Genomic DNA, 140,597 nt, shown 5'->3' with positions numbered 1-140,597 from the left:
CTGGGTGGTTAATGTGAACCAGGCATTTTTAAATAGATCAGCTGGCCCACCCATGATTATAAGCGTGAGCATAAGGCAGCATGTTTTACAAGGTCAGTTCCAATTAAAGCTCCTCTCCCAACCCAAATATCTTTAATCTCCAAAGACTACTTGTATGCATCATTTCACTTATGCAAGTCTGTTTTGTGATTACTCCCAATTACTTCCCTGCCCACGTAGCTTTCTCACCCTCATCCGTCACGGTTACGAGTACACACGTAGGGATGTAAGTGGCCCTTGTGTACTACAGCTGCTTTCCTCAGGTGCTCCTTTGTAAGGCAGCCTTCACAATGTGATTTAATACTTGAGAACAAGCTGGCATGTGGGGGAAGGGGAAGGAACTGCTCAGACGATGATGCCTGGTAGATCATGTTCCTGCTATTTTAGTTTCTAGTTTCGCTTTTTCTCTCTACAGTGTATTCACAAGGATAAAGGTGCAGAGTTACTAAAAAGAGCACAGGAGAGGGGGTTTTGATAGTAAAAATAAAATGAGATTTTAATTTTAAACGTGGATTAGTGTCAGAACTCCTGTTCTATACTGGAGGAGGGCTCAGTTGTCAAGGATAGGTCTTGATCGTAATTGTCTGCATGGAAATCTGAAGTAGCTCCACACCTTGTCAAATGTTTTGGTGGAAACCTCAGTGAGAGCACAGTGTGAATCAAAGTGCTCAATTCAGGACCAAGAATGGAAATTTATTCCAGCCCATTTTGATTAAAAAATATGTTTTAAAAATGTTAATACTTTAGCATTTTTTAAATTGTATTCTAACTTTACCAGCAAAGGTCAGTCAGGACACAGACCACTCTAGTATTTGAACAGAGAAGAAAGGCATCTGTCTCCAAACTCTACCACAATACACTGATTTCTTTCTTACTTTTCAACAGGCATAAGAAACGATGGGCTTCTGCAATTGTTCTGTGCCAGGAAAGGGGAGTGATTCCATCTGATTCAATATTTGAATGCTTTGCATCAGCCCCACAGGACAAAGGAAGGTGGGAAACAGCCAGTCTCCTGACCCGACTGCCCTCTCTCTGGGGAGCTCTTGCCCAGCACCAAGCTGCCACGTACCCCTTGGTGCATCAGAAGAGGAAAGGCGGGGAGGGAGATGGCCGAGCCTGTGGTGCTCCCATCCCATCTGTCATCCAGTCCAGTGGGACACTCACTCCTCAGGAGAGGAGAGCAGCCTTCGGGCTATAGCTGGCTTTTCTGAGACATCTCTGCTCAGCTCGGGTGTGCCCGAAAATCAGACCCAGTGGAGTTACACCAGTATGCGTGAGAGCAAATTATGGCCCTGGCTTTTTATTCTCATTGTTTTGTGTTGGTGATGCAATATGACTAATTTGTTAGGAATAATAGTGCTGCCCTCAAATCTGCCCCTCTCAGAAATAGATTCCTTGCAGGCTCATTAAGGGTAACCGTTTTAGAAAAACAAATGCAATTTGCCTTAGTTCCTGGGAGCAAAATGACTTTAAAGTAACAGATACTCCTTTCAAATTATACCATCTTGCTGGTGTATTAGGTGTAGTATTAGATGGCATCGTGCCTCATTTAAATAGTGCTCCTCAAAAAAAAAAAAATCTAAAAACATATTTTATAAGAAAATGGTCTCCCTTAAACAGACATTGCCTACTGAAGCCTGGAGTTTGCTGGTGTGGGCCTGTCAATGCAGTACTGTAAAAATACTTGGGGTGTGTGAGCTCCCAGTTGGGATTGGGGGTGAGCTGTGAAATTCCTCTTCTATTTCTCTCTGACTATTGTGGTGAGTATGTGGATTTCTGGCAAACTTTTCTTTCATTGGCATAGAAAGATGAGAATATCTGTATTAGTTCACCTCACCCAAAACACAAGAGGCCAGAAAGGTTTTACCTCTGTGTGTGCTCCTACAGGTTCAGTCTCCATGATTTCTGCAGGTATACAAATCTAGCCTTGAGTGTTAAGCATGGGTTTCCTAGAAAAGCTGGTGACTGGAAGAACATGAATAAGAGTGCCATAAAATGGCAAATGTTCTGGAAAAATATTCACTTTAAGATAGAAGGAATTCCTTTGAATATGGAAATATATTTGAGAATGCCTGAGAAATTTTCCATTGCCTGTATAACAGTCGATCTGAAAATTCTGCCTCACTGCTTCCCATAATTTTTCAATTTGAAAATTTTGTAAGGTCATATTAAAAAACAGGAGGTACTAGTAAAGGTACTTTGTTAATTTAGTATACTTATTACATATGCCTGCATAATTAATTTAGATTTTGAGGAAAAAAGAGCAAGTGTATACATTTGAATGAAACAATACAGCATATATTTATCATCAAAATTTGCTGCATTGAGTATATTTTTTTCTACTTCTTACATCTCCAAATCATGTCTGATCTCTGCTGGAATTCATACAATGAGTAAATTAGCAGACAAACAATACCTGAAGTGTTATCCCCAAAAAACACACTTGTTTGGAGACCATGTCTGTGCTTACTTTCTGCAGGAGCTGCCCATGTCCTGAGGAGTCAGTAGTTATACTTGTTATGACTAAGGTAGTAGGCCTTTGGAGCAGATGTTTGTATTGATCTGATTTCGAGGACACACATCACTGTAGTGTCCAAGTCACCTTAGGCAGCATATTTCAGGACTGTGTATAAAGAATATTGATTTTTGTATGCCTGTTTCTAAATGGAGAAAATGCAACATCTGCATCTTTCTTCCCCCTGAACTTGCATCTGGTATTTCTAATTCCTCCCATGCAAACTGGCTATAAAGCACTTTCTTATATTATTCCCTCTGTGTGTTTCTAGTACTTGATCCCACAGAAGCCAGCAGCACAATCTTCATGTGCACAAGATCAAACCTTGAAGATGTAGATGAAGACCAAGGTGAAGGAGATAATCATGCACTACTCCTGCTTCACACTTTCATACTGAAAGCCCCTTTCTGCTAGTAAACTGTGTATAGTGCTTTGCCCAGATAAAATTACTTTGGAAGAAGCCATGCTGTTGCAAAGGATCAGACAGAAAATATCTGTCCCTCACGCATTACCCCTACAAGTTCATTCCTGATTCCCTGGGCATCATCACAGAAACAGAAAACAGAGTGGAAAAAATGAATGGTCCTGTGAGAAGGAAAATTTATCAAGTCTAATCACTTAGATCTCAAGGCAGAAACAGAGATTTATGCTGTTATTGGCATCCTTTGCACCTTGGACACTGGTATTCAAGATGGTCTGCCTGAAAATTATTTCCTTCACACATTTTTGCAAGTGCAGCTTGCAAGCATGAGCACAGTATAAGCTCAGGTTTAAATGAGCAGTAAGTTGTGGTGTGGAGGCTGTTGTGTGATGTGCCCAGTGACACTTGTGAATTGAGATGGCCACTGCAAGGAGTGAACATTGCACGTGGCCTTGTGTGGCACACTTTGCTCTGCTTCTTTGAGCAGCATAGGAATGGCCAGACTAAATAAAGTTCAGAGTGGGTCCAGCTCACCATGCAGAGGCATATAGCATATTTAAATTTACACCTCAAATTTTGATTCAAACTACTCATCTAAACTGCACTTTTGGATACAGGGTACTTGCACTAAAATCTTCACCTTGTTGACAAATAATAGGCTATTTAAAAAGTCTTGCAATTGTAGCACTTAAGTTAAATGATGTATGACTAAGTTAGATGATTATGGACAGGGAGTCTATATACTAGTTGATTGGTTATGTTCTCTGTTAATGCAGGAAACCCATCCACTATGCTTTAGCAAGACATATGGAAGGTTTTAAAAGTGCCTTTGGCATTGGGACCTAATATGAAATATATTGCAGCATAAAGTTGTTTCATAAAATGTATCCTGGTTTATCACAGTGACATTAGGAAATCAGCAGAGATTATTTTTGTGAGCAAAAGGTGCAGAATTTGGCCCAGCTTTTGATTGCCTGAATGGATCTATGCAATTGCTGCTGCACTTAATTCTGTTTGAGACTAAATGCAAGTTGCTTTCTATGGGAACATGAATTGTGCCCTGTGTATTATTTACATGTGTTGAAAGAAGCACTGATGTACAATAGGAGCCAGTATAAAACTACCAGGGGAAGGCTATTTAAGACACACTGAACTCATTAGGCAAATTTATCTTGTATTATTTTTAGTAGAAGTCCAGATGACTCTGTATCCCCATTACATCTCCCTGAGCTTCCAAAAAAATGTAAAAGGCCTAAATTATCAAATTATTTGTCTTTCAAAAACCAAGTAAGTTTCATTGACAGTCTAACACAACTCTGAGGGGCCATGAAGGCTGCCTCTGTAGCTCAGTGGCTGCAGCAGTAGGAAGACCCAGACCAAATCAGACCTTCAGGCTGCATATCCTGCCATCTCAGCTGAATGCTCTCAATTAAGGCAGAGTTACTCTGTGTATTAGGAAACCTCTGCAGCAGAAGAGGTAGTACAGTAAAGTAAGTTGAAAGCTGGTCTCCAGCAGAGGATGTGTGGAGTCAAGCATGCTCAGGCAGCAGAAGACATGCAGCCTGGGTTCACCACATCTTAGGAATGTTTCTCTTCAGGAGAAAGAAAGGAAGCAGAGATGTGGCAGCAAGAATTCTTGAGCAGAGACATCCCTTAGGAGGACAGGCTCCCTAATTGCAGTAGCTTTTATAGCTCCCCTGGCCAGGTACCTTATTGTCCCTCATCTCCATGAACTGCTGTGGCTCAGAGCTGTGACTCCAGCTGTGACAGCAGATAATTTATGAAGCATTTCATCTTGGCCTGTAGCAGGGATTTTTCTATACTGCAGTGAAAGTCAAAACTCAATTCTAATGAGAACACCATTAATATCTACACAGAGCTCCCAGCTGAACATCTCCCATTCCTCTGCACCAGCACGTGCTCCACTCTGGCATCACACTTCCACAGTCATCTTCCCCACCACTCGAGTGTGAAGCACCCTCAGGGTGCCAGCTAACCATCATCTTCTTCCAGCACCCTTTCCTCTTCTCCAATGCTGTTTGCTACATGACATTCAAAAGCAAAACAGGCAAGAGCACCCTGACTGATTATGCTCTATCCCACTGGCTCCTGACATCTTTTCACTTGGAAAACAATGAGATACTGACTGTGGCTGGGGAAACTGGGACCTGCTGGGTGAGTTACACAGCAATTATATCTCTTTCAGGATAATTCAGGTACACCTCATTACTCCTGGTGTATTGATCTTACTGCAATTAAATCCTGGAGGTTCCAAGCTTGGCTGAAATGTCAAATATCAATTAAAACAAACAAACAAAAAAAATCTCAGACATTCACACAATAGAGGGTTCCTGGAGATGCTTTAGCAACTCTTCTACCCTCCCGTGCTTTTTGATCACCAGCTCCAATGAACATCAAAGTGAAATCTGCCTCTCATAGTATAAAAATGTCATCCAAAATGGCTGCAAATCACTAATACTTCAACCTTACCAGCTAAATTTGTGCACCTTAGCTATACACAGGGAGAGATAGCTATGCTGTGCCAGCGCAGGTCAAGGACAATATGCTAGGTAGAATTATAGTAGTAAAATTATAGTACATGATAGGAGATGCTTCTCAGGAGTCAGACAAGTTTTGACACAGAGAAAAAAATAAGGTAGTGCAGCTGGTGCCTTTCTGTCCCTCCTTACTAGTGTTGGTGTCTGAGCTCTGTGAACCAGTTGTGTTGACTGGGGCTTGTCTATGGACTTAATGCAAAAGGCCATGGTGGCTGATGCTAAAAGCCAGGCTCTGGGCTGGAACATCTCATAATCCTTTTCCTACCTCAATGACTTTCCTGTGTTGGGTGAATGTCACCCAGCCCCTTTGCTGGGAATTAGATCCATTTGTTGTGCTAACTTACCCAAGAAGAGCTCATTACACCAATACCACTACCATTCTCACAAAGGAGAATCTGTGCTTGTTTCCAGTGCACAGGTGCAATCTATTGTCCACATCCTAGGAACAGCTGCTCTCTCTTCTTCTGCTCCTGCACGGAAGAAAGAAACAGTATTTTCACAAAGGACATGTTAAACATCACTGATTAGGCTTGAGAGATCTAGAGGGTGAACATTTAAAATACTCATCTTGTGCTCATCTTGTTAGACACTGTTTGAAAACCAATAGTTTACTTGCTGTGTTTGTTGTTTTCTCATTTAATTAGAGACTTAGCTCAACGTTCCAGTATCAACAGAGCCAGCAAATATTTAAATGAGATTGGCATGCTTATTTCTTCATTGCTTTGCTAGAGGGGGAGAAGACACTTTAGTGTCTTTCCATTTAATATTTTATAACAAAGCAAAAAGTCAAGTTATTTAAATTGTCCATGTTGGTGTTGAAAAGAAGGATGGTAGAAAGCAAGGCAACAGGAGGCTAAAACACCTTGTCTCTGCATTATATGGGAACACAGCAGGATTATAGCAAATTGATGTCCTAGGCAAACTACAACACAAAGTCCCCTGAGGCTTTCTTTGCTCCCCCAAGGACATGCAGCATCTCCACTGCTACACAGCTGCACTGACAGGGGAGTTTTCTTCTCTGGCAGGCAGAGGCTTACCTACCACCCACTTCTGGCACCATGCTAGCACCCATGGGGACATCCAACAGCATTTTCCTGGGCCAGGATAGCATGGCCTGAGATGTCATACTCCTCCAGCAACACCTCCCAGCAGCAGTACAGTTACTCTTGGCTTTTAGAGTTTGCTCTCTAATTTGCCTTGGGCTAGTCTTCGGTGTGCCCGTGGGCTCAGGCATCATTGCATCCACTATGCTCTCATCCTTCACAGATTTTCCTCCTGACCATGAGATCTAGAGATATGTATGAGCTTCTGTTCAGATGCAGTCATGCAGCTGCCAGACAGGGAGACTGAGATTTAGACCCAGTAGAGGCACCATATCTAGCATGGGGGCAATTGGGAGCATTTGCTGTGGATCCATTTCACAGAGGGTGAGATGTACCCCAGCTATGAACAGAAAGTACAGGCAGCAGCCCTGGTCGGCCCTTGCAAGGCTGGGCTTCCTTTCTTCATTCCAGCATCCCCCTGGCACACTGAAAGATTGGGAATGGACGACTGCTTCAGATGTAAAGCATCCATTTGTATTTAATAGCTAGCATTGATTTCCAATTTCATATCTGCTGAACAGTAGCCACTGACCACATTAAAATTCATCATCGTCTTCACTGAACCTTCCAATTCAGACTCTACCATCACCCTTAATGAATCAATCCATGTCAGCACACAATATATATTTTTTTAACTATTCTCAGTGACTTTATGAAGTTAAATCAGCTGGACTTTGAATGGCCTGATTTTAGTTTGTGGGGCTAGGAAGATTTTAATATAAAACAAACTGTTCCATTACATATTCAACCTGTATTGAAAAACTTGGTATTGGACTACTCTCTGTCCTTAAACCACACATGTTTAATGCATGATAATAGTATTTATCCATCATCATGAAGCTTTGCTGCTCCTTAAAGCAACATGGAAAACACCGATCATCTGTGTTATTCTTTGCTGGTATTTAGGTGCAGCTCTCTGCATTGGTCACCCTTTACCCACACCATGAGCATGCCCCAGCCCAGTCTGCCCAGGAGCTGGGTATTTTGGAAGGATGAAGGGATCCCAGGTTTATTTGTTCCAGAAAGGGAAGCAAATATTTTATTTCATGGCTCTGTGGCTTTGTAGCTAGCATTAGGTTTGTTTCTGTGTCAGAGGGTTGCAGACCTTGCTATCCAGTGGCCTTACTGGTAACACCAGCAGAAGCACTGGGAATGCCAGTGATGCAGAAGAAGGGAACCTGGGGCTTTTCCAGCCTGTAAAAAGAAACATGGCATCTTCAGCCCAGGGATCAATAAGAGGCTGCTGCTCGCTTTGTTTCGCATGACCTGGAAGCACCCTGCTTTTTTCACCTTGTTATAGGGCAGCGCTGAGGCACGTGTCAGTGTGTGGTCTCCTCAAAGGCTTGTGCAACCCTGTGTAAGGAATAGGCTCAAATCTTCATTGCAAAGGATTGTGAAAGACTCTGACAACTGACAGCAGCAAACTCACTTGGTTGCTTGGTGCTACGTGTAAATGAGTTTTTTTGTTTGCAGAAGGGCAGCTCTGCTTTTATCATGTTCTCCTTCGAGAGATTAATTCTCCCTAGATTTAATGTTAGCACAGTGAGTCCAGAGATACTACTCATCAATTAAAAATTCAATAAAAATAAGCTGTCATTACCATAATCCTTCAGACTGGGAAATGTGGAGTTGAGAGCTATACTATCCTGGCCTGTGACAAAAGCCCCAAAGACTGCCGGCTGTGGTGTTAATTGATTGGTGTCATTTATAAGTAATCTAACAATCCTGAATAATTTATTTTGCAGTGTCATGTGCTGAAAATATACAGCTGCACAGATATTTGCACAGCTTCAGAAGAAATAGTGCTAAACAGGGTGTAAGGCAAAGATTAAGATTCAGCCATCTCCTTAGGAGTACTTCATCACATGCTCTGCTCTCCGGTGCTTTTATGACAGCAGTAGTAAATAGATCTGACAATAGGAATGTATAGACCTGGGTGGTCAACACATACAGGCTCGATATTCTCTTTCACAGCAGATTGCCAAGAATGAACTTTCAAAGCCAGGAAGGTGGATGCCAAGCAGGAAATACGCAGTGCTGAGGGCAGCCCTGCCGGACCACAATAAAAATTGACTGCTGTGTTTCCCCAACAAGGATGCTGATGATGGGAAAGAGTCAAACGATTTAATCTCTCTCCAGCCAAAATGGAATAAAAATTCTTGCTGTTGACTGAGCAGGTTTTCCAGGGGTCACCTCGTGGGGAGTGACTCTCATCAACACACATTGTTTTTACAACAGCATGAAAAGCCCCAGCTGACACACTTTGAAATCAAGAGGAACCACCCCAGAGAGCCCAAAGGACTGAAGAGGCTGGCAGCCAAAGCCAAATCTCTTCTCTTATGGATGCACAAATGAAAAGTTCATGTGAGCACTTTTTTGCTCAGGCAAAGCTGCCATTACAGCCAAAGGCTGATTACCTGGGCCGTTTTCAAGTCCACATCACCCCTCACCCAGGATGAATCCTACCCTCACAGGCTAAGCCCTGCTGCTTTCCATTTCTCTTAAGAGCAGAAGGCTTGTCCCTAAATTCTATTTTGCTGGAATGATTAACTGCATTTCTGGGAGTTGCTTTGAAAAATCGTGTTTGTGCATTGTAACTGAACCCTAATCCCATGCATGTTTGCAAAAGAACGTGCAACTCAACCTCAAAACACTCAAGATGAAAGGATGCACAACATCATTTCTGTGCTGTTGTATCAAGTTTTAAAAGTAGAGAATTTTATTCTTGCAACCAGATTCATGTGGCTAGCTTGAAATTGCATTTGTACAAAACATTTGTATTTTAACAAGTGTGGCAGGGTGGGGGACTTCTTTCTGAACATAAGCTTTTGAAGTGAAGTGATCATGCGGAAATCCTAACTTTCATTTCACAAAGTTTTTGGTTCTTCAATCTGCTCTTGGAACAGAGCCTAAAAATACAACCAAATATAGCTAAATGCCTCAGAAACTACAATGGCAGGGAAAAAAACATGCAAACTTTTACTTTAAAACTCTTTTTTTTCCCCTTCCTCCTGACTTCGACCCTGTTTTGGGACCCAGAGGGTGAACCTACTAACCCTGAGTACAATGAGCTCTGCCATCTCCATGGGACTTTTCCATCTGCACTGCATTTTGAGAGCTGTGCTTGTTTGAGGCGAATGGTGACTGCAGGCAGCAAATCCCATCTTGCTCCTGAGAAGTCAACAGAGAGCTCTCCCTGACTTCAGTCAATGCTGGATAGCATCCAAAGAGAGTGAGGGCAGCAGGGAATATACTTGTTATCATTATTCATGTTGGTTGTGTAAACAGTGCTCACTTGGGACTGAGAATATGTGACTTTTTTCCTATAGTTTTAAGGGGAAAAGACATTTACCAAGAAAATAATCATTACTGCACACTGCTCATTTTTTCCATTGCTCTGCATGTAAGAGCATGCATTGGTACAAATACAACTGATCTGGTTAAGTGTTTTAATACACCAGGGAGTAAATTGTTTGGGATGAAAGAAATTCATTATCCACAGTTTGCAGGGCTGAAAGTCTGGCTGTTTTAATGTTACTGCCGAGTAAAAAATTTTAAAGGGCATGCTGTGGCAAGCTGAATATGTCTTTAGATTCTAGTCTAGTACACTAAGCATATTAATTAGATTACTGTTTATTCTTTCAGTAGTGCTGAGCCCCCAACATGGCTAGTAGGATAACTAAAGGTAATCAGCCAAAGAACAGCCAATTTCCCCTAGATTATTTTTCCATTAATTTAATTCACAATGGGAAAAACTCATGGTTTCCTCTTAGGATAGGGATGGGCAAAGCACAGGTGGTAAAGACAGACTGTCTCAAGAGGTCACAGATGAGCCCAAGAGCTGATGTATTTGCACAGGAGGCAGGGAGTGTCTCAGGCTGTGGACTGCAGCAGTGTGTGTGCTCCCACTCCAGGCCATGCAGGTTAGACCCTCTCCTCCCCCTGCAAACAGAGGGCTCCTGCACACAGCAAACACAGCCAGGCCTTACACAGACCTTTAGTGTTTGGACAAGAGATCCTGTGATAAAACTAAAGGACCTTCTCAACTCAGCTTTCACATCAGCTTTTTTCTATAGGACCTTTGTTTTTGTCCATACTACCCTCCAACTTGTACATGATAAAGGAGAGACATATTTATCTACTTACTTATTTGTTTGATTTCACCCCTACTTTGGCAAAGCTTCACGATTCAAAAAACTCAACTTGCAATATCTGAAGCAATTCCTCTTCATTAATACCATGGGAGTAGCATCTCAGGAAATTAAATATTTCCCACCTAGGCTTTTGTATGCGGCTGCTGCCAGATCCCCTTTGAGCCCTGGGGTCAAGACATTGAAGAGAAATCATTTCCAGTTCATTTAAAAGCTTTGTGGGGTGGGATGGCCCATTCTTAAGCATACAGCTCTTTTTATAAAGTTAGGTTTGCAAGTGCTCAGTTAGTTGGCTTCAAAAGAAATTAACTTCTAAGATTTTTTTTAATAGCCCCAGTCTGTCTTTTTAGAAAAGACTGCTGGATTATATGGTTGTAAAGCTGTGGCATTGCTGTGCACAGCTTGCTCTAGAGATGAGATAGAGCTGTAGAATTCCTGTATAAGGTTTGTGACTGCCTTGGGAATATTGTATCCCTGTCAATAAAGCCCCAACATAAGAGCTCCCTCCAGCTCTCTGCCTTGCCCTCTGACAAAATTTGTCACCCCTGCAGCAGAGGTGGTTGGGAACCCATGCCTGCAGTGCAGTGCAGGGGCTGAGGCAGCAGGGAGGGAGCTCGCCCGGTGCTGATTGCAGCTGACAGCAGCAGCCTAGAGGGGCCCACGGCGGCTGGCAGGAGTGGGAGAAGCCTCAAGGGAGCTGAGCCAGGAGCAGGACCCCATTGCAAGGCAGGGCCGGCTGCTCAACCAGCACAGTCACCTCTCCCAGCTGCCAGATGCACTGGAGGGAGCTGCTCTCATAGCTGAGAGGGTCTGCCCACACCTCAGCTGCCCCAGTTTGCTGGCTGCTGTGTAACACACACTGCAGATGAAGATAAATGAGCGGCATCACATCCACAGAAGTAGCCACAGCACCAGCCCACCTTTGTCTCCTTCCCAGGATGCTGTCCTGCCTGGTTCCCCAGGCTCACCCAGGAGCAAAACTAAAATTAAGCACCCTACAGACATTCCCAGGCATCCCCTGCAATTCTGTGCTCAGGAAAACCCTGCATTTCATCAGGAACTCAGTGATGCTGCCCGAGCTCAGCGTGTCCCTGAGTGAAGCCCTTTGCTGCACCACAGCAGAGCTCAGGTGGGTTTGCTATCCCTGCAGCTAAAGGCACCTTGGCAGGGATGCTGCAGGGACCTGAGGTCACTGCGGGTTGGTGGCACTCCTTGTGCAGCTCTAGAGTTACTGCCTGGCCCTGTGCTGGGCTGCACATTCACATGGGGGGGGGGGGGGGGTTGCACCTTGTGGCTGGGCTCAAGGGGTGCACAGAGAGTGTCTCTCATCAGTACTTGAGCCTCACATCTCTTTCACTCCCTTTCTAACTGAAAGGGCTGTTTTACACTTGCACAGAAAATGATAAAACCGATGAAGTGAGAAGCCATTACTTTGGATGTATCTTGTCTCAGTTTTTGGGTACCTACACAGAGGTGCTGGGCTGTGACTGATATTCATGGACAGGAGCTGGCACCATTCCAACAAGTGTCAGTGGAAAAGTGGTGCTTCACAAACCCTATCTGGGAAAACAGGCAAGCAACCCCAAATTTAGAAACAAAAAGTGGGGGCGCATTAGCCAGTGGTGATGGTGAAATTTAAGGAGGCTGTGTCTGCTAGGGCTGCACTGGTGCCAGGCCTAGGGCTTACAGGGATGAAAATTTTTGTCATTGTCTGTTTCACTAATCGTACTTTGGAGGTTCTTGGTTAAAATCAAATGGAAAGCCTAAAAATAAGAAGTGCAGAAGTGCTTCATGTATGTGCCTCAGACAGATTTTTTTTTTCAGAGCCATCCTGAGAAACTGGGTTTGGTCAAGCATGGGTAGAGGAAGAAGGGAATACATACTGCTCATGCAGTATGTTCTCTAAGCTCTGCTCTTCTGTCTGCTTCCCTGAGCGCACTCAGAAGTGCAGAAACCTCAACCATTTTGGTGTCCTGACCTGATATCACTGCCAGTTTTACCTCCAGCCCCTTGCTCCAAAGGCTTTGGCATTTGCTATTGCCAAAGGATGACTGTCCTGTCCTCTTCCCCTGGTCTGTCCAGCTGGACAGAAGGCTGCAGGATTTGTTCCTTCATGAAGAAAACAATAATGCAGTGCCTGTTTGCTCTGTTAGTGCCAGCAGTGCCCCAGGGTGATGCCATTTCACACAGGAGAGCTGCATGGCCCTGCTTCAGCCTGGAGCTGCTGCCCTGGCCCTTATCAGGTATTAACTACCTACGAGAACAATAGCACAAGGAATTTTGTTTGCCGAGGTAATGACAGACTTTATTATAGAGCAACTGTACCATACCAAACATGTTTAATTATTAAGCTATGAGATATGACAAGAGGCAAATTCCAGCACAATTTTTACGTGCCTTGGATTGTACGATAAGGCTGAAGGCCAAGGAATTTTAAACAGATGCTCAAACTATTTTGCATTTGAATCACCTATTCTGTCTACTTTTCCACACTCTTTAGCACAATGGTGCTCTTCCATCATAAATATTGTAAGCATTAAATTTCTTATGGTCTGAGACCTGGGAATCTATTCTCCAAGTGATATATGTGTATCACTGGCATGCAGAACATGGAATGCACCCCTTTGTCCATGATTATGTCTGGAATTGATTTTCAGACCACAGTTAACAGGTCTGAAAAATAGGTTTGCTGATGGAATTGCTGACAGATTAACTACATCGATGCAAGGGAGCATCAGCTCAGTGTCATGGTTGCTAACTCTCAAATATTTTTCCTTATGCCTTAAAAAAGAAAAGAACCTGAGATTTTGAGACAACTCTTGTCCTTATGTGGTGCAAATTTGATAAGAGTTCTGTTTACTTCACACTTGTCTCTCTCCTTTAGAACTTGAACACATAATTATGAAATGCAATCATTTCTGCAGAAACACCACACTAATGCAGCATCAGTTCTGGCACTTTAATCCTGTAAAATCAGGCAAAGACAGACTGAAGAGTCTCACAATAGATTTAAAACAAGATCTTTGTGGTGTGTTTTGCAAGGACTTTCTTTATGCAGAGGACATAATACTGGGTAATGTGACGTACTGTACAGCAAATATTTGTTTTTGAGATAAGCATGGAGGCCTGAAATGCCTAATGAGTTAATTTAAATAAATAAGGCTGAGCTGGAATTCAGGGCCAGATGTGTGTGGCAGCAATGGGGAAGCTGCCTAGCTGCTTTGCCACTTCTTCTCTAAAGACCAAACCTCTGGTTGGCAAGATACCGTAGCTTCGGACTGCTGACCCCTCCCCACCTCTGCATTGGGTAATCCATACCTGCTGGAATAATATAAGCCATTCCTGGTATTTATATGTTTACTAATATTTAAGAGACTGTGTACTTCAACAGGACAATTAAAAGTAGAATCCAGCTCTTTGGAATGGCCGGAATGTGTTGCTCAGAGGAAAAAGTGCAAGCTTCAAATCTAAATGTGTAACATTCTGTAATGTAGTCACTCACACATGTCTGAAATGTTCATTAGAGACACCAAAATGTGATTGTGACTCCTGCCCTCAAAAGCTTCCACTTCAGCAGAAGCCTGGAGTGCACTGGAAATTCGTAGGAGGCAACCTCATCTCAAGGCAGAGAGCCATCATGCAAAGACCAGCTGTGGCCCTGTGGGAGGGTGGGTGGACACAGACCAAGCTGGACAGTCACCGAGTGCCACCTCAGCACTGCTTTTGAACTCAGCCTAGGTGAGATTGATTACCATACAGTGGGGCAAGGATGAGGGAAGAAGGCATCAATTAAGATGTGATCATGTGACTGTGTGGTTAGGTATTTGCACATCTTCCCGTGTGCTCAGCCAGCTGTGTGTGTGCAACATCTGGAGTTGGGAGGTGGAGTACAGCTGGGACATGGTCCTTCCCTGATTCCTGCAGATAATCAGCTTTTGCCCTGAGGCACTACACTTTGCTAAAATCTTCCTCAAATCCAATTTTAAACAGACTGTAAGATCATACTGTAACACTGGCTGGCCAGGACAGCACATAACTCAATGTGTGCCTTGCAATGCATTTCACTGGGATAGTGAAGAAAGAATTCAGCTATATTAAAAACAACTACAGCCATGCCTTTCTGTGTGGCTATTCTTTATATTATATTTAGATATCTAGACTTTTATCATTTTCTTGAAGAAGTAAGGGCTGTTTCACAGAAGCTTCAGGAAAATGACTGCATTTTAATACAGTCTAATTGACTTTTATGGTTATCTCTGAGGATTCCTGGTCGTAAAAGCTAATTAAATTATACTGATCTACATATTCAAGAACCATTCTATTTCTTACCCTTGAAAGAACAAAAAAAGAAAGCCAACCAAACTGGAGGCTTATACTCATTATTAGAACACGTCAGTTTGATTTGCTCACTATTGCAGGATATATTTAACTTTCTTGAACAAGTAACTGTCCTTATGAGTTTGAAGAATGTTGGTTAAGTGGTTTCAGATCTCTCATTCTGCAAATGTAGAAAGATCTGTACACTCAATTTACAATTCTACATTGTAGAATAATTATTCCTCTAATAATTCCCAAGAGAAAAGGTAAAAAAAAAAGGCTAAAGAAAATAATCTGAATCTGCAGAATAGGGTCTTTTTATAAAGTATTATCTTCATTATCTTTTTTTTAGATGTCCATTTTTTATTTTTACCTTTTAGTTCCATGCACTTCATAAGAGATCCTGACTTATTTGTATTAACAGTTCAACAGTGTACCAATCCTAATACTGTAAAAAAAATTGCTATGTTTTTATCTGAACTGAAAATAATGGTATTTTTCTGAATTTATTACCGGCACATTGCCAGATTTCCAAGATATTTAAGCACCAAACAAACCAGATGAGTGCTGGGTAAGATTTTATGAAGCAGGCAATATTTCTCAAAGTCTTAGTAGAAGTTTAAAACTATCTTTCAGCACCTAAATACCTTTCAAAACACAGCCTGAGGCAATAAGAAAAAATTCTCTCTTAGAATCATGGCCATTTGCCCTGACAGAAATTGCAGAAACCAGTTCCTCTAGAGTTAGTATCCACATATTTCAACCCTTTTATTTAGAGGCCTTCTGACAAAATGCACCATACTGATCTCTGTCTAAATGCCTTAATCCAGCTAAAAGCAGCACAGTGCACACTGAAGAATTTTCAGGAATTGCCCAGCAGCACCTGAGACTCCAGCAGCTTCTACCCACCGTGTCAGGGGACATGAAAAGCTCTAGACACCAGTAGTGAAGTGGCAATGTCCTCATTTTGCTTTTCTGTTATGATTTGACTGGACAGCTCTGACCATCTCCTTCACCTTCTGCCTGTCTGTCCCCCCTTCTCTCTCAACTTCTTTGACTCCAAGTATTCAGGGGACTGCTGTTACCATCCTGTTTGTGTCTGAGAATTGCCTGGCAATGCAAGGCACAAGCATTGTCATTTCTACCACTTCCCCTTACTGCTGACCCACTCTTTTTTCCCAGCTCCAAGCAGCTTTTAAAAACACTCCTAATATGATTTTTAAAATGTTCATTTACTAAACTTAGAGCAGTAATGAGAAGACAGCAACAAACCAATGCAGTTTGCACCAATAAGTATCAGCACCATCAAATCCCTCTGCGAAGACCCTCAGATCTGTGGGAGTACTGAACATGAAAATCTAAAGATCTCTTCCAACTAGAAAAAAACAAAAAGAGGAGCTAATTTGTCAAAAAAAGGAAGAAAACCCTACGTTTTTCTAGAATGTATTGCAAAAACTTACCAGTCGTTTGCAAAGCAACATGAACTTCAAAAGAAAAGAACGTGAACAAAAGGAGGTAAGGCTTCTGCTGACTTGCTAATTTAACCAAACTGTGAAAGGAAATGGTGAGAGGCCAGCCTAAAGATTAGTCTCTGCCTGTGTTTCATACTGTTTAAGACCTTACTGAGAAACAGGTGCCACTTCTTTAACAGGAGTTGCTAACCAGCTATTAGCCGGGTTAGGCTGAAGAACTGAGGGTCTACGTTTTTTCAGCAAGGACAGACCAAAGCATCATGAGACAGAGAATAAGGACTCCCATTGAAACATGCACCTCTCACATCCTTGTCAGCATGCACATACAGCACCACAGGGGCACCACAGCCACCTGCTCTGCACTGCTTTTTCTACTCTGAATTGCGTAAAATGCAGGATTCTGAGCACTGTCTGAGATATTACTGACAAGAGCAGACATTTCCAGATGCAAGAGGTCCCTGTTTGCAGAGATCCTACCCAGCAATGCCTCCCTGAGCGCAGCTGCAATCCAGCTGGGGAGTTGCAGTGCCATGCTCCTGCCAGGGCTTCTCCAGGATGCTGCTGGGCCAGCACCTCATTGCAGGACCTGCAGGGTCTCACCAGGGGGACTGGCAGGGCAGGACTTCACCCCAGGCAGGCAGCAGGGCAGCCAGGGGCAGCTGGGCTCCACCAAGAACCCAGATCACTGGCACCTCTCTGGTGGAGAGGCGGGTCCCTGACTGGGCAAAGCTGTAGGCCAGCGTCACAGCTCAGGGGGAAGTGTAAGAGCACGGGCTAAAACGGGGCCCATGGGGAGAGGGGTGGTCCCTGGAGAGGCAGGGCAGGGACAGTGAGGCTGGTAGTGCACCCACAGTGCTTATCAGCCAGGAAACCTTGCTTACTCTGCTCTCCTTAAGGATCTGGGGCTTTTCCTGTGGTCTTCATGCCTTTCCCGTCTTCCCAGGATTTCTGTCATCTTTCTTGCTGAAGTCCTTGTAGGCACACAGATGCACAAGAGAGGTTATGTCCTGCACTGTCCTCTTGCATCAGCACACCCTTGGGCATCCCCACTCCAGCCCCACTGTGACTTCAGTAGGGGTGAAGGAGGTCCCTTCCTTTCCACACGAGCTGGTGGCTTTTTTTAGGTTTATCGTGGAGGAAAAGCAGCTGATTATGCTCACAAAGTTTAACCCAATCCAGAAAAAATATTAGCAGGGGTTAAACAGTCTCAGGTACATATGTCTTTGTTGTATTTACCTAACAGCAAGCCCTTCAGGTTCTAACAAACAGTAACACTTCAAGGGTCGGGTTTCAGTAGTGAATTTGTGCACATAAAAAGAAAGCGTATCAGCTCTGCAAGAGGTCTGGTAATCCAGAATGTCTTTGTTTTCACCTGGGAAATCTGAGCCCCAGGTTTGTCCTCAGCAGGGATGAGCTGCAGGTGCTGCTGACAGTTGTAGCAGCGTGCCCTGTGCTTCTCCAGAGAATCTGAGTTCTCATCAGGCAGGTCAATAAATGTGGCTGATAGATTTTAATTGACTCGTTTCACAGACCCATTATGTCCGTGTTCACAGATGGATCACTAGGGAAGAGATTCACAACTTATTAAAAATGTTTGAAGCTGTTCACCACCACTTTGCCATAATTCAGAAGGAAACTGCTCCAGACAGAGCTATTTCTTTCTAGTAAAGCTGCTCACCTGTGTCTGTTTGACCTAAGGACAGTTATCTTGCATTAGCATGCAGGATCTGATAACAAGGGTGCACAATAAGATCAGAGACCATGGTGTGGACACTAACATGGTCCATCCACAAAAACCTGCAGAGTGCTTAGTAAGGACCCAGAGGCCATGCCCCACTGATCATATTCTGCTTCTGATCTCCCACCCACCCTCACCCACAATACTGCTTCACTGCTATGTCCTTCCCACAAGGCACCACAGTTTCTGTAACAATCGATTTTTGTGACTGAAATGCATTTCTGAATGCAAAACTGGATTGCAAAAGAACTGCTGAGGCAGAATACACTGCTTTGGATTCTGCACAGATATCTTCTAATGCACCCCTGACAGGAAGGGGAAGTTTGCTCTTCTAGCACAAGGGCTGTAATGTAGCTAGAAAATTTTGTGATCTTCTAGGAAAATGAAAGTTTTACAAGTCATCAATTTACTGTCTGATTGTACAATGTCTGAGTGACAAGAGAGTACCAGTTTTTAAAAAACAACTCAAATTTGGAAACCTCCCTTCCTATTGGAATTGGGGTATATTGATCACTTAAATGGGCTTTAGGAACCTAAATGCCCTTTAGGGTCTAGTCCTCAGCTGCTTCTTGTCAGATAACAGCCTGCCCACAGGGATGAATGACATGGGCTTGACACGAAATTCATTAATCCTGAAACTAGGTATGAAAGTGATAGGGAGGATTCTGTGCAGGACAGACAAGCTTCCTGCATCATCCAGGTGATACAAGTACATCAAACCATGGTTCATCTCTCAGGACCTCAGTAGCCCTCATTAAGACTCTGGTACTGATCATAAGGATGTTTCTATGGAGAGATCTAAATTTAAAAAAATTATATATACTGACCACTACCAAGTTTAAGGAAATGAAAAGCCAAATATTTCTCAGTCTAGTAGGTCTCATGAAAACTTATGGAGATAATATGGAAAAAAGAGAGTTTTAAAGGAGAACTGAAGAGACATTGTGAGGCAGCTATGCAGATGTTTCAGGGAGAGCTTCTCTTCAGTGCTTGGGACAGCGTGAGAGAGAGCATGCAGGCATGAGTTAGAAGAGCCAGCAGGGGGCCATGGGTGTTGGTACAGCCAAAGACACAAATGGGCTCCTCAGCCCTGAAGGGGGTGGTAGGTAGGGTGAGGATAAGCCGTGCTCCTCCCTGATCCCCAGCCAGGCACGGAGGGAAGGTACCGAGAGACACTCCCTTAGAGCATTACAAACACTGTCTATTAACAACCAAAAAGCCCCCCTTAGTTTTGACCTGCTGTGAGTCAAAAATAGCTGTCAAACTGAAATGGAAACAGATGGACAAATAACTGCTGAGGAAGAGCACTCCATAAAAGCAGTATAAATACAGTGTCTTCCAATGTTTCTACACCAGCTTTTTCTCTGCCTACAATTCAATAGGAAGGTACTGGATGTACACTCTGATGTTTGAAAAGATTTAACTACAACTTGAGAAATTTATTCCTCCATTTATCCTTTTTTGTTTATTGGTACTTATTTTCACAGATCTTCCTTACCACACTGGATTTTCTAACATTCAACAACCAATTCTCGCTTCAGCTGCACTTTTTTATATCAGTGTAACCACCTTTGCATGGTCCCCTGTGTTTGTTTTCTGCTTTGTTTGGATTAAAAAAGAAGGACTTGCTCTTGCAATCCTACCAATTGCTACTTGAATATTTACCAGTACCTACTTGTAAATTCCTGAAAGTTTTAGTGAGTTTTGCATAATTGTTCTGATTATTATCTCTATTGTCCTTTATAAGGGAAATCTTGTGTCAGAGTCATCACTATTCAACATTCTTCTAGCTCCAGAAACAACCCTGAACTCAGGCCAGATAGATGCCTGGATTTGACCCTGTTAGTCTGATTATCCATGTGTTTGCCAGATGTCCAGGTTAAAGCACAGCTCAGATCATTGAAAGTGCAAGTAGGAGGGAGCTAGAATTGCAAGGAAGAGACAACCTCACCGTGTCACACTAGGGACACCACATTCAGCACGTGCTTTCAACCCTCTTGCAGAAACAGAGGTAATCTTCTCCCTGACACCAAAAAGGTCTGTGTTTGCTCTGAGGAGCTGCTGTGCAGGGCTGATGTGTTGGCAGGATGCTGTCCTGAAAAAAGTTCTCTTAAAGTTCAGGCACAGACAGATCAAAAGAATTGACAGATGTCCTGACTACGCCAGTATCATCCACAAAAAAATTGTCAGCATTTTTTCTCTTAATTCTCTTTGTTACAGTCACCTTACAAGACTATTGGAACTTACAAGAAAAAAAAAATAATGCCATATTATCGTTAAAACTTGTTTCTTCATGACTCTTTTGGACTAAATGATCTCTACCATCTGTGCAGTGCAGGGATATTTTTAGCAATTGTAAACTGCAGTGATGGGCCAGAAACATGCAGTGTAGTACACTTCAGTCAGAATCTGAATTTGTGCTATTTGGGTCAACCACATGCAATGTCAGAGTTTGTAATGTCACCTATATCATCAATGTGTTTGTCCTCTGATAAAAATCATATTATGTAGATTAAAGTACCACAGTTCCTGTTTTAAAAAATTTCCTGATCCATAATTGTGGCGACATGGCCATCAGGAGGCAGGGGCAGTGTGGTAGGTCAGCAGGCTGGCTGCCACAAGCTCTGTCCCATTAGTTCACCAGTAGTGGGTTGTATGAACTCTCTGGGAAGTGTACCTACAAAGGCTCAAAGAGGAAACCCACTATCACCATTCTGTGTCTAAGTACTGATATTTAACTATACAGGAGTTGCCAAATACTGATATTTAACAACTACAGGAAAAATTTCAAAGGGTACTATTCAAAAATGTCTTAGTCACTTCATGGTTTTTTGACCTCTTGACTATGCTTTAATGTATAACCTACAAATATGCAGGAGGAGAAAACGCATGAGTCAAAAGTAGGTGATGGAAAGTTCCTTCACCATGTTTCAGTCCCAATATGAAGTGCTGACAACAGAGCAAAAAAAAAAAATCTACAGAGCTGGCAGCAGCAAATACTCCTTTGGGCAAAGCACTGCTTAAATGAACGACTTGCAAACACTCTAGAAAGGAGATGTCACCAAAAGAAATGCAATTGAAAAAAATCCAAAAAAACGGAAAACTGGGAGATATAGTGACTCCAAGGAAGTGGTCTGGGCGGAAATGAGGTGCAGTGCAAAGGACCAAAAGAGGAGAAAACTAACCTCACAGCTGTTGAGAAACCAGGGGAAAAATCAAGGAAGCAGACACAACTGTGAGGGGAAGATATGAGGGACAAGGCATGGTTACTTTAAAAAAAAAAAAAAAAAAAAAGAAAATTTCAGCGAAAGTCATACTCATCAAAAGGCAAGGCATGCCATCCAGTGCAGGGACATGCACAACATACACCAAGGCTTGACAAAATTGTACCCCACTGAAGGCCAAAACAGAAAAGAAGGACATAGCAACACTCTGGAATAGAGACACCATCAAAGGAAAAGACATTGAAGGAAAAAAAAAAAAAAAAGGCGAAATTTAGTGACTACGAGAAAGTGGTCTGGGTGGAAATGAGGTGCAGTGCAAAAGACCAAAAGAGGCCAGAACTAACCTCACAGCTGTTGCAAAAGCAGGGGAAAAATCAAGGAAGTCGAAACAACTTGGAGGGGAAGATATGAGGGACATGGCATGGATACATTAAAAATAAAAAGAGTAAAAATCTTCAGCAAAGCAAAGCCATCAAAAGGCATGGCAAGCCATCAAGGGCAGGGACTTGCACCAAAGCTTGCCCAATTGGTCGCCATTGAAATCGCAAGATTCCGTTTCCCGTCCCGAAAGGAAATGAAATTTCCTTTCGGGACGGGAAAAGGAATCTTGCGACCCCTTAAAAGAAAGACTTACAAACACTCTGGAAAAGAGATATCATCAAAAGAAATAAAATTGAAAAAAATCCAAAAAAACGGAAAATCACGAAATTTAGTGACTATGAGAAAGTGGTCTGGTCAGAAATGAGGTGCATTGCAAAGGAACAAAAGAGGCCAAACCTAAACTCACAGCTGTTGCAAAAGCAGGGGAAAAATCAAAGAGGCAGACACAACTTGGAGGGGAAAATATGAGGGACATGGCGTGGATACTTAAAAAAATGAAAAAAAAAAAAACAAAAGAAATCTGGGCCAATGTCAAAGCCATCCAAAGGCAAGGCTTGCCATCCAGTGCAGGGACACGCACAACAGTCCCCTAGACTTGCAAAAATTGATCCTTGCTGAAGCCCAAAACAAATAAGAAGGACTAAGGAGCACTCTGAAATGGAGATCCCATCAAAAGAAATGAAATTGAAGGAATAAAAAAAAAAATTTGGGGAATTTAGTGACTACGAGAAATTGGTCTGGGTGGAAATGAGGTGCAGTGCAAAGGAGCAAAAGAGGCCAGAACTAACCTCACACCTGTTGCAAAAGCAGGGGAAAAATCAAGGAGGCAGACACAACTTAGAGGGGAAGATATGAGGGAGGTGGCGTGGATACCTAAAAAAAAAAAAAAAAAAAAAAAAAGAAATCTGGGCCAATCTCAAAGCCATCAAAAGGCATGGCATGCCATCCAGTGCAGGGACACGCACAACATACCCCTAGGCTTGCAAAAATTGATCCCCACTGAAGGCCAAAACAGAAAAGAAGGACTTAGGATCTCTCTGGAATAGAGATACCATCAAAGGAAAAGAAATTTAACGGGGAAAAAAAAAAAAGGCAAAATTTAGTATTTAGTGACTCCAAGACAGTGGTCTGGGCGGAAATGAGATGCAGTGCAAAAAAACAAAGGATGCCAGAACTAACCTCATAGCTGTTGCAAAAACAGGGGAAAAATTCAACAAAGCAGACACATCTTGGAGGGGAAGATATGAGGTACATGGCATGGATACTTTAAAAAAAAAAAGGAATAAAAGCAAAAATCTTTACCAGAGCAAAAGCCATCAAAAGGCATGGCATGCCATCAAGTGCAGGGACTTGCACCAAAGCTTGACCAATTGGTTGCCATTGAAATCGCAAGATTCCGTTTCCAAAATGAAATTTCCTTTCGGGAAGGGAAACGGAATCTTGCGACTCCTTAAAAGAAAGACTTACGAACACAGTAGTGAAACCTGGACACTTGTGCCAATACTGTCCTAGAAGAACGCTAGGAAGGGTTCTGGTGAGGAGAGGGAAGAGGAAGCATGGCTCTTGGTTGTGTTTAAGCTGCAGTTCCTTGGAAAATCCAGTACATGCTACTGAAGGTTTACAACAAGGTGAGTGCCCCCAAGCTTTTGGATTTTATATCATATTTCCTGGAGATCCAGCACAGTATCTTGTCCACAAATTTTGGAGGCAACTGCCATACAATATTGACAAACAGCTGAATTATTTATTTCAAGGAATAAAGAAGACAATTATCCAGATGATATTGAAAGAAGACTGAGAGTCAGGAAGGCTGAGCTATGTCCTGGTTTTTTCTTTAAATGGCTGTGTAATTGTATAATTCTCTTAGCATACATGTACATTGCTATGTCCATCTTTTAAATCATAGTGGTCTGCTGATGAAGCTTATATCATTTCTAAGAAAGTAACTTTGATACCTGGATGACAGGAGCTCTGAGCATGCATTGCATTATTGCTGGCTCATGTGGTCTGAGGAGATCTTCACTGAAATATTAAGCAATAATCTGATTGATTCTGCTTATGACTTCTTGAACTGAAACATTACCCAAAGTCAGATGTCTACTGATTTGATAAGAAGCCTTGGACAAGGTCCTAGGCCTTTCTTTACTTCCAAACATCTTTAAAAGACAGATGTTCATACTTAGGGATTTACCAAACAAGTCACCATTCTGCTGAGAACAGATCTTTTTCTAGGCTCTTCTCAGAGCTTGTTCAAGCTCAGTTGTGTTCTCACCATCTCTGTCCCTCTGCTGGCAGGGCAGGAGAGAGTCATCATTACTTCCACCTCTAAAGCATATTTCGCATCCAGAAGCATTATCCAGCAGGCTGTCAGAGACTTTATCTGGGCCTTTCTTACAGATGATGATCTCCTGAATTTTTTATAGAAGCTCTTATTTTCAAAGTTCTCGTTCATACCCTCCAGTGGGGTGCAGCCTTACACACAACATTTGTTTAATAGAGTGAAAGGCCCTTTTTACCACCTGTAATATTCCTTCTGACTTCAGCAGTAATTTTGCTGCAAAGTAAAATCAAACTTTGCCCTGCATTTAGCAGGGCCTTGACTTAGCTGCTAGTAGAGGCACCATTTTTCAAACAAATATTTACGTTTGTGTTTTATTTGTGGTTGATCCTATGGGAAAAAATTAAATGTGTTCTTTTCCCAATTAAATCTGAATGATTCATATTTGAGGTTAAGAGTTCATTCTGTGATTTTTACTTGCTTTGCTATATTTTTATTGCTGAATTTGCTATGTTGAAGAGTTGTGTGTGTCAGAAATAGTCAGCAGGCAACTTAATTAGGCAGGATATACATTTCTGAATGTCACATGGATGGTCCAGAAGTGTGAACAGACAGCTTCAGAAGAAAGCCAGCAGCATCAGAAAAAATTCCTCTGAACAACTGGGAACTTTAGGGACAGATAAAAGGGGGTTTTATTTAAAAATATCCTCCTAGCTAATCGTTCTACCCATATGTTGAAGAGCCACTGCTTTGTCATTTCCTTATGTTTGTTTAGTTTTTATGGTAGTATGTGCAGTGGGTAGATAGGCTGTGGGTTGTTTTCCTGACTTCAGAACTCTGAAGTTTCACGTAGAATTTAAAAAGGGAATATTTAAGTTACTGTAAATGGGCTATTCTGCTGATTTTGAACAGTAGAGTCTTTCACACTTCTGATCCCAAGTAAGATGATTAGACCGGACACTCTTGATGTTGTGAGTTTATCGATGCTCACAGGGATCCCATGAAGGCAGAACACCAAGGTGCATAATCCATTTATATAAAGTTACCAACAAGAAAGTGCAGTTCAGGGAACACAGACAATCTAGGCTCCTCAACCACAGAGCTCATGACAAAATTCTGCTGGGGCAGCAGGAAAGTCCTGTGCAAAGAAGTCTAGCAGGTGTGGGCCTTACCTTTGTGCCTTCCACACATCACCTCTGTTTTCCCAGATGCAGATGCTTTTGCCTCCCTGATGCTTTTATACTGAGCTATTAATATTTGTTGATACATTCTCCATTTGAAAGTGTAACATTTTGTAGTTTCATTTATTTATAGAATTCCTTACTCTTGCTACAAGAAATGCATTTGTAAATGGATATTCCATTGACTGCCTAAGCAATCAGAGCTTTAATTTTGCTTTCAGTGAAGTTTCAGTTTTCCACAGATACAAGAACAGATCTGTATTCATGACTGCTTTTGATAATTAAACCAAAACAAGAATAGCTGCCATTAATGTAATGCAGTTTTCCAAATCAATATTGTGGCCTCTTCCTCCCTGTTCTGCTGAAATACAATTTCAGGAATGCAGAACACATGGCTGTTCATGGGGAGGGAGGCACAGAGTTCCTAATGTTCCCTCACTGTTTGGAAAAAGTAACATCTAAGCTGGTGAGCCTTAAAAGAGAGGCTATGGGGAGCTGGTAGAGTTCAGCAGTTTTACAAAGCAAAGGATATCAGCTTAAACCACAGTAGTGTCTGTACTTCTTCCACGTGGGGGGAAGCGATTACCAACCTCCTCCTTGCTTCCTCATTACTTATTTTTGGTTCCAGACAGTCCTTCATTCCTCTTTACAAGAATGCTAGATTTCCATTATCATCACAAGAACAACAGCAGCAAAACAATGTGCATGTCTGGGAGTGCTCCAAAGAATGAAGTTCAAAGATAGAAATTGTTACATTATTTTAACAGAATTAAAGATTTCCAATTTAACAACTGAGTTTATGCCATAAAATGTTACACTGGCAAAGACATTCTTTGCAAATACAATTTCCAAGTTTTCCCAAAGTCAGCTCATGCTATGTATCTTTCATCTTGTCATGAGGATATCTTGCAAAGTTCAAGAAGTAACATGAATGTCCCTGAAACAGTGAGGCTTCACATTGCAAAGCACAGTGTTAGAGAAGCACATAAGGGCCTATATTCCATCAGAGCACCAAATTCTACCAAACACTAAAGCTGCATCGACTTCACCTATTTCTTGGTTGTTGGGGTTTTTTTTAAAAGAGAAAGAATTATGATAAAACAAAAATTTAATAAAATATTTCAATCAAAATTTTCAGAAAATATTTTCAATGATCAGGGCATGGTTTTTTCCCACAAGAATGAATCTTCCAAATTCTGTGTAAATCATACCATGCATTTAGACTTCTGGACATTTTCAGCATCCTCTAATCCAAAAATCTCATGCATAGGTGGGATTCTTCTGAACATTCATGTCTACTTTGGGGATGTTTTCATCTGAATTAGTGACCTAAGATTTTTGCATAGCCAATTCCAATGGGAGAAGGAGAAAAAAAAAATCTAAAAAATTCTCTTAAAAAAAAATTAATTTTATCCCAACCCAGACATCTAAAACAGAGATACATCAAGCACTTTTAAAGTACCTATCTGTTGATATTACAGATAGCCCAAGGTCCCTAGTTCAGACATAGATTTTTGTATGGTAGATGACTGAAGCTGGGTGAGATGTATTCTGCCCCATATGTCTTTTTGATTCTACAGGCTCTCTTGGAAGCAGACTAGGCAGTAGACAGTAAAAATACTGAGACATTTTTGTTCTGTATACCAGAAAGTTTGGTATTCCCCCAGCAGGTCTACTCACCATATGTCTTTACATTTGTTCTGTATCACAAAATTGACTTCTTGTTGCTTGGTTAAATACAACATTTTTGAGAAACTGACATATGGTGGTACCACACCACTCTTCAGAACTGGAATTCTGTGGAGAGCAATGGGGAATTCTGTTTTAAAACTGGTGTTAAAAGCTGTCCTCAAAAAATCTCTGCTAAATGGGGAAAAGAAGAAGGGTTTTTTATCAAAAGCACCTCTTCTTAAAATATTGGCAAATTACTTAACTACTATGAGTTATCTGTATCAGAAAATGCTTATAGCAGCTGTTGAGTATGGCACTGAAGTGGATTTGAGTCTGTGCATCCAAATGCTTGAAAATTCTTTACACATAGACAGATGTTTAAGATGCAAATGTGTTAGAGCTGAACCTGTCAGATCTAAAAAAAAAAATCTTGTTTGCTTGCTGCTTTCTCCCCCTTTCAAGTAACATTCATTTCATTATTATTTTTATGTTCCAGGGTAAGGAGTAAATAATGTAATGGCAACCAGCTGTCTCACTGGCAGCGCTCTCCCTGCCCCCTGAGGCTTCCATACAGTCAGGAGGTGTCCCACACTGTGAGAGCCAGCAGAAAAGAGATCTGGGGAGGGCACATTTTCACAGCTCCAATAGGTTATTATCTTGTAAAAGCTTCCTGGGTGTCACCATTTCCCTCTGGACTAAGTAACACAGGTCAAACCATACCACATCCTGGGGCATTGTGGTAAGAATTATCAACACATTTTCTCCGTCCCCTGGCATAATGCTCCCTACATCCTAATAATTCAGATAATTAGTGTCATCTCACAGCTCTCCACCCACTGCCTTAGCCACCCTGCATCTGAGCTGAGGAGGTCTCAGCTGCAGGATTCTCCATCTGCACCGATCACACCAGACCCTGGGTTCAGAGTATCTGATCTCGTTTCACACAAGCTCCCAGAGCCCTGCTGGCATGCCAGCATTGCTGCTGAATCACCAGTGTGTCTTAGTCAGCCTGCTTAAAACGGCACAGCTCTGAATTGTCTGACTGCCTCCTCCAAGCCGCATCTGACTTGGTGCTGGCACCCCTCACTTCTTTCCAGCTACTGGCTGGTCCTCTTTGCTTGCTTCTAGCTGCTGGCCTCATCTGTGAATTGGCAGCCCCACGCTCCTTCAGACATCTGGGTTCCAAAGGCCATGCCCCCTCCTCTGCTGAGGTACCAGGGCTCCCCTGCACTTGCACTATCAGCCTACAAAACCTTCAGGGCAAGGGCTTACTACGTGTTAGGCACTGACCTCTCCCTGTACCACATCATGTACATTTACAATGCCATTTATTATTTAAAACAGCGCTGCCTTCAGTTCAGCCACATGCTGAGTTAAGCTCCATAGCCTTTGGGTAGTTTGTGGCAATTTGATTTCTCCTCCTCGATGTTCACAAATCTCTTGCTGCTCTGCAGCACTTGTTACTATTTGCTAAGGGAGATTATATGGTGTATATTTGTGAGGAGTGTTTTGGGGGAGATAATGTAAGCTTTCTTCATAAAAATCCAGCTACACCTTCATAGCAATGGAAGCCCAGACCTTACACCCAGAGGGGCCTTGACTTCATTAGCACTTTCATTTAGTTCAGACAAGTAATTATTAATATCAACATCCAATTCTAGCAAGTCTAGTTGGATGTGCCACAAGGTGACAAGATGTAATAAACAAAAAACAAGATAGACTTAGAAAAAGGGAAAATTTTCCTTTCACTTAACAAGGGAGACAAGGCAGCAACAGCAACAAATGGCAATGCACAAGTAGCTGTTTTTTTTTTTTTTTTAATGTAATCTTATTCCTGTACACTAAAATATTTTTAAATGCTTTTTCTCTTGAAGTGTTTGGGACAATTTTAATTATTTACTCAGGTTAATTAAGAAATTAAGTTCTGCCTCCTGAAATACAAATACCAGAATGTTATATGACACAAATCTATTTTTATTTAGCTCAGAAATAGCCAGAAATAAATGCAATGCCTTTCCCCCTAAGGTCTGCCAGGAGCCAGGGCAGTCTGTTGGTGAACTATCAATTACCCCTTTCTGCACGTGGTAAACAATGAACTTGGCTAATCATGCCATATATCACATTCAAGGTCACCAAGAGCTTCACCATCAGCCTGGGGAGGTGACTTCAAGACTCACTGCCAGCCCCCAGAGTCACTGCTTCTTCACAAATGCCTCACACTTTCTAGACATTCTCCCATCCATCACATCCCTGTTGGAGGCATCACAACAACAGGAGGACAGTTATTGCCAGTGCTGCTCTGAGGAGCACCTACCACACAGAGGACCCTACAGCACTGGGTGTAGGGAGATGGAGAAAACTCTCACTCCTACATTTTTTTCTAGGAACAAATCTTAAAGTCCAGGAGGAGAAATTACAGCTGGAGGAGAAATTGCAAATTTCTTCTGAAGGCGAAATTACAAACTTTTACACCTTCATCCCAAGAATCTGACTCTGGGATGCTATGGTAAGAGGCCCAAAAGAAGAACTTAACCAAAATACAGAGCAGAGACTGCAAATGCTGAATGAGATGGAAATAATTCTGAAATGTTTTGCTTGTCCACAAATCATATTAAAAAGCCACAGAAGCACAGACAAAATAAGGCCTCTAAAGGCAACAAAATAAGGCCTCTAAAGGCAACATTATAAAACTACCCTTTTTCTGACCCATGGCTCAGATAGAAAGCCTGAGGCTAGAAGTGCATTCTGTTCTTCTCTAAGTTTTAACAAATCATCATGGTTGATTTTTCCTATGGCTGATCAAAAAGATCCAGTAAAAACTGCCCATATATTTTAATTTTTTTTAATTCTTTATTCACTGAAGCCAGTGTTTTACTCATGGTCCAGCAGCTCAAGAAAGGAAGCAATAGAGGAAGAGAAGTATAAACTTTGATTTATGTAGATTGCTGGTCTTCCATGCATTCTCCAAATCTCTTTTACCTGCTTATTTTGCATAGTATGGCTTCTTACTGGCCTTCTAAAAGATGTACATTGCAACAAGGAATTTGAGCAAGGTGAACAGCGACCTTAGTGACACCTTAAGGCAATAGCTGCAATAATCTTCTCAGATGAGCAAAATACACCTGCATACAACTTGATTTATATTCTACAGGATAACACACTGCTTTCAGAATGACCTCTTACATGAGTAGCTGAGCATCCTCTAACATTCAAAGTGGTTTTGTGTTAAAAGCAGCATAAAGGCAAATAGCATGACCTTGTAGAGGTGACAGGGCTACTGCTGTGGAACGCATGCGATATCAACACTCACCTGAGCAAACCAGCCCCATGTGGGTAAGGCTGCATGCCTAAGGCTTTTGCTGGGTATAGCCCCATAGCTGCAGCCAGCATGGAAGTTGGTTTATAACCTGTCTTTCCAAATGAGTTAATAGGCTTTTCCATTAATAAGATACTACAAACACTTTTGCCTTTGCTATAACATCTGAGGTAAGAAAATAATGTTTCTCAGAGGCATAATGTGAGGTTAGCCATGCACCAGGAGTGCTTTCCTCAAGCACAAACTCATTCTTTGTCCTGATTAGGAGTCCATTAGGAAACAACTGGATTTCAGTGACTCTGAGAATGAGACAATTGCACCCCTCCTACCAAAACATTGTCTTCAGGAGGGTTTCTGTGTGCCCCATTCCTCTTCAGGCAAAGAGATTTTACAGCATCCAGACTAGTGTTAACATAGTAAGCAAGTGAAGCAAAAATTGGTGGCATGGACAAGAGACTACTATGTGTGCCCAGGATACTTGTACTCCAGGTGCCAGCCTGTGCTGTCATATCTTTACCACTGCATGAAGTATATTAAAATTAACACAGGTAGCTCATAAGAATGCCATATCTGCCTTGAGCAAATATTTATAGTCTGTGTAGACATATCCAGTTCAAAAGCCAAAAAAAAATGTGGAACAAATGTCTATAAAGGCAGTCTTTTGCTACTCTTTTTTCTCTTTTGCATATTAGCAAACTAAGCTTCCCTTGTGGAAATTCTTATTATAGTCTTGCTTAGAATAGACTGGCAAGTGATGGGCTGAGTCATATTGGGTCTGATCTCCCTTATATGGCAGCAAAATAGGAATCACTCTGTTGAAGTTCCCTGGCAAAAAACTAGGCTAAGTGGGATCAGAATTAGGCTCACAAACTTGTGCAAGGGTGTTATAGGTGCTGCTGGTGATCCATGTATTTTGGAGTTAATCCCCATCTAATTCTTCACCATCAGGATGACAATAACAGTTCTCAGAATTGAAGAGGAGCCCAAACTCACCAGGAAGAGTATACAACAAAATGATCTACGGCCAGGGAAAAGGGTTTTGCTTCAATATAGGATGTATGAGAGTCTCTCAAACACACAATTGATATGTGCAGCCCATAATGACAATGAGAATAAAAGCTCAAGAAAGGGTTACAGGATAATCCCTGGAATAATTTTACTAATGCCTTACACTCTTTTTATTCTGACCCTCTAGGCTGTCATACAACTATTAAAAAGTACAGGGGTATTCCTTGTGATTTCTCTCTGAAGCTGGTTCATGAATCTTGTGATCTGACTGGCTTAAAAGACCAGTTGTTCCCTGACATGTAAGCAACATTATAACTATATTGAATAACAAATCATCTCATTTTCAGACAATTCCTGAGCATTTATAATTGCTTCATTGCTATGAGTTTTGTTGGCAAAGACTGTACAAACTACTTTCCAGGGTGTATTCATTTCTAACCATTTTTATTGCAGTCCCTGCTGTTCTTCTTCATTATTTTTATCCTCTCTGAGCCGTACACCACTTTGCTGAATCCAATGTCTTTTCTTAAAAGCCAGTTTTCCTTGCTAAGTTGTTAATTTTTTTTTCCTGCTGGCTTTGATGTCTTTCTTCAGTTTCTCAGTGCATCCTCAGAACTCCAATTCATTTCAGGCTTTTATTTCTGTTGATGACTGCTCTTTAATTTACTACTACATATGCCAGCAATTTACAACTGTCTGATTTCCTTAATTTGAATTTTTCACGCAATAATAAGTAAGACACTAAGTCGATGTAGTGCTATCAACCTAAGGTGAAAAAAAAAGTGGGGGAGGGGGAAGGGAGGATACAAAGCAACATCTTCAGTTGTTTTATGATTCTAAGTCTTTGTGCCATTTTTGGTCTTCTAATCTAAAGGTAAGGACAAAGATATGCAAATTACAAACAACAACAACAATAACACTGAAGGAAAGTCCAGTGTATTTGAAAGCATTAGTTGGTTTAGCAGTAAAGCTAATATACTCATATTTTTTAAAATAGATTTTAAATTTCAAGCCAAAATGCTCAAGGCCATTTGAAACTCACTTTCAGGAATTGTTTGAAGGTGGACCCCCGTGCAACAATACAGCACTTGCACAGGGCAACTGTGGGAGATCACAAAATGGGGAGAAAGCGTAGCAAGGAAGGAGGAGAAAAGAGTAGAATGTGAGGAAGGGAGGAAAAAAGATTTATAGAATTATCCCATGGCTTCTTAAGTGCCCCCAGAATATAGTGTACATCCCCCCTTTCCCCTTTAGCTCACTACATGGCACAAATGCACTCTGTGCTTTGTAGTTTTCCTTTAAGAGCTTCTTCCCCTGAAGTCAAACTCCTTGTAAGGCCCTGACATACAGAATTCTTCTCCTCAGAGCACAAGGATCAGGCTTATACTTACTGTTGATGTAAAAAGGCAGTGTTTTTAGTATGTGGTTAAAACAAAGAATGGAGAATTTAGCATGTCTAAATTCACAAAGAGAAAACCGGAACATACTTCTAAGGGAAAAAACATGTCGGACACCATCCTCCTTGTCGTGTTCATAAACCCCTCATTTCTATGTGATTCCTTTTAAGTTCAAAGCACTGAGTTTTTTTAGTAAATGAGACAAGGGGGAAATGCTGAAAACAGTTTCCCTGAGGAGAACTATTCCCCAGTTCTTAAAAAGTTTGAACATTTCGAAACCTTAGGCCGATGAAAGCATTTTCTATTACATTTGTGCCTTTCTTCCTGGTATTTTTTTAAAATTATTTTTACTGAATGTAATACATCAAGAAGGAAACTAAGAGCTAATTCAGATCCATAACTGAGCTATTGAGTTGGCTGACACCAGTCTCCTCTCCAAATGTTTTCAAAGGTTTCCCACCATTTTCAGTAGTGTGGCATAGTACTTCTTGCTGTCCTCACATTGGAGTGAATTTCAGGTGTTTCAGGGCTTTGTAGGTGTTTTGTACCTATTGTGTGGATTATGGAAGCAAATTCAGCACAAAAAAGAGCTAAGAGTGGTTTCAGTTATGTCCCAAATTTTTTTTAAAATATGTTTCCTAGAAATGTTTATATATAGCAATAGATTCACAAACAGCAGGCAGGAAGGGAGCTTGGGAGGTCCTCTAATCCATCCTGTTAGCTACAGCAGGATAGACCATACCTATGCCACTTCCCACAGATGCTCCTCCAGCTTCCTCTTAGAGATCTGCTTCCTAGGACATATGCTCAAATATTTCATTCTCCTTACCATTGAAAACCTTCACTAATGTCCAAACTGTGTAATGCATGGGCATTATCCCCCTTGGCACATTTTTTCTGGTCTTATCCAACATTTACCAGAGGTCAGACAATTTCCTGCCCTCTCCCTGGCAGGCCTCAATGTGTCTGGAAAAAACCACATTTGAAGGCTGACATCATGTCACTCCTCCCTCTTCATTTCTCCACAGAAAATAACCTGCCTTTCCTCAGAGTCTGCATCCTCATTATTTCTTGAGCATTGATCATTCTTGTTGCTCATCTCATGAAAATCTGCCATTAATTCTGCCTTTTCTGAAGTGGGATACTCCAAAATGGACTCTGTATGGATGAGAAAATGACCCCACCCTTGTCAAACGCTTCCTCTCCAACTCAATATGGAATATCAATACGGAAAATCTTCATCAGCCACGGCAGAAACAAATAGTATTTAAAGATCTATTAAGCTCAGCTTTCAGGAAATTGCAATTTGGCCTCATTGGGCCATTTGCAAGCATTAATAGGCATTAAGGCTAGTTCCAGATACACCACTACAAGTGAATACCCACCCAGAGGGAAGAAAAGGAATTGGTGCTGTTGGATCCAGACATGTTCCCCCAGCTGCCATGTAAGGCCCTCCACCGTAGTGTCCCACCTCTAAGGGTTGTTTGCACTGCAGAAAATCCAAGATGAGAGGGAGGAAGTGCTGACCTGCTGTAACTCAGTTGGTTTTGGTACAAAATGATGCTTGGATAGCAGGATTCCACCTTCATTCTTTCCATCTTTCACAAATATCAATCCAGTTCACACACATTAAGTATAAAATTTTCTGGAGACTAACCTTCAGAGTTAATCTCCAGAGAGACTGGTCCACAGCTTTATAACAGGGATCTTGTGCTGTGGGCTTCTCTTCTGTAGCATTTAGGACTCCATTCAAGAGCAGTTCCCCTTTGTCTGCTGCCTTCATAAATAATGGATGCATCTTGCATTAGAGATTAGCAAAGATTGTTAAGCTTCCTTTTTTTGCATGTGCAAGATTTGGTAGCTTTTGAAATATTGATATAGTTGTGCAATTTGGTGTACCTATTATGTTTTTAAGAAAGAATTAAAAAAAAAAAAAAGACAAAAGAGGAAAATTATGATAGCTCTAAAAAGCAGATGCCTGACTCTCATAAACATCAGAAAGTGTGATGTTCCATCTTTAAATCTATGAAAAAATAGTTGCATTACTAACTTTTGTATGATTCTTTTAAGAAGACTCTACAGAGATTGCTGTAGGTTTCAAAGCAATTATGGTAGGAGGTCATGAAAAGCCTTCAGGAAATGCTGCCGAGGTACTGTACCATCTAAAAGGAAGAACACAGAGCTGGAAACTTTACAAATCTGATTGAGGGTAGATAAAGGAAGACAAATTTTTGAAGTCCTCTTTACTCATTCACTGATTTTATTTTTAATGTAATACTTTACAATTACATCTTTTATCTGAAAACACATGTTTAGCCTCGATATTCCTTTTTGGAAAAGATCCCCACAGATAATTCACTGCATGTTTTGGTGGGAACCATCTTTATCAAAAGATGGTTATCTTTATCTGTTTTTCATTTTGTGTGCATGCTACAGAGCTTAAATGCCTAAGCAGCAACATTGTGCTCGTTGTTGTGGTTCTCTGTATGCAGTGAAGTCCTATTTCCAGCTCTCTAGCCCATCCCTTCCGCATATTCCACAGACAGGACTTGTAAGTACAGCTTATTACAGGGATGAGTTAACCAGTAATTTCATTGTGCTGCATGGCTAGGATCCCGAAATGCAGTCTGCCTAGCCAAAAAGGGTGGACAAAAATTGAAAGACTGCATTATAGAGCCATAAAAGTTACAGGGTCTGATAATACATACAGTTATGGCAAAATCATTGCTTTCATGCTGCGGCCAACTTGCCAGTATCCAGAGCTGCAGGAGAGAAGAACAGGAATAAAGGCCTGAAATAACCTAGCTAATGAAAATTGCAGGCAATATGGTACAGAGCAACTTGGTGCCAAGGCATTTGAATGGTTTGCTGTGAAGTCAGCCAGGATGGCTGGTGCCACATTAGTGCTAATATGTCCTTCTGGAGCATGCTGATTCCTTCAGGACCACACAGCTGGGGCCTTTTGTCCGTGTTCCACATTGCAGGGATTCTCAGAGCTGGCTGAGAAGCACAGTGCAGTTGCAGTCAGGGCTCTGCAGGAGTTAGCTCAGCTGGACTTAGTACCTCAAACTTACTGCCAGACTTGCTAAACTGAAGCTGGCTTTGTGCAAAGCCACATTGGGCCATGGGGTGCTTGGACACCCAAGTTGCCTCTGTTCAGAGCAAGCTTCATTCTGATGGGACTAAGTAGTTCAGTGTACAGAATGTACAAAATTGGCTGAGCTTCTTCAGTGGCAAACTTACTTTAGATATAGTATAGCTATCTAACTGACCAAGCTACTACTAACACTAACCAAACTACTGAGCCTGGTCAGATCCAAACTGCCTCTGTAATCATAATATGATTTATCCTGCATGTCAGTGAGCAGTCAATAACTGCCAACTAATTCAACTGTTTCCCAGACTTTAGGTCTTAATCCACACTACTCTGTGAAAACAAGGCTAGAGTTTCTGTCCTTGCTTTCACCAGATGAGGGAACAACAGGGTGAGGAACTCGTAACTCATGAAAGAGAACCGAAAAAATGATGGTTTAGCAGACAAAGGGCGGAAACAACAGGTTTGAGTTAACAGGGACCAAAATACTTTCATGACCACACAGGGATACCACAAAAATGATCAAGAAAAGAGAGTTATTTGAAAGTTGGAAGGCAGGGAACAGGTTCTCTATTCCTAAATGGATTAACTAAAGCATGACTGCCTAGAATAACATGTGCCTTTTAAAATTACCCATTTAGCAGCACTAGGGAATGTGAAGAGAGCAAGGGAGACTGACCACACTGTTTTCTTTTGGCTCTAAGGCAGACTGTTTGGACTGGAAGAGGATCAGAACTCGCAACAAGATCTTCACTTTTTTAAGATTCATCAGGTTACACACAGTGTATCCAAATGTGGCTTTTAGCCTTTCCCCACATCATAACTATGTTATAGAAGGAGAGTGGGAAACTATGACAATATTTACGACTTTCTTCTCTTACAATTTTGTGACCTCTATTCACCTTCTTTTCTGAGTTATCATTTGATGTCTCTCTTTTTCCCACCTCTCCTGTGAAGAAATGTGAAATAATCCACAGAAATATTTCAAAACATAGGGACACAAATTCCAGCAACATCAGCGCAGCCCAGGCTCTAGCAGTGGGTAGCAGTAAATGCCTAGAAAAGGATTAGGAACAGAGCAAGTGCATCATGTTGTTCCCAGAATATCTACCAAGCACACAGCAATTTGTGGTTCAGAGGACTCCTGAACCAGATACGGTGATTTTGCATTGAATAGCCCCCAATGGATTCATCTTTCTTTAAGTTGTCTAGTCACTCTGGAACCCACACTAATTTTACTCATCTACAGCATTTTGTGGTGGTTGGGGGGGGGGGGGTTCACATCAAACATTCTCTCCTCCATGTTTTTGCTTAAGGTTATTGGCTTTAATATATTAAAAATATATTTCAGGAAATATTTCAAGAATTGACAAATTGATCTTTGACCTTGAGGTGGAGACAGATATGATTCCCCTTCAGAAGATCAGACAAATGTACCTCTGCCTTTACAGAAACAAAATAAAACCACCATAACTAAACCTAACAATAGCATGTTTTTTAACAGTGAAAGTACTTGAATCGAGTTTCAGGTGCAAGCTTTTTGTCACGCACAGCTGAATCCATTAGAAAAGTTATCAAGAAGTAATCTAAACTTGGCTGCATAGTAGGACTGTGCAGATATATTGCTTTTTGATAAGTATTGAACTGAATTTATGCTGCAGTATAGCTAGACAGACTCCCATGGATTGTCATAATCAGCATTTCCTGTTTTCCACCATTCCTTCTTTCCAAAGGACACAGTTCCTTGTGCCATTCCTCCTAATGTTCAAAGGAATTCACAACAGAAGCGTGAATTCAATTATATACTGAGAAAAACAAATCCTTTGTGCCATTAGGTAATGGAGCATATCTAAATACAGTGCAAGCTTTAAGCTCAGCAAGAAAAATTCTTTTACCACTAGCTTACGGACAGAAAATGAAGCTGAAAAATTTGGCCAAGCATACTTCTTTTTTCTTTAGGCTTGATTGTTGTGTTCAAACAAAGGCCTTCTCTTTCCTACTTAATATAAATGCATCTTGTTTAAATCCAGAGTTCATAACTTTACATTTTTTCCTAGGGAAATTGTTCTATTGGTGTTACTAATGCTGCTGAGAAGACCAAAAGGAAAAAAAAAAAGTTTTCTAAAGCATTCAGGATTCTGTACTATATTATTACAGACTGAACCAGGGGAAACACTAAAGCACTGAGCTGGCTTTGCACAGCCTAGCTGGCAATAGCCACTGCACTCTGCTGGCACACCCAGTTTTACTTGCTATCATCCGGGAATTGCTGCAGAATGAGGTGTTGAGATTTGGACAGAAAGCTCTGGCAAAGAGATGGGAGTCCAAGATACCCACAGGGATGTCACCTGATTTTGTGTAGGAAGATGGGATTATGTTGGATGAAAAGTAGACAGGAAGAAGGGGAGACCAGGGAGAATTTTACCATGGAATCTTTGCAGTAACCTGGAAGAGGAAAAGGAGCTGGAAGGAGCAGAAAGAGAAATTAGTAAGATGGCAGACATTCAATATAATATGACCCAGCATGGGACTAACTAGGAACAGAAAGTGGCTGGAAGCAGTCCAAAATCCTTTATAAATTCCAAAATGGTTTCTCTGAAGATCTGGGTCAAGAAATATAATAATAAATGAAAGTGTCAAAGACCCATACTTTTGACTTTGCATTAATACGTCCAAGTATCTTCCCCTATACAAAAGTCTGTCTCTCCAGTGTATTGCTGTTTGCTGCAGTGGTTAATAGATTCTGCTTTTGCAGTTCAAGGAGGGCAAGGTTTGCTTTCTGTTTCCTTCCAAGGACATGAAGGCTTGGGCACCAGTGAACAGCACGGGTATAAGTAGGAGAGGGGACAGAATGGCTCCATACATTACCAGCCCAGCAAGCAGGAATTTGCAGGGGAAGAGTGGGTGATGAGACCACGAGGCTGTTGTTCCCATGGCTGACTGCTTCTCGGCAAGAGAGGTGGGAGCTGCAAGCAGGCATAGGGCCACAGCTGTCCAGAGAGAGAACCAGAACATCCCATGTGTCTGTGAAGAAGAGAAAATGCCTTCAGTTGTCGTACCCCCAAGTATCCCAGATGGGTTCCTGCACCCATCTGGTTGAGTGGTTAAAGATTTTGCACTGAGGAACAGACACAGGTTGTTCTTCAGCTGCTACATCATGGTGTGCTGTTTGCTCTAAACTTACATTCAAAACAGAGATGGACTTTTGAACTGCAGGCCCTTGGGGACACAGAGTTATGCACCATTACTAAATTTAGACGCTTCTGAAGTGGAAAATGGTAAAATGTTTTGCAAATAGCAAACTTTTCAGGATGTAACACATAACAGTTGTTCCACACAGCCTGGCTGTTACAAACAAATTATTGGAAAACAGGCAATCACTAATCTCTTTCTGGAAAGACATATAGATTCCTGAACTGTTCACAGATTACTTCAGATATATCCAGAAAGAAAGGCCTGACTTTTCATCCTGGCTCCAGTAGCTCTGAGCATTTCACACTGGCACTTCTGCCTAGGAATTGCTGTTCCCTGAGGAGGTATTTCAACCCTCTGCAGAAACAGATGAGTCTCTGTAAAAACTGCTGCATTTCTTTAAAATATTCTTGAAGGGGTTTCTTTTGCTATATTGTGATCCTTTTTCTTTTTTGAAGCTATATAGGTATCATCAAAATTGATAATCTACTACAGATAATTATGTCATTTATGGTCTTTATCACTTTCAGTTCAGTTCAGAGTATTTAATTATATTTTGAACATGACTCTTCTGTACAATCTTCAAAATCATCATTCCAGCAACCAAATAGTTATTATTTCTTACTGTTGGGATACGTAGGTTTAATTGGGATACCTTTCAACTTTATGTGTTTTGTTGTGGCTTGTTTATAAAGATCTGTAAGAAATCTGGCTTTGGATTTCTTGAGTTTTCTGTGAGAGCTCATCCACTGCATTGCATCACAACATCTGTTTCATGTAAACTTCTTGAAGGTCACCAGGACTCAGCATAGCAAGTAGTAACTAGGGGTTAACTTGGCTGGTGGAAGCAAGCAAAGGTTCCTCTGCAGGACCTTCCTGACAAGGACTGCAGTCACTACAAGTGATCTGTGTATTACCATGGATATTCAAAACAGTAAATCCAAATTACTCTTGGGATCTACAAACTGGAATACATAAAGAGGAACAGAAAAAGCCCAGAGCTATGCTTCCTCCCTTGGTTTTCATTCATTAACAATAGAGAAGTCAGACGCAATGAAATAAAAAGTGTGTACTTAGACCAGATTGCTTTACTATTTAGATATCAGAGTAATTTAATAAAAAGAGGTAAAATGCTATAAAAATTAGCATTTTGGCTCTCTGATACAGATTGATGGTTCCGAGTAAACTCAGATAATACAGCTGCATAAATTATGAGACAATTTAATTTAAGATAAAATGTAATTACATTGCAAGACCATCTCTTGGTTTCAGTTGCACAGCAGGACAAGGGTTTCCTAAGACAAATTTGATAACTTTTTTTAGTTGCCTAGTTACAGAGTTTTTAAGTATCTATTACAAGGTTAGCCCACTTGTGAGGCATCCTAAATATGTTACATCTGAAACTATAGCCTTTGCAATGTACCAGAAACCCAAAGGTTTCTTACAGTCGTCTCTGATATGCATCAGGTTCCAGAAACCCCTACAGATTAAGATAATTTTTGGCATACAAAAAGGTCCGGTCTAGGCCCAGACAGACAAAGACCCAGTGTTTCTCCATGAGTTAGTCATTAAGCTTCTTTGTGATTCAATCCCCTTAATATGCAAAACAAAACTACATTTTGCTCATTTCTATAAAGAATTTTTAAATCTACAAATAAAAGAGTTGTACAGCAAAGTACTATTATCCTAAGTAACTCAATTGCTGTATCTCAAATCTATCTAGCTAGCTACCTATGATTAATAGACTTCCTCTTTTTTTACTGGTATTTTATATGGGTTTTGTACTTTTTGAAAACATTTTCAATATTTTCTGCTGACGCGTTCCCAAATTTGCAAGGATTCCCTTTTTGGGGCACTGGTTTAGAGCCTGAATTGCTCTGATACCTCCTCCTCTCCTGAAGGTCACAAAGGCAACTTTGAAACTGACAGCATCATCAACTGAGGCAGTAATGCCTTCTGTGGCTGCAAATAGTCTGTGTTTGGCACAAAGGCCTGCCTGATCATACCTGACCTCCAGGTGACCAGAAAGCCACGTGTGCAGGAGGCAGAGCCAGGCAGACCAAGGGCCATCGGGGAAGCTGGGACCCGACCAGTCCCAGCATGCAGCTGTTGAAGCTGCCTAAACGTGATCTCTTTCTTTCAGAAAAATTGAAGGGAAAGAAGGTGCTGAATAAACCAAGCCACGTCCTGAGGAGCAGATCCTAACCAAATGAGAGGTGTAATGTAATAAACTCTTCCTCTAATATAACCTTTGTTGAAAAAAATCACCTGTTACTTTCACTGTAAACTTCAGCAAGAGTCAGGTGTCAACGGGCCATCACTAATTATCATTATTCATCCTGCTCTTAGTAATTCCTGAGACAGCTCTGCACAAACCCAGGTCAGGTCTAGAGGCAGTGTGCAGCCTTCAGAGGGAACTGTGACCAGCTGTAGGCATAATGCTAGCTCATTTTTCTCTTATTGTATGTCTTTAAACCATAATTTAGATACCATATTGCTCTTCTCTTTTTTCCTTAAGCCAAGCACTGACCTCTGTCTTCCCCGACAGCATTTTGCTAGATAATTAGCAGCTGCATGAACCATACTGATGGGATGAAGGTGGACATGGAGAACTGGGAGCAAAGATTAAGGCCTCATTCTTTCACCTTGGAAACTGCAGTTTGTTTCAGAAGAGCCCATAAGAGTTGCCATGGCACTCAGGGATTGTTTCTGAGTGTTGGGTTCCACTGTGTGGAGACTTACATAGAGCTTCTTTTAATTTTCTGACATTTTCACTGATGGGGCTAAACTATGAATTCTTAGATCCCTGAACTTTGCTCCTATTTTGTGGTTTGAGCTCATTTTATTGACTGATAATGATTTTATAATAAGAGAATTGTTTCTCATTAGCAGTCCAGTGACTGCTGAAGGTCTGTGCCTAGCATAGATTACTTACTCCAGCATGGCCAGGTACTTAAATCAACCAGGCATTTTAGCTGTTTCAAATGAAGGCTGTTTTACTGAAGTAGTTTCCATTAATTTTCACAGCTCTCTGACAGCTGCTGCATCAGAGTTTCCTTTCTGTAATTAGTTACTGCAAATTTGTATATATGAGCAGTGTTTAAATATGAAAGGTAGCTGACACTGGTGGTCTTTGTACTAGTGCTGCCAAAATGATTAGCCCAGTAGGAAAATTAGCAGGGAGGAATATGGAAGACTCACAGAACTGAACTCCTGCAATATGAAACGCCATGTGATGATTTTGATCAGAGCCATGCAGCAATCACGTGGTGTGCAACACCTCCCAGGTGAGTAACACCATGGTTCACCACAACCAACCAACCAACCAACACTCCTCAGGAGCAGCTCACTCACTGTCTCCTGGCCCCCTCTGTCACAAGGCTAACTTTGCTGCCATACACATAGCAGTCCAGATATACCATTTTTGCAATGAGTAATTGACCTAAAGCGCCAGTTGAAGAGTAAGGCCACAGAGAGTGAGGCTGCCAGGCCAGCCTAGCCAGTAGAGCTCTCCCTATTGACACACCTCCAGTGGACAAGTCACCATTGTCAGCAAGAAGCCAGCTTTTCCACTGGCAGTGACACCTTAACCAGGTCTCAACATTTCTTTTAGGCACTCATTTGTGGCTCCACAAGACTCTCCCAGCAGTTCAGTGAAACTCTGTGTGGCTGCTCTGTGACCACCGGATTGAACAACCAACAGGGATCAATAAGAGTTCTCCTTGATTTCCCAACATAATTCACTGTGTCCCTCAACAACAGCTTCACCAGCACTAGTCAAACAGCAGTGCAGAGGAGGGAGAAGGCAGGAAGACGAAAGAGCTGCGATTTAATTAAAGCCATAGCTGACAGCAAAGAAAACATCTGTGGAGCCACCACATCCATAGTGACTGCAGAATGACTGAACCTCCCCTAGTACTTGTTTCTCTCTGCAAACTATTTGACAGAGCCTAGGAAACCTCCTCAGGCTGAACATCTAACTTTTGAGATGGTTAAAGTCAGATTAAGAAACCCAATCGAAAACATCTCTGAGATTTTGCTGTGAAGATACCACATCCTGGCATCTTGTTTGCTAACCAGGTTATCAGACACTTCATTTCTGATCATGCATCTCTCTTGGCGCCCCCTCACTACCTACATTTTTTTCCCCTATCCTTTCAAAATGTATTTTGACCTTTTAATTTGCTCTTGCTCCTATTGTACTTGTTTTCTTCTTTCTTTCATGTTTCTTGTCTTCTCTTTTTTCCCTCCCCTGGTTTCAGCTTTACATTTCCGTACTTTGTTTTCAGCCTGCTGCTGCCTCGTGGGTTGTCACAGTAACACCTTGTAATTAGCTGGTGTACTCCTCATCTTCCTGTGGGGTAGAGATCTAATTGGCCTCTCAATTTCCCTGCTACAGCTCCATGGCCAGACCAAGACAACGTCTTGGCGGTCCCTTCCCCTTCGTGCTAGCAGTCACTATTGTCCTCCCAAATCTTTCTTCTCCCTTACATCCACATGTCTTCAGTGAGGAAGGCTGGAAACAGCTGATGTAGCCTCAGAGCCAGCCAGCTTCCTGCTTTGGTAACTCATCAAAAATTTGCATCCCTCAAAACCTAATTTGGAGCTGGCAAGTCTGAAGCCGAGCTTCAGCAGTTGTGTGCACATGCGAGTTCAGGCTGGTGCTGCTGACTTCAGGGAGCTGCACACAGCAGAACCACCCTTGGGCCCACAGGACCAAAACCTCTGGAAGATGGAAACAGAAATAATTCTGAGAAGTGAAATAAGGGGTGGCTGGAAAGGAGGCAGGAGGAGGAACAGACATGCTTCTCAGTGTTTGCCAAGAGACAGCTTGCTGTTCAATCTGGTTTGTAACCATTAGCCTACAAAGAGGTACTTCCCAGCTCTGCTGCGCCGTAGCACTGAGGATTCAGCGCTCTCCAAGTTGCAAAGGGTCTGTGCACAGCCTGTTGTAACCAAATAGTGTGTTTGGTTGATGATATGTTTCCTCCAGGTACCACCACACATAAAAAATATCCCAGATTATTTAGCCCCATTAAAGGAAGCAATTACTGTCTTCATTCAGCTGCACTGGCAGGCCAGAACCACTGTAAAGGAAATTCATCTCCAGGATGTCTAAATGACAGAGACAAACCCTGTACAATACAGCTCACTACAGCAGCATTACCTACAGTACCTTTTGTTACATTCTGCTTACACCATACAATGTTGGGTAACTTGATATTCCTCCAAGTGACATTCAGATTTAAGTCCAGAAGAAAGCTTTGATTGTCATCTTTTATGGAAACACTACGTGGGAATTTAAGGCTCCTATGTCACTTGATGTAAATCAGCTCTGTCTATAAAAAGCTTCTAAACTACCCTCAGAGCTTGTAAGGGCTACGATTTTTGCATCTTTTTGGTGTGATTATAGTTCAGCCATTTATGTGTGACTATGATAAACACACTTCTTTGGAATTAGTCCGCTTAAAAACACATTGCCACAATCAGCTTCCCCTTTTTAGCCCTTCTCGACCCTCACTTGGTAATTTCTCCTAAGTTATTTTAATAATGTTTATCATTACAAGCGTTCTTAATAAGATGGTCTAGCTTTCCCTTCTCACTGCATGAAACACTGCTGCTGGAGTTTGATTTGCATGACCTAAATGATTTCTGCAATCACTGCTCTCCAGTTGTTTGTCCTGGAGGGACAGTGAAGGATTATACTCTTTTAAAAGCATTTCTATTTAGCAAATGCCTCATTTGCAATAAGACATCAGCATTTACCACATTCACAAAGCAGCTAATAAATTTCATTTCTGTTTCAATTTTCTTGCTTCACAGAGGAGCAGAGAAAAAGATTGCATAATTGAGATCCAAGAGCAGGTAATAATTTCTTACCGTTAGCCTCCAACTGCAGACATGTAAGCCTGCTCAAAACAGTTAGTCAGCAGCTTGCACTATTCATCTTATCACAAGAACCCTACATGAGGACCTCCATATCCCACTGCATACAAATGAAGGGAAGACCACTCTACTGAAGCCTTGGACTTCTGTCCCTCATGCTACTGTTCCTTTCTGCCTCAGTTTCCCTTCATTTAGAAATAAAATAAAAATCAAACCCAGGAATTTAGCATCACAAATATTTTAAATTTGAAGATTATATTTCTTCTATTTGAGAGACTGATCCAATCAATAGGAATCTCATTATAGAATTAAACTGCTCCTAGTTCCGACCCATATTTTGGGTCTGGGGAACAGAAAAAGTGTGGGGTGATGATATGTTGGGGTGAAGGGGTGTTGTTTGAGCCTTTTCCAGTTGATCTCCCAGATGGGCAATTCTCAGCACCACCAATTAATGGAAGTAATATTCTCTGGGCCAGGAGATATTAAGTCACTGCACAGAGGCACTGAGGAAGAGTTTGCTGAGAGGAGGAAGGGTCTGAAGTTCCCTATCAAGCTGCAGCTATTGTAATACAAGAGGCATAATCCTCCTTGTAACAGTAAGCTAAATGAGACTTTGAGTTGATTAATGATCGTGGCAGAAGAAGAACCAGCAGTGAAAGCATTTATAAGTCACTGTATACCTTCCAGTCCAGTCAAAGGATTCTAAAATAAACTTCACTGCAGTGGTTGCTGTTAAAGGGAGGCATTCACATTGCATTATTGACTGTTTATTCCTACAGGTCTTCACAATAACCACTAATGTCATGTCAAAAGCAGCAATAATGGATTTCCACATCTTCTTGAAACTGCCTGTGTCTTTCTTAAAATAGGGTGTGTCTCTGCCATGTTTCTGTAATGCCTAGGACATTGATATTGGACCTATTAGACCTCATCATAGTAGAAGGCATAATTATTCTATAATTCTTATAAGTACAATATAACTGTATAAAAATTATTTTCTTATCTCAGCTTCCATATCTGGTGATGCAACAGCATCCAGCTCCACAGTTCTCACATTAAACAGATCTGTTTCTGGCAAAGAGAAGGAACTTGGGAGAACATTTAGTTTTTTTATCTGTCCAAGAGAATCCAAGAGAAGAGCCTCTCCCTCCACACCACCAGCAGCCTAGACTATTGCTCCTTGGAGCACAGCACACATTCCTCTGCACTGCTGGCCTGCTTTTGCTGTGGATAAAAGGGCAGCTGAGCCAGCAGACACTTCTTGCATTCTGAGCATTCTCCATCACCCACCACAAGCAGTGAGGGCAGCTTGGCTGCTGGCTGCAGCAGGAGCAACACAGAAGACCCATTAACAGAACAGACTTGGAGGCGCCTTATCAGTTCCACACACACACAAGGACACACGCAGGCACTCACACACAACTGCACACACGCACACGGGAAAAGGAACAGTGGCCCAAGAGAGATAAAAGAAATTTATAATGCTTCCACCTTGCAGTGTCACAGCAAATTCAAGGACAGACAGCTTCCTAAAATGTGGCAAATGGCCATAATTGGAAGTCTCACTACTAGCAGACAGTTTCTCTGCTAAATTTGTATTAAAGAGGAAATCACAAAATCTGTTGTCAAGAAAGAAGAATCCCCTACAGAGCCAGCACTCTCAGAGCAGGTGAGGTTCACAGTAAATTGATATTGCTTATGCAACATCAGGCAATATGAGGTGTCATTTACAAAAAAAAAAAATATATTTGGCAGATAACTTTGGGTCTGTTGGCTGAGGCAGGAAAAGTAATCAATACATGTTGGCAATATTTACTCACTTAGAGTGCTGCCAAATGTGAATTTGCAAGAATGTATCAGCTGCTTTGAACTGATCTTTGACTTGGTCTCTTCACAGACAAATGTGAATTGAAACTAGACTGATCCACATTACAGAAAAAGAGATATGGCAGTAATGCACAGGGTCACCCCTATTATTTGTTCTTGCCGTAAGAGTCACAGCAGAAAAAATTAGGTCAGATACAGTTTCCAAAGGGATTAAGTGAGGTAAATCAAATTGATAACAGAATATGAATCTGAAAAAACTCAGTGTGTCAGACTAGATCACCCTCTACCTGGAATAAAACATTGATTAAAAAAAAAAAAAAATTGAATAGAAATTTTGGATTTTACAAGAAAGAGCCCACATCTGGCACACCATCTGCCTCCTGCTCTCTCACTCTCCCTTCTTCTCCATCAAGCTGTGGCTTTTAGATGCACCACTCCCCTGTCCCCAAAATACTGACTGAGGCTTCCATAGCTGTTGTGTGATGTGTTGTAAATGAAAAGAAAAAAACCACTTGCAATACAGAAACACATCCTGTGGCAATAAAAACTAGGACAAACATGACTTTTTGTTACTTGATTTGACTCCTGATGGTTATTACAATCCACGTGCTATGAAAATTTCACTGAAAAACAGTAATTATTTCAAATATCTGGTCCTAATTAAAAGCATGAGAATGTCCCACCAAGACAAACTAATGATACATCCTATTCAGTATTCTCTCTCCGGTGGAAGATGTCTTCAGTGGAAGATGTTGCTCATGGTGAACATGTAAGTCTAGACACTTTTTGCATTCCTTTCTTTTACATCTCCCAACAAGAGAATCACTGTTGTAGCACGTCTGATGGTGCGCTGGCTGGTGCCATTAGCATATTTACTGGCATTTTATCTGCAAATCTGCCTCATCTCTTTTTGTCCTGCTGATATATTCCACCTTCCCTACCTCTCATATCCCTTGTGTAACACAACCAAGCCTTCCCGCTCTCCATCATCTTTGCAAGGAAGGCTCAGCTGACTCAGAGACTGACCTTGGGCCATGAATGACAGCATGTGGGTCCCTTCCCAGAACAATGTCTTCCTTCTTGTTCTGCAACATTTCTTCTTCCAAGAAATAGTTTGAAACTGAAGAACTGGTTTCTGTGGAAGAGTAAAGGCAGGAGAGGAAAATTAGCCATTTGCAAGTTGCCAACAGAAACGTGGGTCTCCTACGGTCATACAGAATTATTTAAAAATTAAGCAACAAGGTTGAGACATGGAATAAATCAAAGGGAAAACGAAGCTGTTCTAAGGCTTTTGCTAGCATTCCTAATTGTGGAAAGAAATGAGAAAACTGTCAAATGGAATCTCTTTGATAACGACTGCATTAAAAGATAATTTCCATTCCCCAGATGCATGATCTAGCTTCTAATGAAAGGTGTGTCCTGAAGAACATAATTTGGCCTTCTGTGAATCTAATGAACCCAACATCTTTAGCAGGCCTCTCAAATACTCCTTTGTTCTGCCAAGTGTTCTACTGTACTGTTTACATGAAAGAAGCTGTACAAAAAAAATGAGTCAGATTAAATGCTGTAGGGCCAGATTTCATCTGACCTTCCAGTGATACCCTAGTAAAAAATTAAAGGAAGGTCTTGCACAGGGAGTGTTTCTTTTTACTGCATGAAACAGCAGGTATGCTCCCTCACTGGGGAGGAAACAAGGACTCAGGTCTAACTTCCCTCTGCAATGGAGGAGATACTAAAAAGTTGCGACCATTGACGTTTTCCCCCACACAGCAAAACTAGGAAGAATACTGCCCAAGGTATAGGCTTATCTTTCAATAATATACTGCTTATAAAAGGATTGTGGCTTTCCCTGAAACTGTGCCTGCGGGGCAGAGCTGCATGCAGAGTGTGAGGCTGAAAGGCCTATAGGGGGGTTTAAGTTGGAAACAAAATTTGAAAAAGAGTTGCTTTTAATAAATCACAAAGCTCTACTGTTCCATGCAGGTGATGAATTCTAAATAATCAACAGCTTAATTTCTCTTACAATGCAGATTTATTTTTAATTTTTCCTGCAGTTGTACTGATATCACCTTCTACTGCATTTACTCTTAATGCCAAACCTGTTTACGTCCCTGGAGAACTAAGTTCAAGACAAACAAAACAAAAAGAGAACCTGTAGATGTCATGTAGCATTGGGTAAGAACTGCTCCTAGGTATGAGCTCTGTTCAACAGAAGTGCAAAACAGATTGGGAGAATGACAGTAAAACAGACTTTGGAGGTGCTGTATAATCCCTGGGGAATAGAAAGTATTTTAGATGTGATTTTTTTTTCTTGACAGAACCCTTTAAATGTGCATGGCAGAGAAGGAGATAAGTTTTCAGCAGCTGAGTTAATAAATGAAGGTTCCAATTTACTTGAACATTCATTATGAAGGACTGTTAACCTGTGGATACAGCCAAACTCTACTTAGTGGCAAACCTGACAGAGACTGAAGTCAGAACTCCGTGGCTCCCCTCCTGCTGATCACTAACAGCCAGCTTTAAAGCAGTTTTTAAACTACCGACTCTGCCCCAGCTGCAGAGCAGCACAACCACAAGGCGAGGCAGAAGGGGCTGACTCTGCAGCTGTTAGATCTGATCTGCCTGAGCTAGCCGAGCTGGCTCACACCCTTGTGCCTGGCTTTGGGGTCCCATCCCGGGAAACCAAAGGGTTTGAAAAGCAGTGCTGTGCTTTTCACTTCCGTGGGCACGGAGGAAGGCAGCCAGATGGACTGCACAGCAATGCCTCTGTACACACACCTCACACATTTCCCTGACCCTCCCTGGAGAGCTCCTGCTCTGATCTCTATCAGGACAGCAGGTGCAAGGCTCCCAACAGCCTGATCTCACAGTGAGCATAACTTTTCTACAAGTGAGGGATGAACATATGGCACTAATGCTATAAATGTACTGAGGGCATTCAGGAAAGCTTCGGTCACACTTTGGAAAATGATTGTCAAGATGACCATAATGGGCTATAGTGCCAAGTTATCTTCTGGTCCAGAGGAATCTTCTCAGCAGATCAACATGTCTGATTGCAAGAGAAAACCTTCTGAGCACAATATAGAACACATAGACTGAATAAACATAGAAAAACTACTAGATTACTGTAACATGGCAGGAGAAAGGGATAAAGTTTTAAGTACTTAAAATCCAACAGCCAGTTTCTTGCATTCATTTTGACTCTCAGTATAAATGTGAACATTCCTGCTGTGCTCCAAAGAGTTGCTGGTTAATGTACATGCAGTTTTCATATGGGGCTTTTCCCCTAGCATTGCTGAGTATCTGTGATTCTCATACTTTACCAGCCAGTAGGATCGAGCCAGCATCATTTTACCCTTGGCCCACAGGTTCCTGTGAGTAAAGAGTACTCATCATCCTCTACCATTGCACTCAGTAATTATGTTCAGGGTAATTAGCATTTGTATCTTAGAGACCTCTATCAAGACTCTTGTTTCTATTGTGGGCTATAACTATTAGGTTGGATCTCAGTCTGGTATGAACTGGCAGAGCACCCTTAATTAATATCTTTTTCTCTCCATCTGAGCTGGGAGGAAGCCTTAGGAGCACATGTTGTTAAGGGATACTCAAGGCAGCTGTGAGCTGTAGAACTGAGTCTCCCAAAATGTGATTATAAATTCCTTGTGCACTCGGATCTCTGAAAGTTATAGCTTGGTCATAAATATGTGATCAGACCCTTGACTTGTTTAAATAGAGGACTATGTGTTGCATAGAATGAAGGCATCATTAAACTGCTAAACTTTGCACTGATAGAAACTTTTTTTTTTTTAAGAACAAATGATTTTCAAACCTTAAAACTTCACAGACAGTAATTATGATGCAAGAGTGCATGGCCTGTATCCTTCCCATTTTAATCAGTATAATTATAGGGGATTACTTGGTATCATTTTAACAAGTTCATGTATCACCATCTTGCAACCAAAATACCAGTGTCACTTCATGGATCAATGCCAGCTTGAGAACAAATGAGGTTGTTGTTGTTGTTGTTGTTGTTGTTTTTGTTGTTATTACTCTTTTCTCTGTTTGTTGTAGCTATGGCCTGTTTCATGTTTGCTGCTGAAATGTGACTACAGCCTACTGTAGCAGTAGATCTGTGTGCAACTGGGGAGGGAGCTGGCAGTGGGAACAGGGAAATCAAGTCCCCACTTCCTTTCAGCGATAGGATAAAAGCTTCAGGATAAAATGTCTGTAAAGCCAAGTGCTACTGAACGAGCCATTTGGAGGAGTGGAAGCAGGCTAGGATTGAAGCCTAGTATTTATCTCTTCTTACAGCAGATTTGTGAGTGCTTGCCCTGGAAAGAGGAGAAGCTTCAGAAGCCATCAGTGTTCACAAACCACAGTGTTAGAGCTGAAGTGTTAACGCCTTTCTGTGGTTCTGTGTTGTCTTTGTAAAAAGTACAGTAACTTCTGTCTGCAGATAAATGTTCACTACATCCATCTCACAGTTTGTGGGGAAGCTATTAGCAATAACAAGGAGGTTTCTGTACCTCATAACATTTCTCTGGATTAAAGTAAGGTATGTCAATTCCAGGACAACTACTTTTTCAGGCACACATAATCCACTTCAGCTATTTTAGTTAATTTTCTCCTGGTAAATAAGTACCACTAGCAATAGCTGGGATGTTGATACGATCCTTTTATGATCTTTCTCATCACAAACAATTTATACACAATTGTAATTATTATTATTACATAGTCCTGTATAATAATTGCATATGGTATAGATATGTGCTAGTATATTTATGATGTTGTCACAATAATGTATTGTGTAACAATATATTAATGTATATAAAGAGTTGTATAAATAAACAGTAAATATTATTGTGCATTATTTGATACATGTATGCACAAGTCAGTACTTTGACACAGAGTATCACAGTTTAAGGCACATATTAACAAAAATTTGAGGAACAAGAAGAAGGACTTGTGGTAAAGATATTCTATCAATATCCAAATTGTTAATGATTAAGTATTTTTGATGACAAGTTAGGATAAAACTACCCAAAAAAAGAAAATAGTAAGCAACAACTAAGCTAAATTTTCTTTTCTTTCCCCTTTAGAATGACTTTGATTTTTTACTGTATTCAGATAGATTCCAACACATTCAGGAACTGTCACCAGTCCACTTGTCATTCATGGAGAAATATAACAGAACTTGTATATCAGTAGATGAAACAGGACCATGTGATATTGCTAGTATAATATCAGCACCTTCTATTTAATTTGGATGCAATTAATCTGGAAGGACGGCAAGGTCCCAAGAAACCAAATTTCCCTAGTTTTACACAACAGAAATAGATGCAATTTACTGGAATAGCGGCCTCATTTATGTGGTACAGACCTTCCAGTTGGAGTTTCCAAGCACCCCAACACTTTCATTTCACCAAGCTTCCCCTAGGGTATATACATATCTATTTTCTGTGCTGGAGTTACATGAGCTGTGAACTGCAGGTATAGTGACATAGCATGCACAGCCTCTGCACTCGAGCAAGAAGAATATTAGGACATTTATGAGAAGATTGGGGTGACATATGCAGGCGGACAAGATGGTGGATGCATAAAAATGAACAAACACATTGAAGATACAAGAGGCAAAGAAGGTCATCTTCAAAACACTCCTTGTCAACAGCAAGCAGAGAGGGCAACCACAAGGTCCCAGCTCCAGTGGAGTTATCGACCAGTTTCGAATCCATGTGGTGGCTCTGAATGGCTTACAAGTTCCTCACTCCCTGCTTTGTTCGCTGTAATGACTGCAGGCACAGGGGTGGTGGCTTTGAAGAGCTGCTCAGCCTGGGAGTGCTGATACCTACCGGGATGCCTCTGCTGAGTGTTGCAACTTCCTAGTGCCACCCTCAGCTGCTGGCAGCTGTTGCTGGTGCTAGCCAATACTCAGGCATAAATAAATGTCTTTTACTGTCTCTGCATGAGGTATTCGAACACAAAAAAGGGCAGGTAACTCCCTAGCCTATAAAGCTGTTGTGAATATATTGACATTTCACTACTGTGACTTAATCAAGATTTGTAAATACATTAGAATGAGCAAGTGATACACTCAGTGTCAATTAAAACAAGAGGATGACACAGCACTGAGCTGATACTAGCCAAAGATATTTCTTGATGATCTGAAAACCACACCTATCTACTGCTGATGCTTGGGGCACATTATTTCCATAGGCTCAAACAATTAGAGATACCCTTCTGAATGATGTTTATCTAACACTGCTTTCTTCACAGTAAAGACTGTTAATGCAGCAGTTGAGCAACTCCAGGAAGGCATAGCTATCCTGAGATAATCAGGAGCCTGAGGGCTCAGAGGCAGTCATCTGTGTTCTCTGCCCCAATTTCATCGGTGTATTAAATTTAAAAAAACCCTCTATGTTAATACATCATGAAGGTCAAACATTGCATTGCAAAGAAGGGTGGAAATTCAGAAATAGGATTCCCAGAGCAATTCTAACTAAATGTTTACATGTATATAGGTACAGTGCATTATCCCAAATATTATTCTGTTGTCACTGAAAACCCATTAGACTGCAGACAAATCATTAGGAAAATGATGTATCAAAACTGTGCATTTGTTTTTTCCCTACATGTATATGTTTATGAATTGTGTGGGTAAGCAAATAACCAAATCAATTTCACTTTGGAGATGCATTTAAAAATATTCTTTCACTAATTTTGTAATTCGCTTACATATTATGCTTTTGCTTATATGGGAGGGCAGAACTAAGGTTTATCTGTCCATCTTCCAAATTCCATGTAACTACATGGAACCTGTTTAATGTGATACTGGTACCAAACCACAGGACACCGAGTATATAATATGCTTTTAATTGTCTTTTAGGGAAATTGTAGTTTCTATACAGGTTCAGCTGGCAAGCTTTTTGCCATTGATACACTCTGAAAGAAAATGGGGCTCAGATTTATTACCTGTGTTTAGGATTCCTAATTGTGGACCAAGCTGCCTAGGACATATACTAGCAAACCTGGAACAAGCTGTAACAAGCTGACAGGAATCTATATGACAGAATGGTTCATGACTCTGTTGTGCACAGGTAGCTTATTATAGAGCATTAAAAAATATATCCCCAGAGTGTAACTTGGACAGGCTCAGCTTTTCATCACAGGTATCGTGTATGTGGCATATGACCGACTGCCCTCCCCACATTGTCATCTGAGAAAGCCATCTAATCACACTTGGGCTAGATGAGCAAAAATCCTGTATGTGCAAAATTCTGAGAATTGCTGGCTCTGTGAGTTGTTGACACGCAGTGTTCTCTGTACATTAAATACTGTGGGCAGTTGTATGGGGTCCATATGCCTTCATGAACAGCCTAAGCCATGCACAGAATGGTTCTGGGCAATGTTATGACTAGAACAGGGCAGATACAGGGAGAGTAGGAAATGGGCTAACTTGGGAAAGCCTGAAACACCTCAGAATTTCTTCTTTAAAAGGAAGGATTACCCCCTGAGGACTTTTCCTCCATTACTGAATGCCAGAGACAGAAAAAAAAATCACTTAATTGATAAAAAGCTATTCACAAGAACTGGTTATCTACAAGGCACTGCCCTTTCCCTGAATCTACTGTTATGTACTAGAACTGTTAAATAAAAAGGTACTAATCTAAGAGTGATTTCAGGCAAAAAAAGCTACAGTCCTCTCTTTATAACACTGAAGGAGCATTAAAAATATAATAAGAGTAAATGCTGATCTCTGAGCATAAATTTCAGTATTGTAGTGAATGAAAGGAAATTTAAATATCATTTTGAAATTGATTATATCACACAACTCCACCCTAGAACTAACTTGATGTCTTTAAAATACCATCTTAAGGCAAAATGGGAGACGAGATAAAAGATCAATAGAAGAAGGGGGAAAGGAAAACTTGCTATTTTATAAAATGATGGGATTATGTAGAATAAAGGATAGACACAATTATTAGAATTAGAAAAAGACAGCATGAAACCCATTACTTGAATTCATTGTGGCCTCACTGGGTTCTGAAACTCATATAATTCGGTGATTTTTTAAGGGAAGAATGGAAAAGGAAAAATGTAGAAAACAACAAAAATTAGAAAAAGCAGGGAGGAAAACTAACAATTCAGGCGTCAACACCATTAAAACAAATTAGAATTCTTATTTTATGTCACATCATTAAAATCATGGCCCTGTGTCTTCTTTAATTTGAATTGAATTTGGAAATGCCACACAGGGCACACAAACAGGCTGCACAACTAGCAGAGCCCGTGGAGTATCACCTTAGCATGTGAAACACAGCACCAGGGCAACAGGAGTATCATTTTCACAGAAGGAAATGCAACACCAGAGCAATAGCTTCCATTCTGTCTCTGTCTTTGGTAGTGATTCACAGGCCTCCTCTACACCAGCCTTCTCTAAATGCTAAAATCCTGTCTGGAGTTCAAATTTTATGCTGCTGGAGGTTGAAACAGAAGATTCTGTGTAGTGCAGAGGCAATTAAAAGTCTGGCGACTTCTAAATTTCTAAGAAATGGAGAGGACAGCATTTTCATTTAAAATGCATGTTTTTATTGATAAGAAGCTAATATAACAACAAAGATATCTCATGTGAATAGGATACTATGAAATCTTCAGTTTGAAGTTCGACATAACTGCACAGAACAGCAGAAGTAAAATGAAAGTATTCATAAAATAAATCTATAGCACAGATCTTCTATTCAGACTTCCAGGACAGTTAAGGAACAAGAAGGGATTTGACCCCTGAGTCCTTCTAAAGGTGACAGCAGAAAGGGGCAAAGAGGTTATAGGCCTACTAGCTGATAAACCACCCTGAAAACTGGGCCAAAGTGAAGCAAACACGCTGCAGAGTGTGATGAGAGGGAGTGAGCAAGAGGAGGCAGAGTGGGGCATCACCTCATGGATCCAATGTCATTGATTATCACTGCACCCATACCACCTGAAAATACATCTGAACTTTTCCAGATCAGACTGTGAACAGACATAACAGCCTGTGCCGGATATAATGTCTTATCTAGACATGGTTTGAATATACTCAAAATCAATATTTTCCTGGTTTTACACTGGTTATTTAGAGGATACAAAATTTCACTACAATATTTTCTTTTAACTATAATATATACTATTGGATTAGTGGTAAACACTTTAATGAAATTACTATTTCAGAGGTTTGCAATTCATGGACTTTTTAAGAAAGAAGTAAACCAGAAATTTTTATCACCTAAAAAACCCACAGTGCATTCATTTTGGAAAAAAAAAAAAAAAAAAAAAAAAACCCAAAAAAAAAAAACAGGGAAAATTTAATCTGCTTTTTGGCTAGCTTTAAAAGGCAAGGAATATGTTTATTCCTTGGTGAAGACTTGAACTACACTCATTAAGACCTCTGTCATGATTGTAGTTTCAGTAACAGTTTTCATGGCCAGAGGAAAGATATGGAAGAATAAGGCCACATGTACAGAGAAAGCTAAGAAGAAAATGATCTAACAAAGTTATGGAATAAATTCTCCTTTCTGTGCTGCACATTTCGTTTTTCTAACCAAATTGTGTACCAAAAGTAATTAACTACTAACGTAAATAATTATTTTCCCAGGATGCTTTTGGCCCATTGTGTTAATTAAGGCTTGATTCTGAAGTGGACAGAAACAAAAAAGAAGCAATGAAAAGTCACTTCCACATCTATGTCAGTGTAAATTGCTGTATTCATTGGGATATAATTCAGCTGCTAGGGAAAGCAGGACAAAAACACAGAGTATTTTAGGCCTGTCATTGTTAAATATATTTGTTCCTGTCTTAATATTGACATAAACCAGGAGTGAATATATACTTTAAATGCAAGTACTACTAAATGTTGCACATCCCTCAAGGGCTGAATTTAGGTCCTGGTATAAAGCTCATTAAAATCAACAGGAACCTTTCTTCTGTCTCCAGCAGTCAGAATCTGGATATAAAAGAATATGCTAGAAACAAGCAGCAATGAAAAAAAATCAAAGACCAAAAGAACGGTACAATGGTTAAAATGTTGTTACTGACATTCAGTTATAATTATAAATACGGTTTTACCAAGTAAAAATTCTGTACTTTCATGTTCTCATAAAGCAGAGTGAAAAGTTCCCACTTTCCCCATACTTTATAGCACTACCACTATGGACCCAGTGCTGTCTTTGATCAGGATGTTCTATTTTGCTCAAAGCATTATTCTAAAATATCTGGTAATGGGGTGAAGAAGGACATTGTTGGGAATAGTGCCGAATTATAAACGAGGAAACTGTTCCTTTACAACTTTATACTGACACATTGAGATCAGTCATCACGATGCCATTGCACCCAGCCCTTTTATGGAAGACTCTGAAGAACTATCCAGGTATCACAGCAGCTGGTGATTCAGAAAGTAGTAACTTCCTTTCTGCATCATGCACTGCTAGAAGTGTTCTCCTGGAAAAGCAGGGAAGTGAAACTTCTGAAACTTTGAAGCTGTGAAAATTTGTGTGTGACTTTCAGCTTTTTTTTGAGAAAAACAGCCACCCATATCTTGGACAGATTTTCCTCCAGGTAATTACACTCATTCTCTAGTTTCAAGTAGATACATTATTCTTCATTTACACTTTTAAAGCACTTATGTTGCTGTGACAATCTTGTTCCTTATCTGATGAGCTGGTTGTCCAAATCAATTTGAAAAAGGATTTTCCACAGAGGATAAAATAAAGTAGGCTTTTCCTTTTACCAAATGAATCCTAATTTTTAAGAGTTTAAATTCCAGAGCTAGGGACATTTTCTTGAATTCCTCTGCAATTCAGAGTACTGTGCTTTCACAACAGTTATGTTGTGAAACAGCTATTCCTTGTTTTATCTGGAGTAACTGCAGTGATATAAAAGCATTCTCCCAAAGACAGAAGAAAATAGATTAAAAAATTAGATCCCTGTAAATAAATGCTGACATTTACAGTTTAAATTGCACTAGTGTCCATTGCCTGTTCTTCCCCAGATTAAAAAAACAATGGCAAATTTTGCACCTCAAAGCGGTTATCACAGGGTAGAGAAGGAGACAAATCACAAGATAAAGGGAGGACTATATTGTATGAAAAAATAATAGGATTTTGGCCAAGGATAAGGAAAAGGGCTAGTTCAGTAAGAGATTTTGGCAGATAAATTGAAGAGTCATGGAGCATCACTTAGAGATAAGAAAAAGCATTAACTCAAGATGGTTTGGAGGAGAAAGAGGAGCGAAGTGACAGAATTTTCCTCAACAATAAGGTAAAACACATGGAAAGTGAAAAAAAAGTTGAGAAAAAAGTCTTCATATTAAGTTTCAGTCAAGCTTGTGATTAAGCCAATGTTTAAACAACTTTGGTTAGCAAACAGCAATACATCAAGAGACACAATGAAGAGACATTAAGAAGCAGAACTGCATAATGGAAGCTATGTCTGAAGGGAAGATGATGAACAATTAGAACTGATAATTATCAGGTGAAAAACCGAGGCTGAAGCTGTATCAACAGATAGGAAGACATGCAGAAATTGCATTGAGTCTGGAGGGGAAGACATATCCCTGGAAGATCTCAAGGTTCTATCCAGACAGACAGGTATTCCCACTCTGTGTGACTAAATCTTCTAAGTACAGAGTAATAACAAATGAAAATCATGTTGAAGGATACAGAATGAAAAAAAAAAAATCTCACATATCTATGTCACTAGAATATGTTATTTTTCTTTAGTGTTGAAGAAGCTTTCTCTTTATCACTCTCATGATCCAAAGCACATTCTAATCTAGTAACCATTCTTTGCTGGAACAGCCAAGGTGTAGAGCTAAGAATTGATCCCTCTCAGTCTATTCCCCTTAAAAGACGAGAAATTTGCTTTCCCTCTGAAAACAAATCATCCTATTAGGGTTTACCAAATGCATTTCTTTTTCCTTCATGACACATTTCTAGAAAAGCTCACAGCTAGCTGGCATGCAGCCAGCACTGTATTCCCTGGCACCACATACCCTTTTAACTTTAGAGTTTGCTGGCACAAGCCAGCTCTGCATTCTGTCCCAGAGATGGCTGTGTTTCAGCAGTAATGAAACTGCAATACACATAGTGCCACATTCTTCACTCCAACACCCATGCAGTCCCAGTGAAAACAATGCAGGCAAAGTTAGGAAAATTGCATGGAGGTGACCAAAGGCTGCCCTGCCAAGCTTTTACTAAGTAATCATTTTAAAAATATTACTTTGTTTTCCCCAAATAATCTATCGACCCCCACCTTACTCTCCCACTAATTCCACTGAAATTTTAAACAAGATTTGTCAGTATTTTCCTCCTCATCTTCCATCAGAGAGTATCTTCCATGTTCTCTTGTTCCTCACAAGAGCCATGACATTATCAGATGGCTCACTGTGTTAGCGATGAGCAGACAACTACCTACAGCTAAGCATTGGTCACTGAAATAAAAGGGTTTTGAAATACATGCAGAAAACTGGCAAATTGGGAGACAGAGGTTACAGCACAAAGGACAAGGGTTACAGTGCTTTAAAAAGATCTATTTGATGTTAAGATTCATGTGCATAAGCAGGTCTCTACTGCTTTTTATTCAGTAAACAGGCAGCTGAGTATTTGAGCTTCTTTTAAAATTCCAGATCAGTGCTGGGCACGGGCAGGCCCACTAAAGCAAGCTGATGTATCTGTGCTGTTCCCATTCAACACAACAGCACTGTGCCCACATCCGCCTCATTTCACCCAAACTCCTGGTTCTCTGGGGAGCTGCTCTATCATAGGGAAACCTCAGCACTTGTTCAGCTGCCTGAGGTAGAAACTCTGAGCAAGCTGAGCAGAACAAGCCCTGTGAAGTAGTGGGTGAGTATGCCTTGTTAGCACACCAATTGCTGTTTGCCAGTCACACTGATATGAGTAAAGCTGGTTTAAGAATTGAGCTGAGGATTAGCTAAATGATTCATAGGAAAATCCAAAATTAAGGGCCCAATTTACATTCAAACTATGTGGCTGAGAGAGTTGGGGACAAGGAACACTTGGTCTCGTGCTTAGCATGAATCCTAATTGCCTATTTCTTCTGGCTACAGTGATCAATCTCCAAACATGTCTATATTAGGCAAACCATATGTTTATATATGTCTATATACACTTCTTGTAAAATACTAAGTTCCAGATACCCCTATATGAAAATCAGAACACCAGGATCTGCTCACAGAGATTTACTCAAGAGTCCCAAAGGCCACCTTCCTCTTTTCTTACTGTGTAGCAAAGAGGAGGATTTGTACCAAAGCCTATAAAACACAGAAGAATTAAAGGCACACTGTAAAATACTATTACATTAATGACACGTATCTGTTCCTGGAACACTGCAAGTTATTTGTGATTAACCTAGTTGACTGAAGAAAATTGTGAGGGTTGAGGATATTTATCTTTGTTCTTTTCCTCTGAATATTTCTGGTGCTGATAACAGTATCTAGTGACAGAAAAAATAAGCACACAAGTATTTTTCTGTCTGGTGAGCTAATATGCTACACAGCTAATAATTGCATGAAATGCTCTTCTTATTTTCACTTGAAAGGCTGTATTTCACCTATTCATCTCATTAATGATTTTTGTCCTGCATAGGATGCTTTGCTGAGAAAGGGCTGGTTTCTGTGGACTTGATTTCTCACAACCAGACCACTCTTGCATTATCCATCATTTACAGGAATTCATTATCAAAGGACTGCACATAGGTTTAAGCTGTAAAACACCAAGAGATTTGTCTGGACTTTTTAAGAGATTTTATGACATTCAGGATTTGGGAGCAAACAAAAATATTTTTTAAAGCGTGTTGCTTTGTGGATGCCCTATATCTCGATGAAGCCTTCCCTACCAAGGGCAGTTCATTTCCCTGGTCATCCTTTGACCCTGCTCTGAGCTTTAGCATCTCCCACAGATTTGCTTGAACTCATACGGTCTCCCTTTTCTATCTCTGTCCTACTAACAGAAAGCCACTGTTTCCTCCACACCCACTCTCCTTGCCCGACGCCTCACTGCAACTTCCTGTCAGTTTTATACACTCTTGTGTAAGTGTGGAAGTGCCGTGGACTTCCTCAGAGCACAAGTTTTGTCTGAAAGCACCACGTTAACTCTTTGCTTACTTAGTGTTTCCTAGAAACATAAATGCTCATATATTTTTTAATCTTTATCAGCTAAACCCTTGGTAACTGGAAAATATGGGTGACATCGGGAGGGCGGGGGGGGGACGTGTTTTGCATACTTTAGGACTAAAATAACAGAAAAGCTAATACCGTAATTATTTGCAGGCACTGGGAATCCTGCTTTGTATCGACAAGAGTAATGATAGACTGTTCACATCCAGAGGCATAATGGTCCACATAAAACTAGCAGTGTGTGGCATGTCTGAAACACCCTTCACTACTGGATTTCAACACCTTTTTAGAAACGCAGGAAATAGTGCAGTGGCTTTTACTTTTCCAGCTCTTTACGTTCTTAATTGACTTGAAGCAACCATGATGCGCTTTCGGCGCACCTTTGGGCTGTGACTAAGCCACGGCTCCCAGCTGGAGCGCACACGAACTCCAGAGAAAAGCTCCGCTCTCCCAAGGAGACCGCGGCGGCCCCGGCCCCCTCAGCGGCCCCGGCTCCGCCGCCACCGGCCCGGGGTGGGGCGGGGCGGCCGCGCGCGTGCGCAGGGGGCGGCGCGCAGGGTCAGCCCTCCCCGCGCCCGCCCCTCCCTCCGCCCCCGCCGCGCCAGAGCGAGGCTGGGCGTGCGGCGTCACGGCGACGGCCCCGAGCCGCGCCCCGGCACAGGCGGCGAGCGGAGCGCAGCGGAGCTGAGCGGAGCGCAGCGGGCGCGGCGCAGCGGGATCGGCCGGCGAGGCGGCGGCGCGCGGTCGGCGGGGAGCGGAGGCGCTGTCCGGTGGGTTGCGGCGGGCAGCGCGGGCCGGGCCGGGCCGCTGTGGCGGGGAGCGGCGCGGCGTCTCTGGTACAGGTGGCGGGGCGGGGTGGGGTGGGGGCGGCGGCGAGAGGGGGGTGGCGGCGGCGGCGACGGCGGGGAGCGGCGCGCTCTGAGGAAAGGGGCACTAGCCTGGAACATGGCGGAAGTGGAACCGGGAGCCGCCGCCTCGTCCGGCCTCAGGCGTGGTGGGACCCCGAGGGGGTGGGGGGAGCGGGGCGCTGAGGGGCAGCCGTCGCGGTCGGGCCCAGGGCCCGGCCCTGCCGTTCGCCGCCGCCCCCCGCCCGCCGGTCCCCGGAGCAGAAGTTGGAGCGGAAGCGGAAAGTTGTAACCCCGCGGGTCGGGGCCGCGACGTGGGGCCCGGACGGCCGCGGGGAGGGGCGGGTGACGCCCGGCTCGGCCCCGCCGCGGGCGGGGAAGGGGACGGTGCCCGGCGGCCGCCGGCGTTGTCAGCGGGAAGTCCGAGCCGAGCCCCACCTAGTCCGGCCGCGGGAGAGGAGCCGCTCGCTCTTTCCGGCCGGTGTGTGGGGGCGAGGCGGGGGGGTCAGGCCGGGCGCGGCCGGCCGGGGCAGCCCGCCGGGGCTTCTGCCTGGGGTGGCCACGGAGTGGGACAAGCAGACAGCGCAGGGGCCTGCAAGTTCTCTTCCTGCTTATCACAAAATGAGAAGGAAATGACAGGGATGTTCGCCTCGTCTAAACACCCCACCATCACCCTTGTCAAAGCAAATGGAAGAATTTGACTGACACTTCCTGCGCCAAACCCTTGTAATGAGCCTGAGGTCCTCGTATCCTTCTGCGTGCGTTAGTGAGGAGGTGTGGAAGGAAAACAAAGTTTGCAGAGGGGAGAATAAAAACAAATCTTGACTGTTCTCGCATTGGCCCTAGATTACAAAAGAGGATGAGAATCCAAGGTTTTTGCAAAAAAATAATAGCATGCTTTTACTCTTCTTTCTATCTTGAAGGCATGGATTATGCTGTTCAGGGTAAATGGAACAAAAAAAAGGAAAGTCTTTCTCTCTACTGCTTTGGGATACGATAGTAAGGTAGTACAGTTCCAAGAGGGTATGTCAGAGATGCCCAGGTTGAAAATCATACAGGTTGTGTATGTGTTCTTGCATTTAGATGTTTTGATTAATGTAACTGTAATTTTTCGCACATAACAGCTACATTTTACCCTGGCATGAGATGTGTAGACAGTCTACGACAAAGACTTTTCAGTACTCTTTCACAGTGAAGTATATGTTGAAATTACTCTTATAAGAAAAGGAGTCAAGAAACACTCTTCCTTTCCATGAATTATAATTAAAAGGCAGTGAAGCATTCACATTGCCTTTAAGAATAACCATTCAAAAACAAGTGTATTTCCCTTTGGAAAGAGTCTCTTATCTCTGTGCAAAACTTGGAACATTATTTGAGTTACTACCTTTTGGATGACTTGCCTCTATATTAAAATCACAAGCTTTTGGGAGGGGGAAAAAACCTAACCAAACGTGGTAGAGTTGAGTATTTAAATTTTTATTTTTCATTGCATCTTTTTTTTCTCTTGCTGAAAATCTATCCTGTAGACTTCATTCTAGATAAAAATGAACCGAGTGAATAGTGGGGGATACTTGTACTATTCACATTAAAGGCTTTGCCAAAATAAACTAAGTAGATGTGATGTTTTATTCCTTTGGTACATGTATGTTTCAGGGATGCTTCTTGTAGTGTTATGAGCTACTTCAGGTTTAACTTAGAGCTGTAGTGTAAAATCATATTATTTTCTGTACCCAAGTAACTGAGTTTGGAATTACACTGTGCAGTGTAAGTGCCATGTATCTTTTTTGCAGCAAAGATGATTGTACTTGGAGCACCTGTCTGCCTAGGGATGAAATAATCTGCAAAACAGAGTTAAAAGAGCAAAAAGAAAAGTAAAACCAGAACTTTTATATGGGGGGAAAAAACCCAATAGACTTTTACGGTCTGTACCTGTGCTTCTTTTACTGTATATGTGCACCAGATAGGTTTTCTGAGTGCAATTCAAATTGTGCTGTTCTGTTCCAAAGCTCTCCTGTAGGACAGTTCATCAAAAATAAATCTGAAGTGAGCCATGACAGTTCTTTTTGTGCTGTGCCAGTTTTTGCAGAGTAAAACTGACTGTCTTTAATTGAGAGCCTTTCTGGAGCAGAGGCAAACAGATGGGAATCTAGGTGAGGGCCTACAAAAAGAGAAAGAAATCGCTTCCATGGCTGAGGAAGGAAGTGTGCTGAAGGCTACACTGTAGCTTGTGATCTCACAGTTAGTAAATGTGACAGGGAACTAAAATAAACAGTTGTCCACCTATCATCTGGGATGTGGGAAGTGCAAGAGTCACAGAAGTACTTGAGTACTTGATGCTTACTGCTACTGTGCCAATGCTGTCATCCACAGAGCTCTGCGAGCTGCTCAGGGTTAGGTACAGCGAGGTGCTCTTAAGGATAAGAATATCTTACTGATAAAAACAGGCACTCTTGTCCTTGGATGGGTGCTGAGAGGGTAGGCGGATCCTTTATGAATTGGCCTTTCTAAGTAATGCTTAGATGACTTTCGGATACCTGGCTGACATTTGAGAGTGTTCGTCAGGTTAGGCTCCAGTTGGGAGTTTTAATCAAAATTGCTCCCTTAGTAAAACAGATCACTCAGCACGTTCTGTGCGACAGAAGTCCGTGTTTAGCTTGTGGTTGTGGGTGCTGCCACTCCTTTACCTCAGAACTAATCCAAAAGCAGACCGAAGTGCACTGTGTGGTGTCAGTGTGCTGAATCCCTGCTGAGTTGGGGCAGGCTTCTGCTGTGTTCTGTTGCATCTAGGTCAGGTACAGGGATATTTTAGACAGCCTCCTTGTTCAGAGAGATGAAAGGAGTATCTACAGTAACTACACCTTAATATTTCAAGGCAAACTTTGTTTCCCTGCTCAGATGTGGTTAAGATGGTCTGTTTCTATTTTTCTTGCATAAAGCAGGGGAAAAAAGAAGTACTTTTGTACTTGAATGCAATTAATAGACCTGTTTTCAAGCTGACTGAGTTTTCAAAGTTGTGTAACAGTTGAGTGTAGTAGATCTGTAGTACCTTAGAGCATCTAGTGTATGGCTTTTTCCTTAAAGGCCTGTCATCAATGAGGCAACTGGGTGAGACAGGCATAGTAGAAGTAATATTTTAATGAAGTTATGGCAGTTTTCTTGTAGTAGGCAAATGCTATTTTGAGGAAGTCAAAGACCTTGTCTGCTGGTACAGACTGTTTCTTCATGAAGCAGTTGAATGCGGTTACCTTCAAAAACAGCAGTAGGTTATGGCTACTGGAAGCTCATTTCTCAAGCTTTAGAATGTGTAAAGAAACACTGGACAACTAAAAGTGAAAAAGTTTTTTTATTTTTATGTGTGCCTGCCCATGCATGCTGTTGTGAGCTCCTGATGTACTGCATGATCCTCTCTGTTCTAGCAGCAAGGAAAGGGAGGAAGGCTGTAAATACCAGGTTGGAAATCTGCCCATTAGGCAAATTTTGAAATATAAAATTAATTATTTGGGGGCCCTCTAGCTATTGAGGATGCTTCTTTTTCAAGACCAGTGTTTTAATAGTGATTTTTATTACTGAAGCAGTAGAGTGAAAGTCACTATAAGACCCTAGAGAAATGTGTGTTACAGAATTACAGACACTTTTTAGAGGTGAACAAGGAAGAAGAGGAGGCATTTGACAATATCTTGTACACTGTCCCAGTCAGCGCTCTATAGTTATTACTCTAAGGACTTGATGTTATTTGAAGTAAGTTACGGCTATGCAACTACGAAAAGAGACTACTGAGTAAGTCCACATGGTTAGTTCATTCCTGACCAAGGGAGGAAGACTAGACCGTAGTGCAGTAGAAGAACAGCCTAGCCCTTTTAATGGATTGGTGTTTGCATCCTGTGGCAGACAAGTAACATCTCATGTTTCTCCCCAGCTTGAAATTCTCTTCAGGAAATCTGTACTTTCTTAGATCACTTGGTATCATTCCTGCAGCTGTTGCAACACAGGAAGTTGGCCTAAATCTGAATGACTTGACCAGGTCTTCTGCAAAATGGATATTGTGTACCACTGTTACTCATTCATGAAATAATTTCCAGTGTACCCCTAATTGTAGAGCTGTGAAAAACCTTACATCATTAAGTTTTTGGGCAGTATTGAAGACTTGGAAAAGAAGAACAGTTTATTTTTATAACTAAAGACAAAGCAAGGCTCTGTCGTTAAATTTTTTCATAGAAACTCAAGAGAATGTGTTCTTTGCATCAAGATTTGTTGATGTTGAAGTGACTCTTACTAGCTTTAATTATAGTGGTTATTATTACCTAATTTCAGTAGGTAATCTGGATTAAAAGAAAATATGTACTTCAGCATTTCCATTAGTATGGTTTACTCTGTAACTTTTTGTGACATTGTCTTCAGTTAATCTGAAATAATTTGTCAACACAGATAGTCCCTGCAATTTACTTTATTTCTGCATTAGTTGTCTTAGCTTTTGAAGTCTTGTCCTATTTTTCCCACTCACAGTCTCTGTTTCTGAAAGCTAACCAATTGTGCCTTCACTTTTTTTTATGTCTGCAGTGAAGAAAAGTTTCTTAAAAGCATGCTTCGTATATCAGGAGGAAGCAAAAAAATCAGTACCACCACGTCTCTGTCAAGGATGAGCTGCAGACACTTGTGAGTTATCTGTGTGGAGTTCTAGAGGGGACATACAGGAGATAGAAGGAGAACCTGTCACTAGGAGTGACACTTCAGCACTACAGAAGTGAAAGTGGTTTTGGTAATTGCAGCGTCAGACCAGCTACTTAGATTTTTTTTTTTTTTTAGAGGTTTCATGTATGGTCAGTATTTTTTATGTGAGATGAACAGTAGTTGGACTGCATCACAACCCAGATAACAGTGATTGTTAAGTTGTGAAACTGTACAGTCCTTGTTTGCAGTTAATCAAATTTCTATAACATCTGGTCTAATACCTCCCCTGGAAGTGATTTGTTAGAAGACTAGTGGAAAGTTGCAAACTGTTTCTGTAGGGTAAATGGGAATGTGGTGTGGAAGTAATCTCCATTGAAGTGGAAGTTACCTAAAAATCTTACTCTCTGCAATACAGTGTTTAGGACTAGATTGATTTATTTATCAGGTGACAGTTACTGTTGATACAGAGTTGTGGAAATGTTCAAAGCCAGGCTGGATGGGGCCCTGACCGACCTGACCTAGGGGATGGTATCCCTGTCTGTGCCTGGCGGAACGACATCATCTTTAGGTCCCTTTATACTCAAGCCATTCTGTGTGCTGCCTGGCTGTGTCCAGGTGCATGTGAGGACAGCCCAACAACGTACAGGAACCTCTTTTATTAGTCTTGTACACATGAAGCAGTTACGGGGGGTTGTTAGAGTTTGTAAGATGCTGTCTGTAACCCTCCTGTGATCTTTCACTGTGAAGCTACCTGTGAGGTAACATTCTGATGTATAAATTGACCCATAAATGTAGCCTACTTGGCTTCATATGATTGCGTTTTGCATAAAATATTGCTGAAGGATTTTCTTTTGGTTGGGAGAGTGTATAAATTAATACAGCTTGGCAAAATCTTGACTCTTGCACTTCTGGAGTTATATTTATGTAGTTAGTATGAATAAGGATGTATCATACTGTCTTTTTGTGACTCTTCTGACTTGTTTAAAATGGAGATTTGATGGGCATTCTGTGATTTTATTCCCATTCAGGGAATGGTCCTTTTGTTATTTAGTGTCTGTTGTTTATATTGGTAGAAGCATACAGAGCAAATGCCATGTTGTCTTCATGGGTTTTATGATGAGGAGCATCAAAAATGAGTTTGTGGCAAATGTGAGCTCTCCTTCTGAATTCTTACAAATATAACACCAATCCATGGATGGATTTCCAAGGTCGTTTTATATCAACGAGTATACAGTTCAAGATGCCTTGGACTTTTGTTTTTTGTGAGCTGTTACATTCAAAAATCTAACTCTCTACCAAGATAAGTTATTTCAGAATGTGCCATGCCTCTAGAAAGTGATGCCAAATTGTCATCAAATTGTCACTTGGTGGAATCAAAGAGACTGTAGTAGTCCTGTGGCATCAAGGAGCACTGAAGAGGCAAGAATAGCTGACTGTCATGCTGGAGAATATCACTCTTCCGTTTTTCTGATATATCTTTTTTGACTTAGTAGCAGATTAGATGGGATTTCACCAAAGAAGACACACCCTGGCACTTAATCTCTGTGGGCCTTGAGTAGGTTTGGAGACAAATAGAGAGAAGCTGTAATACTATAATAAGCAAGCACTTGTAGCTAGTTTTTTATCTGGATGCTTGCTTGGTCTTCAAATGTTCTTTTGGTGTAAAATTTTCTACTTGCTTTTAAATCTGAATACTAGAGAGGGAAGCAAGCATTTCTGAATTACAGCTATGTATACGTGTACTTACTGTATGTCTTTATTTTATTGTTACTTTTTCACCTTTCTTTATAGTTGAGCATAAATTTTTGTTTGCCTATATTTTTAATGATCCTCTGATTTTTGTCCTGATCTCCCTAAACTTTTTATTTCAGGAATTGCCCAAAGCTTAATTGAGGTTCAGCCAGAGATCTTGCGTAGAAGACTTAAGTGTGGTAGCTGAAATTCTGTGAAGAGTGAGGAGTTGAAAATGAGGTTTTACAATTAAGGGCTTTAGGCCACTGTGTATGCTTGTGTTTGGCATCCTTTTGAGCTGTGTGTTGCTTTTCATCAAACTCTTAAGAGTAATCTCAGAAGAAGAGTGCTGTATTAATGTAAGTACAAATTAGAGTGACAAAGTAAGAATATTTCATGTGGAGCCTGGAACAGAAAGATCTAGTATGTTGTCCGGTTTTATGCTTGAAGAACAAAAATGTCCTGAAGTCCTCCTTTTCTGCTAGAAATCTGGGACCTGGTTAGCCAGGAGACAGGTGAAGAAGCACCATTAAGTGCACGTTAGTTTGAGCATAATTAAATTGCAGTAACCAATATTTTGAACAATGTGCAGTCTTGCTAACTAGTTCTGCTTCTAGCTAGAGGCAGGATCTTAGGATCCAGTTTGCAAAAACATTTTTCAAAGACAAATACGTTAATTTGAAAATATTTGTATATACAGATAATGCAATTCTTTTGTTACTTAATCTTATTGTGAGACTACTTTTTAAATAAGCTGTGAGTTTCACAGAGGAAACCTGAAGCCTCTTTTCTGAGCTGAATGCTGAATCTGCTGTGGTGAAAGTGAAAATAAGGAATCATTCACAGGCTTGCCTACAGAAGGCTGAAATCATAGATCACAAGAACCTAAACAGTAAGCATTTGGTAAACTGCAGGCACATTAAGCAGCATGGGGATGAAAGACTGATTTCCTGAAGGATAAATTTGCTTTGCTGGGACAGTCAGGGCAGACTGAAAAGTCATTCTTCTGCTTGGGCTTTACCCCAAATACAGATTGTTTTGAAATTCTTGTATTTAACTTGCTGAAAGTAAAACTCCTCCGTGAAGGATTAAGGATGTAGTGGTGATGCGCATTCAAGTGCTGTGGTGATTGTGATTGTCACAGCTTAAATAATAGATGACTCTTAGAAGACAGATGTGCAGATTTTGTTTACAAAGGTCTGCCCATCCAAAACCCTGGAGTCAATTTTACATTTCGGTAACCTTTGGACATCTTCTGTTACCTTATCAATATGTTTGATTTGTTGTGGGTTGACCCTGGGTAGACATCAGTTGCCCAGCAAAGCTGCTCTATCACTCCCCGTCTCAACTATATGGGGTAGTGTATTGGGTTTGCATGTCCAAGGTTTGGTAGCATGTGGGCTGTAGGGCCTTATCTTCTGTGAGAAGCTGCTAGAAGTTTCTTCTGTGCCTGGCAGATCCAGTCCCTGGTAGCTCCAGAGATGAACATGCCACTAGTCAAAGCTTGGCCTATTAGAAATGGTGGTAATTGCCTCTGTGATAACAGATTTAGGAAGAAGAAAGAAAAAAAGTTACTACACATTTGTAATTGCAGCCAGAGAAGAGCAGGGTGAGAACGTGTAAGAGGAACTCCGGTAACACCAAGGTCAGTAGGGGCAGGAGGTGCTCCAGACACCTCAGCTAGGATTCTTCTGCAGCCTGTGGTGCAGCCCATGGTGATGCAGCTGTGCCCCTGGAGCCCCTGGAGGACTATGAGGATGCAGAGATCTGCCTGCAGCCTGTGGAGGACACCCACACCAGAGCAGTGGATTCCTGAGAGGAGACTGTGAACCCATCAGAGGCCTGTGCTGGAGCAGGCTCCTGGCAGGGACTTGCAGATTGGTCGAGAGAAGAGCTCCACACTGGAGAAGTGCCCTGGTAGAACTTGTGATCCTGTGGGGGGCCTAGGCTGGAGCAGTCTGTTCATGAGGCATGAGGGACTGCACCCCTTGGAAGAGTGATTCATACTGCAGCAGTTAAGGGGTTCTGTTGCCCGTGGAATGACCTCATATATTGCGGCCTTTCGTGGAGAACTGTTGTTAGTGAGATGGACTCAAATTGGAGTAATTCATGGTGAACTATCTCCTGTGGGAGGGACCCCATGTTGGAGCTGGGGAAGGACTCTTCTCCCTGAGCAATGGGAGAAAGAACCTGTGATGAACTGACCGTAACCCCCATTCGCTTCTCCCTGTGCCGCTGGGGAAGAAGGTAGAGCTTAGGAAGGAGGGAGGGGTAAGGGGAAGGTGTTTTAAGGTTACTTTGCTTCTCATTATCCTGCTCTGATTTTGTTAGTAATAAATTCAGTTAATATCACTAATTCTAGCCTTTTTTGCCTCTGATTGGATTTGTTGAGTGATCTCTTCTGGTCCTTACCTCAACTCATTAACCTTTCATTATATTTTCTCTCCCTTGTCCAGGGCGGAGGGTAGGGATAAAGAGTCTTTGGTGGGTGCCCGGCATCCAGCCAGGATCAACTCACTATAGATAGAAAAAATACAGCACAAGGCTTGTGGGTCAAGATAAGGACAGGGAAGACCTCTTGCCAGTTGTTGTCATGGGGATAAAATAGACTCTGCTTGGAGAAATCAGTTTAATTTATTACAAATCGTATGGGATAGGACAATGAGAAATAAACCCAGATCTTAATAACACCTTCTTCCCAGGCTGAACTTAGATCCTAAATTTTCTACCAGCTCTCCCTTAGAGGCACAGTGGGATAGGGAATGGGGGCTTTAGTCAGTAGTGTGTACATGTTGTCTCTTCTGCTCCTTCCTCAGTAGGACTCCACACACTCTTCCCCTGCTCCCAGTGTGGGGCCTCTCCCATGGGAGACAGTCCTTCACAAACTTCTCCAGTGGCAGCCCCTTCTGGGGGTGCAGTCCTTCAGGAACAAATTACTCCAGCATGTCATTCCCATGGTGTTACAGTCTCCTTCAGGCATTTAGCTTCTCTTGCCTGGGGTCCTCCATGGGCTGCCAGTGGATCTCTTGCTCCACTGTGCATGTCCATGGGCTGCAGTGGGACAGCCTGTCTCACCATAGGCTACAGGGGAATCTCTGCACAGGCACCTGCAGTATCTCCTCCCCCTCCTTCTTCATTTCACTTTGGTGTCTGCAGAGTTGTTGCTCTTGCATATTCTCACCCCTTTCTCTGCTGCTGTTGTTCCCCTAGCAGTTGTCCCCTCCAACCCCCCTCTTAAATATGTTGTTCCATAGGTGCTACTGTTGCTAATGGACTCAGCTTTGGCCTGAAGTGGGTCTGTCCTGGAGCCCATCTGGCACTGGACATGGGGGAAGCTTCTGGCATCTTCTCACAGAAGCCACCTAGCTAACAAAACATTGCCATGCAAACCAAATAAAATTTCACTTCTAGCAAAGTGAGTCTTGAGGTATGACAGGTTTCTCCAGAAAATGGCAAGCTTTGAAGATGCAGAGGAAACAAGAATTACTGTCTAAATATGAACTAGGGTGATCTTAAGAAGATTCAAATAGAATCTTGTGGAGACTTGATTAAACAAGTTTAATCCTCATTAATTTGGTAACTCTGTACTAAGGATCTAGTCCATGTAATTGAAAGTGGTGTGGGGATGAGTGTAATTCAAGTTCATTTGGTTAAAATTATTCAGTTTTTTGTGTAGGTGTCCTCATGAGAGAGGACATGAGCTCAGGCTTGCAAGTGAGAATTACTTACCTTTGGGGTTATGCTCCTAATTCAGATCTTTCACCTCTTGAAAATTGTGGCCCATTAAATGAGAGTTCTGGGGATGCTAAGGTGCATCAGCCTCTCACAGAGCAGGTGTAGAGCTATGGCAGCTCACAGCTGTGCATGCAGATATTAGCTAGAACTTGTTTTTATGTGGGCTGTTGGTTTGTTTTTGGGTTGGGTTTGTTTTGTTGGTTGGGTTTTTTCTTGGCAGGGGACAAGGGGATGGGGAATGGTTTTAGTGGGTGGGATTTTTTCTGTGGGGTTAAGCTTTAATTGGTTTAGCATTTTTTGTGTTTGGGTTTTTTCTTAAGTACCCTCTTCTGAAGCTTGTAGCAACTTAACAGCTGCCTAAGGAACAACCAAGTTGTATGTGTATCTCCATATGGGCAGATGTGTGAAGGTCAATGTCTGCAGTTGTCATCTTCCAGTTAAGATTTGCTTGTGGGTTGGACATTGTCTGTGGAGCAACCATCCCTAGGTTCAAAGTGGTACTGCCTTGCTTCCAGAAAGAGAACAGGATTTTTTTTTGCCCAAGTTTCACCCTCTTCCATTAAGCATGTCAGACCTTTTAGAAACTCCTGTTCATGAGTGGATTCAGCTAAGGAAGTTAATTGTGAAAAGAAGCAGTTAAGGTTGAACCTCTGTCATTGCACAAGTAGCAAAACCATGTGGCAGAAAACTGTGGTTTTTGCTGGGTGCCAGTGTATGCCTTTTTCAGGTTACCCTCAGGAAGATGTCTGAAGCTGTTAACAAAAGAACCGTTGGTGAAAACAGGTGTAATTTTGGTGACTTTCAGTGAGTTGCTCATGTTCAAATACCATTTTTCAAATAGGGAAGTATTAGGAAGTATTGAGAGTTAAAATAGACATGAGTTACAATTACTTGGGACTTTGCTAGTATGGTTCAGTTATCATGAAAGAGATAATTTTATTCCTGTTAATAAATGCTAGTAGTGAGTAGTCTCAATTTGCATAGAATCACTGTCTTTTCAGATAAAACTTCTAATCTTAATTAAAATGACATATGGGAATTTGTAAGACTTCTCTCTGGCTACCAACCTGATTAGTAATAGAATTACTGTAAATTGTACTGCAGAAGGATACTTTGTACATAAAGGGCCTACGACAGCTCGATTTAAATGGCCAGTAACAAAATATCATATAATGATGAAGGAAATCTTAATATCTCTGCCTTGATGATGTGTTAGTAATCTAAACAAACCTGAATAAAACCCAACCTTCTTACAGTGAAGATAGTACAAGTAATGATATGTTGAAATGCAAGCTCTGGTGTTACCAGGAGTGTAAATAATGTGTATGTTATGGAGAAAAATAGAGGAGAGGCAAAAGGTGATCCTGGAATTGCAGTTAAACCCAGCACTGGCTTACGTTTGTAGAAGGAAACCCGATACCAGGCTTTACTAGTTCAGCAGCCAGTGTCACAATCAAAGCAGAGCTAGGATTGCCAGATATTAAGCAGATACCAGATGGAATTTGAGACTAGGTCTCACTTCTGAAAGAGAAATTAAGATGCCTTTTTCCAAAGAAGAGTATCTTAAGCCAGCTGGCAAGCTTAAAGCAACTTTCAAACTTCACTTACAAAAGAAAAGTCTCAACTCAGAAAACTTCCATGCCTTACTTGTAGTCCTGCTGGGTATTACCTTGTTTTGAAGCTCAAAAGATAATATTTAGTGTAACAATTATGGGAACAAACAAAGACTTACATCTGCTTTTAACTGGAAGCATGCATATCAGGTGATGTTGTGTATATTATGATGTGGCAATCCATTAACTTGGAAAAATTGTAGAGCTAAATACTGATCCTTCTCTGTAATGACAGTAGAGCCAAATTCACAGCATCAAATTGCTGGCTCAGTTCTCAGAACTTGCTTTATGGTTGAATATCTAGCTTATGCATAGCAAGATATTGTAACATAGTAATTATGCATTCTCTGAATTTAATATACTGTAGTATTTTTAAAAATCTCTGTGTTGTTTTTGTTTATTGCCTGCCTGGATTTCCTTTGCAAGCATAAAAATTACTTGCAATTCAGTTTTTTCAGGAATTATGAGTTCATAATTTTAACTGTAAGTCTGACTGGTAGGACATTCACAAATAGCTTTCCTGGAGGATGGTGACTATTTGACCGGAATAGGGAGAAAATGCAAGATCGGGGCAACCAGCCACAAAAAATAAGAATATACCTGATAAATGTTACAAATTGCATTTGAAACTTAAACAGATTCTATAGCATAGGCTTTATAAAGTATTCCACATTTGAATTGACTTGTTAGAATTTTTTGCACAAAGTTGAAACTTTAACTCAGTACGTGTTGAAGCGTAGCATCTTCTTAGTAGCATAAGAATGTTCATTACATCACTTGCTTTGAAAATGCTTTTTATATTTTGTGTGAATCTACTATAAGTTGCACATGATTGCTAGTCTCTCACATCTGGAAGCTTTCATCTTGAGATATCAGTGACTTTAAGCAGGCAGTTTTTATCCTTAAAACATCCATTAAATTTATGTTCAAATTTAAGATCCAGCTGGGAGTTAACTTTAACTTAAAAAAAAAAAAATCTGATTTTATTCAGCTATACTAATTATAGACAGTGAAACTAGTCTCACAAGGTCAGATGCTGTTAGCTGCTTTTGCAGAAATGGTCCCTGTGTGTAGTATTAATCAAGGTAGCTCCCTTCAGTGGAAGGAGGAAAACTTGGTTAAGCTTTCTCTGTGTAAGTGTCCCTGTGGGCTGTTCAAGGAGCAGGTTAAACCTTAGTGCCATGTTTGGCATTAGCTTGTTCTCAGGCCTCTGGCTGTTTCTCAGGTGGTCAGTATGATTTCATGTCACTGAATAAGCTTTACTACCCAGACAGCTTTTTGAAAATCCTCTGAAGGTTGTCTGACATCAGTTAAAATATTTGCACATAATTGAAGAGCTATTTTTGTCCAAGAAAAATTACAGTATTAGTGCTCAGAAGAACTAGCTGTTCAACTGACGAAATGCATTGTCAAGACCAGAAACTATCAAAAGCAGGTAAAAACTAGAAATAAAAATTGCTTCTAGCTTTGTTTACTGAACAGTTGATAGCTGTACTTACAGGAATCTTGAGTATGAAAATCTTTATTAGATCCTGATCAGCTTTTCAGAATTGATTTCTGAATAATGTTTTTTATGAATTTTTTATAAATGTGTCAAAGTCAGCTCTGGAGTAGTTTAATTTCTCTTTTATAAGAGGTATACTTAGCCTGTTGAGTAAGGGTTATCTGAATTGCTTTAATTTCTAAAGGATCTAAAAGTTGGTGAAAATGAACAGGCTTCCACTTTGGGCTATGTCGTCAAAGTTCTGCTTATGCTCTGAAATTATTCCAGAGGGGGGGAATCCTCCTCAGAGTTGAGAGACAAGAATTTAGGACATCTCACATGTAAGTGTTTGGGGAATACTAAGAACAGCACACATCATCTTTTAATTAGTTGTTTACCTGAAAAGAAGGTTCTGAACAAGGAGATTAAAAACATGGTGGAATCTGTGATGGTTTGGCCATCTGATACTATCCCAGCATCTCTGAAAAGACATAGTTCTCTGATTTTGGCTGGTCCTGTGACTGAGCTAGTGCTATTTTTCCAAATGTCTGACCATTGTTATCTTGTTTCATCAGAGAGCTAGTATCCCCTTTCTGAGAAAAAGATTGGATTTTTTCCCCTTGGCTTTTTTTCCCACCACTTCTGATTGTAAGCAGGTAAACCAGTCACTTAATTTGTTTCATCTGTCAATCTAGCGTTCTACTCTTTTTTTTCTCCTGCAAATATTTGGCATTAATTTAGGAGTACTGTTCTCAAGGTGTTTCTAAAATCTCTTTTCCACAGAGGTAAATACTCTGAGGCAAAAGTATTAGCAAAATTTTAGTGAATACAGTGCAACCATAATGTCAGGGTCTGAACAAGAATCATGGTGTCTATGAAGTACTGAATAATCATGATCCCTTCTGAAAATGATATGGCTTCTGGGATGGCCAGTTTATTTAATAATTCCACACCTGAACAGCTAGTTCATAAAAGCAAGTCTTGGGGATATCTTCAAGTAAGTGACTGTACTTAGTTCATGTCTTTGGCCTGGGGCTGAGGTCCACTTAGAGCTTCATACGGCTTAATGTCACTGAAAAAATAGGATTATTAGCTTTCCCATCCCTTAAATAACAAAGTTTAATCAGAACCCAAAATTTGAAACTGAAAGAATTGAAAGAAAAAAACCCGCCCCACTTTCACAATTATCACATCAAGCCCAATTACCAATGGTGTATGAATTTCCTTGAATTCTTCATTGCGTGGTTGCTTTTTAGAAAAGCTTTAAAAGCAGTAAGCGTGCAGGTTTTTTTCCATTCACCTCTACAGTAAGGTTATTTATTCTTCGACTTCCTTAGCATCATCTTTGGTGTGCATTTTTCTGGAGGCATGCTTCAAGAATCTATTGAAGAAAATGTCCAGGAGGCACTTTTTCCTGGTTTATCTGAGAAGGACAGAAGCAGAAAGCAAGTTCCATGATGAGAGTCCTTGTCAGATGTGAAACTTTTGAAATGCTGCATTTTCAGTGACTTGTCCTGGTTAACCTTTCTTTCTTCTGTTCTAATAGGCTTATTCAAAGATATGCTGTTCATCCTTCAGAGAGAATCTTTATTGGGAAAAGTGTCCGTGTGCATATCAAGTGTGTGCACGTGCTCTTCTAGTTTATCAAGTACTTCATTTTAAGTATGCCATGAAGAACTAGAATTAATCATTTAGCTTAATACATTCATTAGTACATTCAGCACTAATGCACTAAGTGCAAAAGGTAATAGGAACCGACTAGTGAGAGAGGCACAGATACAGTGATTTTATGGACAGTTGCATCTCAGGAAGTACAGAAGGCAGTTCCTGGGGTGTCACTGGCTGATAATGGAGGCAGTCTAGAATTGAGCTCTGTACTTTTGAGAGATTGTGTACTTAAGACAGCATTAGAATCAAGTTTGTGATAGTGCTGTTTTTAAAAGAGTAGCTTCTGTCATTTTTTCTAGCTAAATCTTACATTATGTATCTCCACAGTTCAGTTATGTCAGATGTATCTGTGCATATAAATACTCAACTCAGCTGTTAGAAGGCAGTACCTGCTCCAACTAAATGAAAAAAAAGTCTTATTTTTTGCATGCTTCCTATCTTCTTGCACTTTAGCGTTTGCATAGGGGCTGTAGTTGACAGTATTTTCCTGCCTAAAGATAGGGGAATGGAAAAATAAAAAAGCAAAGGAAGGTTGGCATTGTTCTCCCTTCTTGCAGATTTGTCCCCTCATAGGTAGACAGCCTTTAAAGCAAACTTTCTCCCATAAAATAAACTCCATTAAATGAATAGGGGGATTCAAACAAGTTACTTTTTATATTTGCTAGGAATAAGTTTAAACTTACTTCTGTTTAACTGTTGGGTGGTTGGGTAGATACCTCTCAAGTGTCCAATACATCTGGGGACATCTTGCTTATCTGTTGCTCCCATATCTTAGTGTCTTTATTTCTGTTATGCCTGTTCAAGTATAATCATTTTGTATCCCCAAAGTGATCTGGGGACTACAGATACTGTTGTTGGACTTGACCCTAACTTATTGTACAAATGCTAGCCAGACACAGTGTTTTGTGGCTTAAACGTCCTCTTCTAGACTTTGTCTTCTGCTTTTTCCCTCACTCATCTGTCATTAATGAGTCAAAAGGAAATCTGGTTTGCATCCAGATGAATCTGGATATATTATTCGTTCCAGAGTCAAGCATTGTATCAACTGAAAAATAAAGTAAGAGCATGACTGAGATTTAGGGTGCCAGCAGTTTCTACAAGATCTGATATGGAAAAATAGGTTTAATCAAGAGCAGAGCCAGGTCAGGTTAGCTGTGAATTGCTGGAAAGTCAAGTTCAGGAAGGGCCAGAGCTGAAGCTGAGTCTGAGGCATGCTTGCAGCAATCAGGCCTACTGGTCAATGAAAAAGTATGTGCAAGGCTTTAACATCAAATAGTGTGGCAGGCTGCAGTGTCCTACATGATCCAGTAGGAAAGCTGGAAAGCTTTTTCTTAGGAAAGCTCTTTTAGCTAGGAGTTGAGGTTTTCTTTTCTGTTAGAAAAGAGTAAGGGAAAGGTGGAGTGACATCAGTACTGTTGCTCAAAGGCAGTGGGGTGGTAGATGTAAGTGGCAGCAGACTATAAGCAGGTGCTTCTGCTGCCTGCTGTGTTAGGGATGTTCAGGTTAGCTTTCTTAAACTGTTAGAGGATACATTTGTTTGTGTTTTGTTCCAAGGTGTAATGGCCAGATTATAACATCAGTGCATGGATGCCAAGCTACCTCTATGCTATATAAGTGTGTGCATATATTAACATTTCTGTATGCTCTTGGTGAGTTAAAGAGTAACTGTACAAACGACAAAAAATTGTCATGGTGAAAGAAGTTAGTATTTGTATTGTTCATTGCCTGAGTTTGGAGGGAAGGTCAGAGAAATGTTTAACCTCTACTGCAGTATGGCTTTGTCCTCAAAGATCTTAAAAAGCTTTTTACTTAGGTGTTCATTGATTAAGAAGATTGCCTAACCACACTGTAATGCTATATATATGCTTTGTGTGCCACCACTTAAAGTAGGAAAATCAGCTCTAGAGTGTTGTACAGTGATTGGATATTTAGGCTTGAACTTTCAAATCTGTATGCTCAAAGAAGCAGAGCCAAAAATAAAATTGGCAGTCTCTCACCAAAACCAAGTTAGTTTATTTCAGGATTTGGAATTGTAGATCATTGAGTAAGAAAAAGTCAGAAATAACTTAAAACAGATATGTGGTACCTGCTGCTGAAGTTCTGTTACTTTTAAATTACTGTCAGCCTTCGTTATTGATATCTCCATATTTAGTTGCTAACTTCAGTCTGAGGACTGAAAAATTCAGCTTAAACTTTTCTTTTAAAGACAGTGAAATTGCTGCAGTTCACCCAGATTACTGTACTGGGATTTCCACTACACCCGCTATGTTTTTGTCATTCTAGTGATACCCTTATAAAAATAAAAGGATAACTGAATGTTTGTTTTAAATAAATGACAGTAATGTAGTAATAGGCTTAACTTGACATGAGTTTGAGAGGTGCCTTTCAGGACAGTTGGAAACAATCCTGTTTATGGAAAGACTGGACAATTTACAGATTTGTGGATCTAACAGCATTTACAGTGGTGCAATAAAGATGAAATTTGTGGTGTGAATGGTTCTCATGATCTGTGTTTGCAAACAATTCAGTAGGGAGGGAAAGATTTTTAAATCTGGAGTGAAAAGATGTCCTATTACTCTTTGGCTGGACATCAGGTCAATTATTTCCTTAAGACTTTCTTCTCGTGTTCCTTTTGTGCGGGACAGTTTTGATAATTGAAAGATTATGCATTTGCAAGAAGATATAGGACCTCGTCTCTTGATTTCTCTGTCTTCTGACAATCAGTAGATTTAATCAGTGATGGTAAAGGCAGGACTCTACCATGGTGGTTTAATTTCTGTATAAATCATCTTGGCATTTTGTGCTCAACATCTAACAGATGGTATTTCAGAGATGCTGTAAAATTACTGCTGATGAGAAGGGTGTTTCTTACCTTACTTTTCTTCCTGCTTACCTTTTACAAGCACCTGAGTTGTATTCTTGCACTTTCCCTTTTCCCTGGCCTGTAGATTATTCATTAGTTGGGGAGGGTTTCATCTTTCTTTGGGGGTGGAGAGGGGAGAAAATGGGTAACTCAATCTCATATGTGCTAGAGTCCCTGCAGGAAGGGAACTGAGAGCTTCCTCAGGAAAGCAGTAATGGTCCTGCTAGCTCATTGCTAGCCAGACTGCAAGAGGTGGGGTGGGTTTTTGAGCAGTGTGACCCAAAGACATGGCCCAAAATCTGTGGCCTTGTTTTGGTTTGATGGGTCAGTTTTCAACAAAGATGAGCAAACAGATCCCATACTTTGTTGTTGGTAGCCACACCAGGTAGTGAAGCAGATCTAACTTGTAGAAGAGGTATAATCTCAAAATACTATTTTAGTTGCTTCCACTTACTCATTAAATAAGTCATAATAGATCTAGTGGAACATTAAACAGTTTTCAGACTAGGGAAGGGGATTTTTTTTTTTTTTAAAATGATTTCTGGGATCCTGCTGTTCTTTTTAAGAAGTGTTTGTTTGCTGGGAAGGGGAGGTTTTAATTTTCTTATAAAAGACTCTGTGTGTCTTTCTTTAGTGCTTAAGTGTTTCAGAATGATAAAATTCATGCTATCTCCGCTTGGATAATTATTTCTTATGAATAGTAACTGTTAGCTTTAGGATAGTAGGGTTTATTTGATATTTATGGGAGAACCAGTAATGAGGCAGAGCAAATACTCTATCTGATGGTTTGTAGCATTTTATTGTGGCTGCATTAAGAGTTGATAGTTAGAAAAAAAACTGCTGTATTAGAGAAGTTAACTAAGGAACTTTTATCAAACCCTGCTTAGTGAACTGGATTGTGGTGTCATTATTGTACTTCCTGCATATAGGTCAAGTTTTAATCAGACTGGTGTTTTGTGTGTTTTAGGTATTGAGGGTGATTTATCTCTTGCATCATGCGTGAATACAAGCTAGTGGTTCTTGGTTCTGGAGGTGTTGGAAAGTCTGCTCTGGTAAGTATGAGGCAGTTCAAGTATGGTTTTTTTAGGCTTATTGTATTTTTTTTCTCTAATTCCCTCTCTACTAACATATATTTCTTTATGTAAGTACGCACAAATAAATATAAGCGTTAGTAATGCCCAGTGAGGCATCATGGCTAGTAGGTGGATCCTTCACTGGGTGCATCTGCATCCATTGGTGCATTCTCACATGCTGCTCTTGTTGTATGGGTTTGGTTGATGGTGCTTGATCAGTCTCGTGCAGTGAGGTGCAGAGCTGCAGCATTATGGGGGTGTCTGGTTTCGACAGATAAACTAGCTGTCAGTCTATGGGAAATCAAGCTCCTTTGTGAATCTCTCAAAGGATATGAACTAGCTTGCCCCTGTAAGTTCTGTCTCTAGAAAGGACTTCGGGATGCTGTTTGTGGAGTGTTTGATAGCCGTGTCTTTAGCACTAATATTTTTATGCAGATAGAAATATAGATTTGCATGTTGGTAGGAAACTTAATGTTAACTTAATGCAACTTTGCTGCATCCTTTCTGTGAGAGTAGGTATATAGCTGTGGCAGGTAGATGATTAAAATGCATGAGCTCTTTTATTTACAGTTAAATGATTACAGAACGTTTTAGTCTGACCTAGCCTAGAACTGAAAAAGTTCACAAAATATGGTGTTCTCAGCCCACCTAAGAACTTTGCATCTTTCTGTTTAATTGTGCATCCTACCATAAAGTAAGCTCCAGAGCTTACCCACTCCCTTGAGTAAGAAGTATTCTCTTGCGCAGCAGTTCATAAAGAAAAACTTAAATGACAAATCCTGTTAGATTGTGAAATAACATTTTTGTTCACCTCTGAATTCTTTATCTCACTGCAGCCTTTCTGGATTTGAATGTGCCTCTCTGACTTGGCCATTGAGTCTTAAGTTCCATTTGACTTGTGCTAAAAACATCCTTCGTGCTAGGTACACAGGAACAGCCTACTGAGTGTAGTTAAGACTAGTAAAAGCTGGCAGTTGTTTTTTGACTAATTCCTGTGCGGGCAAATAAGCAGCAGGAGATGAAGTAGTTCTAAATACAAATGTAAAAGCTGTGCAGCTGTATTGTATCCTGGTCAACTAGAAACTAATAAGAGTTAGGCAAACCTTAAATTGATGCATGCTTTAATTCTTACCCTCCATGTGGTGGTGGATAAAGGAATGTGTAGCATTGCTTCATCTAACAGTTAAATAGGGAATTGTTTGATTTGCTTTAAAAATGTTCTGGATAACAAAGTATATACCTAGAACAGGGATTTGTGTACAATGTTTACAAAATGTCGCTATGGAAGAGAATCTTACAAGAACTTTTGTGTTGCAGACTGTACAGTTTGTTCAAGGAATATTTGTTGAAAAATACGATCCTACGATAGAAGACTCCTACAGAAAGGTATATCAAAAAGATCTCTCCAGTGTTAGACACTTAAAACTGTAATATATATTGTCAGATATTTGACTCACTGCTTGAAAATGCGTATGCCTTATTAAACCAGATAACAAGTTTGAAATATAAATGTTCTCCTCAAGTTTGCTTAAAAGAAATAATTCAAGACTAACTTTTTAACGTTTAAGTATAATGTCTTGCTGGCTAGTCAGTTAAAAATTACTTATTTCATTGCCAGAGTTGGGAACACGGATTGCAAAAAAAATATTTTTAAAATTACCACTTTTCAATTTTATAGTACTTATTATTAGTTTGTTTGTGTGTTAGTATTTCCAGGTAGATTTGGTCTTGGAGGTATGGCGCTGCTTTGCTATTAGAAAAATAGCTAAAAACAACTTCACACCCTTAGAACACTGGAGGCATCTATCATACTGTACTCATAGCAATTTAAACAACAATAGATATGCTTCCATTAGATGGGTTGTTGTTTTATTAATAAGTTAACACAAACCTGTCATAAATGAACAAGCATTTACAGCAAGTGGCCTGTTAGTTTCTCTCTTCCTGTCTTCAGCATGACAGGCTGAAAGGTCTGATTCTGCTTGCATCATCTTGAATCTCCATATTGCTCACTCTTCAGTTTCACCTGAGACCACAATTAAGATTCCAGACTAAGATAATTTATATCCAAACTGCTACCATTAACCATTTAGTGCAAGAGAAGTTTTTGGCTGTGTCAGTTTCTTAATTTGTCTGTCTTTTTTGGCTGAATTACTTTTCATATGCATTAATACTCTGATGTTGCTCATCATTTGGCCACAAAAATGTTGGTATCTATACCAAGGGAGGCAAGATGCACAAACCCTAGCTGAGAAAGGGCAAACTGCAAGAGCTCCTCTTTCAGCACTGAGCTATATTTGTATTGGAACAAAGGTGGTGCAATAAAAACTGTTGCAGCCTACAGTCACCAGAATCTTTTCTGAACAGAACAGGAATTAGTGAGAACAAAATAATAATTTCAAACCTCTTTTCATTGACCTTATATAAACCATATGTTGGAAAAACCCAAGTCCGTCTTAAGTATGGGAGCTTCCAGCCAAAGCTAGAACTCTTTTTAAAGACATGATAGCAGAAACAAATTCTATGTTGACACTTTTTCTGTATTAGAGAAGCAGGAATTTTTGACCATATCTCAGTGTGTAGTGCAGGACTTTGCTGGGTCAGGCCCAGTAAATTACTCCAAAAAACATTCACAAACTGATCTAAAGTAAAGTGTTTCCTTTGTTATATATTTACAGTCTGTAGGTCACAGTAGAATCATGATGTTTGCTGGGTGAATTTTCCCAAAGACTGTTTCAATGGAGCCTGAAAAAATAATGCCATCTTAAGAAATTTTGCTGTTTGCTAACTACATTTTTTTGGTTTTGCTGCTAATAAAGATTTATACTATTCCTTTCAGGTTTGTTCCTGAAATAACTAATAATAACTCTGGGTATCCTTCTTTTCAAATCAGCCAGATTGTTGAAGTCTTGCTAAAGTCTGGACAACATTTTATATAGTCATTTTCAACTTCTCACTGTTAATTACAATTCTAACTTGCTTCTTGCCTTCAAAATGCTTTGGTTTGGCAGTTGAAATTCTATGCCATTTATGTAAAATGTAATTTTATAATATTTAAAGTTGAGAGAATGTGACTCGTTCATCTAAATAATTGAGCTTGAAGTCTTGAAACTTTATGCCTTGGTTTACTCTTCAAATATTTCTTCATAAAGTTAATAAATGCTGCTTAATCAGCTGAATGACTTCAGCAACAATACCTGTTAAAATAGTGATTTTTTTTTTTGATTTTTTTTTTTAAAGAAATCACAATCCATAGGGGACGGGGGGGGAGGTGTGAGAGGAGGGGAAATACTCCTCTTCACTGTCCCCAGCTCAAATCTAATTACAGAAGAACAGCTGCAAAATAAACTAGTGACAGTGCATAAATGGAGAAGAGGCAATCTGTTAATCAGGAATTTTACTTGCAAATGGAAACAAGGGAAGTTTACCAATGGCTAGGAAAAAAAAAAATTAATATGTGGTTAGTCTGCTTGAAAGAGCTTGAGGGCACTTCCATGTCCTTTGCTACCCTCAGGGCCATTTCTTTGAGGTCATGTCCAGTAGATAGAGGAACTCTGGAATGAATACAGAAATTCTTCTGTCTTCTTAAACTTTCCATTCTTTGCAAACTTCTCCAAGCTGGGTCAATTTTCTAATTAGTGTTCCTAAAGGCTTGTTTTGGGGACACGACTTTTCGTGGTGGCTGTTTAATTGTTTGCTGTGTACTACTTACTCTCTTGTAGATGTAAATTACTATTAAATGAACCTTAGTATGCCAATCTAGTTTTCTGGCTTTCATTATTTCTTTCAATCTGTGATGATCCCTGAAACAAGTGGAAATTAGTTGTGCTAAGTTGCTGATAACCATCATTACAAATTTAGCAGCCTCCTTTTAAATAATCAAAAATCCCTAATCACTTTGCAAAGTGGTAGTTGGCTGCTGACACTGCATTTGAAAATGTCACTGGGGCTCTTTGAAAGGCTTCTTCCTGCTGTTTTCAAAGTGTATATCTATACAATCTTATTAAGCCATTATGTTGCTTTATGCATTATGAATTTACTTATAAAAAAAAAATCACACAATTTCTGATGTCTTTGGAGGGGAGAGTTGTAAGGGAAAAAATTGTAACCACATCTTTCTCTCTTGACAGCAAGTTGAAGTAGATGCACAACAGTGTATGCTTGAAATCTTAGATACTGCAGGAACGGTATGTAAAGAACAACTTTCCTAAATACTAATAATACAGTGTGTTTTAAAAAAAACCTTGAGTATCACAGCAGAAAATTAATTGCAAGTTTCCCATGAGCTCATATTCTGTAACAGGGGAAAGAAACATAACATTTTAAAAGAGATTGTGCTCTTGTTTGTTGCCCAGAAAAAAATTAGGATCCACTGGCCACTGAGATTTGATTTCTGTTGCTGTAGAGAATACGTGCTTTCTTCTGATGTCCTTTTTCTTTTGTGTGTGAGATGTACTGTGACATTGGGATAAAAATAGTATTGCTTCTGTCAGCTTATAGGAGCTCAAAGCAAAAGGGTTATGCTGACCCTTTGCATACTGGTCAGGTTTTTCTCTGACTAAGTCCAAAGTTACTGAAACCAGTAATTTCCTTTATTGATTCCAATGAGTTTAAGCTCAAGATTCTTAGAGTTTAACTTGTGTTCTCTGAAGTGTGGCAGTAATCTGGTACAATAATAACTTATTTAAATTCCCTATTAGATTAATACTCTGTAAATATACAGTAAGATGGAGTGGCTGTTTTCTAGCAATAAATTGCACTTTTCATCTGACATACAGCAAGGGACAGGGAGTGATTGATCAGGCACCACATAGCCAAGTCACCAATGAGAAAGAGCCACATGCCATTCTACAGTTGTACTGGTAAGAGTGCACCAGCAAGTCTTTATATGCAATATCATAGTTGGCACTGAAGCCATGGAAATGTGACAAGTCTGTTGAGTGTCCCCATCCTCTATTCCATCTCCTTGAAAATTAATGTAGAATTTACCATAGGAAATTTCCTAGACTACAAAATTGGGTGTGAAAATGGATGCTTTCACTTTATGATCCATTTTAAGGAACTATTAAGATATGGAGAAAATGCTGGTGTGTTAGGATTGATTCAGAAGCAGTTTAGCTTCTGTAATCTACAGATTACGGTGTACCTTCTACTGTATTTCTCTCCAGTGAAATTAGTTTCTCTAGTTTCTCTAGAAACTAGAAACTCTAGTTTCTCTAAACTAGACCTAAAGTTTATAGCTGTTTGTGCAAGTATAATGCCAATTGAATGCAACATCTGTATCTTTTTTGTAATTACAGGAACAGTTTACAGCCATGAGAGATCTATACATGAAAAATGGACAAGGTTTTGCATTAGTATATTCCATCACAGCTCAGTCTACATTTAATGATTTACAGGATCTAAGAGAACAGATTCTTCGAGTCAAAGACACTGATGATGTAAGATCTCTAAAAATATTTAATACTTAAAGTTTTCATTAGCATGTTGCAGTGTACACACTCTGGTCAGGTGGTCTCCAAGTTTTAATTTAAGATGTATGAACCAGTAGATGTACAGAAAGGCAACTCTTAAGGTAAACTGGAGAAATGTAGCTTGTCGTGTGTTATATGGAGACCTGTTTAATCTTTCTTTAAAATATCTTAATTGACACTGGGTATAACTTTAGTCATTAGACTGCAGCAAGCATTTCTAAAGCAACTATTGTTGCCTTAATTACTCTGAGTGAAGTTTTCTGGTCAATATCCCTACTGTTTATGGTATTTTAAAAGCATAAAATTTTAAGTTGTAACCTTAAAATTTGCATGTTATGTAGCTTTTATATTTTGTCCATCTGCTTGCAATTAAATTCGGTCATCCTATTTCCACACAATTTCTATTATGCATCTCTTAGCATTATTAAAGCTATAAAGGAAGGTTAAGACATTATATTTTATCAATTATTAAAAGAACCTTACAGCAGTTGGAGGAAGTGAATGCTTGGTCCCCCGATAAAGGAAAAGAAGTATTTTGAATGTGAAAACAGCAGTAAGAGTGTGTTTTTAAAAGAAACACCTTGTAGCTTTTAGCCTTCAGGCAGAAAAACTGCCATCTTGAAGAAAAAAATAAGCAATGAACAGTTTATAAGAGTGATAACATCATTTAAACTGTGTTTATGCAAACTTTGATAACTTTGATACATTCCTTACTGCATGTATCTGCATAGGCTTCTGCTGTCAGCAGACACAGAATATATTAACCATTTAGGGAAGCGCATTAAGACTTTTTTAATACAAACCACTTTGCACTTCCTTGACCATAAACACTTGCAGGTCTTGCCTATGTTCAACAGATTTCTTCTTGAAGCAATTTATTACCCATTAGCACAAATGTATCTCAGAAGGTTAATATTTAAGTTTCCATCTACAGCCTACCAAGTTACAGCCTTCTTTATCGTGAAATTAGTTTTGTACTATAGAATCAAGATAAATATGATATTTAAAATCCTACTTCGTGTTATATTTATGCTGATTAGCATCATTTTGGAGGTATTTCCTTAGAACTGTATTTTTTTAGAAGACACTGCTCAGTCCTGAAAGGCATTCTGTAGTATCAGGAGAAAGATAGTAAGCTTCAAGTTGCAACTTCAGTTTCCATCAGAATTCACAGAAAAAGTTTTTCTTATGCCCAAGCTTAGGCATGACTTGCTGTCTTAGTGAGGGAAATTAAATAGTCAAAATATTGTAAACCTTTTTTCAACATCTGAATCTGTGAGGACGTTAGCTATGTCCTTAAATTAGTAAATGAAAGGAAGGGGGGGAAATAGATTATGTTTTCTTGCTACAAAGGTCAATTCAGTGTTTTCTGTAGTTGGGAATGCTGGTAAGGTAGCATGTTACTTTTCTCTGTGTGCTGTAGCTTGCTAATAAGAACTGTGTGATATGCTGAGAGTAGAGGAATGGTGAAAGGAGCTTTAGCATCCTTCATCATGCTACCAAGGACAGGACACTGTTTCCAGGATTTTGGAATTTTTAAGAATAGTTATACCAGAGCTTGATTATTCTGAAAATCAGGATCATCTAAGGAGTCATGGCTTTTAGGTGTGCATTTACACTGTGCCACTATAAAATTTTAGTTGTTTCTTTGCTGGTGCTGAATTGTTTTTTAGGTGCCTATGATTCTGGTTGGCAATAAGTGTGACTTGGAAGATGAAAGAGTTGTGGGAAAGGAACAAGGTCAGAACCTAGCAAGGCAATGGAATAACTGTGCATTCTTAGAGTCTTCTGCAAAATCAAAGATAAATGTTAACGAGGTAAGGCATTTTACCTGTGGTGGGGAGAGGTGTCGGGGTAGAAGAATGGGACGCTGTCCTGATAACCATTTACTGTTTGTCAAGGAAAAACTAACAAAATCATGAAATAACATTCACTACAATGGACAAAACTGTACCCTGCTGTTGTGAGATGTTAATGTTAAGGGATGTATTTAGCTTTGACATGAAATTTTTTCAAATTATATTGGTTTTAGTGTAATTAGTGTAATTTTCAAATTATCTTTGTAATAATTTAGGATAAATATTTCTCTCATGTTCCATTCCTTAGTTGCTACAATCTTTTAGCAATTGAGATTGTACTGCTAGACTTCTTTTTTTAAAGACCTTTAAGAGACTTAAGTCACTAAAACTACTTGATTTAAGTTACTTGGTGTTAACACTATTTGAGATGGTAAATAAAAAAAGTATTGAATATTTTCTTAAAATTAGCTGCTCTGTAAAGTAAAAGGGATGCAAAAGCCTCTCTACTATATATATACTTGTTTATTTAACAGGAGCTAAACAATTAATCAAATACATGAATTTTGGGGATTTGCCATAATGCATGCCTTTTTATCCAGTGGGGAGTGCCAGCATGAGGAAAGGGATACAAAAAATTTAGAAAACGAATCTGTGTTAGTGTTTACATTTCTGGAACAGCTTGAATTTTATGATAAATCCTACAGTTCATTAGGTCATCTGGAAAACATTGTTGGCAGCATCAGTGAAGTTGAAAGGGCCTCTGTGCTAGACTTGCAAGTAATCAAAACAGTATGGTGGTTTTAACACAGCTGATTTTTAAAATAAGTAATGTGTGTTTAATTAGGTGGGAATTTCTAGAAGCCACTGACTTTTTAAAAAATTCGAATTAATCACCATAACTGTATAAAAGCCATACATTCAATAAACTAGAACTTCCAGCAAATACTGTAAGCCCTTGTTAGAACATTTGCTGCTTTGCAGCCAGTGCTTAACAAAGTGCCAGGATGGCTTTAGCATGAGGGCTTCCTTAGTTTATGAGATGCAGAAGTAATTGGAGCAATGTCAATTATGAATGAAGCAGATGCTGTTGAAATATTGCATGTTGATTTGTTTTAAATTAGCCTTTCAAAAAAATTATGTTCTCGTTAGAATTCTAGGAGACTCAAAGTGTGAGAGTCCCATAAATGAGTTACTTTTTAGGAAATTTTATGCTGCCGTCATGCTGTAGGTCTAGAGAGGTGGAATTAGTTCTTTAGACTTCAATATTTTTGAAGTTTCTGGAAAAACATGATCTCATTCAAATACAAGAGACTATTACTGAATATGTAGTGAATGTGAGTTACCATGAAAAATGTGTAGTTAAAACTAACTAGAATTTTCTTTAAAAGAATATCCTAAGAGGGATTTGAGTTAGAAGAAAGCTGTGACATGTTTCTTGACCTTACTGCTAAACTGCAAAGTAATACTATAGAGGAGTTGATCACTGTGGCACATTTCATGTGGGTTTGACCCAGAGATTAAATAGCTGTGGGTTATAGATGCCTTTCCAGTTTGCTTCATTGAAACTGTAGAACCCTTGGCAGACAATTACCTTAAGCAAGAAAAAAAACCAACCAGTTATTAACCAAGTATACAATTTATAGCTTTATGGTAACTGAATATTTTCAGGGGTTCTTGAGTATGTGAGTGCATTATGTGGGAAAATTGAAGGCTTAAGGTTTTAAGAGAAGCCTCCTAATATCCATAATCAACTGATTTCTATCTTTTCAGATCTTTTATGACCTTGTGCGACAAATTAACAGAAAAACTCCAGTGCCTGGAAAAGCACGCAAAAAGTCATCATGTCAGCTACTTTAATGCATAGCTGTACTGTAGCTCTGAGCCAGGTAAACATTTTGAATTTTTCTGCGCATTATGGCTATTCAAAACAACAACTAAAAAACCCTAAACAGCTCTGGTAGCTGTTGATGCAGAACAGCACTGAAAATTATTGATTTACGTTATCATAGAAATATGTAATGGTCTTCCTTTTGCCATTTCAAAGTCAGAACTACAAATATGTGCAAGACACACTGTTCACACTAGTTTGGGGGGCTTTTTCTCAAGTTTTAAGGTTTTGGTAGAGCTCAAGTTAACAGTGTTTCCTCTGATACTTCAAAGCTTTTGGAAACATGGTTTTCTCTTTTAAGCCTGATAAAATCTACTGCAAGAGCTCAGTTATCTGGAATGTACACAGTACAATATTGTAGTTTGCATGCTGGTGTCTCTTTCTGCTTTGAGCTCCTGCTTATGCTTGTGTGATGTCATAGGAATTTAGCTTCCTTTCTTGAGACTGTGGATATTTTGAAGGCCAAATTGTAATTAGTATATTTGGATGAGAAAGGTGAAGTGATCATTGTAACACTCCAAATATTTCACCTGAAGCTATTGGTTACTAGACCAGTTTCTTACTTGTTTGCATTTGGCTAAATTTCTACATGACTTAATATGTGCACAAAGAATGGTGCTGAAGGATAAAGCAAGCTCCAGCCTGTTCTTTAAGCAAGCCTTTCCAGAAGTTAGTCAGGAGGCATGGGGGTTTTTTCTGCAGTTTTTGGGGGGGTTTCTGGGCAGGTTATTTTCCTCTTTCTATCTCCAAGCCTTAGTATGAGCAGAGGTCTGTCTTGGTTGACCTGATATCATCAAAGTTGGCTGTTACCTCCCTTTTCTTCAGTGATACTGAACATAAAGTGGTACAGTTACTTCAGTGCTGTGATCCATTTTGTCATCCAGTAGACCTATTGGATGTACCGAAGGATCCTAGTAGGACATCTCACTGTCAGAAATCATAGCCTTTTTATTCTTAATCAGGTAGTGCCACACGTAACTCTTTTTTGGTATATTAAAACCTTCTCAGTTTGAACACCTTAGATCAGTTAGAAGTAAAACTAAGATGGTTCCAAAAGCATTAGCCGAGGGTAGCAGAAATGGTTGTTGCCTTTCCTTAAAAGGACTTCTGATTCAAGAGCTTTGATCCTTCAATTGTGTTTGTTTTCAAAGCCATGGGAACTGTCATGCTGTAAGCAAAACTAGTCCCACAATCAGCAATTACTTCCACAGTGCAGCCTGGATTCCTCTATGTATACTAATCCAGTTAGGATAGTAATTGAGATAGTGTTATTTGTACATGTACAGTAGGAAGTGTATGATTAGAGAAGTGTTAAGTTTGTTTTTTTGTTTGTCAAGAACTTTGCTAGCTCCTGCTGTAGCTGTTTTAAGTAAAGAACAAGGACAAATAGTTGTTACTAATGCTAATCCCTTGTTTTGTTGTTACAGGTCTGAAGAACTGTTGCCCAATTCAACAGTGCCAGCATTCCAACTTTATTAAACCTACCAACATCTTAAATGGACTTTCCTGTGGTGGTACCCTTTAAGAAATGGATGAAAGCTACATCAGTTTGCACATTCTATCACTTTCCAGTGTCATGAGAGATTTTTACTTCTAAATATTCTGTGTATGCAACTGGTAAAACCAGAGCCTACATCCAGTATTACTGATAAGAGACATTGTTCATCCACCAATGTTGTACATGTATGAAAACTGTGTACTGTATACTTCAACAATCCCCACTTTCTATTGGAGAGTACAATAATGTAAATCCTAAAAGCACCACTATTTTAGCATAATAAAAGAAAGTCCAAAGAGCTCCTATATAGACTACTCCAGATAACTTTGCTTCATCGGTATTTGTAGCTTATTGTAACTTTTTTAAAGAAATACAGGATCATCATCATCATCATCGTATTGTACAAAAGCGCTTTGATTAACACAACGGCTATATAGTTTTTTAATTTTAGGAAAAACCTGTGGAGACAGTGACCTAGTCTTTAAGAGTCCTTTCAGTATAACGTCTGACTAAAGACATGGCCTTTAATATCTGTTGGGAAGGAAATGTCCAGACTTTTCAACCTTTTATTGTATGTTTCCTTTTCCTTGTTTACATAGGGAACAATGTTTATAGTTGTGTGTACAGTGGGGGTCTACAACAAGAAGTGTATATTTTAAAACAATTTTTTAATGATTTAACAATTTTTTGTAAATCATTTTTGGGCTTCTGCAGCTGTAGATTCTCACTGTGAATTCCCTTGCTTGCTCATGCATAAGTGTATTTGCAATACCAAATATACAGGTTTAGTACTTTTGCCTGTTAGTGATTGTTTTACATGTGTAACGTTTTGGTTGAGATGTTAAATGGTGGAAGAGTACTGTGGATGTGAATGTGGGAAGTAATTTTAATCATGTGTAATTGGTCACAGGGCCTAAGTTGCAGTAATTAACTTTTGCTGATTTATTTAACAATGCCTTGTTGCTTTGTATGCATTAACGTTTGGGTGTAAAGATTGTGTGTATATCCAACAGGGAGCCACAGTATTTAAATTGACCAACCTAATGTTACAACTGCTTGGAGGTGGCCAAATGTAAACTAAAAGCCTTAATTAAAAGTGGTGCAATTTTGTATGACTTAGCATCAGTAGTTCAATAAATTTGGATTGCCATGCAAGGGCTTGCATTACAGTTATACTACTTGAATGTTTTGTGTTTTAGTAATGCTAGTAAATATTGATTTTTAAATCTCTTGCACAGTGCAGATTCATACATCTTAAGATGAAGAAGAGCCCTTATGTCTTTGTTTTCTGACAAATACATGCCATAGATATTTCTTGGAATAGTATCCCATGTGTTACTGTGAATGAATTTCTGACTGAATGAAATTCCATTTATTTCTGAACTTGGAATATGCCAAGCTCTAACAAAAGGAGACATCTAACAAAAAAAACCTGTCTTCAAAGGTTACACCATCAATGGCTGTTTTGGATACTTGAAAATATTTGCCTGTTATTTTCCTCCTTTCCAGGGAGAATTAATTGTTTAAATTAACTTAGTCCAGCAAAAAAAAAATTATCTTGGGAGACAGAATGATTTTTCTGCATGATATCTGCAGGAACAAAACCTTATTTGTTTGGTTTTAAAAAAATCTGCACAAGAGCATTTTTGCAGTATGGAGTGTAGAATTTTGCCAACTTGAAATCCCTGTTAATAGTGTTGGACTGAGAAATGGAGTGCAAGGACTGTAGATGATTTCCTGATCTTGGCCGTGCTGCTGGAAATTATTGTCACACCCAAATCCTTGGTACCTCCTGTTTCTCTGGCACACAGAATTATCAGAGAGCTTGTTCTAATTCATTCCTGCAAATTCCATCAGATTAGGTTAGCTAATACTGGTAAGCTTTGAGATAGTTTATGTTGCCCAAAGTGAATTAAGAAGCCCAGCTGATCCTTCCTGCTGGTAGTTTCATCAGTCATCACCATTGTTTAATGTAGGTAATGTACTTCTACTGTGCAGAGACAGATTTAAGATTGAAATTCTTTTTCACTTATCATTAGAAATCTTAAGATGTGATGATCCCCATCCTGCTTGGTCCCCAGAGTAAAGGAGACTGGAGCACTAGATGCCCTAGTTCTTTTTTCACGAGGTACTTACCTTCTTTGGTGAGCTGATCAGAAATTTTCTTCCCTTTATTTCCAACCTCTGCTTATTCAGGGCTTGTAACACTTTTATGTCCTGGCTGTCCTTTTATTGGTCTTTTTAATGTGTTTCTTTTCCAGGCAGTTGTAGAGATGGCATTGGGTGGGAGTAAGAGAAAATTCTTTTGAGAACATCATAGAAGGGGCCTTGATCTGGTCTTGGTGTCCAGCCAAAGAATACTATTGATAAGGAAGATCAGGCTTTGTCCTGAAAAGCTCTGTACTGAAGCATTCTTGGTGGTTCTCTTCTTCAACGTTAGAAGTATTCAGTTGGATCAAACCCTTAAGGAAGTAAAATTTTCAGAATCTCTAGGCTTTAACATCTAAAGATTGGGCTAAAGAAGGGAAATATGTTCCCCTATCCCCTGTATTTAGAGCTTATGTCAGATGTGTAAAGCCAGCACATTGTAACCCAGGTAACACCTAAAGCCTGGTATTCTTGAAAGTTTTGGCAAGCTTCAAGGGAGCAGTGTCCCAGTTGTTAAAAGGAAGATGCTTGACAAAATGTTGCTAATGAAATTATGAAGTGTACAGAAAAACACATTCTGTTCATGTTTAAATTGTGGTGTGAGAAGCTGTTCCCACTGAGGAAGTGAGCACCCAGTTCCCCGTGGGAATTGGAACTATGCAAGCAGTTACAAATTGTAGAAAAGAATCCTCTCTGCTGACATTTTTGAGCAAACTGTTACGTATCTTCAAGACAATTCCGTTATGTACCAATGCTTAAGAAGTTCGCACTTGAACTACTTGTACTGAAACTGCACACTTCTCCTAAAGCTTTGGATGAAAACATGCATAACTCACATTTTGAGAACTAATGCAGGCATTTTTGCAAATTTGGTGTTAATTTACATGTGTAACTGCTTGTAAAGTTAGCTTATGCTTACAGTGCACATTGCTTTATTTCCTCTCTAATCTGAAACTGATATATGCCAGTATTTAAAGTCTGAGCCTTCTGTGGAAAAAGTAGTATTTATGTCCTGAAATACAGAAGTATTATTTAATGGAATTGCACTCTTCATATTAGGACTCTTTCCTTGCAATATAAATTTCTCTTATATCTTACCTTATCCTAGTGCCCTTTTTCATTCTCAAATTATTCTGTGAAATGAATGTTAGTTGTCTAATTTAGAAGATTATTTGGAGACATTGCAAGATGTTTTCAGATGTCCAAATGAATTAAGTGTAAGTTCAAACTGCTACTGCTCTTCTGCATAAGAGACTTAAATTCTGGAGAAGTATTGTGGAGTTAGATATTACAGTTCTTTCATAAGACATACTGATTCTGTCATGCTAGAAATGAAAGGTGGCAGGAGTTTGAAATTGGGATTAAATGTTTTAAGTAAAATTGCCATTTTCTTACAGGTCAACAGTAAAGATGAGAATTTTTCTTTTAAAATGGTGTCAACAAACTGGATGAATCAAACATAATGAATTTTTTTCCCAAGTTTTCTAATTTTTGCCAGTTTTGAAAAGAGCTTAGTTGGGAAGAAGTTTGGCCACAATAATGAACTAGTTCTAGACTTCAGTTTAGACATATCAGCAGTAGAAAGTTATACTAGATGTGCATGGTCAAAAATAGTCTATGTACAGCTATGTAGCACTTTTTAAATTGTAATCTGATGATGCGGCCAAGTGTAGACAAAAAGCTTTTTGTTCAATTTTATACTGCTGTCCCAACAGCATTAGGCTATATTTCAATTCATTGCTTTTATTTTGCCTGTTTGTGGGGGGGAGAATAAGGACAAATAAAAAGTTGATTAAGTATATAACAAAATGCAGTTTTAAGTTGTTCTCTAAGGTAGCATTAGAGTTATTAAATTAGGTTTTAATTTTGAATCTCAAGCATGTTATGCTTTTCTTTCAAAAGCTTATGCACAACTTGAAGATTTCTAAAACTTACCTACATTTTCCATTTTATAAAGTAAACTCTGGAATGATACTTATATTTGTGGAAAACTTTACATTCTGAGTCTTGAACTAAAAAACAAGCAAAGTTGTTTTGTAGTCTTGGATTTTGTTCACAATATTTCAATATCTGGGCTTCAAACAACGTATAAATGTGGATTTTGCTGTGTTTTCTGTGTTTGGGGTTTTTGGGGGGTTGTTTGTTTGTTTGTTTTAAATAACCTCCAGAACCATTTATTTTCAGAAGTTTGAGTCATCAAGCAGAGAATGACTTCATGTTTTCAAAGAGTTGTTCTTTAGGGAGAGATTTGTGAATGGATAAAAGAATGTCTTTGCACTCCCACCGTGCTCACTGCAGTCTCAAGAGATCCTAGTTCTGCCAAACAACAAGCGCTACAGCTTCATTGTTTCTTTTAAGAAAGTTTACTACCACCAGGATTTTTTTTCTTTGAAGTTGTGACTGGGGTGAACTTCATTTGAGAATCATTGTCATTTCTAATTAATTCGTGTAATGTCTTGTCTTTACTGTGAACTTGGAGGTGTGGGCCATTTCTGCAGTCTTGAATACTGAGTGAAATCCTAGTGGACGTTACAGTTCCTTCTTTTGTCAGTATACTTTACCTTTTCATACCATGTGGCATTTTAACCTTCCAAATCTAATAGGGAGGGCTCCGTAGCTTCACTCCCATACTAAGTACAAAAAAATCTCTACATGTGAAATTCCAGCTCTCATCAACTGGGTTTACTGCTTGTAATGCACCCAATAGCAACAAAGACCCTTGGCAGTACTGTCATGACTTTCAGACACAAATAAAATGAGCTACAAATTTGTCTCTTTCTTTTTCCTGTTTAATAAAAAAAAATGTTTTAGCTGAGTTGCCTCAATAGAAGGAGCTTGAGAATCAACTTGTTTTGGTAAGAACCTGGGCAAACATTTTGAGAGCACGTATTTAGATACTAAGCAATCACATGAACACGTTACTTAAATTCTTGAGATTGGTTTTTTAAAAGTTTCTATGCATTTAAATAAAATTAAAATCTACATACTTCCAGAAATGTGTTTCAGCTAAGAAAAGATGGGCTAAAACATGAACATTTTGCTTCTCTTATGTAAAGGCAAGGTATAGTGTAGTTTCCAGTTTTCTTTGTACTGAGCGCAGTTGTGCTGCTGTCACACGTTGCACTTGAGCTTTGTTGAGTTCTTGCTTTTGGTAATTCTGAATTAAGTTTTGTATATGGAGATGGCACATACGCAGCTTAGCAGGACGTTAAAATTAATTTATGAGCTGTCTTAAAACTTGTTTTGTAAAGGGTAATTGGAGTTTTGAGTTAAGTTTACTTGTTTAAAGTTCATGATATACTAGATCAAAATTAACCTAGTACATCCTGTAGGCTCTGTTAACTTTGCTGAAAGGCACTAGGAAGCAGAGGACTCTCAGGCATGAGCAATAAATATGCCAGGTTTCAGTGTTAGTTGTGCTGGCTGCAGGGTCATCTTTGGGTGTCCTGCCTCTAAGTAAGAAGCATTGCTACCTCCCTTGATATTATGGTAACAACTGGAGTTAAGATCAGTGTATCTGATCCAAATACGTGAAACTTTAGGACAGATTTAAGAATTTTAATTATAAATTTCAATTTAGAGTCCTTTATATGACTGACTGAATAAAAAAATGTATTCTCTTCTGCTTCTTGGAAACATAAGATGCTTTAATGAGATTTTCAGGGTTTTTTTTTTTCTTCATTTTTTCCCCCTATTTCCATCTTGGTAGCTAAATATGAAATGGGATGCCAGTCAAAAAGTACTGAAACACACTCCAGGTCTCAATCCAGTTCTGCCTGGAGCCTCTAAGGTGTTTGCCCAGTCTGCACTTAGTAGAGGCTGTACATTCTAAGACAAGTTCTCTCAAAGGCCCGAGTCGTTCATATACTTTTACAGGTTTGTTGGGTTGGGGATTTTTTTCTTAAAGTATGCATCCTGCCCTCTTAATTTCTCTTATCTGTCATTGCTTTGAATAAACTTGAGACGGCACACAAAGGAAGCATCTGCTCTGTCATCATTACATTTCTCACTTGTTTACTCTATGCCCTGAGGCAGGGCTAGCCTGAGGGTGTGAGCTGTTAGCAAACGATTGAACCAGATACTGATTTGTGCATTACTCTGAATTTCCCATTGCACTAGAGAGGATAACGCTATACTGTTTCAGTAGGATATGCTGAGAGGTAAATTCTATTAAATATATAGTATTGAACTAGGATGTAATAATTCCTTAAACACTCTTTTAGTTTACTGTCATCATGAAGGTTGTTGCCTTTGCTTGTGCTTTTCTTGATAGTCTTCAAGATGGAAGGACAACCTTTTTTGGTTTTGGTGGTTGGTTATTTGGATATTTTTTAATCCAAAAATACACTTCCTGAGTCACTAATCTACTCTCCATAGGCCTGCTTGCTTGTGTTTCTGCATACCCAGTCTTCACCAGCTTTCTTCTTGTGAAGCCCTCTGAAGTTAAGCTCTCTGGCAGCTTCAGTGAAACCCTACGCTTGGGCATCATGGTATTTTACCAGTATCTCAAACAAGCTGGAGGACTTCATGCTTGCAAGCACTTCTGCTGCCTTTTGCAGCTGTTGTCAGGTGTATCCTTCTAATTTCCTTGAAGTACCCCATTACAGGTGTAGCCCTAAAAATACCCAAGTACGTGCAAGTGTTTTTCAGAACTTGCCTGTCCCTGTCTTCTTGCCTGAAAAGATTCAGTTTGGACACTTTTCCTTGTCCTAGAGCACAGCTACATGAATGACGGTCAATTGCACAGTCGTTTGTGCTTATAAAGTAGTAACAATGTTTTTCTGTAGGTAAAAAGTAGGCTGAATTCATTTAGGGAAGGGAGAGGAAATTTCGTAATTCTGTCATGTTTGTCTAGCCGTGAAGGCTTGAGTGATCCCGCATGGTGTCTGCTTTACCCTTTAATGTTGGTGCCAGTAGACTGAGTTACCCTGGCAGAAACGAGAAAGAAACAGACGCGCGGCCAGCCCAATGCATGAAACGCCTGGCGCGCCTCGTTAGCCCTTTCCTGGGCGGCGAGATAACCCCAATAGCACCTGACACTTTTATACTACGGGGTTTTTTTAAGCCCTGACCCTCAACGCGGGTTGACAGAGGAGAGCATTCCGTGGCCACCGCCGCAGCCGTTCCCTCTCGTTCCCCACGGGCCTGCCGGGCCCCAGCGCGGCCTCGCCGGGCCCGGAGCGCGCGGGGCGCATGGGCGGCGCGGGCGGAAGGCGCCCGTGTCCTTCCGGGCCGCAGGCCGGCGCTGGCGGCGGCGGGAAGGCTGAGCCCGGGCCGAGCCGCGCCGGGGCAGCTGCCATGGACAGGTGAGGGGCGGCGGCCGGAGCCCCGGCCCGGGGCCGCGCCGGCCGTGAGACGGGTCCGGCGGCGGGGAGCGGGTGCGCACAGTGCGGGCTGCGAAACGCAGCGAGCCTGTAGCGGCTTCTGAGCGTACCGGAGGGGCTTTGCCAGCCGGGAGCTTGAAGTCTGGCTGCTGCTTCTTGAGTATATCTTTGGATTAACCGGGAGCTGTGAGCTGCTCAGGGCTCGCGGGGCCGGGCCTTTGCCAGGCCTGCTGAGGCGTGGCCGCGTCGCCCCCACAGCCCACCGGGAGCGGCTCCTCTGCTCCGTGTAGCTGGGAATGGGCGTCTTCCCTTCGGAAACACGTGAGCTTTGCCAGTCTGTGGTGATTGCGTTATCCGGAGGAAAAAATGATGTAGTGAAATCATGCCATTCTTTCAATTTAATTTTTCAGTTCAAAATTGGAATTTTCTACTGTTGTATCTCTTAGTAGCTTTTTTTTTTTTTCTCTCTCTTTAATAGTAAGATGTTAATTATAGTATAGGAGGAACCAAATCTGGGTTTTCACGCAAGCTCATTTCCGTGAGCTAATAAGCAGTGCTAGATTTCTGCAGAGGAAGCTGGACGTAAGTAGTAAGATTGGAGATAACGCTTTAAGTTTCCTGGTTGTGGAGTTACTTTGGCATGACAATAAGATCTTGGATGTCCTGCTTGAATTCACTTGCTTGTTTTCTGTCTGTGTCGCTGTTTTGTAGAAATGGTTTTGACGACATGTCATCCCCCCATGATCCCGAGATGGTCAGACCTGGACGGAAGCAAAGCTCTCAGAAAAGAGTTTCTAGTATCCTTTTTCTGTAAACAATGTTTAACTGCTGTGTTCACCAGATGTATTATATTTTTAATACTTCTTTTATTTTCCTGGGTGTATGAACTCAAGTGGTTTTCCATACAGAGAACTATCTGAGAACAATGTGACTCCATTTCTGAGCTTTTGGAAAAGAAAAATAAGTTTCCTTCATTATAATTTTATTTTATGGTTTTATGCTTATTTGCAGGTATTGTAGTATCAGAGTATTATGATGATCTAGAGTATCTTAACTTTCCATCCACTGTCATAGCAAGAGTAGTGCACAGACATAGATTTAAATTTCCATAGAAATTTCCCCCCCAGCGTTTTTACAATAAGGAAATAACCCCCCCACCATGTAGTTTGACAGCTAAGATAGTGGTATTTTCATGGTTGTGATAGCAAAGGGATGCAGTACATTTGCTTGTTCTTACATGTTTTGCATCTGAAATAAAGCTAGTGAGATATTTGCCCCGATTATATTGTGGCTAAGAATCAAGATGTTTCTCAATGCTAGTAGCACAAGCTACTGAAACTTTTATACAACTGCAACTGCTTCTTAGTAAATCATACCTGGAGCACTGAACATGGTTACTGATGGGAAGAAGAGAAATAGAGCAACAGAGCACCCAGAACCAAGAGAGGGAACATTTTAAAAAATGCATTCAGACTCAGATTTTCTTGTTATGGTTGCTGTAGCATGAAGCACTCCTCATGGGGCAGAAGGATTCTCTTTGACCTGAACCACTGTGAGGAGTCCCAGACCTGTTGTGTTCATATTTGTGAACTTCACTTTGTGGTGTCCCTTTGAACCCTCTGGCTTTTAAGGTTCTGATGAAACATTTTATGAAACTTCCTGTTTTACTCTGAAAGACAAGATGTGTAATTTTTGAAACATTTGAGTTACAACAAAATATTTTTCCTTTCCAAGTAGTCACATTCATTTAGAATAAATCCAAAAGTGTGTTTAGGAGAGTGTTTCTTAACTAGTTTATTAATCAGTTCTTGCATCCCTGGATGACACTATTGGAAACATGACACCCAAAAGCCAGTTTCTTTCCCGAACTCCTAATTCATTACTTCACCAGCCAGGTAAGACTGCTTGCTTGTTTGCTTACTATTTAGTTAAGGTTTTATGTGCTTGTACTTAATAATTAATAACAATCCATAAGAAGCACGTGGATGTGCTGTAATCCAGTGAAGGCCCACAAAGTTGGTCAATGGGTTAAGTAACTGATGTATGAGGAGAGACTGAGAAGAGCTGGGATTGTTTATCCTGGGAAAGAAGTGGGGGATCTCATAAATCTATATAAATATTTGATGGGAGGGAGAGAAAAAAGAGCAAAGTTTTTCCTGGTGCCCTGAAAAGTCAAGAGGCAATAGGCACAACAGCATATACAAGGAATTCTGTTTAAACATTAAAAAAACACCACCTTTTTTACTCTAATGGTAGTTGAATGCTAGAACTGGTTGCCCAGACAGTCTCTGGAGTCTCTGTCTTTGGAGATAAATAAAGCTGGATAAGGTCCTGAGCAATCTTTTCTAGTTGACACACCTTTGGGCTGCCTTTTGCTTTAAGGGTTTGGAGACCAATTTCCAAGAAAGAATGAGTGGAGATGTACTGCTCTTTATGCTTGTGTGTGTTTACAATGAACTCTAGTAACTGAAGGTATGTTGCCTATTTGGTGCATAAATACAATCTGCTTTCAGGCTTCTATCTGCACTTCATAAGTACTTCAGTCTCTGTTAAAAATTTCTCCTGGAATTTCTGGGTAGAGCAGAGTAGCTTTAAATACTTTTTCTTTTCAGAAAAGCCTCTTTCTCTTTCAGGTACTGCATTACATCGCAGCTCCATGAAGCCATCAGATATGTCTGCCATCCTGGGAACAGGAGGGAAATCTCCTCTTATTCTACCAACTTCTGGTCTTTTTGGCAGTCTGTCAATGGTGAGATGGTTAGAGCAGCTTTTTCTCTTTTGTCCCTGTGAAATGTAAGAGACTCCAAGTTCAGTGTTTCTGTGTTGTTTGCTCCAAAGACCAACTGTGAGTGGTACAAGCTTGCTGGTACTGCTGTTGCTGTTTACTGCTGGTGTTAATTATTACTGTGTTGTTCTTTGAGATGATGCAGTGAGGAATACTAGAGGTTTACAAGGACTTTACAAATATACTATGTGTGCTAAAGCAGTCCTCATAACATTGGTTTGTGACTACAAAAATCCTGATTGGGCTTGTTTACAAATTCTTCAAAGAATATAATATTCTTCAAAGAACATAATTTTTTTATGTTAGCAAGTTAAAACTTTGGGATTTTTCTTGTTTAAGTGTTCTCCACTATTAGGCTTCACTAGAGCGTTTAAGTTCAGATTTCAAAGAACAAGCTCTGCTGATGGTTTTTTTTAGATGACATTGATTGTCTTCTTCTGCAATGTCTTTGGAAAAACACTGATTGGAAAAGTTATCAGTAGGGACCTGAGAAGTATGTTATCGTCATTTGTTTTTAAATTAACTCTTAAGAAGTTAAAGTGTTTTTCTCTATCTACATTTTAATTCATTCTCCTTTTTAGTTGTTTCTGTGATTTGATATAGGCCATTTGTTTCTTCATAAATTATCAACTTCTGGGGCCTAGTTGATCAATGTGTATACAGAGCTCTCATTGTGTCCTGGGGTGACTCAACCAGGACACACTGGTAATTTTTTAAGGCATAGTTGCACCTTATCTAAAGGCACTATTATTTCATTATTAGTTTTTTAGGATTCTCTGTTTATATACCACTCATATAGAAGGTAAAAATTTATTTTCACTATGTTCTTCTTGTGCTTTCAGTTGGATGAAAGTAGCTGGACAATGGCACTCTCGCCTCAGCAGAGAGGGATGTTTGTAAATGCAGACATGTCCAATATGACAGAAGATGTCACTATGAGTGCTGTCTTGTTGCGTGAGGATGATCCTGGAGAAGCTGGTGAGACAATTTGAAGTTTTACTAATAATTACAAATCAGTTCTGATTTGTGGGGTGTAAATATATGTGTCCTTTTTTACATTTTTCTGTGTTTTTTTGCTGGTATTTCTTAGTCAAAAGCAGTCTATTGTTAAAAGTTCAGGAGATTACTCTGTTCCAGTTTATTGGAGTTTTGTGAGTTTGTGCTCTCTATGGAGCCTGTTCTGATGGAACAAATGTGATGCTCTAGTGATATGGGAAACAAACTGGATTGGTTTTATGGATATATGCAAATGAGTTTGCTGTTGAAATTCTTGCAGGTGACGTATTTACAACAAAAGTTTTATAACTGACATAGCCCATAGCTCCTGTAGATCTTACTGTCTTAGCTGATAAATACTTCTGACTTTGTGAGATAGTTCATATCATCATTGTACTCATTTAAATTTGCAAAAATGAGATATCATCAGAAGGATGTTTGTGTAGGTCAGTGGGGGCTTTTTTACCAAGTTGTGACTCACTCATATGGCTGTTTCTTCTTATATCTGTCCTAGCTACTATGAGCATGTACTCAGACTTTCTGCATTCCTTTCTGAAGCATACATCAACTACCATTTTTGATCTTGTGGATGAGTATGAAAATATTTGTAACAGTCAGGTAAGTAGTTACTTGGTTTTTTTATTTACTTTATTTTACATTCCCTTCCCCAAGCAGTGTTGCTGTGAAGTCACAGTGCTTAACATACATACATATTTTAAATCTTCCAGCTTATGAGTCAATGCTGAACACTAGCATTGAGTAGCATCTCACTTTCCTCAAACACTGCTTTGGCACAGGAATACCCATGGTGCAGCTTCCTGAATACTAAAATACTCATCTGGTTGCTGTTCCACTGAAAGTGTCAAGTGGCAATAAACATTAGTAGATGTGTAAATGTTTTTATTAATGAGATGGATTAAAATGTACTCATTTTTCTCATATGTAAATAAATTTAATCATTGTATTATTTTATAAATAAAATCATCATTTGAGGAGACGGTAATCAAACCCATTTGTTGGAAAACATTCAGGATAGTAAAAAGATTGCTGTAATGGCTTAGGAAAAAAATAAAAAAAAATGGGCAACATTAACTCTGTATAAATTTATTTCTCTCAGGTGAATATATTAGGGAAAATAGTTTATCGGGCAACTCCTGGACAGCAGAAGTTTTCCAAAACTGCCAGTGTCTTGTGGCTTCTCAAGCAGGAGATGGTAACGTGGAGACTGCTGTCCTCACTTTATAGGTAATTCCTTAGAAAAGCACACTACTACATTTGTGTACTGAGATTACTTTCTTGGACAATTTTTTTAGGAGTTTATAAATATGGAGTCAATCAATTAAGCTTAATTAGCTGTTTGTTAAGTTGTTACTAAGTTAAAAAGCTGTTTATAGAAGTAGGTTCTGATATATTTGTCTATTCATTATCTATTTACAAAAATGAAAGTTGTAAATAGGAGTGTTCTTATTACCTTTGCAACTTCTAGCATTTTTAAGAAATATTTGTGAAGTTTTTTAAGCATTTATGCATAGATATTTTGCTAAATTTTCTCAGCTTTTGTTTTAATCTTTAGCGTTTTGCATTTTTATTTTTAGAGACAGAATACAGTCTGCACTGGAAGATGAAACTGCATTTGATATCACTGTAAGCATGGACTCTTGGCGTTTTTTTAAAGTGATATAAGAAGCTAAATAAGCAAAATATAGGCTGAATGCTTGTAGAAATTGTAAAATCTCAAAGTGGCAGTCACTTAAAATTCCGAAGTGAAAAATGAGACTGATTTTTATCAAGACAGTTACTAAATTTTTTCATCTATTGTGAAAAGCACATCTAAATATTCAGTTCTAAAGAGAGATTGCTAGCGTAAAAATTATTGCAAACTATTCTTTGTTTTGTTTCCTTAAATATCCTTAGTTGGAAGGGATGCACAAGGATCATTGAGTCCTACTCCTGGCTCTGCACAAGGCGACCCTAAATTCACTAGAAAACTGTTTATTTATTTTTAAAAGCTGCGTCAGTAGTTGTGACATTCCCATAGGTCAGAGATAATTTTGCTTTGCTTAAAAGAACATGTGGTCTCTAGCTGTCTAGCCTTTGCAGTCCTGATTCTGATTTACCTGAAGAGAAATCCAAATTTTTTAGCATTCCTGTTAGAGCTGTAGTCATCTTGTCTATGTCAATACAGTGCTTCCAGCCTTTGCTGCCAGAATATGCTTAGGAAAACAAAACAATAGGTAAAGTGGCTCTGCCTTTGTAAGATTTATAGTTGCAGATCTTTCTTCTCAGTCATAAAATAGCTTCCTCTACAATTCCCACTGCTAAGTTGTCAGTGTTAATCACTGTTGTGCCAAAAATACCCAGTTTCCTCCTACCTGTGTTTTTTAGGAAAACGCATCTTCTGTTCTCTTTTTATTGCAAGTCTAATGAAAGCTAAATTAATGCAGGAGATCAAATAGAAGGATCGGGGCTCTGGGGCTAGTATTTTTTTGGTTTTAACACTTTTTGATGTTAAATGTGTGTATGATGTTGAAAAGTTATTTTTTCTTTTAATTTGAGTACCAAATGGAATTTAATATAATATTAGGCAGTCAAGGAATCAGTTCATCCACTGTGTGGAATCTTTCTGTGGTCATATATTTGTGAATTATATTCTAAGTCTCATTTTTACATTTTTTAGTGTAACTGGATGTAAATGATCAAATAAAACAATGTATAAGGCATTTATACATTGGGAGGGGAGGGGGAAATACAGCATACTGAACTTGTAGCACATTTCTGAATTAGTATGTGTTCGAGTTGATATTTCTGGTTCTGTGGAAATTTTATTTTCCATTAAGTAATAATCAGCTTTTTCTTAAATAGGCTTTAACTGCTAGTGAAAAAACTACTGTAGACAACTTGTTTCAGAAAGATTCTCTTGTTCGACAAAGTCAGGTATGATGGAAGGTTTTTAATATGGGAATGAAAATAGATTAAATGTTCATAATACTAATGCTCTATGCACTTTTGGGGGTTGTTTCTAATACTTATTAATAACATTCACTCAAGTGTGTATTAATTGTATGCCTAGAAATGATGCTTCTTAGTTGCTGATGATGAGAAAGATTTTTCAGGCTGTTCTGCAGAGGATGAAAGGCTGAGAGCTGTTCCCATTTGCAGCATCTGTTACTGTTGATGGTGATTGATAAGCTGTTAAGTAGCACTGTATTAAACTGCAGTATCCACTGAGAAACAGAGATAAAGTGCCAACCACCTTCATACTGGATACTTAAAATGCAAGTGGAATAGTATTCTGGCTCTGTCAGCCTTTTGGTTGCTGCTTAGATAACAAGTGGATCCAGAGATGAGAGGAATAGAAATATTATTTGTTATATGTTTGTTTTAAAAATGCAATTTAATTTTATTCCAGCTGGTGGTAGATTGGCTAGAGAGCATTGCTAAGGATGAAATTGGGGACTTCTCGGATAATATTGAGTTTTATGCAAAAACAGTATATTGGTGAGTTCAGACTTTCTTTGATTATATACATTTTCCCATCAAGCATAAAATTCACAGTCACAGAATCACTCTTGAAAAGAAGTGGTCTTCTTAGGTTCTTTGTTTAATTCACTTATTTTCTTTAAATTCTTACATGTAAAAATTGAGACTTCTTACCCATCCACTGAAGTAAATCTCACAAGTCAGTTAGTGCCTTTTGGGAGGCAAAAATGAATGGAAAAACCATCAAACCATTGTAATTTAATCTTTGTCTGGCTTTAGTTTTTGCCTGTCTAAATTCTTACCACTTTGTGTCATTGACCCTTCACCAGAAGCCACTACTGTCACCTTTATTATCACTGATGGGTTTAATGGCAGAATGGACGAAAGACTACCTTCCATGCTAGGTGCCTACAGTAAACCTGCTTTTAATGGCTGGCGAATACAGGCTTTTGGAATTATGTGTTTCTCCTCAGTTAAATTTCTGTCCTAGGCTGACTTTATAGTAATGCTAATGGGAAAATCTGCTTATGCAGAAGTCATTAATGGTGGAATACATGAAGGATTAAAAGAACAGATGCTTTTGAAGGAAATCAAATATATGTGCATTAATTCTAATATTGTACTTGTGGAATGTTATGTTTTCACAACACTAGCAGAGTCCATTGATAGACAAGCCAAACCAAGTGTCTGTTCTGTAAACATACTCTGTTACAAAATATGTCTTTCAGGATTTGTCTTACTCAAAGATGCTTGCTAAAAAAGTAATTTCTCTGTAAAACATTTCACTGCCTTCAGGGATAACACACTACACACCCTGAAGCAGCGACAGTCAAGTACATACGTGGGAAGTTCTCGTCCTCTGGTAACAGAGTTGGTAAGTATTATATGCAAATAAGGCTTGGCTTCAAAATGGGATAGAGAAGTATGCTATCTTCACAGATTGCCATCAATTCTTAGACAGTTGTGCTATCTAAAACTAGTTGTAGTATCTAAAAATTGCTACAGAAATTGTGAGGCAGAGCACCTCAAAAATTCTTTCATGGATCACTGTGTACTTGTGTTTTCTTTCAGCAATCACTTCCATACTCCCACCCCCCTGCACAAGTACTTGTGATCAATTTGGTGAAGTAATGGCTTTATTATGACTAAAACAAACTCATGTTCCTAACCAGAAAACTTATCGAACTCTTTGAGGAGCCCTTGCAGATAAGGGAATGCTGTCTTTATGCAGTAACCAGTACAATGAAACCAAGTCCTAGTGCAATACTTTGAGAGCTCTATAATAAAAGTTAATAGGAGAGAAGTCAAGGAAAGAAAGGGCTGTCCATTAGGACAAGGTGATGAGCTGCCTCAGTGACAGCAAAGCAGCCACCAAAGATTAATTCAATTGGGGAGTGATCTGAGGTATTGATTGGCTTTAGAAAATCTCTTTGGATTACATAGAAGCAAGTGTAGCTGTTGTGAAAAACCTCAGATAGAAGGGGAAGGAGGAGAAACAGTCTGGTAGGCAGATAGACAGAAGGGCAAAGAATGTTTGAAGGTGAGAGGAGCTGGAAGATAGGAAATTTGGGGCAAATAACAAGGCAGAGGAGTAAATTAATTCCATTGACTCTTTCTGATGGGAACAGTGACAGAAGAGGAATAAGAGAAATTAGAGGAAAAACAGAAGTATCATGCTCAATATTACATGGGTTGTACCAATTGTTGTGCCAACATGAAAAAGTGACTCCAAATTATAAAACAGGGCAGGATGTTAATGGAAGAGACATATAGCTATTGTGTAGATGTGATGACATCTGTTGTGTAGACTGAGTGATGACTTTTTTCCTTGCAGGATCCAGATGCTCCTATTCGACAGAGACTGCCACTTGATGATTTGGACCAAGAAGACGATGCAAGGTTGTTGAAGTATCTCTTCACTCTCATCAGAGCAGGAATGACAGATGAGGTAGTGTAAGTTCTAATGAAGAATACTTTTAAGGCAAATAAGCTGTGTACTAAAATGTCTGCTTAAATTTGGCTTGTAGTGATTCAGTTTTCAATTTGGTGTCAATACTGACTGCCAAATTAGCATTTTAATCAAACTTGCTTTTAGTTAAGTAATTTTGGGTGTAGAGTAGATGTTACGGAAAAAAATGTAGTTTTGGCTGTTTGGGTTGTTTGATGACATTTTTTCACTGTTGTGTTTTGACACTAAATACTGCCAAGACAAACACACAGAATGCTTTAAAGAGCTTCCTAATTGTGTCTCTAATCACCAATGGATTATCAGGTGATAATACATAATGACATTTGAGTAATGGGGAGTAAAGGGGATTTGAGATTCTCATGCCAAAGACCTTAACTGAGGGCTATGGGTACTTGCTCATTCTGTTCCAATATGGTGCACATATATTCATTTTCTGATGGTATGGGAACATGAGCATACTGCTGAGGGCAGTGTGAGTAGAGATTTGCAGCTTCAGTTGGGATTGGGAAGGCTAAGAGAACTGGGAAAGTAGATGACTGCATGAAGACAACGATTAAACTTCTGATGCATAACAGCTGTTTAGCTAACAAAGATGAGGCTGTAGCACATTGCTTACATTGCTGTAAATACTGAGTGAAGGTGAAAAAGGGATGACATTTACTTTGAAATCTTTCAGTTGTTTTGAGTTTAAGATCCTCTGTGCTTATTTTTCACGTAGTAGAATCTCTATACAAATTAACTGTTTTAATAATATTCTCATTTTTAAAGAAGAAGGTTTAGGAGGTTTTCCTACCTTGAAGTGTGTTGCTGAGAAAATGAATTCTTTTTCAGGCACAGCGCTTATGCAAACGATGTGGTCAGGCCTGGAGAGCTGCAACTTTGGAAGGCTGGAAACTGTATCATGATCCTAACATAAATGGAGGTATCTGCTCCAAAGTGCATTTGAGACAGATATAAAAATACTAAGATCTCATAGTATCTGTTTGTGGCAAAGAGAAATAGCTCTTTATTTTTACCTGATGTGGCTTTTTTGATATCTGGAATATTTTACCATGTCTGTTGAACATGTAAAAACTAACATGAAATTATTTTAGTTGAAAGTGAGTTCATTGTATCCATCTACACATGTTAAAGCCACTTTCTTTCTTAAAGTCAGACATAATCATTAGGAAGTAGATGTCTCAGAGTTCTGTACAGATCTTCTCCACCTCCATATAATAACTTGGGTCTGTATTTTCTTAACATCTGGCTTATGCCACCTAGCACACATCTTGTTGCTTACAGGCTCAAATTGGACTATATCCCCAGCTTCAGAAAGGTGTAGTAGGACTAGAGTTCAGCAAATGTAAATGCAGAAGAAAGAGATGCTTTTAAAATATTTGAAAATTGTTCAGTACCTTTCTCCTTGGTTCCTTGCACATGGTTCCCCATTTATAACACAGTACCTTGCTTCTCTCTGTGTTCAGTACATTACAGGATTTAGCAAGGAATTCAATAATGAGTCTTAAGTGTTGTTTATAGCTGGGTGTGGAAGGATTAATGCTTTCTTTCTTTTCAAATCCTGATAGCCTCTTGCTTTTATCTGCATGCCACACCACTGTCCTAGCTTTTTTTTGAGTCTGCCTACCTAAGCTGTTGGTACGCAGGTATAAATGCCCATGCAGATGTGTGCGAAATAGCAGCACTGAAGCAGTGACATTTTTAAGAGGCTTTGATTAAGATATAAAAATTCTTTTTTTCCCCTTAACTTTGCATTTTTTCAAAAGTAGACACTGTAGCTATGTTACAGCCAAAAGCATTATTTTTTTTAAAAGCTAGATAGCAGCCAAGTTTTTAAATTACTGTGACTTACAGATGCAAATTCACCAAACTAGACAGAAAAGCAACCTTGCAGGCCAGTCAAAAGCATCAAAATGCTTTAGGAAGAGGTCTAAAGGGATTGAAATTGGGCTATGAAACGACTATAAAATAGACTTTATAGTTTTTTAGACATTACTGGATTCTCTTTTTTTAATAACATTTTCTCTCTTTTTCCTTTTCCGGTCTTTTTTTTTTTTTTTCAAATTATTCTTTGCATGTAGGAAAAGAGCTGGAGCCTGTTGAAGGCAATCCATACAGGTGCATTTGGAAAATAAGTTGTTGGCGCATGGCTGAAGAGGTAAGACAATGCTCCTATTTTTTCTATTAATACATAAATTTGAACTTTTCTGAAGTAGTAAACACACCCACTCTGTGTTTGCTGCCTAGAAGATTTGCAATTAATGCTTCTAAGAGGATTTCTGAAATATCATATTTATCCATTGAGAAATCTACATAATTGACACCACTTTTTCAGGAAACATCTGCCTTTTTTTTCTGGTTGAAAGTAAAACCACTGACACTGACTTTCATCTTGACTTAATTGAATGGGAAGGAGAAAACATTGCTTTCTTTCCAGGTCAATGTAAATTTTTCAGTTAAGTTACAAGGGGATGTTAGTGAAGGGAGTGTCACTTGCTATTCTTATTTTGGCTCCTTGTGTATCCTCTGATTTTCCAACTGAACTTGGAATCCGTTAGATGGAACATTTTGCAATGGGTTAATCTCTAATAAAATGTAAAGTGACTAGAAAACTTAAATGCTTTGTAATTTAAGATTTAGTTGTTTTTACTGTTTCTTTTAGGAGCAGTTTAATAGATATGAAAGAGCAATCTATGCAGCCCTGAGTGGAAACCTCAAACAGGTATGTCAAGCCCCTTTGTTAAGCAGTGTTTGGTAGTTGTGTATTTCCTTTCTCATATGTGACAGTGATATCATCAGAAATAATGCAGTTACTGGTTTCTGTACATTGAAAGATCTGGTAAACAGAACAATAACAAGCATTGCTGCTTTAGTAGACATGCTCCTTGTAGTACTGACATGTCTTAATTAAATATATTACATACTTTTCAGTCAAGGAAAGGCTGCTGTTTAAGGTGGTTACTACACTGCTTTGGTGCCTGAAAATCTGATCCTAAATTACAGTTTCTCTGTTTGGATTCTGGTGTGTCTCCATCTCTTGATAATTTTTACTCTGTTTTTTTTCATATGTAGCTTCTTCCAGTTTGTGATACCTGGGAAGATACTGTTTGGGCATATTTCAGGGTCATGGTGGACACTCTAGTCGAGCAGGAAATACGAACCTCAGTAGTCACTGCAGAGGAGATGGAAGAGCTCCCTAGAGATTATTTAGAAACAAAGTAAGTTTCAAGTAAAATTATGCTGCTGCTACACTCAACAAAGCATTCTGTATGGAAGCTGTGTGGAATATTCAAGGTAACATTTTTTGTCTTTTCTCACTTGCTTTGAAGCTGGACTTCAGAAAAAGTTTTTGAAGAACTTCAGGCAACAGACAAAAGGGTATGTAATAATTACCATATTTCTCCTCACTGCTTACCATTTTTAATTATTCACTGGGTTCTACTTTTTACTGTACTCTTTAGCAAAATGCTCAAATATGCACAATGACTAATTTGTTTCATATTTTCTATCCCCAAAAATGTGTGATTTCCAAATTCAAATAGATTTTTCTTCATGCTACTACCTCTTAACAGTGAAAGTGATACAGGTTTTGTGTTGCCCTGCCCTGTATCTGCCAAACTAGCTGGATGTGCTAAAGAAATAGATGGCTGTCAAATGTTGTCAGATGTACAAAGCAGACAGACAAATCAACTATTCAGCACTTCAATAAAATGTTCCAAATCGATTACATTTCATTTTCTTCATAGGAGATTTGTGTGCATATTTCAGAACAGGCCTTTCAAAATTAAAAAGCATATTTGCTTAGACTGCGATTCTTTGTTACTTTTAGTACCCAAAATACTCAGTTTGTGTAAGATGGAGATACATAACTTACAGGTTAATTTTGCAGTGATTAAATTGAAACTATACTTACTTTTATTTGATGGGATGGACACATAGCGTTTATCATATTGCTAAGACAAAGACATTCAGTCAGCTACAGATACACCCTGCTGTATTTGCCTTTGCAACATAGTGCAGTCCTCACCATAAAGCAAATTTAGATTTGGATTGCATTTCATGCATTAATGTGTTGATTCCTCTGGGGAGACAGTGGAATTCCTTCCTGAAGTAACTTTCACAGGCCTTTTCTTTAAGGATTTATACACATTGTTGCATCTTCTGTGATTTTTGTAAATCTTATCTGTAACATCATTGTTTGTTCTCCTCTTCAAAGCAAAAAGCCCTTGGTGTTGGATGTCTTCCATGGAAGTATTAACTGCACAGATCTATATTCCAGTTCTTTCTTTTAGTTTGTCAATGTTCTTGTAATTTGATGCAGAGACAGCAAGTGCCTTTTCTCTTGCTCTTTATGAAGAATACCCTTTGAAATAGGATAGCTTTTTCCCCCTGAGGATCCTTTGCTTTATTTATGTTTGTTTTCTTCATACATTATGCTCAAGATTTATTCAAGGTTTGAATTCTCTTTGTCTCCAGAGGGTTATAGAGGAGAATCAAGAACACTATCATGTGATTCAGAAATTCATTATACTTGGAGATGTGGATGGTAAGCATTTCTCTTAAGTGATTTTTTTTTAATTGTCAACTGACTACATTATTTTGAGGGACCTTTACAGAAACTTCTGTATGAATGGATTTTTAGAAGCGCACAGTAGGCAAGCTCTGCATTAAAGCTATGCTCTAATCAAGAATTCTAGAGACAGTTTGACCTACAAGGTAGTTTTCAAAGAAGTAATGAAATTGTGTAAATGTGTCAGGATACATGCTAGACTATAGGTATAACTTCTGAGAAATAATGGGATACATACAGTACATTTTTAAGCCAAACAGCTACATCTTTCTGAAATTGTTGCTGTTCTGTTTTGCTGGACTTCTGAGACTAAATTACATTTGTTGAATAAATGCATAATTTTGAAATATTTCTGGGGTAGTTTTTTCTTTTTCTCCATGGTATGGCTAATGCAGACATTTCCTTGGTGGTTACAGGTTTGATGGAAGAAGTCAGCAGGTGGCTTTCCAAGGACAGAAGTGTGCTCCCAGGACACCTCCTTCGTTTCATGACACATCTTATTCTGTTTTTCCGCACTTTGGGTATGCAGACTAAGGTCAGTTCACTTGTACTTGATTTGCTGTCATACCAGTAGCCAGTCTTGGAAGTAGAAATTCTTTTGTGCAAGTACATGGACAACATAGAATGATGGTAAATTACTGCCAGGCTGAGGAGGAGCTGCATGCTTAAATAGTGTATTTGCTGATCTTGGAGCCTAAAGGAGAAAAGAGCATCCTCCTCCCCTCCAGCCGAGCTTAAAAGCTGGGTTTTGGGGATGGTGGATTTTACTCAGAAGCCCTTTGTTGAGAAGGCCCTGGGTCAAACTTCAGTGTTAGGCTTATTCATAGCAGCCAAGATGTCTTGAATATAACCTGTTCTTATAGACAGTTGCTGAAATGATACCTATTGCTGCTGTAAGCTCATAAGTGCTTCTGCTTTAGGTAATTAGTGCCAGCTGAAACTTTCTTACTATCTCCAAGTATAAAGTAAGTGTAGCCTACCTATTTGGCCTATTCATGCTAAATACAGAGAGGGGTCACATAGCTGTAATTACTCATTTTGGACAATATCACAAGTAATTTGGGGTCTCTTTTTCTATTTTAAAATTTAGAAGCTGTTATGTATCAAGTAAGTTTCTGAATGTAACCTCTTTTGGGAAAACACAAATGTGTGTTTTCATTAGATGATTTAAATACAGCTCTGAGTTACTGTCTATTCATACTTCCAATCATTGCTTGAGTTCCTTGTGGAAATTTGTTTTGAAGACAGTTAACATTTAGCTAAATAAGAGGAATGTGTTTGTCTGTGTGTATATGTTTACATACTAATTTTTTAGTCAGACTCAAAATTTTATGGAGTAGGTGTTTAAACTAAAGTGCAGTAGAACTAGCCATTAGCACATGTTTGACAGAGGGGACAAACAACGTGTAATTTTCTACATTAATTCCATTGTGGGAATTTGTAACAATTGATTCTCCCTTTACAGTTTTAGAGTAGATGAATTTATTCTATGATTACTAAATCAACCCTCAGTAGACTTCATGTGGAAGAGGCAGAAGTGCAAGTTTTTATGATGTTTATTGTATATTGATTGTATACAGCTCATCTAGATTTATGCTTAGATGAAGGTCTTCAATTTACACATATAAAATTAAAATGATAATTTCTGACAGCAACAAACACTCGAGTCTTGGCTGAAGCAGTTTCAGGTGCTCAGACTATAGTGGTTGTTTAGTATAGGCTATTCCAGATGAGTCAGGTGATATTTATACCCTGTTACATTATCATTTTCTATAATAAAACAGGGCATATAGTAGTACACTGCAGTAGTAATCTGTGCACCTGACATTTTGTTTATTAATTTAAAAAATACAGTTAAATAGAAAGGTTTAAAAATCCTGTAAAAAGTAACATTCCAGTTAGACCAAAGACTATATTATCCAGTTGCTGAAAAAAAATCCTTGGAACACAAATCTTTTTTAATCATGCTCCAAGAGAAACAGTTCTTCCTGTTGAGCCTGTCTGTGTAGATTACTGAAGCAGGAATCGGCAAATAACCTTGCGACTGTTTTAATAGTGATAGCCTGTCAAGTATCTTTTATTTTATTTTCCACATTATCTGATTTAAAATTGAATTTATATTTGTTTGCAATAAGGAGGAAGTTTCTGTTGAAGTCCTAAAGACCTACATTCAGGTAAGCTTTCAGAAATATTGTTTGTTTTCTCTGATGTGATTTAGATGTAAAGGAGGAAGAAAAGCAGACTTAAGGTTACAGGATGATAAGAGCTATGATGCAGCTAATGCTCTTTTCTCAAGAGATACATGGAAGCTTGCCTGATATACAAATTCTCTGTCAGCAGTTCTTAAATAAGAGACAATTTTATTGATCCTTGTTTGGAAGCTGAGTGGAATCTTCCTGTATCAGAATAAATTAATCAGAAATTGGTTACACATTTTTGGGTGTACCCAGTACATGTTTTTACTTAAGTGTAAGCACTTTGGTGTTTACACTAAGGAATATAGTATGCATATCTGTTAAATATATTTATATTTTAGTGGATATCTCTGTATATTTGCTTCTTACATATTTGCTTCTCATTCTGTATGTTTGGTTCATACTGTGCAGCGGTTGGTGTCTGAGAAGCACACAGATTTAATAGCATTCTATGTCAGCCACCTGCCCCCAGAGCTTGCTGTGGCTCAGTATGCTTTATTTCTTGAAGATGTTACTGAGAGCGATCAACGCCACCACTGCCTTGAATTAGCAAAAGAAGCAGGTGAGAGACCCTGATGGTCCAGTTATCATTTTATATCCTGGGTTATTTTGTCTTTCAGTAGTTTTTGCTCTAAAACCTAGCTATGAATACGACACTCTTTCCTTCCCCTATTTTTTTTTCAGATAAACAAAAATTAATTTGCTGATCACTTTTTCAAGTAGGTGTATAGGTGTGTTTTGATTAACCTGGAATTAAACTAAAAATATCACTGCTTCTGAGTTATGTCCAAACACACCAGGAAGTAAATATCAGCTGCCTGTCTCAAATATATGCTCTGAAGCTTGACACGATCATATTATTTCAGAGAACTAATTATAAGAATACATACCTTTTTGTGGATTTAGGAAGGTTATGAGTATCTTAAATTTTTTGTCCAATTTACAGTGCTTTTTCTTAGCCATGGTAAGTTGCTTGCATGAACTGTAAACTTCCTTCCAGGCCTGTACATGAAACTAGAAGGGGATTACAATGAAGCAGCACACTGTCCATTGCTTGACAATGACTCTGTGCTACAAAGAAGCAGATTTCCTGCAGATTTTGTGTCTTAACTTTTCTTCAGTCATTTTTCAATCATTTTCTTTTAAACTCAGCTAAGGTTTCAAAAATAACACATCCTGCTTAAGCATCTGTAAAAGAACTATTCTGAGCTTTTCCTGGTACATTCCTGTCAAATCATAGCCTTGCTGTCAGAATTGTAGGAATCAGTGATCTTAGCAGATATATCTATATGCTGTCTTCAGCACAGAATGAAAAACTTATTAGTTGTCTTATTCTCGTATTTGATATTCTCTGTTATATCAAATCTCCTTCTTGTAAAATTCCTGCAATAAATGACATAGTGCAAAAGCTTATAATTTATTCTGACAATAATGTGTTTGAACAGACTGATAAGAATTACCAGTAGTAAGGAATAAGATCAACAACTGGAGTCTGAAATTAAATTTGCATTTGAGTTCATGATAGTGCTTACACAGTTCTCTTTTAAACCAGGTCTGGATGTTGCAACCATAACAAAAACTGTTGTTGAAAACATCCGCAAGAAGGATGCTGGGGAGTTCAGCCACCATGACCACGTGCTGGACACAGGCACAACAGAGGTGAGTGCTTCACAGAGCAGATAGTCCAGTTTGCAATCAGCTACAGGGTCTCTGACCATGTATGAGGCATATTTTTCTTTCAACAATGGTGAAAATTGCCTTGAAAAACTCTATGAGGGAAATACACTTTCTGTGTGACCAAGTGAGGGTATTGCACAAATCTGTAACTCTGCTTCTACTTTTCCTTGCTCTTTGGGTGTGTGCTTATCTGTATACAAACATTAGGTGAAGATAAGGCCCTTGAAACGACTGCAGCACCCTATGTTGTAGCTGGGAGTAGTGTGCAGTTGTAGCCTCTACAGTTTATGGGATTAGTACTTGGGATCTCAGAGGTACCTTTTAAGATGCTGAAGTGGCATTTCTAGCTATAGCAGACACTGCTTTTGCTGACAGTTTCCTTGTCACTGCTGTTGAGCATTGGTTGGATCTATCTCAGTGCTTTAGGGACAGCGAGGTAATATTAATAGGCTCTATTCAAAGTTCTGTTTAGAAAGCAACTGATCATTTGCAAATTTGTGGTAATATTTTTGTTGTTCAGTACAAAGTTTAAGCTCCTTAAGACAAAAAGGTAGTTTGTCTAACACAAGAGTTGGAAAACTGTGGGTGCAGGCTGATGGCACCCCTGAAGATTATAGCAAGAGGTCCATAAAACATGTTGGTATAGTGTATTTGTATTAAAATTTGAGGAAAACACATCATAATCCATAAAAAATGTTGAGAGATGATACTCTGAATATCTTGGGAACACTTAGAAATTAATTTGTTTTTATTATTCTAGTTGGCAGAGGTTTTCTAAGCTTTTGAATAAAGCAGTCCTTGTTACTGTTGCAATGTTGCAGTGCTTTCCAAACTTGTGTATTTTACTGTACCTGTTGCAATGCTTTCCAAACTTGTGTATTTCCCTGACCAGATCTAATGTGTGTTGCATCAGCTGTGTGCTTGAAATGGTGGTGAATCTCTGTGTTGGTTTTTACAGGCGGATCAGCTGAAAATAGATGTAATTGACTGGCTCGTATTCGATCCTGCACAGAGGGCAGAAGCACTTAAGCAAAGCAATGCAATCATGAGGAAGTTCTTGGGTACTAAGCTTCACAAATATTGTAGACTTATTTTTAAATGTTGGTTTTGTTCTCATTGGCTCTTGGCAGTACATTTGAGATAACTTTGGATCTAGTCTATTAAAAAGCATGGGTTTGCCAGCTTAAGAAGATAAGGTATGGAAATTGCAAAGCTCTGATACCCAGTTCACATTCTCATAGCATCCAAGAAACATGAAGCTGCAAAAGATGTGTTTGTGAAGATTCCCCAAGACTCTATAGCAGAAATATATAACCAGTGGGAAGAACAGGGAATGGATACTCCACTTCCAGCTGAAGATGACAATGCTATCCGGGAACATTTATGTATTCGTGCATATTTGGTGAGTTTCAAATGTGCAATATTCCAAGTTACTATTTAGAAATACTGGTAGCTTTGCCTTGGTGGTGAAACTTTAGCTTTGTCCATTTGATTTAACTTCTGATTCTTTGATTCATTAAACCTGTGCATGCAATGACATTCTGGTTATTAGATGAGTCAAAAATACCCAAACACTGTTTCCAATGCAATCCAGGAAGCCCATGAAACCTTTAATGAATGGTTTAAACACATGAACTCAGCTCCACAGAAGCCGTCTTTGTTACCACAAGCAAGTTTCACTGAAAAAGTGGCCCATGAACATAAAGAAAAGAAATATGAGGTAGGTGGAAGTCCAGCTTATTTACTGTAAACTTTAATGTTCTTGCTTTAGAGGCAGTCTAGTTCAATGAAAGAAAGTAGAAGACAGCTATTTCATATTATTTAAGGACTCTCTTATAAACTATTTTTATATTGAGAGAGTATGAGACAACAGAATTATAAGGCAACTGCACAATGAATTCTGGTTTTTTAATGACAGCTTTACAGAAAATATTGTAATAGTAAATATTGTCATGTGTTGATTGTCAGTGTTATTAATAAATGTGAGCACTTAATTTTGTTATTAATTCTCTTAAATATTATCACCTTTTGTTCTCTAAAAGATGCTGCAGTTTTGTTTTGACTGAAGTTCTTTTCGCAGGTCTGGTCATTAAAAATATACCCTATTCAGTTAACATAAACATTTTTTTAATAAGCATGGCAGAATAGGTTGTTTAAAATTATCTTCCTCTCATGGCTTTGTTTCTGAACAGCCTGTCTGACTGTGGACAGGGCATTAAGAAAGGATGGAAATAGCTGTTAGCAGCAGGCTTTTAAGTTTTAGACACTGGCTGAAGATTGTAATTGGAATTGGAGCTGCACTGCCTGTTGCAGTCTGTTTTAAAATAGCCTTGGAAATTATCCTGTTCTGCAGTAGTTTATTTTTTGTTTCTTTGCCAGATGGATTATGGCATTTGGAAAGGCCTCTTGGATGCTCTTACAGCTGATGTTAAGGAGAAAATGTACAATGTGTTGCTGTTTGTTGATGGAGGATGGATGGTTGACGTCCGAGAGGTAAAACGAATTTTTATGCCATGACACAGACCACAAAGCACAGATCACACGTAGTTGTACCTTTGTGACATTTAGTTTCATGTGTTCAATTGGCTTGGGCCTTGCTGTGAGCATTTAAAGCTCCCTTAGTAACCATGCAGATCACATCTGACAGTCCACTCCAGGCTGCTTAGGCCAGTTTTCTGCCTCTGGCTGTACTAATTGCGTGGTTGTGCTGAGTTGCCTGTGACAGGTAGATTTTCATAACACTGACATGTTGTTTTGCTCTGGTAAGGACGCCGAGGAGGACCCTGAGCGAGCACACCAGATGATCCTGCTGCGAAAGCTGTGCCTGCCCATGATGTGCTTCCTGCTGCACACGGTGCTGCACAGCACGGGGCAGCACCAGGAGTGCCTGCGCCTCGCTGACATGGTCGCCTCCGAGCGCCACAAGCTCTACACGGTGAGCTAGGCAGGGCTGCAGCAGCCCGGCTTACACTGAAAGCTCTGTGGGCTGGCTGTGGAAAAAGCTTCTATATAGAGAGGAAGACACCATATGTTCCTTAACATCATAAGTTTCTTGATTGTTTCCCATTCACTGCAGTAGTAAAAGGTTTCCTTGAGGAATCAGAGTTAACTTTGAAATACTGGGGATAATGACCGTTGTTCTGACAACCAGTTCTGAGTACTGCAATTACTAGTTTTTGGATGGGGGCTCTTGAATTTTAACTTCATGATCTTAAAGGTCTTTACCAGCCTAAATGATTCTGTGATTCTGAATTTAGCTGTAGAATTGTAATTGATTTCTCTATTTCCGTTGCATTTTAAACACTATATAAGCAGGTTTTGCTTTAGAGCATTTGGTTTAGCCATGACAATCTTTGCCTCCAAAAGCCTGAAAAACAGCCCCAAAAAGAGACAGAGTTATCTTGAGCCTACATTCAAGTTTTGGATGCTGCTTCTAACCTCCCTTGTCTTACTTAATGTCCTTCTGAAATGCCTGATGCTCACACTATCTTAAATAGAAATAAATAGAAAAATAGTAACTTAATTAACCACCACTTTTTTGTATCACTGCTATTCATTGCAAATAAATATAACTGTATGATGTTTGTTTTTTTATTATTTTTTCTTAGGTATTTTCAAAAGAAGAACTCCGAAAGCTTCTACAGAAGCTGAGGGAATCTTCTCTGATACTTCTGGACCAGGATCTTGATCCTTTGGGATATGAAATTCAGTCATAAGTTTTCATGCACATACTTTCAAAAACTTCTGAGCATGGACATTCTGGTTATTAACAAAACAAACAAAATACCCCAACAGAATCATTACTTGGACAAAGTGTTCTCTTTTTGTGGGGTGAAAAACCCCAACCTACAGATTTCAATTCAAACTTGAAAAAGTATGACCAACTTCAGAGATGTTATTTGTTACACAACCTTTTTCATATTCTTTTTCCTAATAAAAGTGCTTGAAAAAGAAAAAATGTTTGTTCATTCTAATCTAAAATGTCATTATGTAAATTTGGTCATTGTATGAACCTCCTTAATTTATTTGCTACATGCCACAAAGACTGCCCATAGACTGAAAGCATTACCTAGCACTAAAACATGCATGGATACAGGGAGAAGGAAAGTGAGACTGCCAAAAGGTGTATAGAGAAAGCAGGGGAGAAGAAAAAGAACACACTGGAGGAAAGGAAAACCAAAAAGCAAAAGTGAGGAGTTACTTCCAGCCCTTCAGAAGAGAAGGCAGCCTTCTGCTGTTCTGCTGTACATGAAGGAGTTGCTAAAATGCTGATGAAATCCTGAACCAGAGGAAAGATGATCATACGTTGAAACCCCCCCGTTTGAGGTTTTGTAGTTTATTTTGAAAGCTTGTTCTGCCCCCGTTTACATGTGCAAACACACGTTTAGCTGCCTTTCCCTTAACAAGACGGAGTGCAGAGGACACGTAGTGCAGTTAGGCAAGGACTTGGGCCCTTCACCCGATTCGGTGTCTCTTGACACCCGGCAAAGAACGTACTTCGTTCATCTGCATCCGCACAACGCCGTGTTTGTGGGAATGCCCAGTCCCGTTGTGGAGCAGTACTCGTGGCTTGGAGCCGGGGCGCGTTTCTGCCTCTCGGGACTGTTGGCAGGCTGCGGGGGCACGCACAGACACTCGGACACACACACACAGAACGCCGCCTCCCCGGCCGCCCCCCCGGCCCTCCCTGCCGCCCGGCCCGGGCGGGCGGAGCCGTTCGCAGCGGGCGGGGCCACCGGAAGGCGCGAGCCCACGTGTCCCGGCGGGGCGGGGAGGCGGCGGCGGGCCCGGCCGGTGCGCGGGCGGCCGCCGGGCTGCCTCAGCCATGGGCTGGCTGCCGACGCAGGGCCGGCTAGCGGCGGGGCTGCTGGTCAATCTGGCCGCCTCCATCTGCATCGTCTTCCTGAACAAATGGCTGTACGTGCGGCTGGGCTTCCCCAACCTCAGCCTCACCCTGGTGCACTTCGCCATCACCTGGCTCGGCCTCTACCTGTGCCAGGCGCTCGGCGCCTTCTCCCCCAAGAGCCTCCAGCCCGCGCAGGTGCTGCCGCTGGCCCTCAGCTTCTGCGGCTTCGTCGTCTTCACCAACCTCTCCCTGCAGAGCAACACCATCGGTACCTACCAGCTGGCCAAGGCCATGACCACGCCGGTCATCGTGGTCATCCAGAGCGTGGCTTACGGCAAGACTTTCCCTCTGCGGATCAAGCTGACCCTGGTGAGGAGGCGGCGGGGCCGAGGGGAGCGGGGAGGGCCAACGCTGAGGGCAACGACCCTGCCTAAAACCGCCGTGTCCCCCTCCACAGGTCCCCATCACGCTGGGTGTTTTCCTCAACTCCTACTACGACGTGAAGTTCAGCGTTCTGGGGATGGCGTTCGCCACCCTGGGCGTCCTGGTGACCTCCCTGTACCAAGTGGTGGGTAACGGCGCGGGAGCCTTGCGGTGGTTGGGCCCCCGGATGCTGCCCCTTGCTTCGGTCGCCTTTAAGTAGCACCCAGCCCCCCAGGAAACCTTCCCTGCTCCGTTATTTCTTTTTGAAAACCCCCACCAAATTATGATAATCCACTATAACTCCTGATAAATTAGGAGACAAACTCCTGATCTCCCTTGCTGGTAGAAAATGGGGTGTCATCCTTAACGTGAGCGTTATTTTCAAGGGGCGAAGATTGCTTTAGCGGTAAAACTCCTTTTTTTCTAGAGGGAACAGATGGTCTCCTTGCTGAAGCAAGTGCCTTGCATTTGAGCTTTTCCCCTAGAAAAGATATTTTCCAGTCCTTCCATCCCATGGTTTGTCTTTGAGCTATTTACATTTTTATCAGTATCCTTCTTCAGTATCGACTATATACATTTTCAAGTGTTTTTGTAGAGGATGGATTAATGCATAAATGCACAATACAACCTTTCTGGACAATTATGATTTTAAAAATTGATGTGTCCAAGGACTGCCTCAGCCCTTTCTGCTGTAGCATTGTACTAATAGCTCACCCGAATTGTTATTGACCGTGACTGTAAGAGCCTCCTAAATTAGAAACTCTTGTCATGTCGATGTGATAGATTTAAACGTGAATTTCTTTTAGGAGGACTGTGCCTCAAAAAAAAAAAAAAAAGTGAGGCTTTTTGACCCCTAGTGTGTAAGATGATAAATAATGGTCTCTTGACCTGTTTTAGGGCAGGAAGAGGAAAGAGGTGCTGCATAATAACATTAAGTGATGATTTGTCTACTGGAGAAATAATGGTCCTTGGTTTAAATTATCTAGATTAAAAAATGTGAGCAAGTTTATATGCCAGAATCCATGTTACCAGTTAATGTGATTTAAGTAAGTATTAAACATCAGTTTTCAGCACAAGAGAAAGATGTATCCTTTTAGCTGTAACATCTGTCTTCATAGCCATAGATAAGTAATATTTCAGAAAGCATGCAACCTTAAAAATTGAAGTGTGAGTCAATTATAATCAATATTGAAATGAAATCCATTACATCTGGAATAAATTGACAAAAGATAAATGTGTACTGGTTTTGTTAGCCTGTATGTACAGGAAAACGAGGAGAAAGGAACAGAATACAGTGTCTGTTAGGAAAGTATATTCAGCTCCAACACAGGCAGGATCTGGAATTTTAAAATAAAGAGGGAAATAAAGGGGAGCTGCTGTTTTCTTCCCAGCTCCGCAACCTATTTGTTCTTCATCAGGTATGATATTTTACCCCCAGGAAAATTTTCTCGTGGCTTTTTCACTTGAAAGAGACAAACATATGGGGCCTCCACTGTGGCAAAGGTGAGGCTCAACAGCCTGTTTTAAGTGGATTTGTCCACGTGAGACTCCCTCTGTACTAGTGGCCAGTTTGCTTTTGCTCAGGTTTTTCAGTTTATGGGTTTTTTCTCTCATGTTTAACAGCTTTCTCTTTTGGTTTCAGTGGGTAGGTGCTAAGCAGCATGAGTTGCAGGTAAACTCTATGCAGTTGCTGTACTATCAGGCACCGATGTCCTCAGCTATGTTGCTGTTCATCATACCCTTCTTCGAGCCAGTCTTTGGAGAAGGGGGAATATTTGGGCCCTGGACGCTTTCTGCTGTGGTAAGGCTTTTGTTGACTTTATTGAAATAATTATTACTGATGTAGTTAAATTTGATAGTAAGATCTGTTTCTTTGTGGAACAGATTTTTGTACAGCTGTTGTCTGTGGTGAGATGAGAGGGACATGTGCAGGACAAAAAGCCCCTTGCTGAGTCTGCCCCGCTTCCTCTGCGAGGAGCGAGCCTTTCAGTTTATCTCCTTATTCTTGTTTCTGTTTATCTCCTTATTCTTGTTTCTATTTAGAGCGCATCTGAACAACAGGAAAATCTATCAAAATCCAGAAACCTCCCCTATTTCTAGCTCTATTTCTAGCTCTGACTGTCCACTCAGAGAAGGACACACTCAACTTCTCTTCTGTGGATGGATGCCAACATTGATTGTTCTCTAGAATTAGTAGTTTATTTTCACCAAGAAGACCATAGTTTCTCTCAATATCCTTCTGTCCAAAAAAGAGCCAGTGGCATATTCTTAGTACTGCTGATTGTGCCCCTCAGTGATGGGTCATTTCTTGTAACATTGTATTTTACGAATGGGATAGCAAGTATTCACAGTAATAAAATCAGATATTTTGCTGAAATAGATTTTGTTGTGACCATAAATAAGACTTTATCTCAAAGTTAAAGAATACAACCTCTATGTGAATGAGTATCCAGATTTCCAAAATTTCCTCTTAAGCGTTCACCAAGAGTAAAGGAGAAAAGGCCTGTGGCTCTATCAGTGTATATTTATGGATGTCATAAAAATACATGTCACTGAGCTGCTTATACACATCACCAGTGTCTGTACTGATTTGAAACTTTCTATTTTTGTTCTCCATATGTTTTTCTTGCCTGATATTTTGCATTTGAAAGTAAATGAAACTCAGTAAATAACCTGGAATGCATCTACAGACTGCCAGAAGCATGTCAGATTACTGACCATGTCCATTAATCCACAGATAATGGTACTGCTGTCTGGAATAATAGCCTTTATGGTAAACTTGTCCATTTACTGGATCATTGGAAATACGTCACCTGTCACGTATCCTTTGTAACGCTGGTCGTTTCTCTTGTTTCCAGATGAATTATGTTGGAATTCATTTGGGCTGATTAATGTGGGAAAATGGTTTGATAACCTTCCTGGTTTGGGATTTGTATAGGTAATGGCTGTTCATTCGCTGACCTTCATACCTGCAAGGAATATTAACTCACGCTTTGGCTGCCTTGAGGAAGTGTTGGCATGTCCATCAGACTGCAGTGAAAAGGGGTGAAAGGCTTTAGGTGGAGGTAAATACAGCCACAGAGATCTGTATGAGAAAACGCTATGAGTTGAGCCAACACAGTGTACCATTGCATGCTTTGAGTGGAATTAATGAAAATTCCAAGTGCTTCTTTTTACAAAAAATAATACTGCTGTTGGCTATTATCCTTAACAGATGTCTAGGTATAACATGTTTGGACATTTCAAGTTCTGCATCACCCTCCTGGGAGGGTGCCTCTTATTTAAGGATCCATTGTCTGTTAACCAAGGCCTTGGGATTCTGTGCACACTGTTTGGCATTTTAGCCTACACCCACTTCAAGCTTAGTGAGCAGGAAAGCAATAAGAGTAAATTGGCCCAGCGTCCATAGAGCAAGAGTTTCTGAAGACTGTTGTGAAGGAAAACAAGTATTTAAATATGCATTGATTTTAGAATGCACAAAATTGCCTCATCCACTTAGATCTATGGTTTTAGTTTAAGTGCCAGGATTGTTATTCTGTAACTAAACCAAACAAACTGAAGGATATAAAATATGGGGTTTTGCCATCTCAGTCTGTCCTATCATTTTCATTAAATTAAAACACTGACTTGAAAGAGAAAAAGGCACACTTCAGATTGCTGTGGAAATTGTATTGAAGTAATTATATTTTTTGCATACCAAATGAGATCATGATGGCTACAGTTATAGTACAGAGAGAGAGAAATAAAAAGAATCCTGTCTCTGTGATCAAGCCAGTATTGCCGTTGTGAAGAAATTTGGAGGCACTCTCATGCAGATGTTCTGGTGTGCAGTGATGCTTCCTGATTTTTGTCCAATGAACAATGAAGAGGGAAACATACTTTGTCCAGTCATTTTAAAAAAAAAAGCTGCCAGACTCATTCCTATTTCTTGTATGTGCTTCAACATAGGGATAGATTTTTAGATGAAGAAAGTAGATAAAATTACAGATGAAGAGAAAAGCAGAAAACTTGAAGCCACAGGCCAAGCTGTGGGAGAATAGGAAATTGGATCTAAACAGTTCATCTTAATTTTTTCTTTTAATTTGTCAGGACATTTATGAAGTAATTAGCATTTTGAAAAAGGTTGTTACTGCTTTATAATTTTCTCTGTGCCAAAACCAAGACTTTAAAGATCTTGTAAATACCTGTGAGCCTAATAAAATCTCCGGTTTTGTGGTAGTAACCAAATGTTTTGCAGCCCTTGCACCCAGACACCCATGCTAAAAAATATTTTCAAGAAGGTTTCAGAAAGGTCACCGTCTTTAATGGGTGTGAAGGTTGCCCAGTTCTCTCTCTTGCCTTCAGCACCACCTCCCTTGCTCCCACGCCTTTCCCCAAGAGTTACCTTGGGTGGGATCTGCAGATTTGTCATCTTTGGGGAGGAGGCCCAGGGGCTGTCTGGACAGTGCTGGGTGTGAGGCAGCATTTCCTCAACAGACAGTCCTGGGAAATGTATCTGAATGACTGAAGAGTACAAGGTGGGACCTGCTGCTCTAATTAAAAAATGCCTTGAAAATTATTTTTTTACAGTATCAGGCACTTATTTTGACAACGTGGATGGAAGGAGTTCAGTGCTGTTCTAGTTAAAAAAAGGAAAGAAAAAATAACTGCTTTCCGTAAATCTGGTGAGAACATATGTTCACTAGATTTGCAGGGTTAGAATTTAATTGCAGTATCTTAATCCTTACATGTTGGGGTTTGTTTTGTCTTCATCTACCTCTCTCAGATTTAAAGAGGGCAGTTGTGTGGACAAAACCAAGTATTTAAGTTGTGCAGCCACTGACAGAAATAATATTTAGTTCCTCTAAGTTTTATACGATAGAGGCAAGAAGTCTTTGTGTTGGAAACAATGCAACTTTTCTCAAGCTTGTTTATTTATTCCGTTACAGAGTTCTTGATTTAAGAAAAAGTTATTCCTCTGTGTAACCTAAGTTTCTACGGAAACACTCTATATCATTTCAGAGTTACAAATACCTGGAAAATTTTACATCGTTACCAGCTGTTTCTTGGACATTGTACTGGTCCAAGAATAATTTTTTTAATACAGTTTTGTAAATCTGTATAATTAGTTTAAAAATACAGCCTGGACTACTGAAAAAATGTGTTCAGATGGTCAAGCTCTGGATGCATATCCTTCAGTATGTACACTGAGAAAATCATTTCCATTAATTTGTGCTGTGCACAAGTTCTTTTGAGATGTAGATAGATTGCAAAGAAACAGATAGAAAACAACTGAATCACATGCCTGTATGACAAAAATATTTGAGATGAGATGTATGTAAATATATATATGAAGTAGTAGAATGAGCTAAACAGCCATGCCTGGAAATACAAAAGACTGCATAAGGAGAGGAGCAGATCTGCAAGAGAAAGTTAACAGCATCATTAAAAAAGTACATTATAAATATAATCTGGTGCTGGAAGGTGTGTGTGTGTGTGAGTCACTTAAGTGATGTGATTTTTTTTTTCCATGCATTCAAGAACTCTCTTTTGAGATTTACTTCTTGTATCTAATAAATAAAGTATCTTGAACTTTGTCATATGATTCAAAATATTAAATCCAGGATGCTTGTGTAATTGTGGGATAAATAGATCTTTGTAAGTGTTGTTTCTTTGGATACCATGTGTAGGGTGGGAATAAATTTTTAATCATTTGTCTGATTCCTGCTTATTGCAGAAGAGAGGAGTTGTTCTTGTCTTTTTTCATCTTCTGTTTGAATTACATAACTTTGAGGGTCTAGGTGTGTATAAGACAAAATGGATTTCTGTCCATATGAATACAGCAGGGAGTTTGAACTTTTTGGATTCATGGCACAAATGAGGGAAACTAAGTCCTGAGGTAAAACTGGAGTCTTACAAAAATTACTGATACTTACCTGCTTACTCTGGTTTTCACTACATCACTTGAATGTGTTTTCCTGCTATGTGTGTTTCAATCAGTTTTGCCTTTTCTGAAGGAGAAATCAGAGACTTGCCATCTTCAGCAATGTGTAGTCATCTCCCTGTGTGAGCTGTTGCAACTGAGGCTGTACTATACATGCCCTAGTGTTTGCTTTCTGCTTTTCATTTTACTTTATATTCATACTTTATATGACTAAACTGTGGAAACAGAGTAGGCTTTGGTCCTTTTCTGCCATGCAGTGCTTTGCTGCTATGCTAGCATTCTTTACTTTAAAAAGCTACCATTGATGTAGTTCAAATGGAACTGAAGATACCAAGATGGCATTTAAAAATGAGAGCAGATGATTCTGGTTAAAATGTGAGTGACTGGTGGTAAGTTATCTAGTCTTGTCCCCAAAAACACTTTAGACCAACATCCACAAAGGTTTCCCCATTTTCCCCAAAGCAGTAGGAAGTATGTCTTCATTTAAGAGTTACTCAGTGTAAAGCTTTGTGTTGTCTTTAACTTAGGTAACTTGGCTCTTGTTTGACAGCTTTTGCATCAGGTTTTGTACAACTGGCTAAGTTCTCTAAGGCTCTGGGGCAGAGTGCCAGAGGACTTTTCCTCTAGATGGATGAACAGCTACTCTCTCAGGCTTGAGGTTGAAGGAGCGTGGTTTGCTGCTGTTACATGTATGAAAAGGAGGTTTGTCTTGCAGGAAGTCTACAGCATTCAGGACAGAACTGCAATTCAGCAGGACTGTATCCTCTCTCTGTCTCATTTCATGAAATGAGTGCCCAGTAATGGCCTGGGGCTAAAGCAACATTAAAACTTTGCTTAGGCTACCCTAAAAAAAGATAGTTTTTTATTGAACTTTTTAAAAAAAATATTTCTAATAGTCAATGCTTGAGAAATATTAATGTAAAGTCTCATTTTTATAATGTCTTATTATATAATAGGTTCAAAAGAGTGGTTTTTAACATTTTGGAGTTGAGCTAATATCCGGCCCATATCTAGTTTGTCAAATCTGCAAAACCTGTCAAAAATGCTGGATTTGCTAGCTGGCTGTATAATGGGTACAGCTGGGCTGCTGAGGAGAGGCCTGCCCTTGAGCAATACTGGACACTGGCACACTGTTCCAGTGTTTAGCACTGACTAAGAAACATCTGGCCTGAAATTCACCAATGTACTTGGGAAAGGAAGAGGGCTCACTGACTGGTGAGAGCTTTTTATAACGTCTGCTTTTTATGTTCCTGCTTTTAACAATAGGCTTGCAGGCTAAGGTAATTCAGAGCTGGACTTAGTCCCTCCTATCACCTTTCATACTAAGATTGTTCTTACAAAATGTCAGTTTTGCTTCCAGTTAAATAGTTATGTCATACCTAGATTATGAAAGAACCAGAGTTTGGATTAAAGACTTGAAGGTGTTTGTTTGTGTTATGGTTTTTCTTCCTTTTCAAATTTTATTTTAGGCTTTCAAAACCCAAATTCCCTGTTTAACGAGAAAACAAAAAGGAAAATTATTTAAATTATTTAATAAATGAAAGGCTATTGTGTATATATAGTGGAAACATGTTTTGCAAAAGAATTTTACTCTTCTAATTTTGAAGATGCAGTTCTTTGTTTTTCTACTGTTACAATCGAGCAGCTGAAAAGAAGCATCGGCTTTTCTGCTTCATACAAATTCAGTTTCTTCCTGCAGGTGTTCTCCCTCTGATCGCACTGTCAGCCTTCCGTTTGACAGCTTAGCTGTTGCAAAGATGATTGGGATGTCAGCTGCAGAGGGTTAAGAATACAAAGGAAAAAACTATCAGCAGGAGCTGATATAATCTTGGATGATGAGAAATCCTACTGTAAGACACAGAGACATCTTACCCAACAGGCCTGTGTTAAGCAGCAGGGAGAGGTGTGGGTTCATCTCCAAGCAGGTATTGCAGAGAATGCAAGAGCTAAATTGTTTGCATTCTTACTGTGCTGTAGTAGTTGACAAATTTAGTATAAAGTAGTTTTTAATAATATAAACTTGAAAATATCAGTGCCGTTAAAAAAAAAAAAAAGGGTGGTTTCAGACAATATAAGATCTTTGCCAAGCTTGTTCCACAGCAGTGATTAACCTTCCTTAAGAGAAGGGAGCTATTGTTTTTTTCTCCCCTGCTCCAATGATGCTGGGCTTGGTGAAGGAGGGTTTCTGTTCCTGAAAGCTGTTCTGGGTTTTTTCAGCTGTATCAGCTGGTCCAATGAAAACATATCCTCTCTCCCTGTAGGGCTTGTCTCACTGAAGCTGCTGTTTCTGCTTACATCCAGCTGACATGGATCATTCTCCTGTCTTCCTTCTGTAAAATGACCTGAAAGGTCTAATGGACTTAATGATTCTGCTCTATGATTCCGTGGCCCTGGGGAGTGGAACATACTCCACTGCCTTGTGTAGCTGCAGTGTCCAGTCAGCAGCAGGGAATCCAGCCCAAGGGGTTGTAGTTAGAATCTACAGTATAACGACTAAAGAAGGGGGAAATGTGATCCCTTTTCCTTGTTTTAGTTGCCATGCAGTTTCTAATATTTTCCAGTTTTAATCTTTGTCATTTCCCTTTAGTAGGTGAATAAGTAAGCTCCCTTTACTGTTCCAGTCTGTCCTTTCTGTATAGTTGTGATACAGTTTATGGAATTCTGGAATTGAGGTAGAAATTGTATCATTGCTCACATAAATACATTGACCTCCCCCACTATTGCTGATTTTTTTACATAGGGGCCCTTGTCTGCCTTCCAATCCAGAAAACCTTATTTGCCTAAAATACAGGAGGAGTCAGGTTAACCTGAATTAAGAGGTAGTTAGTCAACTCCGGAGTTGCACGTGCCTTCCCAGCTGCACTTGCTCAGTATCAAATGGGCTCAATGTGCTGCCTTTATAATGGGTAGGCAGGAACAGACATAGGCAGATTAAACATAATGTAATTAAAGTAAATTACATATTTAGGAGCAAGTAGGGGGAACAATCCAAAGGCTGCTTGGAGGATTGGCATTGCAAAGATGTTTTCTGAACTGTGGCTTCACTGGAACATGAATACAAGCCATTCATTTGAAGGCATGTGGTTATATTCAAGGAGTTCCAACAAGTCCAGCATGTTTGTGTGGGTAACATGCACATGCAGGATGCACATGCAGGCTAAGTAGTGTGTCTGCAGAAAAGAGCAGGATTATTTTTAGAACCATAGATGGCTGTGTCTCATCCAGGAAGTGCAGGGAGGGGATCTCTGGTTGAAGCAGAGCATAAGAATGTAATTTTTAATTATCTTGGCACAGGAAACTGTCGTGGTTTACTTTCTTACTAAGCAAAGACTGAGAAGCAAACTCGTTTAAAAGAGCTGTGTTCTGAAGTGCATGGAATAATCATAGATACTGAGATCATAGAATAGAGGTCGTTGTGATTAAGGGGAAAAAAAAATGAGACGATGGATGAAGAAACAACTGAGAGGAGTAAACAGCACATACACATCTAGGCAGGTTTTTAAATTTAAGGTCTAAGTTTAGATGCTTAACTCCACTATTAGGCAGCTCCATAACAGGGCCAGATTTGTCAGTGTGAACTTCTTCCCTTTCAAGAGAACTTGATAGAGAATGGCATTTGCTGAGCACTTCCAGAAAGGAAGCTGCATAATTGTCAAGTTTGACTTTTTTTGTCTCCAACTAAATTTGGTATCCTACTCAACCAAGAAACTGAGTCCTTGTTCTGTTTCCTTACTCTGCCCACAATGTTTTTAATCCTCCTTATTCTCTGGGGAAAAGAAACCGTTTGTGCACTTTATTTTCTAACTAGAGTGACTGAATGGGTTTTGTTTTGCAATACACCAAAACTGTGTACTAAAAACTTGGATTACGATCTTCTTAATCAAGCTTCTGTCTTTGAGCTGAATGGAAAAATCCTCTGCAGCTCCTATTATGCAGCATCAACTGTTGTGAAATACATGCTTCTCTCCAGAGAGTCCAAAGCAATATTAAGGTCTGGCATCCAAAGCAGTTTACTTGTTAAATGCATCTCTTTTGGTGGTTAGTCAGAAACTGGTAATCCAGTTGAGAGAAGAAACTGACAGTGGTGATCATACGCCCTCCAGGAAATTATGATACATATCTGAAAACACACAGTCTTGCTTTTCTGGCTGTTAAGGTGGTCCTTCTGATCAGGATTAACAATGTACCAATGTTTTTCAGTTGGTATCATTCCCCAGAGATGCTGTAGATTTTTTTGTCTCAAACAAAGCCTGAGCAAAACTTTTCCACACAGCATTTTCCAGTTCATTAATAACTTTGTCTCTATTGGGATGTACATGTAAACCTTCATTCTATACCCCTGAACCCACAGTCTCAAAGAGTTCCAGCTGACAGCAGTGTGAATGGATACGTGGGAGGCTGGCACTGAGCTGGGATTGCTGAGCACCTGCACCAAGTTAGATTTATAGAAACAGATGCAAGTTTACAGAACCAGACCATCCAGTATTTGGATGTCATTCAAACCTCATCTTGGATGCTGAAGACAGAAATGTAAATTCAGAAACTTTGAGAAATTAGCAGATGTAGTTGAAGACACGCTCCTAGCACACATTATATGAGATGGCAGCATCAGTGGAACATCATTTTCCTGCTTAAAGGACGCAGCTTGGGCTTTTGCTTCTGCCCCTTGATCTGTCTGAATTGGGAAGATTATTTGGCCCTTTGCTAGGAAGAATAGCCACGACTGGCTGTAGAGCCTTCCTGTGCGGGCAGGCAAGTTTCCGTGCAGGGAAAAGGGGGAAGGGTGACACCACACGGCTAGAAACAGGATCGAGGGAAGCGGGGCGGGGCGGGAGGCCCCTCTTTCCACAGTCCCGATGTAATGTCCGCACGCCCGGACTCAGAAGACAGGTTTTGAAGCAGGAAGTGTCACACACAAACGAAATGGTGAGAAAACACTTTTTCGTGTACAGCTACCAGCTCCTCAGATGGAAGTCCTCAAAGAGGTTCTTAAGCACTCAACATATGAGCCTTTAAGTGGTCTTGAAGTCTTTGGAAAAGTGGCTCTGAGCCTCAGTAACTTGCTTCCAGCCTCTGCAGACTCCTGTGCATGGGCAGTTCTCTATTCCCCTTGTCCCCCGTATAAAGGGAGGATCTTTGGAACGTAAAGGATGTTGATCCTATTTCTCAGTGTGCTTTATTTAGCTGAACCAGTCTGTGCTACATCATCTGTTTGTGCTTCTTGAATAGCCTATAGTAATTCACTGAGTGTTATACAAATCACAAATCACTGGGATATTATTTATAAAGGCTGGTTAATTTTCTAATCAGTTACTTGTCCCCAAGCAAGCTAGGATTTAAATGCCTTCAAGTTAAGTATTCTTGGCATTTTCATTGAGTGTAAAAGTACAATAAGAAAGTCCCCTCATCTTCCAAGCTTCCTTTTAAAAATTAATGTAAACTAGGGTATGCAAAGATGTCTGAGGAAATTGTTTTATGACGTGATGTCCTTCTTGTCTTATGAGATTTAAATTTGGGGTGCTAGGAATGACTGAGATGAAGAAAAACTTACTTTGCTGCAGAAGTGGTTTGGCAGGATTGGCTTGTAGTAGAAGCCAGAGACAATGGGCTCTAAAAAGGGATTGTTTGCATTGGAAACTGGAACCAGAATCTAGAAAAAATGGAGAGCTGATATGCATATATAAAACATAAATAAAACCATACAGTTTTCTTAGTTTTAGCCCAGTCATCGTTTTAGTGTTGCATAAAATAATTTTATGGCTGCATGAACCAAAAGGACTCTGTCTGTGTTGCCAGCGGTGTATACCAGTGCTGCTCCCCAGCTACTTCAGGTTTCTGTTTTTCAGAGCCGATTGTCCTTTTCCTGCCTGTGTCAGCATAGAGGAATGTGTGCCCATGCCGTGGTCTCCCTTGGATACAATCCTTGGGGTATCAGTTGAACATGCCAGTGTGAGAACTGAGATATGAGTAGCAATCCTGTCACCGAGACTTCGGGGGGAAAAACAGAAACTCTCCAACATTTCTGCACTGTTAGAGAATCAAGGCAGTACTTTATTCTGGCCAGGATGTGCAATAGAAATTATTTTATCCCACATGCCTTGGTTGTGCAGTGAAAATCATTCCATCACAAATGGTTTTTCACCACACATTTCACATATTTACACAGACTAATCCCAAAGAAATTCACGTTCATTTGTCTTAAATTACACAAATCTTAGTATTCTGTTTCCTGTTACTTATTGATCCCTTTGCCTTTGATGCTAATTTGGTCCTCCTCCTTCGGTTCTCTTAGCGATCTTTTCCCCGACCAGGCGTCTCCTGTCTCCCGCACCGGCCGGGGCGGGTCATGTTCGTTAATGTTTGCTTGTCTCCTGTGCATCTTCTGGCTACTCCCAGTCTGTAGATGTTAAACTCATCAGACCCACCCGGTGAACGGCGTCTTTTGAGGAGAAACTTCAGTTCCCCTCCCCCTGGGCAAAGGCGAACTGACTAAAGTTACAATAAAAATGTTAAAGTTGTATCATGTCCAACAATCCCTCCAACATAAATTATGTTGCAAAGGCAGTAACTTTTGTCACTAAGTCCCAACAACAGCAGAAGGGAGTGATGGCATTTTTACATCTGCTTTCACAGAAAAGTGAAAAAAAAAATTCGGTTTGAAGTACAGAGCAAATGAGTTATAAAACACAACAGCCTACAAATTACCATCAGAAGTGTCTTGTTCGGTAGTATCAACACAACTCATCTTGCAAACATTTCGGCTCCTTTGCAACACAGGAAAAGCTGGCTTTGGGGAGATGAAGTAATTATCAGTGATATAACATGCACTCTTTGCTTCTCCCTGAGTAGCACCTGAGGGACACTTCTGGGAATTTGGTCACAGTTCTAACTGGTTTATCAACCCGGGTGACTGACACAGGAGGCAACATTCAAGGTATGGTTAGATGATAAGGAAAAGACCACTGAACGACTCCCTGCCTTCAGAAGGAGTTATTTCCCATTTCCATCTCCATTTCTCTGCTTCCAGCTGTTTGTCCCTGCTGCTTTCTTTATGATGTCTTAAGTGTTCTTGATAAAGCAAGCTGACATACTAGCAGCAAATACAAGTAAATATCCTGCTGTTGAATCAGATAAATCTGTGGTCAAAGGAGCCAAAGCCAGTTCAAAGAAATACTTGGCTAGGAATGCACAGCTTCTGGCAAGGCATTTTCAACAGGGCATTAGATGAGCTTGGGGCATTCTTTCCTTAAGGTATTTGATGGGCCCAGCTGCATCACCAAACAGTACAAGGAGGCTGAGGCAATCCAACACCACACTTCTTCCATCAGTTCTCCCCATCAGTTTGCAGCCTTAAGCAAGGAGACACGAGGAGAATGGAACACCTCTGGCAGTGGTGTGCCCTGAAATCAGCCAAGCACAACGTAATCTTCCTCCTCAGTAATGCTGATGAAATAGCTGAAGCAGATCCCATCTATTCCCTGCCTACCTGTCTGCTGCCATTCCAGTGATGTCCTGGGCCAGCTGCTGTGTAGCTGCTTAGGAATGCCTCAGGGAACTTATCCACAGAAAAAAAATTGCATTATTTCTCAGGTGTGCTTGGTCACTTTACCCACTTAATACCATAGGTGCGCAAATAACAGAAGGGGCAGCAAGAGGATGGAAGAAATGGCTGGGAACAGATACCTCTGAAGTAGCATGCCACCAACCCCTTTACAAAAGGATGCATGCTTAGTCTTCATCATCTTGCCATTAAACACAACCATTTTAGTGTGGCTGTGCAGCTAGGTAAGCCCCACAACTGCTATATTTCTTGAGCAGAACAGATTATGTGGCTGATTAAGGATCAGAGAGATGGTAAGACTGGTCCAAGTCAAAGACTCCCTGCAGCTCCACATATACACCATCCAATAAGAAAGAGGAAATTAGATATTGTGATGGAAATTAGATATTGTGATATCCTCTGCATCGAATGAGTTAAAGATCAGGATTGACAATTACCTGCCAAAAAGGATAGTCTGTATTCCAACAGACTCTCTTCAAAAGATATGGGGGAAAGTAAGTGTTTCTGAAATCTTTTGAAAATTGAGAAAAAATATTTTGAAAAGTTGAGAATCTTTTTGAAACTGTATTTTTGTATGAAAACCAGATCTGTGCTCTCAGATGTCTCACTGCAGTGCATTTCAAGGTATGTTTGTGTGAGGCTTGTTTTGCATATGTGAGCAAACTGTAGCCTGTCCTCTGACAGCAAAGGCATGAGGCAGTAATATCTTTCAGTCCCACAACAGTGGATTTGGAATTTTTCCCTTGTGAGTGGCACTACATGGTGTATTTCTCTCTAGATGTTGTACCCTTTGGCCTGGGCTTATAGGTGAACAACATATGGTTAAGATAAATAAGGTAGGTCAGAAGTCAAAGTCCAGTGCCTGCATATCTCTCCAAGTACACAAACAAATGCAGAAGAAATTGCCAAATTATTTTTAAACTACAAAGGTGATTTAAACTAAGATGTTAGCATGGATATTGCAAAACCAGCTGAATGAAGGAATACCGGAAAGTCTGTGTACTTGCTTTTTGTGGAGGCAAGAGATAACCAAGATATTAATGCTTCAATGGAACCGAACAAAGCACAGAATAGTATTTTGCATGGCTTCATCACGTGCAGTCAGAGCTTAGTTTGTGTCCTGCTTTTCCAGTGGCATCAATGGGTTTGTGCAACTTTTATGTATTAATTCCAAGAGCCTTTTTTGGGTGCTGTAGATGGAAAAAAACCTTTTCTGCACCAGGTGGCGCAACCACCAGCGAAACTCCCCTAACAAACCTCCTGCCGGGGCCAGAGGGGCGGGGGCTCTGAGTCCCAAGGCTCCGAAACTGCAGTGGTGACTGTCAGACCGGCTAGTGGAATCAGGGCAGGTAACAGGAGTTTAGTGGCACACACAGCCTTCAAATTTCATGTACCATTTGGCGTAATACTTCCTTTCTTCAAATATTGCCTTCCTGATAAAGACTCTGGATGTTATCCTGATCTGTACTGCCCACTGGTACTTAGAAAGAGATTTCAATTGGAAAGGCAGCTGGGGTGGGGGATTTCCCTTAACTTTGCTATATCATATTTATTAACAAAAAAAATCTGATAAAAAAACCTAAGTCATGGACTTGGACACGAATTACATATTACTAAATCAAATGAATCTAGTGCAGATGGCTCCATCACAGTCCTTCTTAGGCTAATGCATGCCACAGATTAGAAACTGCCACCAGCTGGCTTTCAGGTGGAAGTTATGAAAAATTAAAATTCTACAATGAAAGGAGAAAAGCAGAGTGTGAAATACATGGATATTAAAACACTTTTAAAAAGAAGCAATCCCTCTTGCTATATGCTTCTTTATTGATCCAATTCTACAAACATTTTCACATATAACTACCAAAAATCAGGACACATAAGAGTAATTGCAGAATAGTTTGTGAGCTCTTTGTATGAAACTATATCTCTAGAGAGTGTATGTGTATATATATATAAAATACACTGTGGAAATATAAACAAAATCTGAGAAGCAGAAATGACATGGAGGAGAGAAGGATACAGGAATATGCAAGTACTGGGAAGAAGACTCTGTTGGAAGTAAAGAGGAGAAAATCAGAGGTGAACATGGAAACAAAAGCTCAAGACAGTGCTGGTCATCCCAAACAGTGTCTGGCACCTGAACTGCAGGATGCCAAAGTTCCCCTTCTTTAGTGTTTCTTACTGCAGATGTGAGAATGTAAAACATATGTTAGAGCTTTTTCTTTGACCCAGGGGGGAAACATGATATTTTCCCTTGATTTCTGTGACTGTCATGTTCCAGGGCCTTGGAATCCAGCACGGAACAAGCAGGTAAACCATTATTGCTGTTGCAGTGGAACTGTGCTGTATCTCTGTGGGTCACAAAACTCCTCCCAGGGACACCCCGTTCTACACCAGTTCTCTGCTGAGTGCTGTGCTGAGGTTTCTATTCTCTTGCTCTACAGAGACAACTGTTTCTGTTTCTGTTTCAGTGTCATGATGTGCTCCTTACTTACATGCTGTTGTCTCATGTTTGTGTTTAAACAGGTGCTAACCCACAGGCAACTGGGCACTGTAAAACACTTCTCCCACTTGGCAACAAGTTATTGCATACCAGCTCCTGGGTGCTGAGGTGATTTGTGATCAGGATCCACCTGAATCAAGAGAAGGCATATGGGAGGAAAAAAAAAAAAAAAAAAGACTGAGTAAACAATGTGGTTTCTCAGAAGGACGACTTAGCAAGATAAATCTGTTTATTTCAGGAGGTATATGCATTTATGCCTCATTTGGGGGGATATTTAACTCAAGGAAACTCTTCACAGCAAATCTACTTTCAAAGCAGACTTCGGAATATACATCTAAGGTTGATAACTTAGCCCTGTTTGTGATGGCAACAAACTAGTGGAGGGAAACTACTCAAATTAGCCCTGAGGGTTTCAGGTCAGGCTGTACCAGATACTAATGCCTCTAGTAAATGCTCCAAATTACTTGTCTAGCTACTTGCACTGTTTTTTACCTACATGTGCTACAACTGTATGCTAAAAATGGTACTGAAGAAGCTGTACTCTCATAGAGAGCCAGCAGAAATGTGACTTTGTAATTCATCAGTAAATCAACTGTATTAGGAAAGGAAGAGGGCTGAGGCTTTTGTCAGAAATGGATGGTTCATTCTGTGTCAAGTAAAGTCATACACCAGTCAGTAAGACTGCATCAACCAAATATTAAGTTGTGGAGCAGACTACAAGAAGGTCTGCAAGGAAGGTTGTTGTAGATCCTGTGACCCAAAGCAAAGCATATATTCTTTGTATAACAGGCAGCTAGGAAGCAAGTATGGAGCATGCAGAGGAGATGTGGGCAACTGGGTCAGCAAGACTGGGATAATTCTGGGAGATAAATGATCAGATACACAGAATGGGTCCCAGTTAAGAAGCTGGTTGTGTAATAAAATCCCTTCTGGGTTTTGTTGTTAGAAACAAACAGTTCAAGTAAGAGCCAGACATTTAAAATATTTTTTGTCTTTTCTTCCTCTAACCTAGACTGCAGCCTGACCTGAATAGTACTTCAGGCCTGACCTCATCATCAGCTTTAGTTCTGTCCAGGCATAGCATTCCAAACAGAATGGATTTGGACTGCATGCTGTGTTTGCTCTCAGCTTCTCCTGGATCTAGATTGTCCCTGAATACATTTCAGTTTCAAAGTGAAAGATACCTCATTGTTTCACATGAGTCCTGTTAGCCTGTGCACACCCCACACACCCTTCTGGGCCGCTCCCTTGAACAGAAATGTTTTTTTGTGCTGGACTGAAAAGCACATTTAAATGACAAATGAGCACTGAATTAAAAGAAAAATTCTAAACTGAATTGGCATCATCCTAGTTTGATTACATAAGGCAGATGAACATGATTATACTGGAGGTTTTCTGATCTAATTACATACAATCAAGTATTTATAGGAAAGGAGACATCACTGGATTGTTTATTTTCACAGTTTAGTAAAGCAGGATTTGGTCACAACCTAGTCACATACTTCACCCCTGCTTAAGAAGAAAAGCCTGTTTCTTCACTCAGTGATGTGCTTAACAAAAACTATTTGACAGTAAGAGGAATCTTTTCCTGAGGTTTCTCCCTTTTAGTTCCTTAGAATTGTTCCATGAGCTTCTTTCAAAAGTGAGGACTAAACAGAAAACTAGAGTGGGAAAAAACACCCAACCCTTTCATTCTGTGTTAGATATTGAGCAGAAGTTCAAAATAATTGCTTTATATTTTTGCCAGTTGGCTTCCCTTCAGAAGGCATACACTATTGTTTAATTGTGCTTGTGGCTGACTGCACTGCTACTAAATAGGAATCAGATTTGGGCAGACAGATTACCAATGTCTCCCAGATGGATGAAGGAATAAATGCACCAATTAAAGAAAAGTTGAAGTGCTGCTGTTTTCTGATGTGGGATTATTCCACCTCCAGGTGGTTTTGAAGCAGCTGTAGTTAACGTGCTGGAGAGCAGACACACCTGAACTGAGTGCCTGTGGGAGGAAGGTAAGAGCTCATGAACAGCTGCCAGAAAAAAAAAATTTTTTTTGAGACCCTCTTTTCCAGTATACCTGAAGTAATTTTACATTTTCCAAAATAAACATCTGAAGTTATGGAAATGTAGGAAGCTGATGATCACATATCCAAAGCACCCACATGGCACATGGTGTGATTCTCACTGGTGTCCTGTGCATGGCCAGGAGCTGGACTTTGATGATCCTTTGGAGTTCCCTTCCAACACAGACTATTCTGTGATTCTGTGATAAGACACCACAGCCCAGGGTGTGCCCCCAGGTGAAGGTGTAGAATGCCTGCTATGCCACCCAGCCTGCAGAGTAACTGGGGTTGTTGGGAAGGGCAGTGCAGCCCAGGGGAGCTCAAACATGGCTCCTGCACACCAGGAAAACACAAGCTGGACAGCAAGGAGACTTTAGTGTTTCTTGCTAAACTGCTGCAATAGCACTGCGTGTGGGGTTTGGGTTCCCACTGCTGCTATGAGCCATGCTCTTGAATCCTGCCTGCCTGTCCAAACCTGCTCCCAGGAAGGCTGCATCTGCTTTTAATTTAGTAGAACCTGAGTGTCATTTCTAGTACAGGTTTCTGGTGGAGATGCTGACAGACCTCTCCATTGGGATAGGTGTTAGATTGTGAAATATAATTTCCCTGAATCAAATATGCTATTACTGGCATGAGGATTTCTTATCACTGTGCTTTTTCTTACACAATAGGTGTTTCAAGAAAGCAACAAAATTCTTTCTCTTGTATTTGTAGAGAATGGTATTGACCCACTGTCTGGCACAAGGGGTCACAGCTGCATCAGGCAGCCCTGGCAGAAAGCCACATCAAGCAACACCTGCTCCAGCTACATGTCAGCATCTTTCTTCCTTTGTCCTTTTACCTTGAGGTGTCTGACAATCTGCAGCACA

General features: G+C 40.0%; 3 protein-coding genes and 1 long non-coding RNA gene across 5 annotated transcripts; 3 read left to right on the top strand and 1 right to left on the bottom strand.

Moving 5' to 3' along the window:
• Window positions 1-35,012: 35,012 nt before the first annotated feature.
• Window positions 35,013-47,905, bottom strand: LOC132327615 (uncharacterized). The gene is made up of 2 exons (XR_009486561.1): window positions 47,796-47,905; window positions 35,013-38,888 (listed from the first exon to the last, which is right to left on the bottom strand). It is a non-coding gene; the product is annotated as an uncharacterized LOC132327615 (long non-coding RNA).
• A 13,650-nt stretch (window positions 47,906-61,555) lies between these two features.
• Window positions 61,556-92,437, top strand: RAP1B (RAP1B, member of RAS oncogene family). 2 transcript variants are annotated; one of them, XM_059846948.1, is made up of 9 exons: window positions 61,601-61,700; window positions 66,333-66,428; window positions 80,504-80,588; window positions 81,927-81,995; window positions 84,740-84,796; window positions 85,910-86,050; window positions 87,757-87,900; window positions 89,653-89,768; window positions 91,198-92,437. In XM_059846948.1, exons 3-8 carry the CDS (start codon window positions 80,532-80,534, stop codon window positions 89,737-89,739), a joined length of 555 nt encoding a protein of 184 aa, XP_059702931.1. In that variant the 5' UTR covers window positions 61,601-61,700; window positions 66,333-66,428; window positions 80,504-80,531; the 3' UTR covers window positions 89,740-89,768; window positions 91,198-92,437. The 2 variants fall into 2 exon arrangements, with proteins under 2 accessions (XP_059702930.1, XP_059702931.1); XM_059846947.1 differs by lacking the exon at window positions 66,333-66,428 and having other exon boundaries at window positions 61,556-61,700.
• Window positions 92,438-98,628: 6,191 nt separating this feature from the next.
• Window positions 98,629-120,370, top strand: NUP107 (nucleoporin 107). The gene is made up of 28 exons (XM_059846946.1): window positions 98,629-98,722; window positions 99,452-99,537; window positions 100,546-100,635; window positions 101,374-101,489; window positions 102,368-102,503; window positions 103,036-103,139; window positions 103,639-103,766; window positions 104,117-104,165; window positions 105,384-105,455; window positions 105,931-106,019; window positions 106,797-106,875; window positions 107,836-107,949; window positions 108,802-108,892; window positions 110,052-110,128; window positions 110,633-110,692; window positions 111,043-111,188; window positions 111,300-111,348; window positions 112,447-112,516; window positions 112,957-113,075; window positions 114,676-114,714; window positions 115,147-115,297; window positions 116,288-116,394; window positions 117,371-117,473; window positions 117,654-117,814; window positions 118,007-118,132; window positions 118,792-118,905; window positions 119,180-119,347; window positions 120,021-120,370. The coding sequence occupies exons 1-28, from the start codon at window positions 98,715-98,717 to the stop codon at window positions 120,126-120,128; spliced, it is 2,760 nt and encodes a 919-aa protein (XP_059702929.1). The 5' UTR covers window positions 98,629-98,714; the 3' UTR covers window positions 120,129-120,370.
• Window positions 120,371-121,178: 808 nt separating this feature from the next.
• SLC35E3 (solute carrier family 35 member E3) lies at window positions 121,179-127,399 on the top strand. Its single transcript, XM_059846945.1, has 5 exons — window positions 121,179-121,627; window positions 121,716-121,826; window positions 123,324-123,482; window positions 124,419-124,501; window positions 124,904-127,399. Exons 1-5 carry the CDS (start codon window positions 121,238-121,240, stop codon window positions 125,088-125,090), a joined length of 930 nt encoding a protein of 309 aa, XP_059702928.1. The 5' UTR covers window positions 121,179-121,237; the 3' UTR covers window positions 125,091-127,399.
• Window positions 127,400-140,597: the final 13,198 nt, after the last annotated feature.

Source organism: Haemorhous mexicanus, chromosome 5, assembly GCF_027477595.1.
Source record: "Haemorhous mexicanus isolate bHaeMex1 chromosome 5, bHaeMex1.pri, whole genome shotgun sequence".
NCBI lineage: Eukaryota > Metazoa > Chordata > Aves > Passeriformes > Fringillidae > Haemorhous > Haemorhous mexicanus.
The sequence above is the reverse complement of the archived record's forward strand: the minus strand, read 5'-3'. Positions and strand labels throughout refer to the sequence as shown.

Coding starts and splice junctions, on each gene's coding strand:
- RAP1B (XM_059846947.1), top strand. CDS start 80,532: ATGCGTGAATACAAGCTAGTGGTTCTTGGTTCTGGAGGTGTTGGAAAG. Junction 80,589..81,926: donor GTGTTGGAAAGTCTGCTCTG/GTAAGTATGAGG, acceptor TTTGTGTTGCAG/ACTGTACAGTTTGTTCAAGG. Junction 86,051..87,756: donor GAGTCAAAGACACTGATGAT/GTAAGATCTCTA, acceptor ATTGTTTTTTAG/GTGCCTATGATTCTGGTTGG.
- NUP107 (XM_059846946.1), top strand. Junction 99,538..100,545: donor CTCTCAGAAAAGAGTTTCTA/GTATCCTTTTTC, acceptor TTTATTAATCAG/TTCTTGCATCCCTGGATGAC. Junction 102,504..103,035: donor GGATGATCCTGGAGAAGCTG/GTGAGACAATTT, acceptor TATCTGTCCTAG/CTACTATGAGCATGTACTCA.
- SLC35E3 (XM_059846945.1), top strand. CDS start 121,238: ATGGGCTGGCTGCCGACGCAGGGCCGGCTAGCGGCGGGGCTGCTGGTC. Junction 121,628..121,715: donor TGCGGATCAAGCTGACCCTG/GTGAGGAGGCGG, acceptor CCCCCTCCACAG/GTCCCCATCACGCTGGGTGT. Junction 123,483..124,418: donor CCTGGACGCTTTCTGCTGTG/GTAAGGCTTTTG, acceptor ATTAATCCACAG/ATAATGGTACTGCTGTCTGG.